Below are 108321 nucleotides of genomic sequence, written 5' to 3'. Positions count from 1 at the left end.
TAAAATGATTAGTTGATTAGCAGTGAAGCTAGAATATGACCTTGGATATGAGATTATTATTGAATTCCATTCAGTAAATCATCGCTAATTCTCATTAACTCATTTTAAGTCACTAATTCTTCATGGCCTATTTCCCCCCTCTGCATTCAAACCTCTTATTGTTATACTGACCTCCTCTTATCATTTACCATGAGATCAGGACATGATATTAAAAGTGTTTTTATACAACCTAATATATAAATTCCCCTGAAGTCCTTTAAAAAAGAGAAATGCAGAATTTAATAACTTCTTTCAGAATTATCTTAATACCCTTTTGATTCTGAGATCATGGAGAACATATTAATTCAGATAAATGTCATGAATTCATGTAATAGATATTTTATAGGTTACCTATCATTTATTAAATAATATTCTGATATGCTATTACTTTTGGAAAATAAAAGCATAAAATATTGTATTTTAGCAGAGCTCCACCTGGCCAATAATCATTACATATGTCTCTAGCAAAGAGACATTTTTGCTGTTCAGTCCTTTCCGTGAATGGAAAGCTTAGCCTAGAGTTTGCTTAGGGGGACAGAAGAGTAGAGTAACAGTGATGAAATTCTCAAGTTTTCTGAACTGTCTTTCTTGACTTCAAACAGTCTGTCCTATTGTCTCCTTTAGTTTTGTCATTCTCATTAGACCATATGGTCATCAGAGCAATAGTAGTGACAATTTTCTATCAAAAGAAATGGTTATCTAGACAATAAGTTTTGGAGGATACTAGGCAGGTGGCCCTCCTTGCCCCTAACATGTTCTTTGTTTTAAGGCATAAAGACCTCTAAAAATATTCTTTAAAATGGTAAATACATCTGATAAAAGCCTAATATTAAATCAGACATTTAAATTTGACTCTAGAAATGTTGACTGAGAGGGCCATTGCTAACTGTGCACAAATTGTGCGTTGGCCAACTCCAGGCATTTACTTTGTAGTCTTGCACTGCCCTAGCCCTGTGTACTTTGCCCTGCAGTTTCCTATCTTTAAAAATGGATAATGATAGAACCCATGTCAAGGTTTGTTTTAAGGATTAAATGAGACAATGTATATAACCTGCTTTGAACTGTGCAATATACAGTAAAAGAACAATGAATGTTTTCTATAGTAATTATTATTATTATAATTTATGCTAGCCTCACTTCTAGACTTTGGAACTAAAAATAATATATGCATATGACGTGGTTCTTCTCAAGGAGCTGGTAGCCAATTTGCGGAAGATGAACTCATAAGAAGGTTGCGACTACGTGTTGTAAAGGAGGTCTCCACATAGTGCTGTGAGATGCAAAAGGAGTTGCTAATTTTGTCCTCTGGGAGAAATGAAAGTTTCAATGAGGAGACATCCGGGGCCTAAAACAGAGAGATTCAGTGGGCAGAGGTATGAGTATGTCTAACAGAGGTATGTGGAAACAGCATATTCAGGGAAATGGGAGCAGTCGATGTGGTTGAAGCATGAAATTCATGATAAGGTTGAAATATAGAATATAGATTTTATCATTTATTAACATCTTACTGTGAATTATCTTTCAAAAATTGATTTCCTCCAGGTAAATTTTTAAAAATTTAAAAATTGAATTCCTTGCTGATTTCAGTAGAAGGTATTTGTATATTATGGAAGTAGCCAAATAATTCTATATTCTTTTTTTTCTTATCTGAGCTACAAGACTTTTTTCTCTCACATCTTTTCTATAACTAAGGCTTTTGTGTAGATAATAGCTTTTTCACCTACCAATGTGATAGTGGGTAGGGAGACATTTGGCATTTCCCTTTTTGCCTAGGATTGGCCAAGGCCTTTGTGATTAGGGAGATATTTCTCAAATTGTGGCATGTGGCCCACTTGCTTTGGAATCTTTTATGATTGTTTGCTAAAAGTGCAGTTTAGCTCAGAATAGACCCCTTAATTTTAATCCTTTTTATAAATCCCACACTCAAACCCAGGGTCATTGTATCGAATATGTGTTACTGGAATAAGGCACAAAGGAATCTGGCATCACTGGCAATCATTCCATTGTTTGGGGGAGAAAACAAACTTTTCAGATATGTGCCTTATATGGAATTGCATTGGCAGCATCATTCAGATAAAATGGTTCAGAGAGATCGTATCTGCAATAGGCCAAAAAATTAAGACAACCTGTGTTCCTTGTCTTTTCAGGTGAGGGAAGTTAACCATTTCCTGTTTTGGATTACCCCAATAAAAAGACCTTTCTCCCAAAAAACTAGACTTTTTGACTAGAGGATTTATTTTGATCATCAAGCAAAGAAACAGGAGCAGAAAGGAATTATTTTTTGTCTCCAAGATTCAAAGTGTCCTCTCTGTCCTCAAAAATGCCAGACTTCATTATAGCAGACATTTGAGATGCTTCTAGACTTCCATTTGCTAAGAACCCAACTAAGTGTTCTTTAAACATCTAATTGTTAGCCAGTCTGTGGGTATGAATCACTCTTCAATGGAGTAAAAATGGTCCTATGAGATACCTTTCCTCCATCATTTTTCTGAGGATGTGGTTCATTGGGATTACCAAGATTTACTTGATAGAAAATAGCATTTTACTTCTCCAAAATTTTTGACTCTCATCAAAGTCACTCTTCAGTTGGACAATAAATTTGTAGGCCAAGAGAAGAAGTAATCAACTAGTATGATTTCAAACATGCCACCAAAACATGTACTTTCCTGCATGCTTAGTTGTGCTGGAAATTCCTTTAACAGTAGACCACCTCCTTAATTCCAGTTAGAACTGAAAGTAAAATGTAAGTAATTCTGGGAGAGGTGTTGACATTTCATATTAGGTCTTTTTGCACACATGCATTTTGATCTGGGAGAGATTACAAAGGAGCTAAAGGAGTAAATAGGGTATTTGTATGAGTAATAGAATGAGGGAAGGGAAGATCGAGGCATATTCTTGCAGTGGGTTTTCCTGAGCAATGGGAAATTGGAACCAAAGTTTTGCTTAGTCACCTGTGTACAGATTATGCTCTTATCCACCCTACTACCCCACCCTTTATTCCCAATGAAAATATGACTTTACTGAGGCCAAATTTGGTTCAAGAACCAGGTGAGCCCAATATATGTATGATAGGACACTTCCTGAAGAGAATGTCAACAGGAACTGTGCACTCCATAGGGAGCCAAGAGTGGAAAGAAAATAGTGCGATGAGGAATGCTGCACGTACACCTCCTCCATATAGATATATTTCCCCTATTGAACTCTTTGTTTTCATTATATAATGTGAATATCGTTAGGTGCATATGTGTGTATTTGTGTGTGTGCATGCACATATGTATATGTGTGTGTGTATGTGTATGCAGGGATAAAAGAAAACATTTTTTGCTTCATGTCTTTTCTGAGGGTTCACTAAATAGTACTGAAGATGTGCAGGTGATATGGAAGTAAACTAATTGTCAGTATTGATGTGTATGATGCTTTCAATTTCTAAGATTCGGATTTCAATTTGAAAATACATTTCCCTTTCCTGCTTTCTGTCCCATTGATCAAGCTTCCTCTCTAGGCTTTTACAGTTGTGCATTTAGTATCTCAGCAAATCATATTGAGCTGTGGAAAAAGCATGGACTCGGGCATTAGATTGACCCAGGTTAGAGTTCTATTTCAGCCTCTTACTGGATGTTGGATTCTGGGCAAGTTGTCTACATATCCTGGTAAACTTCAGTTTTCTTCATACTTTAATACCCTCCTTGAATTTCTTTATATGAATATGTATTTCAGACAGAGTAACACCGAAGAATGTTGGATTTATTTCCCTCAGGGTGAGAGAAAACAAATGTGTGGGTTATCCAATAAGGCAATGGACCAAATTTTTCACTCACTTAGGACTGGAAGGAAAAAAAATCAGATCTTCTCTTTTACCTTGACTACTAAAGGTATCGGGGATCACTGGCACATAAGGTCTGATATTTATTTAGTCTTTCTCCAAGGTGTGGATTTGTGACATGTAGAATCTACAGCAGCGCATCCAAAGTAAGTCCTGAAAATGGATTTGATTTGAGTCACCTTGTCAGTTTAGAAACAATATCATAAATATAAATGACAAAGTCCCAAGGAAAGGCAACAGACATGCCACTTTGCTAGCTTTCACAAAACCTAATTTTCCATGCAATCTCTAGTGCATTAAAAAAATGAAACGTAACATCAGTGTTGAAAGGTGTCTCCAGATGGCCCTTTATTAGCTACCAAGGAGGCTGCTTCTATTCCTCAGCATCCGTCCACATCGCAGCAAAATTTTCACCTTTTTATACAATAAGCTATCATTGTTGCATGATAATGCAAGACACTTGGAACACTGCTTCCTGAAATATTTTTTGAAATGCCATGCTCATGGCATAGTTCACATAATTACAAATCTGGATTTGCTCTATTTACTTGAAAGTCAGACAATGTTGGTTCATAACCCTGGGAGCTTCCTGGGTGAAATGTGAAATTGGCCCCCATATAAAGAGGGCAAGGAGAGATGGAAGGAAGAGGCAGACCCCTCCAGATTGGTAGGTGACAGTTTTAATAAGTGAGGGAACTTACATACAAGGCTTTTCTGGGGCACTGTAGACCAGTAGATCTCTGCACCTATTAAGACCAGAATCTTAAAAAGTTTATATAGAGGCCTTAGCTGGGTTCAGTCATGTATTCAGTCCAGATGGTCTCCATACCACCTTGCATCACTTTCATAAGCATGTGCACAGAACAAATTCATTCACAGTTCCCTAGTGGTACAGATTTAAGGGGAAAAAAAACTAGAAAGATGAAGAAGAGTCAAGGCTTAATAAATATATTTTAGGCCAAATTTTGGATATAATCTAGATCCTAACAGTATGTTGATTTACATGATTATTAAGAATGTGAGAGCCAGATCATGATAAGGCCTTGATCTGAATAGGAGGAATTAAGAATCACCAGGAACAAAGTATCTAATGACGTTGAGGCCAAGGACTCTTCTGACCAGCTCATTCTGGTCCTCCAAGGAGGCCTACATGAAACCATGGAATGTGGCTCTCTCAACTCTTACTTACAAGTAATTATCAGAATTACTCGGGGCATTAAGAGCATGGCATACTGGTCAATATCCCTCCTGACCAGTTAGTGTTCATGTCAAATGATCTGGGAACCAAAAATAGTTCTATAACAAGAGAATAAATTCTCATTAACAGTGAACATTTCATAGAGGGACAAGACAGCTGAATAAAAGACTGTGGTATCCTGTAAAGATGAAGTCTTCAATCAAAAAGAAAAGGTATGGAGGAGAACAAGAGGAGCAGAGGTAGGACAAGTGACATTTGTTCTTGTGCTGGCCACTTTACATTTGATGGTCACAATCACTCTGAGAAGAATGTGTTATGATCCTCAACTACAGATGAGAAATGAGGCCAGATGCTTAAACAGCTTTTCAGTTAAGTAGTAGAATCAAGCATCGAAACCAGTGACAACACCAAAGTCCACTCTGTTTCCACAGACTGTGGATTCATTCTCCATGTTATTTCCATCCTTCTTGCAGAACCATTAAGGACATAGCTAGGCTATTTCAGCTGGAGCCAGAGATACCTGCCTCTTAATTATCTTTGCTGTTTCTATTCAACTGACATTTACCTTCCATTTTCCCCTAGTATGTTGACTGTTCTTACCTACTGTTCTTTCTTGTTACCTGCTCTAGATGATCCTTGTACCAAAAGCCTTTTGTCCCAAACTAAAAATTAATCTCTATTTAATGGCAAAAAAAGAAATCAATCATTTGTACCTTGATTCAGTTGCCAAAATTGGGTTGGGACTTGTCCATCTGGAGTTAGGGGAAGTGGGGTGTTAGTTAGCAACCTGGGAGTTCCTGGGGTGAAACTCAAAACTGGCCCCCATACAAAGTAGGAAAACAGAGACTGAAGAAAGAGGCAGACCACTCCAGATTGGTAGGTGGTAGGTTTAACAAGCAAGGGAACTTACATACAAGGCTTGTCTGGGGCAGCTGCAAGATGAGTAGATCTCTACACCCTTACACAGAGGCCTTAATGGGGTTCAGTCATGTATACAGTCCAGATGATCTCAAGAAAACATTACTCTCTCAAACCTGTGTCCTTGAAGTGGTTCCTAGTATGGGAGCAGTGGGCCAAATGTACATTGCAAGGACAGGGAAGGAGGTGAGGAGCCTCCAATACATGGGTCCAGTTTGCAGGTCAACCTGTGGTCACCTTCTCTCAATGACCTCCTCAAAAGGGAGATGGTCCAGAAGATACAAGGAACTGACTGAAACACTGTGAAGAAGCCCAGGATACTCTGAATATCCTTAGAAGAAAGGGAAGTCTAGTTTTTTATTCAGGGAGATTTGGATTGGGTACCACAACATCAGACAGAGCCAAGGAGCTTAAATGGATAAGCACAGCTCCCTTGAATTCAACTCTGCCAAGGTGTTGATCCTCTCCCCGCTCCTCTTCTAACAGATGAGAAAGCTGACACTTCGAAGGGTAAAGTAACTTCCTGAAAGTTTTACAGCCAAGTTGTGGTGAAGCAATGGTTAGACTCTCAGCTGCCTGTATGAAGCTGGGAGTGTAAGGCAGGACAAACTGTCGACAGCCTCTGGAGGGTGAATATAACATTCGCTATAAAATGTTATGTGGTATCATTTGTACATGTTTTTACATTATTTTTATATAAATGGGACAGTTCTACATATGCGGTTCTATGAATTGCCTTTTATAAAAATTTAGTATGTCTTATGTCAGTGTGGATGGATCTACCCCGTTCTTTTTAATTCTCCATGACTTTTCAGAACGATAGTTACGGAACAGTTCTTCTATTGATGAACAATTGTAGTTGCAATGTGTGCACCTATCTTAATGTTTATTTCAAATTGATTCCCAGAATTGGAATTGTTGTTTCAATGCTTTTCAGCATTAATATTCATTCTTTAGTTAAAGAATAGAAGAAGCCTCCTCTCAGTGCTCTAAATTTGAAGGGAAAAGCTGTAATAGTGTGCCAGCATGGTCATTCATCCTGGTCATAAAAGAGGGAGTAAGGTGGCCTCACCGCAGGTGAGCAGTGACCAGGAGCTTTCCCTCAGATGGCTTTATCTGTGTTCACCTGTCCTAAGATAGAGTGTCTACTGCCCAGACCTTTGACGTGCAAGAGAAATGTCAGTTAACGGAGGCCTGAAAAACCAGTGCAAGTGAAATATGACTATTCCTTAATGTTACCTTGAGTTGGAAACATAGAGGGACTGTTTTGGGGCCACACTTTGGTCTGAAATTTGTCTTTTGGAGTTCTGCGACTTTTACTCCTTGCCTTATAGAAAGAGGTAGTAAAACGACAAGACTGACAAGACGAAGGGAGTCTAGTGTCCCTGATATTTGGTCAGGAATTTCTCCAAACACCAAGATGATTTACTTGTGGTATTTTGAGCTTGTTCTGGAGTTTTTATTTCATAAGAGACACCAAAGCTCTAAAGTCAGAGGCATCATTCAGAGGGTAAATGCAAGGGGAGATGCTCACTGTCTAAGTGGATTGACAGAATCCTGCAGGGTGAAATTGACTGTAGCCTAGTAGGGTCCAACTCCTTGGCATCAGCTCTGTGGAGCCTCGGAGTTAGGTATATTTAAATGCCCCACTCCTGTCTGGCTTCCTCTTTTGAATGTTTTGTTCCATGGGGTTGCTCCCCTCAGCCAAAGGGCTTGGCTGGATGTCTGGGTCACTTAATCTCAAGAATATTATTAACTGATGTTTATGATGACGCACATAGCATGCCATTCTCACTCCTCTCTCACCCACTGATTTCTACCATCCACACATTCTACCCGTTCTGTTAGACTCCTTTTTCTATTCTTCTATACAGCCCAGTCTCTATTATTACTTTTCTTTGTTAATAAGTGTTGCTCCACCCGTGGTACACTTTCTCCTGATCTCTATTCCTTCTTTAACGTTAGGCGAAGATACTGCGTCCTTCCTAAAATCTGCCTGTATTCTTCCACCTTTCCCCATGTATTCATGGAATATTGAGCTTCCTATTTCTATTACAGCATTTACTGATTAGTGCTTTATTAGACTCTGCTCTTAGAGCATAGAGAATAAGTCTAAATCACATTGATTTTCTCCACGGTCTAAACTTTGCACAAACAGTAGATTGGTGCCCAGTAAACACTGTGGAATTAAACTTCTCAGCCATCTTGCATTCATGGTTCCTGTTTAAAATTTACCCATTATTGGGTGCTAATTTTTTCTTGTTTGCTAATTTCCTCCCCTCTGAGAGCATTAGCTAAGTGTTAGTAGCGATCTGGCTCTATAGCACCTGGTTCCCCTGACTCGGTCTCTGTCTTAATGTCTCCTTTCCAGTTCCATTTGATGTCCATGATTTCCGTTTGTATACATAAGACTTACAAGGCTGACAGAGGCTTAATTTGTAGTATATCACTAGCCTTTTTCCATACTGAGATTCATTTTCATCATTAAAAATATAGGAAGCATAATTTAATCTATTTTGCAAGGTAATGTGAAGATTAAGTGCGGTAATTTATTTCCAAAAGTCTTTGTGAACCGTCAATCACTGTACAAAATGATGCTATTATTAATAGTCAATTGTAAGCTCTTTCAGAGTAAATCATACCTTATACTGTGTGGCAGATTGCGTGGATTGCTCATCTGTCAGGTGTCTGCACCCTACAAGATCCTTCGTGTTTCCCAGCCAGCAGACTCCTCATCCTGTGTAGAGGCTGAAAATGTCCAAATACTCTCTTCATTAGATCTCCGGCAGCTAGGACTTGGGCACTGGACCCAATTCTGGCCATTAATACCTGAGTGGAAATCCACTCTGTGGTTTCTGGGAAATATTGAACTCCCTGATTTTTGAAAAATGCATGAAAATAAAATCCCCTGTTTTCTGCATTGCTGGGTTTACTGGGAGCTGTGATGGCTATCTTATCACCGAAGGAGAAAAGCCAAAAGTGAGAGCCAGTAATCTGAAGATGGCAGAGTGGAAAGCTCTGAGGAACTTGGGTCTCTAATTCTACTGTTGAGCGACTACACAGACCCTGGAGCTGCCTTGCCTCCAGAACTTTTGTTATGGGGGAAAATAACTGTTTTTATCAATTAAACTAGTTTTAGCTGCATATTCTGTTCCTTGAACTCAGTGAATTCTAACTGATCCATACTTCTATTAAATCCCTCACAGTGTCAAGACAAGTTTAGGTTCTTAAATACTCTCTGTTTGATTAAAATTAGATGTATCTCCATCGCATGTTTTTGTGAAATGGGTACTCATGTTTTTAGACTTCTTGCAAAGGCAAAGACATTGCACCCCAGGAAAACAAAGACAGATTGTTCAGATTGTACGACCACGTCATTAACAGGACTCCACAGGCCCAAGGCCTGACATAAACTAGACTTAAATTGAAAGCAGACATGCTGTAGGCAAGATACAAAGATTCAGCGAAAGTGGAAACTATGATCAAGGGCAGTGCTTCTAACGGTGGCCCTGCAGACTGCAACGCAAAGCTTAACAGCCTCGTGCTTAAGGAACCTCCATACTTGCTTCATTGTGGTAACTGCCTGGTTCTTCTCTATGCCCTTCTCTTCTTTCTCATTCCTGGAGTCAGTCTATCAGATTTATGTAATTTAATGGGATATATAATCATTTAAATCCAGAAAGACTGACCCAAATATGCTCAGAAACACTCAAAATCAAGTGCATGCTTTCTAAGGGAACTGCCCTTAGAAAACCCCAAGGCTAGTATTAAAAACTGGTGTCACCTAAAATAATCCATCTAAAATTGTTTATCAGGCTACAACCATTATAAATGGCATCAAATTCATTTTATGAGTTGGATAATCTTCATTGTTAAAGCTTTGCTTTCAAATTCTATCTTTGCCAGCAATTAACTCTCAGCATGAAGAGAAAGTATTGCTTGAATGACTGACAAATGCCCTTATTAAGTGATTGTACTAGTCTGGTTGCATTGCTGGCAAGAGAGCTGGCTGGTCTTTAGTGGCTACAGCAATTTTATGACCCATGAAATTGTTTAGTAGTGTAGTGATTGTCCATAAGAAGTGACCAAAGTGAAGGCTGTGTTTTCAACCATAGCTGGAGACCTCTGGAGCCACCTTTAGGATATTAGGACAGAGCCCCTTCCACTGAAATTTCCAAAGTGACAGGTTGGATTTCAGTAGTTCAAGGGCCTGGTCTTCCTTCTCTCATAGTTGATATTGCTGCCAAATTCAGTAGCTTTATTGTCTAGTGTGGAGACTCATAATTATCAAAATGAATCATACTGTTCAGTTAGGCAGATGGAGGACACAGGTGTGAGCAGAAAGGTGTGAAACCAGGGAACATATATGAGAGTGAGAAAATTCAAATCAGTGATGGAAACCCAGTCTGGGAAAAGCACATGAGTCTGAAAGTGTCCACAACAGAGAAATCTCCAGTGCTCGTGGCTGGGTGGTAAGAGTGCCCAACCATTGGGAACTTGGATTGGATAATGGCAAGACTGACACCAAGGGGATTTAAGATTTTCAGTGGGTCCCCAGCAGCATTAGCCTCTCAGGCCCCTCTGGTCATTTCAGCTAATCTGTAACATTGAAGAGAACAACAGGTTGACAGCTGCCTCAATATTGAGCTTACTGTGGCTGGAAGAATGCAATAGCAGAAATGTCCAGGAGAGGTCACCATTCAGGAAGATATGGGAGGACTCGGAGATTTGGGAAAGCTGTAAAGGCCACAAGAAATTCAAAAGTAATCGATATCTTTGACACAGAAAGGAAAGGTATGGTTTTCTCTTGGGGACTTGAGCGTGCAATAGGTTTTCGGTGAGTTTAACATGGTAGGATCGCCATGTGCCCAGTCTCTTCCTTCATGGCCCAAGACCAGAGCTATTTATTTCCATTATAATTGCCTATTTCCTACTATCTCCATTTCTCCCTGAAATTTATACTTTTCCTTATCATTCTGTTATTAATGCTTAGCCCTTTACACAATATTTATGTATGTCTCTCTAATATAAACATCCGCACATATATGACAGACATACATGCAAATATGTTTGCATGTAACAACACAATTGAATTTTTTCTTTCTGACATTATTTATCCTAAAATTCCAAGTCATATCACATTATTTTGTTATGTCATTAAATACTTTTGGAAAACCTGTTAACAACTGCTGCCTATTCCATTAACTGGATAGAAGTAATTCATGTAACTCTTCTTCTATTGTTGAGCTTTTATCTTGTTTAGTGTGGGGACTACTTGACCTCAATGCCTTTCTCCTCAGGGAGAGGCAAGCTAACATGCCCTCTGTGTTTTGAGGACAGAAAATCAAGGAAGCAGCTTAGTCTAGTAGAATTTCTCAGGAACTATGCTCAGTGGGTCTAGATTTCTGTCCAGTCTACCTTCTTTTAGACAATAGTGTAACCTCTTTTAACTTTAGTTTTCTCACATATAAAAATAGGATTAATAATACACTATTTATAAGGTTATTATTATTAAGTTATATGGTTATAAGTTTGTTGTGGAAATGAGCTGACCATTCCCAGCAATGGCACTTAAGAAGTGCTAAAAAATATATTTTAGGACTTTTCCTTTCCTAAGCAAAATCATTAGAAGTTGTTGAAAACTAAGGTACAATACCTGCACCAGTCAGGGTTCTTGGTTACAAAAAAGTAGAAACCAACTCTGACCAAATGGAATTTATTGAAAGGACATTACATAGATCTCTGAATTTAAGGGAGAGCTGTAGAAAGAGACTCAGAAAGTGGACCAAAATTTGGAGCCGTGTCAAGCAAAATTCCATCCTGCAAATAGAAGCAATCCCTTGCTCCATTACCACTGGATACTGGACTCTAGGACATCAGTCCCTATATCACCAGCATCTTCATCCTCAGATATTCTGCTATTGCTTGACTCTCAACTTCATCGCAGCTGCTCTGAGTAAACACTAATTCTTTCTTTAATTTCTTTCAATAATAGTTTTGTAGTTTTTAGCATACAGGTTTTGTACTTCTGCTAAATTTATTCTTAAGTATTTTATTTTTATGATGCTATTTTAAATGAACTGTTTTCTTAATTTCCTTTTTAGATTGTTCATTGCTAGCGTATAGAAACACAATTGGTTTTTGTATATTGATCTTATTCTTCATGATTTACTGAATGTATTTGTTAGTTTAGTTAGATTTTTAGTGGATTCCTTAGTATTTTCTATATGCAAGACTGTGTTATCTGAAAATGGAGACAATTTTACTTGTTCTTTTCCAATCTATGCCTTTAATTTCATTTTCTTGCCTAATTACCCTGGCTAGAACCCCAATATAATGTTGCATAGATGTGGCAAGAGTGAACACATTCATCTCATTCCTGATCTAAGGAGAAAAACATTGCCTTTTACCAGTGAGTATAATATTAGCTTAATTTTTCATAGATGCCATTTATCAGCTTGAGAAAGTTTCCTTCTATTCCTAGTTCATTGAATGTTTTTATCATGAAGGGGTATCGGATTTTGTGAAATGTTTTTTTCTGCATCTGTTGAGATGATCATGTGGTTTTTGTCCTTTATATTCTAGTGATGTGGTATATCGCATTGATTTTCAGATGTTAAACTACTTGATCATGGTGTACAATTCTTTTTATATATTATGGATTCTGTTTGCTAGTACTTTATTGAGGTCCTAAGTTTCTCTGACATTTTTTGTATTACTCTTTCAAGGTTCAAAGGCTCAAATTCTCAACTGAGACTTCTGTTGGCTGATGCTATGCCTGACACTCATGCCAAAGCTGTCAGAGGGCTGGGAATGACAATCTTTTTTTGGGGTAGTGAGGGATGGAGCCTCATCTCTACTTTAAGATTTCCCTCAAATAGGAAAAATATTTGCATACTAGACATCCAAAAAATGACAAATGCTCATTATATCATTCCATACAAACATCCACATTTTGGACTTCATTATTTTGTGTTATATATTGATACTCATATTTATAAGGCTACAGTGTAATACCATGAAAGGGTGGTTTTTGATTTCATAAAGTGAATTGAATCATACCTTGTTCTGCATTTTCACTTGATGTGCAACTTCACTGGTGCCTCCAGGCTAACAGTAGGCATGGGGAGAGGTTTACTGCCTAAATTACAGATGCCAGTGGTAGTGCGGGGGATGATTTTTGGGGGATTGAATGTATTTCAAGTGCTAAAGAGCCTCCCTCTCTACTTTTCTTCTCAAAGCCATTGCCTGCTGCTGAGTGAAGACGGTAACAACAAACCTCAGGAAAGTCAGAGTTCTCCTCTTCTCCTCACCCAGTTCCTGTGCTTCTGTATTAAAGCTTCCTCTTTATGCCATCATTCCGCTCTCAACACACGTACTCAAGTGTACTGGCAAAGCAAGTGTGGAAATCCTCACCAGCCCTGGAACGGCACTTGGAGCATGTGTCAGAGAGAGGTAAGTGCCACAGCTGAGCTCTTCTAGAACAGCGAGAGATCACTAGTCGAGGTGCTCAATGCATGCTTGAGGATTGATTATCTTAAGTTCCATGATTTAACACAGTGCTGCCTTCCCAGAACACTAGCAAGAGCACAGGACGTTTCATATTGTGCTGAGCAGAATTCACTTTCGAGCCTAGATCGCAAAACCACCAGCCCTGGAGCTGAGGAGCTCTCCTCTGTTACCCTTCAGTTTATACTCTACTGAGGGCAAGGCATCGCTGATAATTGGACACATTAATCTTTTGGTGACAGGGGAATGTTACTTAACATCCAGCCTGTCTCCCAGTGTGCTATTCAGAGTGAATGAGCTCATTCGCTGATTATAGAGGAAGGCAAGGTAAACGTGCTCTTACGTTTTAAATTAAATCCTGCATTTTTTTCTTGGAAATTAATTTAAAACGATCATGTAAGTGTTTATTTGATTGAAGAAATGCTTTTGAATGCTAGAGAGACATCAGATGAGGATTTCAACATCAAGATGGAACAGGCCAACAGGGTCATGACTGGGCCAGGAAGCTGCTGGTGGCAACTGAGAGATGTTGATAAGACACTGACCCTCTGGGGACAAATGCTGGGATTTATGGGCATCGTCGCATTCTGATGTGAAGAACAGGGAAGTGTGAGACTGTGAAAACCCTTTTAAGGTCATTTACAGTTTTTTGAAAACAGTGTCAAGTTCACATTTAGGCCAATAGGAGAAGCCTGTTCATGCAATGGGATTTGAAAAAAGTGAAAAATGGTCTCTGAACTCTGTGAAACCCCAATACTTTATCCTTAATGATTCTAATTCCATCATTCAGAGACATTTTTATGGGTTTCAGGCACAGCTCTTCAGTAATGCTCTTTTCAAGTTCAAATATTCCTAGGAAAGGAGACATGTGAAACCATAGTCAGCTTTTCTCTACTTAATCTGAAACACTTACTTTTTCCCCCTCATTTATTTAAGGCATCATTATTTGGCATCTGCCACATAGGATTTTCTTGGTTTGTGTGTGTGTGTGAGATTGAGGATACACAGAAAACTTACAGAATGTTTCCTCTTTAGAGCTCACAGTCTAGTTAAGAAAATAATGCCTGTGCATAAATAACTTTAATGTAAGGCATGCAGTGAAATGTGCCTTGAGCAAAGAAAAGGTAGATTACAGAAAGAAGAGAAATTTCCCTTATTCTTAGGTCCATTTACTAATTTAAAACTTTATTCAATAAATATTTGTTGAGCCATGCTTTGTGCCAGGCACTATGCTAGACACAGGTGAAAAAAACAGGCATATTCTCTTTCTTCATGGAGTTCTCAGTCAAGATGAGAGACAGAAATTAAATACATAAGGCACCATTGCATACATGGTTACACTGTGTGGGTTAACTCCAGATAAAGGAAACAGACTGCCATAAATAAGGGTAGTAAGATGGCCTTATTTAGTCTGGGATGCTGGGCAAGGCCTCCCTGTCAAAGTGACATGAGTGAAGATCCAGTATTGAGGAGTTAGCTGGACAAAGATTGGGATAAGAGCAGAGGGAACAGTACTTGCTAAGGCTTAGAGTAGAAGAGAAAACAAAACAGACAAACAAAACCCCCTTGTCATGCTGGAAAGCAGAAATCTGGCCAGTGGAGTATAGGAATCAGGGAAGATGAGAGCAAGAGAAGTAAGAGACCAGCAGGCAGGAGAAGGATACAGGGAGGGGAAGTATGCGGAGGGAGCAGTATGTAATGGAACATTGTGGAAAGTAATAAAAGAGGGAGAACTTTTCCCTTCATGGCAGCTGGGGTAAGAGCACTGAGTGACCATGTCCCTAAAAATGGAAATTATGTTCATATGAGAATATCGTGAGTGTTTATTAATTAATTAAAGTAGGTAAAGTACCTACTAAGTGTCTTGGTCTATAGTAGCTGCTCACCAAATCTTGGCTCTCTTTGTTTCTCCCCTCCAATTTCCCTCACTTCATTTCATACTCTTGCTTTCATTCTTCTTTCTGGAGAAATGAGGAGGCATAGCTGGATAGCTTAGTGGGGATCCGATGTTGTTGGACATCTAAAGATAGGGAGGTATACAAAAATGGGAGCAGGAGGTGGCTGAAGGCAAATTGTTCATCTTATTGAGGCCTTGGGTGGCAGAATGTGCAGTAGTTAAGACCATGGGGTTTGGAATCTGGAACTTCACTCTGGTTCCTACTAGCTGTGGGATCATGATCAGCTAAGCCTCATCTGCAAAATAGAGATGAGTATCTACATCAATAGGGTTACTGTGAGAACAAATGTAACAAGATAATGTATGTCAAGTACCGAGCACAGGACTCAGCACATGGTGTGTTAGCTATTCAGAGCTTTACCAGAAAGTGATCTTTCCTAAGTGATACCCTCCTTCTTCTTGTGTATGAACTGGGCATGTCTCTCCTTCATGGATCCTTCTCCGTGGGCCTCAGGAAACTCTTATCTGAGTCATATGGCTTCTAAGAAACAATAGTCCCAGCAATTATGTTTGGGGGAAGAAAGAGAAAGGAAGCAGGAAGAAACAGACAGGTGGAGAAAGAAGATGACTTCAGAGGAATTGCTTAACATCCCTGTTTCAAATTTGCAGGTGTTTTATTTAAATATATCTTTGATTTAAAATTTTTTTTTAGAACAGTTTTAGATTTATAGAAAAATTGAGATGATAGTACATTGAGTTCCCATATTTCTTCTATTATTAACACATTACTGTGGTACATTTGTTACAATTAATGAACCAATATTTATAAATAATTGTTAGCTAAAAATCCATATTTTATTCACATTTCCTTAGTTTTTAAAAATTTTAATTAATTTATTAATTTATTTTTGGATGTACATCATATTTCAAATTCTGTGTACATTACGTCATGTTCGCCACCTGAACACTAATTATAGTGCATCCCCTCACATGTGAGCCTAATCACCCCTTTTGCCCTCCCCACTCCCCCTTCCCCTATTGTTACCACCAATCCAATCTCCAAAGCTATGTGGTTTTTTTGTCGTTGTTTTTATCTTCTACTTATGATTGAGATCATATGGTATTTGACTTTCTGCCTCTGACTTATTTCACTCAGCATAATACCCTCAAGGTCCATCCATGTTGTGACAAATGGCCGGATTTCATCGTTTCTTATGTCTGAGTAGTAGTCCATTGTGTATAAATACCACATCTTGTTTATCCATTCATCCCTTGATGGGCACCTAGGTTGCTTCCATGTCTTGGCTATTGTGTATAATGCTGTAATGAACATAGGGCTGCAAGTATCTTTATGCCTTTGTGTTTTCAAGTTCTTTGGATAAATACCCAGCAGTGGGATAGCTGGATCATATGGTAGATCTATCCTTAATTTCCTAAGGATACTCCATACTCCTTTCCATAGTGGTTGCACCAGTTTGCACTCCCACCAGCAGTGAACAAGGGTTCCCTTCTCTCCACACCCTCTCCAACATTTGTTGTTTCCTGTCTTGTTAATTATAGCCATTCTGACCGGAGTGAGGTGATATCTCATTGTAGTTTTGATTTGCATTTCCCTGATAGCTAATGATGTTGAGCATCTTTTCATATGCCTGTTGGCCATCCGTATGTCTTCTCTGGAGAAATCTCTGTTCAGATCTTTTGCCCATTTTCTAATTGGATTGTTGGGGTTTTTTTGTTGTTGAGCTGTATTCTTTGTATATTTTGGATATTAACCCCTTATCTGATATATGGTTTGCAAATATCTTCTGCCAATTGTTAGGTTGTCTTTTAGTTTTGTTGATGGTTTCCTTTGCTGTGCAGAAGACTTTTAGTTTGATGTAGTCCCATTTGTTCATTTTTTCTTTTGTTTCCCTTGCCCAGTCAGACATGGGACTTGAGAATATGCTGCTCAGACCGATGTCAAAGTGAGTACTGCCTATGTTTTCTTCTAGAAGTCTCATGGTTTCGGGTCTTACATTCAAGTCTTTAATACATTTTGAGTTGATTTTTGTGCATGGTGTAAGGGAATTGTCTACTTTCATTCTTTTGCATGTGGCTGTCCAGTTTTCCCAACACCATTTATTGAAGAGACTCTCCTTTCTCCATCGTATACTCTTGGCTCCCTTGTCAAATATTAGCTGTCCATAAATTTGTGAGTTTACTTCTGGGCTCTCAATTCTGTTCCATTGATCTGTGTGTCTGTCTTTGTTCCAGTACCATGCTGTTTTGGTTACTATGGCTTTGTAGTATATTTTGAAATCAGGGAGTGTGATACCTCCAGCTTTGTTCTTTTTTCTCAGGAATCCTTTGGCTATTCGGGGTCTTTTGTTGCTCCATATAAATTTTAGGATTCTTTGTTCTATTTCTGTAAAAAATGTTGTTGGAACTTTGATAGGGATTGCATTGAATCTATAGATTGCTTTAGGAAGTATGGACATTTTAACGATGTTAATTCTTTCAATCCAAGAGCACGGAATATCTTTCCATTTCTTTGTGTCTTCTTCGATTTCTTTCAACAATGTTTTATAGTTTTCGGTGTACAGAGGTTTCACCTCTTTGGTTAAGTTTATTCCTAGGTATTTTACTCTTTTTGTTGCAATTGTAAATGGGATTGTATTCTTAATTTCTCTTTCTGCTACTTCATGGTTAGTACATAGAAATGCAACCGATTTTTGTACGTTGATTTTGTATCCCACAACTTGACCATATTCCTTTATTATTTCCAAAAGTTTTTTAGTGGAATCTTTAGGGTTTTCTAGATATAAAATCATGTTGTCTGCAAAGAGTGACAGTTTCACTTCTTCTTTTCCAATGTGGATCCCTTTTATTTCTTTTTCTTGCCTGATTGCTCTGGCTAGGACTTCCAATACTATGTTAAATAAGAATGGTGACAGTGGGCATCCTTGTCTGATTCCTGTTCTTAGAGGAATAGCTTTCAGTTTTTCTCCATTGAGAATGATATTTGCTGTGGGTTTGTCATATGTGGCCTTTATTATGTTGAGGTATTTCCTTCTATACCCATTTTATTTAGAGTTTTTATCATAAATGGATGCTGTATCTTGTCAAATGCTTTCTCTGCATCTATTGAGATGATCATGTGATTTTTATTCTTCATTTTGTTAATGTGGTGTACCACGTTGATAGATTTGCAGATGTTGAACCATCCCTGCATCCCTGGAATGAAACCCACTTGATCATGATGTATAATTTTTTAATGTATTGTTGTATTCCATTTGCTACTATTTTGTTGAGGATTTTTGCATCAATATTCATCAGTGATATTGGCCTGTAATTTTCTTTTTTTGTATTGTCTTTGTCTGGTTTTAGTATCAGGATAATGTTGGCTTTGCAGAAGGAGTTAGGAAGGCTCCCCTCCTCTTCAATTTTTTGGAAGAGTTTGAGAAGGATAGGTATTAAGTCTTCTTTGAATGTTTGGTAGAATTCACCAGGGAAGCCATCTGGTCCTGGACTTTTTTTGGGGGGGAGGTTTTTGATTGCTGTTTTGATCTCCTTACTGGTGATTGGTCTATTCAGATTTTCTACTTCTTCTTGGTCCAGTTTTGGAAGGTTGCATGTTCCTAAGAATTTATCAATTTCTTTTAGATTATCTAATTTGGTGGCATATAGCTTTTCATAGTATTCTCTTATTATCTTTTGTATTTCTGAGGTGTCCGTTGTAATCCCTCCTCTTTCATTTCTGATTTTATTTATTTGAGCCTTCTCTCTTTTTTTCTTGGTGAGTCTAGCTAAGGGTTTGTCAATTTGTTTATCTTTTCAGAGAACCAGCTCTTGGTTTCATTAATTTTTTTTAGTCTATTTCATTTATTTCTGCTCAGATTTTTATTATTTCCTTCCTTCTGCTGATTTTGGGCTTTGTTGTTCTTTTTCGAGTACCTTTAGGAGCACTTTTAGATTGTTTATTTGGGATTTTACTTCTTTGTTGAGGTAGGCCTGAATTTCTATAAACTTCCCTGGTAGAACCGCTTTTGCTGTATCCCACAGGTTTTGGCATGTCATGTTTTCATTTTCATTTGTCTCCAGGAATTTTTTGATTTCTTCATTGATCCAATCGTTGTTCAGTAGCATTTTGTTTAATCTCCACATTTTTGTGGCTTTTCTGACTTTCTTCCTGTAGTTGATTTCCAGTTTCATACCTTTGTGGTCAGAAAAGATGTATGGTATTATTTCAATCTTCTTAACTTTATTGAGACTTGTTTTGTGGCTTAATATGTGATCAATCCTGGAGAATGTTCCACGGGCATTTGAAAAGAATGTGTATTCTGTGGTTTTGGGATGGAATGTTCTGTATATATCTACTTAGTCCATCTGGTCTAATGTATCCTTTAAGGCCAGTCTTTCCTTATTGATCTTCTGTTTGGATGACCTATCCATTGGTGTAAGTGGAGTGTTAAGGTCCCCTACTATTATTGTGTTATGGTCTATTTCTCCTTTTATGTCTGTTAATAATTGATTTATATATTTAGGTGCTCCTATGTTGGGTGCATAGATATTTACAAGTGTTATATTTTCTTGTTGGATTGTTCCCTTTATCATTATGTAGTGCCCATCTTTGGCTCTTATTACAGTTTTTGTTTTAAAGTCTATTTTGTGTGATATAAGTATTGCTAACCCCGCTTTCTTTTCTTTGCTATTTGCATGGAATATCTTTTTCCATCCTTTCACTTTCAGTTTGTGAGTGTCTTTTGATCTGAAGTGTGTCTCTTGTATGCAGCATATACATGGGTCTTGTCTTTTTATCCATTGGCCACCCTATGGCATTTGATTGGAGCATTTAGTCCATTGACATTTAAAGTAGCTATTGATAAATATGTATTTATTGCCATTTTGTCACTTTTTTTTTTCTGGGTGTTTTAGTAGTTCTTCTCTGTTCCTTTCTTTTCCTCTTGCTCTCTTCCCTTGTGGTTTGATGGCTATCTTTAGTAATATGTTTGATTTCTTTTGACTTACCTTTTTTCTTGCTTGTTATAGGTTTCTGATTTGTGATTACCATGAGGATCCTATTTAATATTCTATGCATATAACAGTCTATATTGAGTAGATAGACTCTTTAGCTTGACCTCTTTCTAAAAGCTCTACTTTTTCACTCCACTCCTCCCACATTATATGTTTTTCACATCATATATAGTCTCTTGTTTAGTGTGTATCTATCCATTACCCTCTTATCATTGAAATAGGTGATTTTAGTACATTTGTCTTTTAACCTTCATGTGATCTTCACAGGTAGTTGAACTGCTGCCTTTATTTTTACTTTACAAGTGATTTTATTGCCTGGTTTTTTGTTGTTGTTTTTTGATAATTTTTTTTATCTCTATTTGTAGTCATTGCTTTCCCACTTAAATAAGTCCCTTCAGCATTTCTTGCAGAACTGGTTTCTTGGTGATAAACTCCTTTAATTTTTCCTTATCTGGGAAACTCTTTATCTCTCCTTCCATTCTGAATGACAACCTTGATAGATAGAGTATTCTTGCTGTAGGTTTTTTCCTTTTGGCACTTTAAATATGTCATGCCATTCTCTTCTCGCCTGTAGGGTCTTGACTGAGAAGTCCGCTGATAGCCTGATGGGCTTCCCTTTATATGTCACTTGTGGCCTTTCTCTTGCTGCTTTTAGGATTCTGTGTCTTTAATTTTGGATATTTTAATTATAATATATCTTGGTATGGGCCTCTTTGAGCTTATCTTTTTGGAGCTCTCTGTGCTTCCTGAACTTGGATGTCTGTTTCCTTCCTCAGGTTAGGAAAATTTTCCTCTATTATTTCTACAAATAAATTTGCTTCCCCTTTGTCTCTCTCTTCTCCTTCTGGGACCCCTATAATCTGAATGTTAGCACACTTGATATTGTCCCAGAGTTCCCTTACACTGTTCTCTTTCTAATTCTTTTTTCTCTTTTCTGTTCTGCTTGAGTGATTTCCTCTAGTCTTTGGTCTAGCTCACTGATCCATTCTTCTGCATCGTCTACTCTGCTATTGAGTCCCTCTAGTGAATTTCTCATTTCAAGTATTGTATTCCTCATTTTGGATTGGTTTTTGTTTATATCTTCCAGTTCTTTGCTGATGTGCTCACTGTGTTCATCCATTCTTCTCCACATGTCTGTGAGCATCCTCACGATATTTTGTTTGAACTCTTTGTTGAGTAGGTCATAGTTTATGTTTCACTTAGTCCTTTTTCTGGGGTTTTGTACTGTTCCCTTGCTTGGAAAGTATTCCTTTGCCTCCTCATTATGCCTCTTTCTCTGTGCTATTTTCTTTGTATTAGGTGAGTCGACTATGTCTCCTGATTTTGGAGAAGTGGCCTTATGTATAAGATGCCTTATGAGGCCCAGCAGTGTGCTTCCCTCTCATCACCAGTCCATAAGAACCAGGAGTGACCCCTTTGTGGGCTACTTGTGTTCTGCTGTGGCAGGGTTGCTCCTACTGCAGGTACCCAGGGAGTCTGATCTTTCCTTCCCTGGCCAGCTGTTTGTAAATCCGGTTTGGGGAGCCTCAGCACTGTTGGCTACAAAGTCTATCAGCACACTCCTACTGCAGTTTTCCTCTTAATTGGGTTGGTACCCAGTGTAGCTGGTTGCTAGTCTCAGGGGCGTACAGTTGTGATAGGCCTCAGGCCAACAAGTCTGTTGTCAGTTCTCTTAGGAGTGCAGCTGGGTGGGGCTAGCCCTTGGCATGGGGGCACTCAATTGTTTCAGGCTTTGGAAGGTGCAGCTGATCCTTTTTATGGCTATTTGTGAAGCACACATCTTCTGCCGCTGATAATTCTCACCCCCCACAGGACCACATACACCATGAACACAGTCCTGGCCTGTGCACACTTCTCAACCCCCTGGAGCATACCCTGATGCCACACTGCAGAGGCCCCCACCTCTCCACCAATGCCCCCCACAGTTCACCTGGTCCTCACACAGGCCCTGCCCCACAGAGGCAGACACCCTTCCTGCCTGTAGAGGATCAAGGCACCCAGTCAGTGCAGGCTGAAAAGTAGCCTGAGGGCTTGCTGTTAGGTGGGGCCAGTCCCTAGGGTGCGTTGCCTGCCCTGGCTGAACTGGATTAAATCTGTGCTCTAGTGGGCGTGGCAGACCCCTGGGCTAACAGGCCAAGGGATGAACTTCAATGGCCCCCACCTGGGTCTGTATCAGCACGCCTGGACCAGCTCAGAACAATGGCCCCCACCAATGTCTCAGTCTCTGAAGAGGTCCCTCCTCTCACCAAGATGCCCCCAGATCCCACCAGGTGAGTCTCGTTTCACCAAAGGACTGTCAGCCTTCTCTCTGGTGATTTTAGGTTGCTGCAATGAGTGAATTTGTGCGTGGGCCGTTTAAGACTCGGGTCTTTTCGGCTTTCTGCCCGATAGCTTTTCTGGGGGTATACTCGCTGCAGTTAATAGCCAGCAAAGCCAGACAGTAAGACCCCTGTCTCAGTTGGGCTGAGTCTGAAGGATCCTTATAGCGGTATCGGCCCTGCTCCAGACCTCACTCCTCCAGGGAGGGCTGCGTACCTTAGGGTGGCTCCTGCCTGGCCAGCTGAGAAGCTCCGCTGTTCCCAAAGGTGGACTTTTTCCTCTCCAGCAGTAATTACTGCCTCTTCTGCCTTTGTCAGGACTGTCCCTTGTTGTGGGGGTTCTTTTTATCCAATTTTCAGTTTTCAGTCCGGGGTAATTCTTCCAAAAATTGTTGTAACCTGGTTGTGTTCATGGGAGGAGACGAGTTCAACATCTGCTCACACCACCATCTTGACAAGATCCCTCCTTAGTTTTTACTTAATGCCTTTTATCCTTTTCTGGGATCCCATTTAGGATATCACTTTACATTCCTGGTCATGTCTTCTTAGGCTCCTCTTGACTGAATAGTTTCTCAGACTGTCTTTGTTTTTTGATGAGCTTGACACTTTTGAGCACTACTATTAAGATAATTTGAAGAATGTCCCTAATTTGGGATTTGTCTGGTGTTTTTCTCATGATTAAACTGGGTTGTATATTTTGGGGACGAACACTACAGAACTGAGGTATTTTTTTCATCACATCACATCAAGGGTATATACTATCAACATGACTTATCATTGTTGAAGTTGAGGACAGCAAGTATCCTCTGAGGGGACTGCAAGGGAAGCAACATGCAATGAGCATCTAGCCAGGTGTGTTTTGTTTATCACCTCATTTAATGTTCTCAATCATTTTATGAGGTATGTTTCAATCATCACCATTTTGTAGTTGAGGAAACTGATATTGAGAGAAGCTGAAAAGCTTTCCTACCCCAGCATGTAAAATACAGACTGAGTATTCAGAAGACTCAGGTCTGTCTGACGCCAAAATCGGCTTTCTTTCTACTACGCTATTTTACCTTCCTTGTAATTGGGCAAGATCTCCAGTGCTGGTGGGGTTTGAGATTTATCTGAGCAGAATTACAGGTGTCGTGTGATATGCCCCTTGATAAATTGAATAGGAAACATGTGGCTTCTTTGATATTGGATTCAGATGCAGTTGTTACCTGGACACACTTGTCGGTAATTTAAGGGTACACTTCATCCTAATTTAGTGTAAGGTGAGAGCTCGTTTATGAATTGAAGCTGGTGAGTACAGAGGAAATAAAACAGGCTGAGGTGAGAAAATATCATGTGCAGTTCCCATAAATAGATGAAATTCCTTAAATTTGGTCTCAAATTTTGATAAGCAAATTGATGAAATATTCAGAGGAAAATAATCCTATAATTTGCTCATGCCAATTCACTGTTTTAAGTAAAAGATTTTTTGGTGCCAGGAGTGACAGCAGAAGGACTGACTGTGAGTCACTATTTAAATGCTCTGGGCACTATGTTCTGTCTCCCTGGCAGTATTAGTTTGATCAGTGAGGCAGTGATGTCCAGGGAACACATGTATAAATGAATTTCTGAACCTCATTTCTTTCTAGGCCAGATGCACCTGCCTTAAACAAATTTTAATGTATTGGTTACAAAATAGAAAGATGTCTCATCTCTACTAGATACAAACTTTACATAAGCATTTAATAGAGATAGCCTAGAATAGTGTTGATATCAGGGATACAGGAGTTTAACTGACCTCGGACTGAATCATACAGATACGGGTATCGGAAATGACTATAAGTGGGACAAGGTTCACATCAGAATTTTTGAATTAGAATTGCAAAAAAATATTAGCTCAGCTGAAGCTGGGGCTCCATTAGCTGATGTGCTAAAGGGTTTGGCATGTATAATTTTGCCTAAGGGCAGTTGGAATTCTGTAACAGACACTTAGTTGTCTGCTAGTTATTTTCCCCATACTTGTTGGTCATAATATCCCAGATTTCTTTTGGAGAACAACCCTCGTTCCCAACCCTGGTCTCAAACTTGTAGTTTCAAGAGTGGATTCTGATTGGTTTAAACAAATCAGGATAGCCCTCTTCATAATCACACTGATTGGTTACAGATGAGTAGGTGATTTAAAAAGATCAACTTGCAGTGTAAATCTCAGGAATTTTATTTGAAATGATGAGAATGAGATTCTTCTGGTGTTGAGAACAGAAGCTTAGAACAGCTGCAGCCACAAGGGAGACAGCATGGAGTTTGGAGTTGTTGGGGGACCATATGGTGGAACCCTAGAATGGAGCCAAATCTGAGAAAAGAGAATAAAGTGGTAAATTCTGGAGATGTATTTTGAATTCAAGATCAAGCTGGTGCCTGAAGTCAGGTGTCAGACATGAGTAAATGAACCACATTTTTTGTTTGTTTAGGACTGCTGCATATTTATTTGTTTGTTTGTTTTCTATTTGCACCTGGAAGATTCCTAAATAATACAGGCCCCGAATTCAGCCATAACACAAGGATGAATTGTGGGGAAAATGAGAAAAATAATCACCATGCAAGTCACCGTAAGTGCAAAGGGTGCTTGGTGTGTGTGCACATGCTACTGTGGAGCCTAGTGAGACCATGCTAGAACACTCTAACACCTTATGTACTTTGTGCATCGCCTCCCCTTACCCCTGAAGGACAAAAAGAGCAAGGGTGAAACCGATTCAGTAAGGGCTTAATAGGCACTGCTATGAAGTCCCCTCTGGCAGGAAATGCAGAGATGGAGAGAGGAAACTGGAGAGGTGGAACAGGGGTCAGTAGTCAAAGTTTGTTGCTACGGAAATGGCCAGGTCCTGAGAAGATAAGCAGAGCAACAGCAGAGGGACTGCAGCCTGATTCTATGAGGAAACATACACGGAGGAATCTTAGAGGGAAGTTATCAGAAGCTGCAGTCAAAGCTGCTGGGGCGTAAGTCGCCTGCAGGTTACACATAGAAGCATCCCTGAGGTGACTGAAAATATTTTGGAAGTGAAAACTCTAAAAAGGGAAAGAATATATATCTGTCAGCAAGGTGGGTTTGGGTATTTACCAGTCCCACATCCCAGAGAGAGCTTGGGATAGTGCGAACCCCTCAGGTTCACCAGACACATTCTGTGGTTGATCATTTTCATACTTCAGAGCATTCAGTCTCCAGACAAGAAAGGCGGTGCATCTCAGTATTGGAAATGTCAGTTTTAATCAATGCCAGGAATGCTCTCTGGAGATTTTTAATTTGTAAGTCTACCAAGGGATTAGATATTTATTTGAGGCCACTGTTGCCTACTGTGGGGGCCCTAGTCACCAGTCAGGAACCTGAGTTTTAGGTTCGGCTCTGCCTTTAATTAGCTGGTCATCTGAACTCCTTGGGTCTCCTTTGCCACTAATTAGTTATATATCCAACTAGTTACTAGTTGAATAAATTTTTAAACCTCCTTTGTTTCTTTTTTGCTGCAAAATGTGACCAATAACCAATATATCACAGAGCTGTTATGAGGATTGAAGGCAGTAATATATGTAAATCCTTTAGGACAGTGCCTGGAACACAGAAAAAAAGACGTGAAGTGAGTCTACACATCTCCCCAAAGTTATGATTTTTGGACAGGAAAGATGAAAAAACAACAACAACGAACAAACACATAGATACAGAGAACAGATTGGTGATTACAGACTGGGGAAGGGAACAGGGGAAGACTAAAGGGGTAAAGGGCCACATGTGTGTGGTGATGGATGGCTATGAGACTTTTGGTGGGGAACATGATACTCTATACAGAAGTCAAAATATAATGATGTACACCTGAAATTTATAAAATATGATAAACCAATGTGACCTTGATAAAAAAATAAATTAAAAAAAGATATGTGAACATTAACTACTACTAGACTTCTTATGAGTGAGAAATCCAAAATCCAATAATCTTCAGCCACCCAAATGACCCCCCAAAGATGAACCCAGTACCTTGCAAAGAGAGGTTTAGCTGGATTGTCTTCCTCAGAAAGATGTAACAGTTAGTATTCACAGCAACTGGGCTCCAGGCAGGGCAGTGAGAGGTCAGGATATCTGTGGAAAGAATGTTTGAATATAGAAATGGCCCATTTCATCATCTATGATTTAGATCCATCTATAGTCTGTGTATTCATGGAGGTGTCTTTGGTGCTAGCTGGTCTTCTCCTCTAATTGAGTGGAAGTTGTCTTTTGATATCAGGTCAATCCTTTTACTTATGTCATCTCTTCTTTAAGAAATTGAGGTTCATTGAGGCTCAAATTCTTATTTCCCTTTTGATGATATAAACATGTTTACCCCATTCGTTTACCCCATTTCTGAGGATTGTTTGAGCCTTCAACTCGTCTCTCTTTTAAGATCTCATCTTCTCACATCTCTCCTGGGGCATTACCTTTTAACACACCTCTTTTCTGTATCTTCAGCCTTTCCCTCTCGTCTGGCTTGTTTCACTTGGCTATTATCCATGTCCTTGATAAGAGATCCATTCTCTGTCACCCAACAGTTCTTCCTTCTTACGCAAACTTCTCTCCATCTCATTCACTCTCTGTCATCAGTTCTTTCTCACTCCTCATTTACTCCATAACCCATGGCACTCTGCTTCTGCCCTGATTGCAGAAATGAGACTGCTCTTGTTAAAGGCATTACTAATTTCCTGATTAGAATTCTGTTGGACATTTTTCAGTAATTGCCTTCTTGGATTGCTCTGTTTCATTTGCTACTGTTGATCTCTTTTGACTTTTCAAAATGACATTCTACTTTGACAGTCTTAACACCACAGTCTAGTTTCTCTTGATACTTCTCTGCCTATTTACCCTTCTGCCTTCTTAGTGGGTTCTTCTTTTTGTATTTTTTAAAAAATTTCCTATTCTCTAAAGTTTCTCACTCAACCTGCAGCTCTTAGCATGTACATACATTCTCCATGTGACCACCAAAGGGATTCACTTAAAATTGGGGTTTGATAATACCACTTGATTGCTTTAAATCCTTCAATAACTCCCCAAGGAAGAACTCTTTCACGTGCAAATATTGTCCTCTATGATCTATTCCTTGCCTAACTCTGTAGCCCCACGGCTCTTCATTCTCTGCTTTATAATTTTACAATCTGGCAATTTAGTGCTATTCATAGTTCCCCACTGTACATTCCCACTGTTAGAGCTATTGTTCATAACACCCCTTCTGCTTGGCGTAGCCTTCTCTACTTTGCACTCGCCGCCATTCTTTGCCTGGTTAACACCTACACATCTTCTTGATCTCAGCTCAAGTACATATTCAGGAAGCCCTGAAACTTTATACCCCCTGAACAACAGCTTGGGTCTATGAATAAACCTGGTGTCTCAGATCTTGCTGATGTGCTTCCTGCCTATCATGTTTAGACCCCAGTGGCCTGAGTTAGGGGTCACTTCCTAGTGCATCTATAACACACATGTATGTCTCCATCAGTATAGCTATCTCAAAACTTTATTTATGGGTATGAAATTTATCTATTTATGGGCCCATATTCTGCATAGATGATAAGTTCTTTGTGAGCAGAAGCTATTTATCCATCTTTGTATACCCTGAGCCCAGCAGAGTGCCTGGAATATCAGTTTAGTTAATCCTTTGTTACTGTCTGCCAAAAAGACTTCTTAGGAGGAAATCACCTCTCTTTGTCTCATTCTGGCAGAAATTTTTGAATTTGATAACTGTTAAATTTTCTCAGACATATTTATTTTGTGCTACTTATGAAGATTAAAGGCTTTGAGAATCTAGATAAGAAATGAGAGATTAGGTAAAAAATAAAATAGGTGAAAAGATATACTATATTCTATAGATTAATATTATGAGAATCCAAGATATTTGTTTTACTCTGGAATGCCAAAACTTACTAAGAGTCATGACATAGTGATTTTTCTATTTATTAAATACTATAGGTAGTACTTCTAATATTAGACTCCATGTGACTCACGATATAGGAAAAAAGTTTAAGTTCCTTTAAGTTTCAGTTCAGTTTTCTTTAGCTGTGTGCCTGAGAAACATTCAAAGAATGAACAACCTGGATTCTCCCACTTTTCATCCCAACTTTATACCCTAGGACTTACCTCAAAGTCAGGACAAACTTAGGACTGTGTATTTAGACAATAGGTAGCTCTAAAGTGCAAAATGTGTTAGAGCTCTCTAATTCATATCCACATTCTTGAGTTACTTGATAACTGGTTATTAGACTTACTCTTAATATAAATCGCAGAAAGGAGATCAACTACTTCATCTACACTTTGGATAACCTGAGTCTGTCCTACTTTCTTATATACCCCAGCATTTACATATGGGTACATTTTCTTTAATTAAAGACATCATAAAAGTCAAGCTGAATGCCCCAGAGATGTTACTAATGGCGTAACTTTCAATTATTAAAAATTCTTCACAAAACCTGTGGGACTGCTTTTACATCCATGATTTTTGTTAATGCACTGCAACAAAGGGCCTCTTTCTTGTGATTCATTAGTTCTTTCACCGCTGCTGAATCTCCTTTGATTGCTATTTTATTCATGCACCACTGGGATGCATTGCTGCCAAATGAAAGAGGATGTCAGAGGAAAGAAACAAGATTCTGTCCCTAAATCACCTGGGGCCTTCTCTAAAAAATCAGGAGACTGGCCCTAATAAAATATTACAGGAAAACCAAGTTGGGTAGACCCTGGTATCACCTAAAAGCATCTCCCCACAGGACAGAAATCTCTTCCACAACTTTATTAAGTGCTACTGGTTCAGCTCTCGCCTGGATATATCAGTGAGAGAGAACATACTTGCTCATATATGCATATTTTCTATACATATTTTAAGTGATTGCTTAATATATATTTTATTTTATATTCTATTTATTAGCTTTACATTATAACTTTAAACTTTTCTCAAGTCTACATGGCTTGCCCTTCTCCCTTCCTCTCTTCCATTTAACAGGCATCAAATTTTAACACCAATATTAGTTTGGGGTCATACACATGTGCACCTGAATCTTAGCCCTAGCACTTCTTACTGAAGGTCATTAGCTGTGTTACTTAATATCTCTAAGCTTTAAGTTCGCCTTTGTAAAATTGGGATAATATTGATTACCGAGTTGTTGTAATAATTAAGTTTGATAAGTACACACACATTAGTTGTATACCTCTTTCCTTTTCTTTGATCTTGGGTATCCAGAAATATAAGACCCTGTTCCTGACCTCAAGTTGCTCAGAGTTTGCTGAAGAAGAGAGATGACAAGCATTGACTAGTATAATGTAAAGTGTGTTACTAGAGCTATACACACAGTGTAGCCTTTCTGTACATGTTCAGGCTCATCAGACTACCCATAATTATCAAAACATAACTTTAAAAATTGCAAAAGTTGTATCTGTGTCTGTATGTCATGAATCTCAGAAATTAAAGATAATCAAAATGAAGGAAAGGAAAATCATACTCCACTCTAAAGACTGTTGACATCTTGTGGTATTTATTTTCAGATATTTTTCTTCTGTGTGCTATATTTATATCAACATGTTATATCTATATATCGTACATTTGTAAATAAAGGGACTCATATTAAACACTGCATGTTGTAACCTTGTTTTTGCCTTCCACAATGGACTATGACTTGTTTTCCAGAGCCACAGTTTATAAATGCCCTTTATTTTTGGCCCAAATGCTGCATTTTAGATATTCTCATCCCCTACTTTGTTGTTTCTGTTTCCTTCTTCAAGGCATCCCAGAGAGAATTCAATGTTCTATCTAAGAGGTAATTCTTGCCAGGATTTGGTTGTGGCATATTGTGGTAGCAGCGTGCCATCAATTTTGGTTCCCAGAACGCTAAATGTTAACTTTCCACATCTGCTGTGCTGCTGGACCCTTGGCAGGAAAAATTAAATATAGGACAAGTTCCCCCACCCTCTTTAGGACTGAAGCACTTAAAACACAGTGAAAAGAAAGTGTAACCTCTTTAATCTACACTTCTAAAAAATCTCATTAAGTGATTCCATTAGTTTATATTCTAAACTAATGCTGACAGAAAAAGGGCTGAAGCTTTCTTTTTCATAGTCTATACAAAACAATTCTTACAGAGAAAATTAATAACATAAACATGCCCAGAAAGGGATAATTTAGATTCTTGAAAAGACATTTTTTCATATCTTTGGGCACTTTATTTAGTTACAAACATCATTTATATACGTATATTTTGGACACCTCATTTTCTCACCTCATGCGCCTACTTTCAATAAATTCACCCTGATTCCCACTCAGAGTGGGCTGGAGGAAGGGATGCATAGTTCCGTGCAGCCCTCCTGTCCTCTCTCCTCTCCCTCCTTAGGGCTCTCCTCTCCTTGCTATTCCACTAAAATTCTGCTAAACGTGATAGGCAGGAAGCACATGAGCAAGATCTGAGACGCTAGGCTTATTCATAAGACCCAGGCTGTTGTTCAGGGGGTATAAAGTTTCAGTTATGCAAGATAAATTCTAGAGATTTGCTATACAATGTAGTGTCTAGAGTTAACAATACTGTGAAGTGGGTGGATCTTCTGTTGTGTTCTTACCACAAGAAGGATGTATGGGAGGGAGGGTGGAGGGGAGAGAGAGAAAAAGAAAGAAAGGGATTAACAGGGATATTTCAGACACTAAATTTGGATATCTTACTTTCTAATCTTTTATTTTCCTAATTATTTTACAGAGCTGTTCAAGTAATTGCCAAGCTGTAGCTTCAAATTTTCCCTCTTTCCTTAAGTAAAGTTCTCTTCACATCATTTTTTTTTTTTTTTTTGCAAATGCAACTATTTTTTCTCCCTTTCTAGTGGTGGGACATGGGAGAGAATCTTCCCTTCTCTGTTTCCATCCCTTCTCTTTTGGCATTCTCTTTGACTTACAGTTATCTTATTGATGAAGGATCCTTCCAGGCCTGTCTGTGTTTGGATTAGGAACTTCTTTGAAAGCCAGGATCTGATCCTTTCTTTCATTTTTTGTTTCTCTGACTGTGCTTTACACAGAGAGCGTTCAATATATTTTGGTTGAAAATGCTAACTGACAGACCAAAGTTTTAAATGTCAAAGAGAATATTTTATTGTATTGTACATAACTCAAAAGGCCTTTGAAGACCAGAAATAGCAAACAAGTGAAGTCACTGAAGACTCTTTGATTCCCAAAGAGAAGTCAGAGCTACGTTAAATATTCCTGTCAGAGAAACATCTGGGATGCTGTGCAATGTTTTTCTTCCTTACAACTAACTGCAGGAGAAATTTGGACTATTTCTATCATATATTAAGGAAATAAGTAAGACATGCTGAAATATGCAAGGTCCACCCCTACAAAATCTAGGTACTTGACTTAAAGGCAAAGGGTATTACTATCTGCCAAGAGAAGAATGTAAATAAAAAATAAAAAGAATAAGGATGTTGACTCATAAATAAACTTCAGGATCTTTTCCCAGTTTGGACCACATGTTCAGAAATTCCAATAAATGATGTGTGTTGAGATATGCACTACAGCCAAAAAGCAAATCATGGACCTGCAGTGTTCCCCAACCCCCTCCACTTACCTATTGTTCTTTGGCTTTAAGCTACTTCTCCTAAATCAGAAAACAAGTTTCAAAAGCCCCATATTTCATTCATCAGTCCAAATGAAATGGCTTGCCTGCGTGTCAGTTTGCTGGGGCTGCCATGGTAAAGTACCACAGATGGGGTAGCTTAAACAGTAGAAATTTATTTTCTTGCAGCTCTGGAGGCTAGAAGTCTAAGATCAAGGTGTCAGTAGGATTGGTTTCTTCTAAGGCCTGTCTTCTTGGCTTGTAGATGGCTGTCTTTTCCCTGTGTCTTCACATGGTCTTCCTTCTGTGCATAGCTATGTCCTAATTTCTTTTTCCATTTTATTTATTTATTTTTTAATTGCAGTAACATTGGATTATAACAATATATAGCTTTCAGATGTACATCATAATATATTGTGAATTCTGTGTAGATTACATCATGTTCTCCATCCAAAAACTAATTATAGTCCATCCCCTCACATGTGAGCCTAATCACCCCTTTTGCATCCCCCCACCCCTGTGGTAATCACCAATCCAATCTCCATTGCTATGTGTTTGTTTTTATCTTCTACTTATGAGTGAGATCATATGGTATTTGACTTTCTCCCTCTGACTTATTTCACTCAGCATAATACACTCAAGGACCATCCATGTTGTGACAAATGGCCGGATTTTATCATTTCTTATGGCTGAATAATATTCCATTGTATGTATATACCACATCTTCTTTATCCATTCATCCCTTGATGGGCACCTAGGTTGCTTCCAAGTCTTGGCTATTGTGTATAATGCTTCAATGAACGGAGGGGTGCATGTATCTTTATGCCTTTGCATTTTCAAATTCTTCGGATAAATACCCAGCAGTGGGAGAGCTGGGTCATTTTGGATTAGAGCCTTCCCTAATGACCCTGTTTCAATTTAACTGCCTCTTTAAAACCCTCTCTCCAAACACAATCACATTCTGAGGGACTGAAGATTAGGACTTGAACATACTAATTTTGGGGGGACACAATTCAGCCCATAACACCATATTTGATGATACATATTCATAATAACAAAAGCTCTTCTAGACCTTGCTAATAATGATTAATATTTTATACAATTTATTTCAAAAGGTAAATAAATAATCTCCTTATTCTCCATAAAAGTACCTCTGTATAAGGCAAATGAGAGCAGGATTATCAGAATTAGCGTGAATTTAGATTATTTTACACATCTTTCCATTTCATTTAAAGGGTCTGAGTCAATAGTATTCTGTTATTGTCTGTCATTTAAAACTGCAAAAGAATTTGAAATTACTTTTTAAAAATTAAGTTAAAGCTTGCAGGATTTCCCCTTTTATCTTTGCAAAAACATTTCCCCCCAGACTGTGTATCCATGTGTGTTTTGGAGGTGGTTAATACACTGTTTTCCTAGAACATAGTGACCCCTTTGGATTATATATGCACAGCTATTCCCTCTGTATGTACAGTTTTCTTCATGTTGTTGACTGCTTTTTCTCTTTTCCACAGGAACATTATAATTCTAAGGTTGATTCTATGTTATGTTTTCTATCTAATTCTTTCCCTTATGTTTTCCATAGCTGTCCTTTTCCTTACACTATGAGAATTTCTCAATTTTGATTTCCAAATGACAGATTTTATTTTCTGTGGTATCATTTGTGTTCTTTACGGTCTCCAATATATATTTTAACTCTGTCTTTACTGTTTCAGTTTTCTTCTTTTTCTCACGTATGTTAAAAAAATTATCCTACTTTTAAGTCCTAAAGATATGTCCACTTTGGTTATGAGAATTCCACTTTATAAGGATTTTTATTTAATACCTTGGCTAATGAGGCAGTTCTTTAGATTTTTGTTTGTTCAGGTATAATTTAAATAAGATAGAATTCACCTTTTTTTGAAGTGGACAGTCTTATGAATCTTGACAGATTTATGCAGTCAGCCACCACCACCAGAAAGACGGCAAACGTTTCCATCACCCCAAAAAGTTCCCTTGTTTAATCCTATCCCTTCCTCTTCCTCTCTAGCAACTACTAAGTCGATTTCTACTTCTATAGTTTTGCATTTTCAAGAACGTCATAACTGGAATCACATGCTGCGTAGCTTTTGAATCTGATTTTTTTCACTTAGCATAGTGCCTTTGAGATTCATACATTTTGTTGCATATGTCAGTAGTTTGTTTCTTTTTCGTTTAAGTGATATTCCATTATGTGGATGTACCATGATTTCTTTATCCAGTCGCCAACTGATGGGCATTTTGGTTGTTTACAGCTTTTAGCAATTGCAAATAAAGCCTCTACAAACATTTGTGCACAGTTTTATGTCTTCATTGCTCCTGGCTAAAGACTAAGTGGAATTTCTGGGTTGTATCATAACTGCAAGTTTAATTTCCTAAGAAACTGCCAGACTATTTTTCAAAGCGGCTGAACCATTTTGCATTCCCACAGGCAGTGTATGAAAGTTCCAGTTGCTCTGCATTCTTGTCAGTACTTGGTATTTTCAGTTATTTTTAATTTTTAGCCATTCTAATAGGTGTGTAACAGTATGTCTATGTGGTTTTAATTTACATATACCTAATGACTACTGATGTTGAAAGTAAATATCTTTTCATGTTTTTGTTTGCTGTTTGTATCTCTTCTTTGGTGAAGCACCTGGTCAAACCTTTTCCTCAAATGTTTATTGAGTTATCTTCTTATTACTGACTTTTGAGAGTTGCTTCTTTCTTTTTTTTTTTAACCAGTCCTCTACTGTATATATATTTTGCAAATATTTTCTCCTAGTCTGTGGCTTGTGTTTTCATTTCTTTTTTTTTCAAGTAATTTTATTGAGATCATAATAGTTTATAACATTGTGTAATTTCAGGTGTACATTATTATCTATAAATTTCTGAATATACTTCATCATGCTCACCCCTAGTAGTCTAATTTTTGTCCGTCACCATACATATGTGTGCCTTTATCCATTTCACATCTTTCTCAAGGGTAGAAGTTTTTAATTTTGATGAAGTCCAATTTACATTTTTGTTGTTGTTTTATGGTTCTAGCTTTTTGTATTCTGTTTAATAATTCTTTGCTTAATGTATGGTCACAATTTTTTTAGTGTGTGCTTTCTTCTACAAGTTTGCGAGTTTGGGATTTTACATTTAGGTCGATGATTTATTGGGGCTAAGTTTTTTTGTTTTTTTTACTGAGGAAGATTCACCCTGAGCTAAGATCTGCTGCCAATCCTCCTCTTTTCGCTTAAAGAAGGTTCGCCATGAGCTAACATCTGTACCAATCTTGCTCTGTTTTGTGTGTGGGTCATTGCCACAGCATGGCTGCCACCAAATGGTGTAGGTACATGCCCAGGAACCAAACCTGGGCCGCCAAAATGGAGCACACTGAACTTAACCCACAGGCCACAGGGCTGGCGCTATTTGGGGTAATTTTTTGTATGGTGTGAGACATGGAATGAGGTTTTGTTTTTGTTTTTGTTTTTACATATTCATGTCCAATTGTTCCAGCACCATTTGTTTAAAAGATTCTTCTTCCTCCACTGAATCACTTTGGTACGTTTGTCAATAATTAATTGACCATATATGTGTAAGACTATTTCTGGATTCTTCATCTTATTTTATCGAGGTATGGACAAGATAAATAATTTTTCTAATACCATTGCTTTTTGGAATCTTTTTGCTAAAACCACACTCTACTGAACACTGTAGCATTATAATGAATCTTGAAATACAGAAATATGAGTCCTTCCAGTTTGGTTTCTCCCCCCGTGAAATTGTTTTGACTATTCTAGGTCCTATGCTTCTCATATAAATTTTCAAGCAGCTTGAAGACTTCCACTGAAAATCCTTCTGGGATTTTAATTTCCAATTTTTGTTTGTTTTACCCCTCTCTCTCTCTTTTTTTTTCTTTCTTACTTTATTGAATTGACTAAGAGTTCCAACACATTATTGAATAAAAGTGGTCAAAGTAGACATCCTTTTCTTATTTCTGATCCTGGGAGGAATTATCTCAATATTTCTACATTGAGTATGACATTAGCTTTAGGTTATTTGCGGACTTTTTTTTTTATCAGCTTGAGGAAGTCTCCTTGTATTTCTAGTTTTTTTAAGGTTTTTTTTTTAAAATCATGAATGGATTTTGAATTTAATCAGAAGCCTTTTTCCACGTCTATTGAGACAAATGTAGTATTTTTGTCCTTTCTTCTGTTAACATATGATTTACACAGATTGATTTTCAAACATTAAACCAACTCTACGTTCTGGAGATTAGCCCTATTTGGTCATGATTTAATTTTAATATTTTGTTATGAGAGATATTGCTGTTCATTTTCTTTTTGGTCATATCCATTTCAGGTTTTGGTAACAGGATCATTCTGGCTTCACAAAATGAGTTTGAAATTATTGTTTTCTCCTCTATTTTCTGTAAGCACTTGTTTAGGATTGAAATTACTTTTTGCTAAATGTTTGATAGAATTCACCAGTGAAGTATCTGGGTTGAAAGAATTTTTGTGGAAAGGTAATTTATTTACATATTCAATTTCTTTAACAGATATAGGACTGTTGGCATTTTTCTATTTCTTCTTGTATAAATTTAGTTAATTTGGCTCTTTCAATGAATAAACATTACTGGTAAGCTAAGTGTGGCATAATTTTTAAAAATAATAATTCCATGTCATTTTTTTTTTTTTGGTTTAAAACAAAAAATTTATTTTCAAAGTTTTTTTCCTCTAACTTGCCTATTTGTATTACTTGCACCTGTTTCTTTTGGATTGTTCATCTTTTCTTTCTTCATTTATATGAGCTCTTTGTAAACTAAAGAACTTAATCCTTCAACTATTATATGTATTGCAAATATTTTTCCCAGTCTTTTGACTTCAGAGTATTTTTGGACATATAGGAGATTTAAATTTTTAATAACTCATTGAGATATAATTCATATATCATACAATTCCAAAGATTTAATTATGTAGTCAAATGTATCAATCTTTTCCTTCTTTGCTTTTGGACCATGTTATTTTTTTAACTTCCCTAGGATATATATAATAGTGTTCCCTCTTTCATTCATAAGACTGATAGGTTGTGCTTTCTCTTTTTGCTTATATATCTAGCCAGGGGAGCTATAAATCTTATTATCTTTTCAAAGAACCAAATTTAGTTTTATTGATTTTTTTCTCTATTATTTTTCTGTTTCCTTTCATTCATTTCTTTTCTTTATTATTTTCCTCCTTCAACTTAGTTTGTGTTTATCTTGCTCTGTTTTCTACATTCGGAAGATGAAAGGTTATATAACATATTTATCATATTTCTTTTTTAATATAAGCATGTAAGCATTTAATGTAAGTGCGAATTTTCCTTCAAGCACTGCTTCTGCTGCATGCCACAATATTTGACATGTTGTGCTTCCATTATCATTTATTTTGAATTATTTAAAAATTTCCATTGTAATTTTTCCTTTGAACGATTTATGGTGGTTTAGAATTGTATTGCTTCATAGCTTATTAATATCTAATTTAAATTTATTGTGGTTAGAGAACATATTATATAATGAATTTAATTCTTTGAAATTTTCCCTTTTTTTTTTTTCCGAGGAAGATTAGCCCTGAGCTAACTACTGCCAGTCCTCCTCTTTTTGTTGAGGAAGACTGGCCCTGAGCTAACATCGTGCCCATCTTCCTGTACTTTATATGTGGGACGCCTACCACAGCATGGCGTGTCAAGCAGTGCCATGTCCATACCCGGGATCTGAACTGGTGAACCCCGGGCCACCAAGAAGTGGAAAGTGAAAACTTAACCGCTGCACCACTGGGCCGGCCCCTACCATTTTTTTTTTTAAACCCAGTTTATAGTCATCCTAGTGGATGTTTTATGAGGACTTGAAAAGACTGCACATTCTGCAGTTATTAGATGTAAGGTTCTATGAATGTCAATTAGGAAAATTTGGTCAAATTTTTTTTAGTCTTCCATATTTTGTATCTACTTGTTCTGTCAATTACTAAAACTGGAGTATTACAATTGCTAGTTGTATTTTTTGTTTCTCTCTTTAGTTTTGTACTTATTACTTTATGTTTTTAAATCTATGTTATTAGGTGAATGCTGATTTAAAATTGTTATGTATTATTGATGAATTGATCTTTTATCATTATGAAATATTCCTCTTTATATTTGATAATGTTCCTTCTCTTGAAGTCTACATTGTCTGGTATTACAGCCACTACAGCAGTTTTATGTTTGGTATTTAAACGATATATATTTCTCCAGTTTTTTACATTTTATTTTTCTCTTTGCACTGAAAATGCGTGTCTTTTATACAGCGTTGGTTTGGTCTGGCTTCATTATCCAGTCTTCCAGTATCTTCCTTTTAATTGAAGTGTTTAGGTCTTTCAAATTTAATGAAATTACTTACATAGTTGTTTTTAAGTTTAATGTCTTGCTATTTGTTTTCTGTTTGTCATGTGTGTTCTTTCTTCTCCTTTTCCTTTTTTTCTCTCTTATTATGGATTATTGTGAAATTTTTATGATTCCCTATTTTTTCAAAGATAGCTTTTAAACTATGATTCTTATTTTTTTGTTTCCTATTTTATGGATACTCTGGGGATTTAAATATGTATATTACTTTATTATAGTTTATGTTACATTCCCACTGGCCATGAACGAGAATTCTTGTTGCTTCATAGGAAAAACAATTATAACAACCTTCTGACAATCTTGTGACTGGCACTGATTAATTTTCTTTTTAATGTGTTGCCAATGTTGGTCTATGATGTATTCTACCCTGCTGTGAGGGAAATTTTTACCTTTCTACATCTTCAAATTCATTTTTCCTTCATCATCAAGGTTAGATACTTTTACTTGGGTTTTTATTTACCACACACCTAGTAAACTGACTAGTCCAATATTTTGATAGGTTATGACCTAATACAAAGGATAGTATTCATTTCCTTTACATACTAAAGACCACTGAAAGTATAACAAGGAGATTCCAATATCTTTTTAAATCTCAATGTTTCTTAATTAATGAAAATAATTTCTAACTAACTGTATCTGGATTGCAAACTCCTCTGATTGACTGTAAATTCCTTAAGAGTGTCAACTCTATAATCCTAGTGATCCAGCATAATCCTGGGCACGTTGGAATGGCTCAACAAAAGTGTTGATAAATAAAAGAAGGATTCTTCTCTGGAAAAATGTTACAATATTGCAATCATGTATTAGATTTTATTTTTTTTTCCCTTTTTCTCCCCAAAGCCCCCCAGTACATAGTTGTATATTCTTCGTTGTGGGTCCTTCTAGTTGTGGCATGTGGGATGCTGCCTCAGCATGGCTTGATGAGCAGTGCCATGTCTGCACCCAGGATTCGAACCAACGAAACACTGGGCCGCCTGCAGCGGAGCGCGCGAACTTAACCACTCGGCCACAGGACCAGCCCCGTGCAATTATGTATTATATCATTATACACATCACTAAGCATTGAGCCAAAGGGGAAAGTTGAGATTGAGATATTAAAGGTAGATATTAAGAATTGATATAATGGTCCAAGCTAGGGAGTATGTTCAGGTGAAAGCAGGATTCGGGGCAAGAATTAAATATAACAATCACAAATATAATTCAAGAAGAGAGCTGGGGCTATAGCCAAAAAACAAGGCAATCAGATTCACATTTCTCTAGCCTTTACCATTAATTCCAGCCAAATATAAATCTATCATTCTTTTTTTTTTTCTGAGGAAGATTAACCCTGAGCTAACATCTGCTTCCCATTCTCCTCTTTTTGCTGAGGAAGACTGGCCCTGAGCTAACATCCATGCCTATCTTCCTCTACTTTATATGTGTGACGCCTACCACAGTATGGCTTGCCAAGAGGTGCCATGTCCGCATCTGGGATCTGAACCAGCGAACCCTGGGCCACCGAAGCGGAACACGCTCAGTTAACCGCTGTACCACCTGGCCGGCCCCTAAATCTATCATTCTTGATCGTCTTTGGCTCTGAATATCAGTATTACAGTTTTGCTTCATATACTAAGTTGTGATGTCTTGTATTTTGATAACAGTCTCTTTGTTTCAAATGCTTCAATCTCAAGTTTGTAAGGGTTTGCAAGTGAAGAGACTATATCTCATTCTTGTTGGACTCTGAAGAGTTGGTGTAACACGTAAACATAGGAGTCTCTCGTCACATGATTATTTTATGTAATTGAATTTTCAGGCTAGAATCAGAGGAGAAAAGTTATGACACATGTCAGATGTGAAAGTATTTTGAAACCATAAGGAGCTTTCCAAGTATGAGATACCGTTATCGTCAGTTCAACAACTTGTCAAAGAAAAGATTACTATTGGCAAAGAACTTACCTACCATGTAATAGAAAATGACATTTATCATTTAATATGTTCTTGACAAATTGAAAAGAACAACATAACTCAGAGCATTGGGCCCAAATTAATTCTGTGAAAACAAGGGCCTTGGGCTGCACCCTCTTTAATAAGGAGAGCTATCCAACATTCCAGATGTATGCATGAGTTCCATTAGGGAGGTGGGTGTGAGTATGTGGGGGATTCTGCCTCAAATGAATCAAGTTACTTTTCCTGAAGTTCATGAATTGACCTGCCCTGAGTAGCATGAGATGTAGTTACAGTAAAATGGCACTGGATTTTCTGAGATTAAACAGAAACATTGGTAAGAATTTAATTATTATCTAATGACACAACCCTCTAAAACCTCAAATAGACCCGAGGCCAGGAAAATAGTAATAAAAAGTCAGCTTGAAAGTAGGTAAATAAAATCTTGAAATAAACAGCTGTAAAAAGGATGAAATTGGGAAAATAAAATCAGAGGAGATGTGCTGAGTAAAACACCTTTTGGACTGAGTAGAGCTGTTAGTGGAAAAACCCAATAAGATGAGAATGTGAATGAGGCTCATAAGAACTGAAAGGCATGGCTTTTTAAAAGCTGAGGAGAAAGAGACCTTGTTTTTCTTCTTAGGTAGCTAATTATGAACTAAAGAGAAAACACTGCATTGAATCTAAGACTGCCTGAATGATTTTCTCTGTCTGAAAGGGCTGAAAGTTTAACAAATGAGTATTAATGAATAAATTGAATGAATTAATTAATGCTAAGTCTCTGTACACAGAGATCATTCTAAATACCTGTAAGGGTTAGTATAACAAGGTCTGTGAAATTTCAAACTACTTGAAATTGTTAGGCTGTCTTTCTATCCTGTTTCTCAAAATCTGATTTTCCTCTCACCCGTTTTATGTGACTTTTTAAATCAGAATTATCCTAAGCTTTCTGATAATAGCAGCTACATAATAAATTCATTAATGATTTATTCATTCAATAAATTACTTTTTGAGTATCTACCATATGCCTGACATTGTTCCTGGTGTTAGAGATATAATGGTGGGCAAAACACATATGGTCCCTGACCTCACGGAGCTCACAGTCTAGTTAAGGAGATGGACATAAAACACATCACTTCCTAAATAAACTTGTAATTATAAACCATGATAAGAACTATGGAGGAATATGGTTTCTCTGAGAGCATATAACTGGGTTGGCTAGAGAAGTCTTTCATGAGAAGATGGTATTTGAGTGAGATCTGAAGGATTAACAAATAATATCTAGATGGAGAGGCAAACATTGGGTAGTAACTCAAGGAGAGTGTGTCAGGCAGAGGGAACAAATAGAATGGGCTGAGAAGCATGTGAAGATGTTGGCTATTAATGAATAATATTGTATTCCTTCAAGGATTTTCTTTAACAGAGGACCTCTCCTCATTGGCTTTATTATTATGATAATACAAACAGTCCATGAAATTTTTCTAATTATAAATGATTCAAGCAACTTAGAATTATATACATTAAAGTTTGGAAAATTACTATCTCACCTTCCCAAAGGTAATCATTATTAAATTTTATACATGAGCACATATGCTTTTTATGTTCTATAAAATAGTTCATACCATACACATTTGAACTGCAATTTGCTTTTTTTTTACTTAACAGCATGCCTTGAGAGCTTTCCTTGCCAATACATATAGTACATATACTCATCAGTTTTATGTCTGCATAATATTCATATATATGTGATATATGATATACGATATATACATATATAAGGACTATATCATAATTCGTATAAATTCTCCTATAAATGCACATCTAGACTTTTTCCAAGATTTTGCTACTTTGAACAATGCAGCCAAATACATTCTTATATATAAAAGTTTTTATACCTGTGTAAGTATTTCTTTAGAAAAAAATGCCTTGGATTTAGAATTATAGAGTCAGAGTCACAAATTTTAAAAACTTGATAGCTGCTATAACCAAACCAATTCCTCTCCAAAAAGACTTTCACTTAGCTAAAACGTACAAAGGTAGCTGTTTTTCTGCACACTTGCCAAATCTAGATATGATTAATCTTTAAAGTTTTAACAGAGAGTTCTTGAAATCTGAGCTACCTTTTGCAGAAAGGCAATTGCTTGTAAGTCCAGTAGGTAGTATAACTGTTTGGATCAGGATATAAGACAATAAGTCAGAAGTAGCAGGTATTGTGTCAAAGTAGAGAGGGCCTGGCCAGCATAAAGGCATTCAAATTCAAATCAAAGCACTACCACAGCCGAAAAACCCACAGATTTGACCTGGAGTCCACCAGTTTGAACTCACTAATGTTAAAGGTCTCCAGTGGGAAGGTATTTGGCCCCAATGTTCTTGTCCTTCAAATCATTCCAATTGGCTGTCCACCCAACACCACAAACACAGAAGGTAGGCCTGGTCTCTAAATAGGCTGCTAGGCCCACAGATATGAAAACTCCTTCTTAAGGAGTGAGTTGGTGAAATTTCACTTGCTGACACCTTAGGATGTAGTGAATATTTTCATACTCCTGAGGGCCAGCCATGCAACACAGTCAGTCAATATAATAGAAAAAAGAACATGTTTAGAGAAATTTCTTATGATTTCATTAGGTTTCATTGCACAACAATGAAACAAACATTTCACTAACACTATGTGCTCTGTAAAGATCCAAAATATTAAGTAAGAACAGACATTAATTACCCCTTCCAGTAAACTCTATGAAACTGAGTGTTTTTAAAAGTTTCTTTCTTTAGAATTATCAAAGCAAAGATCCCACAGATAAAATGACTCAAAAATTTCCTAAGAGGTTCATTATTTTGTTTGTATTAACTACTTCATGTCAAGTTAACAAATAGGTATATTTGATAATTTGATTAATTATGGAAATAGAGGTCTCAGAATTTGGATAAGGCTGATCTAAACGTTCAAAAGAGATGTGCTTACCTGTAAACAATTAGCTTTTTTTGCCAATTGTAGCATAATTTGAAACCATCAATTTTGCAGAGTTGGCAAAATAAATAAGGGAAGTTTCAAACAAGACTTAGAGGAGGTTGTTGCAAATGCGGTAAGAATTGTTGCTTCCAATCTGGCTGAGAAATTGGGATCATAACAGGTCCATCTGACTATTTGGAAAGTCGAGCTACTTTCCCTTTAGCTGTCGTCGCCTATGACCAACACTCCCAAGACTTCTGAGGAGCATGTGTATTATTAATGTTAGGATAGACTTGCAGAGTTTCTGAGATCCAGATGGTTGTCACATGTGTATGCAGAAAGAATAACATAATTAGCTGAAGTATTTTATGAAAAAGGTTGGAAGGAATGTAAGCCATGACCGTTTAAGTTGCTTTATCAGGATGTCTCTTACTTTCTTTGGGTCAGTAGCAAATGCACCTTAGGTATCTGATGGGAGGCATTTCCATTTTACATTAACTTATCCTACTTTATTTATTGGATAATGATTCTATAATATTCTGCACAAAAATAAGAGGAAAATGCCATTTCAGAAGCTCATGATTTCCTTATGTATAAAGTTTTCTTTCACCAATATAACTTAAGACCCACAATAAATGCCCACATGGATAGCTGTCCTCAAGGAGTTTGTTATAATTTTTTAGTAGTTACCCTAAGTATGGTTACCAATTATGGATTGTATTTGGCATGATGGAACAGAAACCTGACTGCAGTGGCTTAGCCAAAAAAGAATTTATTTTTTGCATAATATAAGAATTATTGAGGTAAATGACCCAGGTCTGAGGTAGCAGCCCCTTGAGATCACTCACGTCTTAGTCTTCTTATAGCTTTATGACCCATCATCCTTGATGTGCTGCTCTCAAACATACGATTCCATGATGGCTGCTTCAGTTCCAGACATCATTCTGGAACTGCAGCATAAAGAAACAAAGAAAAAGAAAGAGCAGGAGAATTGCTTATGGCAGTAATACAAAGCATTTCTAGAGACTCCTAGCAGAATATGGCTTGTATCTCACTGACCACAAATGTGTCACATACCATCATTGCTGCAAGGAAGGGTGAAAAATGTTGATTTTAGCTGGCAACTTGCCAGTATGTATAAAATCTGTAAAAATGATGGGAAAATAGGTATTAGGTGGGCAAACGGTGGTTCCAACAAAATGGTTTTCCAGTGCTATTTTACCTTTCCCCTCCAAACTACACCCACGATTGCCAGATCTGTTGACTTATACCATCGTCTACTTGAACACTAAAAAGTTAGTGATATATTTCTCCAGAGTAATTCCTTGTATATAAAATGGAATTAGAGTATGCATAAAAGTCTCTCTGGGTACTCATTTTTATGAGAGAAGCCATTTTCAGTGCAGAGGTTGCCAAATTATCTCAATAATACTGCCGAATTATTTCACTACTAAGAAAATTATTGTATTAAGCATGATTCCTGATTAATTTTGAAAAGTCACCTTTTGATCAATGCCATGTAAATGAAATTTTTTCTTGGACCAGAGAAATCATCTTTACCATATATGGTTATAGGTCTATTTTAAAAACTAGATGACATATATTTTTGCTTGCATCTGATAATGCTCAGGTTGTTAAGGGAAATTTTAATTCCTCTGTAGGTCAATCACAAAAGTGATATCTCTGGCTTCATTAGCAATAGAATGACTTGCTTTTTTTATGACTTAATTCCCAGCTGAATTTCACTGGCATGCTCTTCCTAAGCAAGAAAGCTACAAAGGACAAACTTCCCCGATTGCTAAATTTCCTTAGAAAAGATTCCTTTGGGAAGGAGACAACTTGAAAAGAAGTTCAATATTTGTTTACTGCCATCATCATCATCATCAATTCCTGTCACAATAGAAATGTAAAAAAAGTCAAATGGAAGCTCATGGCATTTTCAAATCCAAGGATGAGAATGTTGATTTCTTGTCTACCAAAGGAAAAATCTAGGGACAAAATGTTGATGCAACTGACATAATCTAATTTTAAAATTGGTTTGTTATATTAATTAAGTGGAAAATTTATGGATGTGTCTTGACAAACATTTTAGCAGTAGAAGACTTCAATGTTGATTTTTTTTTTTTTAGAGAAAGTCATTAGAATTGTTTGCTGTTGTTAATTAAAGTGGTATTTAAAAGTAAGGAGGAATAGTAGACATAAGAAAATGCAGCAGGAGAAGAAGGCAGAAGGAAAAAGATGTCTTAGGTGAATTTTGATTTACTTTATGTTTAATAAGCCATCTAAATTCACACAGCTTTTTTTTCCAGAGTCAGAGTCATTTCATGATATTAAATAGCAGTGTCCTTAACTGAGGGGAAAGAGTGATATCTGGGGACAACATATTTTACACTGGAAAATTGTTTTAAAAGGGATAACTTAGAAAATTACATTTCCTAGGGAACTTAGAATTAACACAGAGAGTTAAATAAAATCAACTACTTAGTTACTTTCTCCCTCAACAGCTATTTAATTCATTTGTGGTCCAATAGACCTTTTAATTAAGGGCATCCAAGTATCTTGTCAATTAAGACTTTTTGCTGGAAATATAGTCACATTATCAAAGGAAAATAAATCATTGAAATAGCTCTTGAGATAATTATCACAGACAGACAGACAGACAGACACATGCACACACTGTAGCAGGAACTAGACAAGTTCCTGGTCTCCTACTGTGAGCACCTGTGACTCGGTGGCAGGGGTTTCTCTCATGTACTCAGTCTGCCCGGGCTGGGAGTTCCAGGCAGCGATTCCCCTAGAAGCAGACTTCATCAATGATGGTGAGAGTTAGTGGATAAATACCCCAGCTTCTTTGGGTGGGATATTTCTGAAGTGAGTTTACACCTTCTCCCAGAGGTGCCTAAGAGAACTGAGGCCCAGCTGCCCAGCGCAGAAACTGGTTTATTAAGACACCCTTTCTTAGCTCCCTTCTTTTTGCAGTTTCCCTTTCCTTCTCCCATACTGATGCTTCCTAAGACCACCTCACAAATAAACTACCTACCCCCAAATTCTTGTCAGGGGGTTTCACTAGAGTGGAGGTGGCTTGTTTGGTGGCTACCTGGCTGCATAGAGGCAGACACCATAGCAACTAAACATGCACATGCAAGGGAAAACACAAATTAAGATAGTGATTTCCAAAATAAGTAACAATTTTTTCCACCAAGAGCTCTATGATCTGAACCATTGATTTATTAGGTCGCCTAGGTTGGGTGTTGAATCACTCAGTGTGTTCATTTGTTTTAGTGATGTGGGGAAGGAGAGTGGGGATAGATCTCAGGCTACCATCCCATGACATTGTGGGGCTGTGTAGGTAGCCTTGGGGAAGCACTTGAAAGGTCCATTATTGCCCCTCCCACATGAAGGAAAATTGATCTTGGGACTCAGAAGAGAGGGGTATACTGAAAAAAGCATTTGGGAAGTCCAGTACAGCATGATGCACTCCTAGGACTATGGCCAAGGTATCTAAGTTGGCAATATTGGGAACAGCCGCGTGGATGGGGGACACTACACTGTTCAATTCTCAGTAGTCCGTGGTCATCTGCTGTGAGCCATCTGGCTGTTGAAAGCACCAAAGGCAGGCATACAATACCCATTAGGTGCAGTTCTTGGATAGTTTCTCCTATTTCCTTATGCCCCACAGGCAATTTATGTTATTTGAAACCTACCCACTCTTTGTGGGGGTGGTAGACTTACTGGTTTCCAACTGGCATTTTTTTTCACCATTAGTTTGATTACTCTAACCTGGAGGCGGAATTCACGGATAGAAGTTTGCAGAGTTTGACCTTATAGGATATCAATACCGAATATGTTCTCTGGTATTGAAGAGATAAAAACCTTGTATTCTTATGAGGGAAAACACCCAATTTGCAGTGTCAAGGGAGCTTCCTGACCATAATCTTTTGCCTTCCAAAACTATCAATGATGCTGAGGCGGCCAGAAAACTTCTGAAGCTTGCCATATATCAGAGTACATTCATTCCAGTATCAACCAGAGCCATTGCCTGTTGTTTATTTCTGGGGGACCATGAGTAGTGAGCTCAACATGGGGCATCCAATGGCCCTCACCTGGAGGCAATGTTTGCCTGCATCCTATACCTAGGGTGTGGGAGGCATGTGCCCTAAATGGGACTGTATTCCTGAGGCCTCTGCTGGAGCATGCAGGGCAGCAGGGTTCGTAGGAGCAGATGGGGCAGGTTTTAAGGCTTTCCATAGGCTGACCAACACAGCACTGGGTTGCTGGTCTATCTTTTCAGGTGGGGTCCTAGCAACAATAAGTTCAAAACACATTTGCTTCCAAGTTTCTCTTACCAGACACTTTACAGCCAATTAGGATAGCCTTTTGGCTTTTCGAGCTCCCTGTCTATCTCAAGTCTTTCCCACAGGTTGAACCCTTTCCCAGGGTTTGCCAGTTTCCCCCAGATCAGCAACGGATTGCCCAACATCATAAATGTCTTGTCCCTTGACAGGGCTTAGCTTTGATATCAGGTGCTGGGGGTTGACTGGAGTATCTTGGCTTTCATTTCCACAGTGAATGTGGCCTGATCAGGGCCTTCAAAGACAGAGGTGTATATGGCCTGTCTCATTCCAAAGTCTCTAAGAATTTGTTGTACCTCCTTTATACATTTTCAGGGTCCCATGTGCCCAGGGAGATCCCCCTCATTGGGCCAAGCCTCAGCAGGCTAGAATAATCCAATCTATAAGGGAGTAAGTACCTTGAAACCTCTGAGCACCATTCAGGTGCTGCTAGAGGTAGGGTGTGTGGTGATGTTGCTCATTTTTTCTGCCTCCTGCTGGGTCAGAGAAAGGCCATCGTGGCCCCCTGTATCCCATAGCCGCACTAACCCTGCCTGGATATCTTCCCCGGCCTTTTGCTGGAACTTGGCACTTATATCAATAAGCTCAGTGGGAGTACATTCTCTCATCAGGAGCATTTCCTGAACCAGGGGCTGCCTGCTGGCTGGGGTTAATGTGGCTGTGCTTTTGCTTCCCTTTGTATTAGCAATCAGACTGCACAGGGTGTTTCATCTGTTTCCCTGTCAATCACCACAACATCCTCCTCTTTGCCCTCCTCACTTTCCCAGGGATTCCGCCTCTTAGCGTCCCAAACAGGTGTTGTCATAAGTGCTCATATCTTAATCCACAGCAGCTTGTGCCCTCCTAGCTTTGCACAATGGCAAACTAAGGTCTCCAAACTGACTATCCTGCTTTCCAAACTTGTCTGCTAGCCCCGAAGCTACGGAATAGTGGATAGCTGTGTGTCCTTCTCTAACCTTGGCTCTTCTTCCAACTTTCTAACTTGAGCTTCAACTTCTACTTGGGCATTGGTGACCAGCTGAAAGGCCCACAGTAGAGGCCAGCCCACTGCAGCAGCCATTCATTTCCCTTCTTTGCCACAGTGCTATGCACAGTTCCTCAAACAAGTGCATTAAGCAGCTGGCGTTTATGAGATGTCTCCTACTCATGCAGTGGTCCACAAGCATTTAACATACGGGCCACCTTTCCCCATATAGAGGTTGATGGCCAAGTCAAGATTTCCTCCACGGATGCCTCTTTTCCAAGACCTATATCTCTGGTCTCCTGGCTGCTCACCAATTGTTGGTTTGCAAACTGGCCCCTGTTTGCACACAAGAGCGCAAAGAGAGATCGAAGAAAGAGGCAGACCACTCCAGATTGATAGGTGGCAGGTTTAATAAGCAAGGGAACTTCATAGGAGCCTTGTCTTGGATGGCTGCAAGACAAGAAGATCTCTACACCCGCCTGCCAGAATCTTAAAAGTTTATATAGAGGCCTTAAAGGGGTTCGGTCACATATACTGTTCAGATGGTCTAAACTACATATTACTCTCTCAAGGCTGCATCCTTGAAATGGCTCCAGCTGTGCAAACAGTGAGCAGAAAGTACATTCCAAGGACGGGGAGAGGGTGAGGAGCCTCAGATTGTCTGGGTCTAGTTTGAGAGTCAAGTGGTGGTCATGCCCTCTCAATGACCTTCTCCAACAATGCCCTATGATGAACAAGGTCAATTGTAAATTCAAACCCCAGAGGAAAGGTTTACCTAAGAAAAGATTTGTAAGACCTTTAAAATCCAGAGGATTTGTGTTGCAATAGATGCTGAGAGTGTTAGACCAGGGAGAGGGGAACATGATTTTAAACAAGGCTAGATTTATTAATTTGAGCTCTGGAAGGAGACTGTGCCCTAGCTTGAGCAGCTAGAGAAACATGGCTTGTTAACTAAAGCTAGACTAAAGGGAAGCCTATATTGAACGAAGTCTGAGACACCAGAAATGACTACATATACCATAGAGGAAAGAATCCAAATATTTAAGAAGAGAAAGCTCAGAATTTCTCTTTTACCAAAACACCAAGAGCTACTTTGATGAGGAGGACCCCACCTTCGTTGAAGAATTCTGTAGTGGCTATCTTAGATTTGGAAAGAGGAAAAAGGTAGGAGATGCTGCCAGTAAAATGAATTACCTGATTTAAACAAAGACCCCTAAATTACTACTGACTTTGTGGACATGATTACCAAGATAGGGCATGACTCAAAGAATCAGAATGGTTTGAATTTCACTGAGCTTTGGAGATAGTTAATTGATCACACAGTATCTACGACCGAAAATGATGGACAGTCCACAAAGTTCCTACCTTGAACTGTTAAACGAAAGTACTGTAAGCTGACTCACATCATCAAAATTGAATTATGGTCTCTCCTCAAACTAAAATGAAAGCCAGTCACAGACTTTCATCTCTTTAATGGAAGAGTGGCCAGGTACACTTGGGGAGGACCCATTACATACACGTGTTTCAAATCTTCCTCTTGTCTTCCCACAAACCTGTAGCCATCTGCTAAAGTTGAAGTAGACTGGAGAGTGAGATATACTCAGAACTTCACAGATTTTTTTAAACCTTTTTTCCCTCAAGTAGCAGATTCAATGCGATTGAGTAGCACCAGTCAGAATGGGAAATCAAGGTATTCAGTAAATGGAGTTTTGGCCCAAATCCACATCTCATAGTGGGCCTAGCAGGTCTTTGGAAAACTTTCTATGGTTATTTCCTCATTTTCTGAGTTAATAATAGGAATAAATATGTCCAGAAACTGACAGAGTCCCCATATTGACTTTCTAGTGAGGGCTTTTATGATTAAAAAAAGGCTATGTGGGAACTCCTAGAATTTCCCATTATTATCCAAATAATAAATCAAAGTCAGTGTCTGGTCACTGGGGGAATTAGAGAGATTAGTGGCACCATCAAAGTCTTAAAAGATGAAGGCAAGGATGAGGATCCTTTTATACACCTATTTAAACCAAAAATTTGGCCTCTACAGAAGACAGGTAGCTCCCACAGGACAGTAGATTATAATACACTTGGTCAAGCAATAATTGCAATTGCAGATGCTAGTCTAGATGTAGTATATTTAGTGAAGCAAGTAAATACTGCAAATGGTGTCTATATGACTTAATCTGGTGAACAGATTTTTAAAATCTGAGTTAATAAGAAGTTTGCTTTCACCTTATTGGTATAGCAGTATGCTTTCATCTTGCCTTAGGGTTATAGCAACATTCCATCTCTCTGCCTTATCATCAGCTATATTGATGACATCATGTTGATAGTTCCCTGATGAGAAACATATAGCAAGATACGTTGATTGAACAAATGTGCAAAAGGGATGTGAGGAAACTCTATGTAGTCTATGTTGGGTATGGTTAATTTTGTAATTTGGTCTAAGAGTTGGCAAACTTTTTCTGCAGGCTGAGAGGCAAAATCAAGGGTATTAGTTAGGTACTTAGGTAATAACAGAGAAAACAAATTTCCATAGCATTTTAATTAAGAAATTAAAAATACAATAATAATAGGGTACTTTTTTTGTAATACAGGCCTAGTAATGAAAAGAATGGAATTTTATCTTATTTGGGGGGATACTATTTTGCTCAATTGGTGTTCAAGTTAGTGGTCCTCAACATCAAAACTGATTGCAAATGTTTATCTGTTAATGCTTAACTGTAATAAAATTTGGTGTATTTCATCTTTGAAAATGTCTTTTCACAGAAATAGTTATTGCCAAATACTGATATAAATACCTGAGCATATGATTTTAATTGAACATATTCAGTGCTTGCAAGACACTTATATATTTCTGTAGATTCTTCTCTTGATATTTGCCCTTTAGTGTATCATTTCATTGCAGATTAATCATTTCTAATAGAAGGTTAGGTGGAAGCTCCTCAATTGCACAGTAAAGTGGATTTTGAAATGTGGATATTTCCTGTGCACTTGCATCAAGGTTCCCAAAACACTCCTGGAATAGTACTTTAATCGCCTAAGGTATACCAATTGTACCTTGTATGGAGATGGAGATCACACTTTTTGTTTTAAATTTTGACAGCATGTGAAGTGTATAAAGCAGCTTGATATTACATGTGATTCCAAAAACATCAGTTGTCAGTGTAATGACTTTATCATAGTATAAATTTTGTATGTAAATGTTTGCCTTATAATTTTAGGTTGAATTCGTGAAGAAAAATTATCAAATCTACTGCAAAATCTAACTTCTGAATGCATTCAGTGTTTAATAATAGTGCTTGTAGGTAGTTGTTCTCATTTGTAAAAATTTTATTCTTGGCCTGAATTTAAAAAAATTGCATTAAAACTTTAGGTCATCAAATTGATATGTAATGGAGAAGCTTCTATTTCTGACAAATATTCATGCAACTGATGATGGTTAAGTTCACAAAGGTGAGTTCACAAAAGTTCACTGTTAACACTGCTGGTTCAGTAACATATGACAAATTCAAATATTTTCTGCAAAGTACTTAGGGATGAACAATACAATGAATAACCAAAGACTTTCAATACCTTACATTCTTACAAGCTTTGTAAATTTGCCCAACTAAACACTTTTCTGCTCCAAACCTATTTTTACTACCATTGGTTGTAGTGTATCTTAGCAGTTTCCATTTCAGTTTGTCCCCAACAGTGTTTTATTGACTTTTAAAATATTCTCATCTGCAATTGTTCCACTGAGTTCATTCACAGAGGTTAATTTTTCAAACACTTCAAACTTGGTACTGACGTCTTAAATAACTGAGTAGTATTGCTAACATCTCTCAATTCATCAAAGCTAAGGGAAAAAACTCAAAATTATTTTCTTTTTTAAGAAATTGACTACTTGAGTTTTCTCCTAATGTCTTCAGCTCTGAAAAACTGTTCTTGCAGAAAGGCTCGTAGTCACAAACAAGTTTATTTTCTCTTGTCACATTTTTTCTTCTGCTGCAATCAATATTGTGATAAGTGCTTGATCTGGTAATGTCAGCATCTGCTGTAATCTGCTAGCACAGCTATAGTGTCATTGCACAATAAATACAATGCTTGATGACCTAATTCAATAACAAAACACTCCACACTTGACTGTGCCTTAAAAGTAGGAAGTCTGCTTTTCTTTCCTTGTTTTTGCATGATGAGTATGCAGTGGTAATAAAAAACATACAGTCTCAGCATGGTGATATGTATGGCCTTTGAAGAGCTGCCAAGTTATAACTATGTTATTGTTATTTGTGCACTGAGCAGCAGTGAAAAGTAATAAGAGTACCACATTGCATGCACTCAGCTGTGCTGTTACAGCACGAAGGCAGCCATGCACAATGCATAAATAATGAGCATGGCTGTGTTTCAATAAAACTTTATTTGTGGACGTTGACATTTGAATTTAATATAATTTTTATTTTGCCACTCTTCGTCAAGAATGCAAAATGTCCCCTAACTACATGGGAGTATTCAGACTAAGTAGTGAAAACCCAGAACCCATTCATCTCTTAGTTTAAAAGAATCATGGAAAATGTGACTATATCTTAAAAGACATTGAGTCTAACTCAGTTTATTGGAAAATAGCTTAAGATTCTGAAGTGTGGAATGACTTGTATGAGTCATGCAAACAGTTAGTGATAGTGGAGGCTAGAAACCTTGATTTCAAATTTCCTGTGTAGTGCATTTATCTAGATACAACATGAACTTCATATATATACAGTAATGAATATACATTTTTCTTTGCTTTATAATATTTCTTTTTGCAGAATATATCACAAGCATTAAAAGTATCCAAAACACATTTACATATTATATATAATAATAATAATAAAGCAAATACCAGTGTACCTACTATTAAGCTTAAAAAAGGCAAGTGATGATAGCTATATACCTGACTTTTTAAACTTAAATGTAATCCTATCAGCATTTCATAATTTTCTGTGATGTTTACTGTAAGTATCTTTTTAAAAATCCCTTTCTCAGGTTAAGGAAGTTCTCTTAGTTTCTTAGAAGTTTCCCTGGTACTCCTCTTTTCAGTCTTCTGACCTAGAGCTGAGACTTGCCTTATCCTGCTGCCGCCCACCTCCTGTGACTGTGCCTACATCTGGGGTCACGAGATGGGAGGACAGGAAGGAAGAAAGCAGGGACGCTTGCTTGCCCTATCCTCTTAGGACCAGCCCCTCCCTTCAGGGATCCTTCTTTTACATGGAGGTGTTCACCTTGAACTTCTACTCTGCTTAGTCTCTAGGCTTTCTCTCTTGCCCCTGTACTCAAGCCCAGGGAAAATGCCCAGTTCAGTGCTCTGCATAGCTCTCTGGATTCAATTTTCCCTTGCTCTTTCTTACCTCTGAGAATATTCCTTATTTTAAAGTGAGCTCAGCCATGCATTGAAAAAAGGGAGGTTGTTTTTAATATTTTATACACTATTACAAATGTTTTCCATGGGAAGGATTTTTTTTTTGTACTTGTAGCCCACCACAGTTGCTTGCTATAGAAGTTTTGATTGATTAAAAAAAATTAAGTTAATTGGTGGTTTTGATGTAATGTGGATTCTGTTCCAGGGAACTACTCTAGAATATTAATCTCCAGTTGTAGTACCTTGATGAATTAAGGACTCATCAGCTCTATCTCTATATCTAATATTTATTTTTATTTATCTCTCTGGCATATTTTTCTGGGACATTTTGCAAACATTTAAGGCAAAGAAAAGTCAAACTGACTGATATCAGGTATCCATTCACTACATGGATGAACCCACCGCTAGATTATACTTTATCCCCAGTGCTTGGATAGTGCCTTTCTGACAGTAAGAACTCAATTAATAGGTTTAATATGATATAGATATCAGTTATTATGATTTATATAAATTTCCTAGGATTTGTGGTACCCCTCAAAATATGTTTAAGAAGTGACCACTTCACTTTGGTATAAATAGCTTTCTTATCCTGTACTCCATATCCTCATGCTCTCTCCTTGCATTCACTTTCAGAAACTTGTCTCTGCTCCTACAAAACAAAACAAAACAAATAAATGAACTATTAGAACAAAGTATTTATTCACCTAGGAATATTTGCATTCTTTCCCTAATTAAAACCTCAACTTATGAATCTATGATAAACTTCTGGAATTAGAGAGGATTTTGAAATAAAATTCATTCTAAGAATGAGTCTCTGATTGTAGTATAAAACAAAGGCATAGCTCCTAGATTTTAAACTTTCGTGTTGATTTGTTGAAGGATTTTAGATGGGAGAAGGTGGCTATTTTCTATTATGCCTGGAGGTTATCAGTACATTTCAGTTCCATAATAAAAGCCAGTGATGCTCAGTGTGATTTACAAGAAGAGTACTTCTGGAATGGTGAAATGCATAAAGACAGCATTTTTCAGGACAACTCCATCATAACAGTATGACTCCCTATGGCAAAATTTCTTTCAAAGGCTTATGAGCCTGATAATTCTTCGGTAAGAGAATTCCACCGGACAGAGGGTTAGGTATATCTAGAAGGCCCAAAGGGACAAGTGCTGAATAAGATGTAATTTTAGGGCTTTAAATTAGGTTTAACAAGGCCTCTAGGGTAATTGAGTCCAATATTCTCTGAACACTGCAAAATTAATGTTTGTGGCTTAAAAAAATATCTGTGTAGAGATTAGGCTCTCTTTGGGACAGACTGTCATTACAACAGTAGATACATGACTAGAGAGAGAAATTGAAGTTAAAGGGTGTGTTCCAGTCCAACAGGTAGTTTAGAGTTATTGCAGCAACTCTTCTAGCTTGCACTCTCTATGTGAAGGACTTGGAATCCTTGGTACATTTGGCTTGCTAAGTAACATGTCTGATTCTGGTGAATGCCAACTCTCTTTATACTCAGAGGATGAATTTATCTGAGTTGTTGAAAGTGAAAGTCAACAGCCACTCTGCTGTCTGGGTTAGAGATATTTATCAGAGCAAAGAAATGATATGGATATGGAGAAAATTGGGTGTCCTTAGGTCTTAAGTAAAGATCAGGCTTATGATGGACATGGACATGTCACACAGTCACTGTTGATCTAATTTTGTTTGATCTGGGGATGTAGCCAGGCTTGGGCTTGGATGGATCTTTGCTGTGCATTTTAGAATGAGACTTCGGGTTGCTATGAAACAGGGCTTCCATGATTGTGAAGGGCTCCACTATAGAGGCTCATTGGATTGTTCGGCTTCCCATAAGCTGTGGTGATAAACACGCACCGAACCAGTGTATGTTGGAAAATCCCCTCTAGAGTTCCTCATTAGCCAAACTAGAGATTTAAAAATTGTTCAAAACATATGAGCTTCATATGATTCAATTATCCATGACACACCTTTTTTCCCCCAAAATCAGCCAACCTTTCCAAACTCCTCTCTCACAGGACCCTACTAACCCAAGTCATCTACAGAAAGACTACTCACTTGCTATCTCTTCTAATAGATATAGAGAGTTTAAACTGTTTTGTACCATTACTGTTTCTGCAATCCATATGTCTAGTGGTATTCTAACTTCTGGTTTTTCAAGTGATGCTCAGTTAATATGCTATAGTAATTGTGTGACAAGAGCTTCAGAAAATGATGTTTGGTGTCTGCTCAGGGCCCAAGTCTCAAGTTTAGGAATTAAAGGATGCTTATTACTGATATCTGTCCTTATCAACTGTTTCTTATTTCCTTCTCTCATACCTATTCTCTAGCTAGAAAGAAGGGATTATGGACTCAGATTTGATAGCAATTTGACAGGAGCTATGCATCCAAAGTTTCGTACCTAAAATGTTTCCTTTTTTCTTATCTCATACCTACTGTCTAGCTAGAGGTTCACATGTGCAAGTGTTATATACTCCAAATTACCTTTTACTGCTCTTCTTTCTGTAATTATTCCAAAGAGGAGAGTTGAAGGGGAACATGCTCAAAGCTGAGAAGCAAGGCGTGGCAGACACACCTCCTGATTGCCCTTGCCTTCTGGTATGCATGTCCTTTCATAATCTGTGGGCAGGACCTATGACTTGCTGCTAATCAATAAAATATGGCAGAAGTCACCAAAGGGGAGGTCACTCCTTTGATTAGGTTATGTCATATGGCAAAGGTGAAAGGATTTTGGATATATGATTAAGGTCCAAAATCAGTGATTTTGAAATAATCAATAGGGAAATTATCAGGTGAAATCGGGTGAAAGCCCTTGAAACAGGGCCTAGGCCTTCTCTGAATAACAAACTCTCCTGCTGGCCTTGAAGAAGCAAGCAGATAAGATGTGAGCTGCCTAAGGAGAGGGCCATGTGGTGGGGAACTGAAAGTGGCCTCTAGGAGCTGAGGGCCTCAGTGCTATGCTTATAAGGAACTGAACTCTGCCAGCAACCTCATGGGCTTGGAAGAGGACCCCTAGCCTCAAATGGGAATGCGGCCCTGGCTGACACCTTGATCGTAGCCAGTGAGACCCTCAGCAGAGGACCCAGTTAAGCCATTCCCAGACTCCTGACCCCTAAATGTGTGTTTTAACCTGCTAATTTTGTGTTGATTTGTTATGTCCCAACAATAAAAAAACAAAAATGAAACAAAAAACTAATACAGAAGTAATATATGAGGTTTAGGCTTTTATGATTATAGATCTGTACCCAATGAGAGGTGGGCATAAACTTTCTATTCACATAAAACATGTGAAGAAGGCCTCCTGTTTTAACATTTGCACCAGTGACAGGGGATTTGTGGCCCAATAGACTCAAATTATAAATCTGTTTACTAGCCAAATGATTTGGAGCAAATTCTTTAACTTGTTTTAACTTGTCTCCTCATTAGAAAATAGGGATGATGATGATGATGATAATTATGACTTTGTAGTATTGTTTTGGGGTAAAGGTAATGTATGTAAAGTGCCTAGTCCATAGCCGATGTTCAAAAAAATTATTGGCTTTCCACCCTGCTGTTCTTTACACTTGCAAAGACCCTCTCTCTTTTGTGAATATGTTTAAATCTCAGCTCACATTATTTTGTGATTACATTTTGCCAGTCCATGAACTAGACTGAACGCTCCTGGAAGATGGGAACATGTCAAGTTCTTTTTGTGTTCCTAGCATGTAGCACAATTCTTGGCATCATGTAGATGCTCCTGTAACACTCCAGCTCAGATGGATCTCCTTCTCAGAACTCATATATGTTGGTTGTCTGTACCACTCATTTGGAAATTAAGGACTACCTTTCCTATTTTTCAAATGTGAATTCTACTCTTGTTATTTGAATTTTCGCACGCAAGTCTCACTTGCAAACAGATTGTGAAAACTTTAGGGCAGAAATCAGCATATTATTTCTTTATATCCCATAATTTGCCTACAACAATGAAAACATGCAGCATTTGTTAAAAGAATAAAAGATTGAGGGACATGGGTTGGGATATTAGCGTAGGACATATAGTTCAATTAAATGTCTATGGGTTAAAATAATTTGAACTTTTATTTAGAGTTTAAATACTTAGAAGTTATGCTATTCGCTATTACTAAGTAGGTTTATTGTTGACCTATTTTTTTTTTTTTTTTTTTGGATACAGTGAAGTATGGTTTCACTTCAGTGTAAGAACCAAACAATTTTATAGTATTATAAGGTGTGAAATCTAGCCTAGGGATTTTAATGAGAAATTAGTCTTGGAGAACTCGTTCAATTTGCTTTTTAATTAGAATTCATCTTATTTGCATTTTATTGCAGATTAATTTTGAGCTAATTTAGCATTAAATAAATGAGAACAATTGAAATCAAGAAATCGGCTTAACCATAAGAAATAGCTATTTTTCAATGTGGAATGAGGAAAAAACATTAATTTCGTCTGAGAGGTCGCTCTGTTAGCTAACAAAAAATAAAAAAGAAGACTTTCAGGAAGAAATTGTGAATTTATATTAAAGCTAAGATCATGAATATAAGTTCATTTGCCTATTGATGAGGAAAGCTTGTAGCTTAGATTTACTAACTGAAGAGAAGTTACCAAAAATCTAGAAGTTGAAGGTAGAATTTATCTTCATGATTCATCTCTGATTATTGTCCATCTATTTTTATGTTTTCTGACTGTTGTAGCATTTAGGCTTTTTTACAAATATTAACTACCTATTCATAGACTTTGTTAGAAAGCTATGAAGGTGTAATGGATTTTTCTCTCTGCTAATTCTGTGTGACAATTTCTTTTCACAAGCTATGTTGTTTGGCTAAATGTCTTTCTTCTCCCGGCTTATCAACTATCCACCTGTTTCCATGTCCCTTCTTTGCCACTGTCATGATCTGTATAAACCAAACATTTCTTTCTTCTCTTCCAGTTTATGCACTGCCTTTCTACAAAAGTTTCAGTTTCCATTAGATTTTATTCTATAGCCTATATATGGCAAATCTGTTTTATTTCCACAATAAGTAGACTGCAGGTGTAAGAGGATCCAGTCTCACAGTCTCACAGCACGCAGATCGTCCAGCTGCTCAGTTTGCTCTCGGCAGCAGCGCCATGACTGAAGCTGCCTTTAAATACACACACAAATACGTATAGACACACATGCACTAATTAACAAAAAACTTTGCGGGTAAAAGCACAATGTGGACTTGCATAGAGTTAAGTAATTACATGACATGAAAAAGAATGTTTGTCTCTATGCTATCTCAGTGAAGTTCTTTATAACATACAGATTTATATTTTTCTTAGTTGTAATTCTTTACATATTAATGTCCACAAAAAATTAGCAAAAATTAGATATAATAGCAGGAATGATTTTATCCAGAAATGTTAGGGTGTGAATATATACTTTTCTCTTTGTTCTATAGTCATTTCATTGGCAGGGATCATTCTATTAAACTTATTTCAATACTATAATGCCCTTTTTGGTGGTCAACTTAAATTTTTTTCTCTGAAGAAGTCCATTTTCTCCACTGAAATGGATACAAGATAACATTTCCAGAGAAAACAAAGCCCATATCTGTTCAGCATACTAGTACATTTTAAAATAAATCATTTTCTAATTGCAGAGCACAGATTGACTCTGTTTAGATCATGGGAAAGCCAGTTTCAACTTTTTCAGTGTGATCATGTAAGTATCATCTGTCTTCATTTGATTCTAAAAAACCTACAAATATATTTACAATTTATGAAATGATTTGGATTGTATACCATTCTTGGTTAGCTTGTACTCCTAGTTCTATTTGGCAGACGCACACCTTCGTCTCTTAGAGCGCACAGTCAGGGACATAGATAGGCAGAAGGTGGCCTCCAGGGCAGGGGTTCACCTTCTCTCCGTTACATCTCGCTACATCTTAATAGTAACTGGGGACTGAAACATTTTTGAGTTTTTCATTTCTCAGTTTTCTTTATGTTTTCATTTTTTTCTCTTTCACCATTCAAGTAACTTCTGAGCTTTCTTGTTTAACTTCACCAGAAACTGCCAAACTCTTTTTCAAAGTAGTTGTTCCATTTTGCGTTCCCCCCAGCAACGTCTGAGAGTTCCAGCTCTCCTTCACTTCCTTGGTAAAGTTCTCCTCCACCAGGACTTGGTATTATAATTTTTTTGTTTTTAATTTTAGACATTCTAAGATATGTGTAGTGGTATCTCATTGTGATTTTAATTTTCATTTCCTTCATAACCAATGATGTTGATTATCTTTTTGTGTGCTTGTTGACATCCATATATATTTTTTTTAAATATATATCTTTTCAATATTTTGCCTATTTAAAACAATGGATTGTTTTTTCATTATTGAGTCTTGAGAGATCTTAATATAGTCTGGGTACAAGTACTTTGCGAAATATGTGATTTGCATATATTTTTCTACTAATCTGTAGCTTTCCTTTTCCTGCTCTTACCAGGGTTTTTCACAGAACACAAGGTTTTATCTTTTTTGATAAGGTTCAATTTATCAATTTTTTCTTTTATGGATTGTTTTTTGATGTTATATTTAGTAATACTTTGCTTAACCCAAGGTCATAAAGACTTTCTCTATGTTTTTTTCCTAACAATTTTATATTTCTGTGTTTTATACTTAGGTCTATGATCCATTTTGAATTAATCTTTGTATAAGCTGTGAGGTATAGATTGAGATCCTTTTCCTTTTCATATTTAAGGATGTCCAATTGTTCCAGCACTATTTGTGAAAAGATTATTCTTTCTCTACTGAAATTCATTAGAGGTAAATTGGACATGTTCATGTGGTCTGTTTCTGGATCCTCCATTCAATTCCATTCATCTATGTTTATCCTTTCATGATACCATACTGTCTTGATTGCTGAAGCTTTATAGTGTATATTGAAATCAGGTAGTGTTAGTCTTCCAACTATATTCTTTTTCAGAATTATTTTAGAGTTCTAGTTCCCTTGCTTGTGCATATATTTTAGAATCAGCTTGTAGATATCTACAAAGAATCTTGCTAGGATATTGATTGAGATTACATTGAATCTGTAGATCACTTTGGGAATATTTGACATCTTAACAATACCAAGATTTCCAATCAATGAATATTATATATGTCTTTATTTAGATCTTTGATTTCTTTCTTCAGTGTTTTGTTATTTTCAGCATAATCTTCAAATATATTGTTAGAATTTTACCTATTTAATTTTTGAGTGCTATTATAAATAACTCTTTAAAAAAAATTTGATTTCCAGTTGTTCCTTGCTAGCGAATAGAGATACAACTCGGTTTTTGGGTTTAGTGATCTTGTATCCTGGGATTTTAATAAACACACTCATTAGTTTTAGAAGGTTTTTTTTTTTTTAAATTCCTTTGGACTTTCTACTTTAGACAATCATGTCATGTAAAAAGAGACAGATGTATTTCTTCCTCTCCAATATGCATGCTTTTTATTTATTTTTCTTGCCTTAATGCACTGGTCAAGACTTCTAGTATGATGATGCCTAGAAAGGTTGAGGACAGACATTCTTGTGCTCTTCCCAGTCTTAGGGAGAAAGCATTCAGTCTTACAGTAGCACTGCATTCCTAGCTTGCCGAGAGTTTTTCTCATGAATGTATGTTGACTTTTGTAAAATGCCCTTTCTGCTTTTTGCTGATCTTGTGATTTTTCTTCTTTAGTTTGTTAATATGGTAATTTATATTTTTGATTTACAAATGTTGCAGCTAGCTGCATTCTTAGGATAAATCCCATTTGGACATGATATTTTAACTTACGCATATTGCTGGATTTAGTTTGACAATATTTGTTGGAGTTTTTTTGCATTGATGTTCACGAGTTATGTATGTACATGATGTTGGTCTGTAGTTTTATTTTCTGTTGATGTCTTTGTCTGGTCTTGGTATCAGGGTAATCTTGGCCTTATAATGAGTTGGAAAGTGACCCCTCCTTTTCTCTTCTGGACTATATTATGTAGGTATTCTTTCTTCCTTAAATGTCTTGTCTACTCACAATTGAAATAATCTAGGCCTGGATTTTTCCTTGTGGAAAGTTCTTTACTACCAATTCAATTCATTTCATAGACAAAAAATCTATGTTTTGGTAGTTTGAGATTTTTAAGGACTTTGCACATTTCATCTACATTGTGGAATTTATGAGCATTATGTTATTCAGAATATTTATTCCCTTATTGTTCTTTTAATGTCTGTGTGGTCTATTGTGATAGTCACTTTTTTGTTCCTGATATTGGTAATTTGTGTCTCTTCATTGTTTTCTTGGTTACTCTTGCTAGAGGTTTTTCAATTTTATTGAGCTTTTCAAAGAACCAGCTCTTGGTTAAGGATTTTCTCTATTATTTCTGTTTTCTATTTCCCTTCTAATATTTATTTTTATTATTACTATTACTAGCAGTAGTAGTATTTCTGCTTGATAATTTATTAATTTCTGTTTGATAGTTTATTAAGGTAGAATTGTAGATTGTTTGAGACTTTTCTTTTTATTAAGATAAACATTTGATGCTATAAAATTCTAAGTACTTCTCTATCTGCTTCTCATACATTTTGGTATATTGTGTTTTTATTTTTATTCAGTTAAAAATGTTTTCTAATGTCCCCAGACATTCATCTTTGGACCATAGGTTATTTAGATTTTTTTTTTAACTTTTAAATATTTGAGAATTTTCTTGATATCTTTCTGTATTTTTTTTGTTGTTTAATTTTTTTTCTGAAGAAGATTCACCCTGAGCTAACATTTGTGCCAATATTCCTCTGGTTTAGTATGTGTGATGCCAGCACAGCATGGCTGCTAACAGAATGGTGTAGGTTCGTGCCCAGGAACTGAACAAGGTCACTGAAATGGAGCTAGTTGAACTTAACCCCTAGGCCACAGGGGCTGGCCCTTGTTGTTGTTTAATTTTGATATGGCCAGAGAATATACTTTGTTTGATTTCAATTATTTTATCTTTGTTAAAGTTTGTTTTATGACACAGAAGATAGTCTACTTGGAGAATATTCCTTGTGTACTTCAAAAGAATGTTGAAATCTGCTCTTGTTTGCTCTAAGGATTACGTTATATATTCTGAATTAAGTTAAACATTTTCATGATTTATATTTCAAAAAGATTTACAAGCTCTTTGAGTGGAGGGACAGTGTGGCTTAGAGCATAGCATGACTCACACCCAGAAGACACTTACATATACAGGTAGATTTATAGAGATTACTAAAGACTGAATTCATATTTCTTGGATTTTTTTTCCAAGAAACTGGCGTTTCCTCACTGATTAACTGTATTCCTTTCTAGCACATGCTAACAGGAGTTTAAATCCAGTTGAGGGCCTCTAGAGTAGATACCTAAAATAGTTTTCTACCGAGGCATAAACACTACTTTACTAATTCTGTGTATGCTGATATGTGATGCGATGTCAGCTAAACTGGCTTGACTCAACATTAAAGTATGTAGCTACTTATATGGTAGAGCATGAGGGCTCTAAATGGTTGCCTGGCTCCCCCCAAGCTACGTATACAGAAATGCCCATTGTTTCTGTGTGCATTCCTTTAGGAAACATGTGCCTCATTTGGCAGAAGTTATAATTTTTCTGTAATGAAAGCCAGAATATGAGAGAAAAGAAAATTAAACTATTATTCCCTCAATGACATCAAGAGTAAATTGTTTTCCTCATCTGCAAAACATGTAGGCTAGATGACCCATAAGGTTCTTTCCAATTCTAACACTCTATGGTGCTAGAAGACAGTAAAGGCTATAGCTGGCACATTTGCAATTTGAAATCAGAAAACGTTGAATCCAGAGGAACTGTCTGGAAATACAGGACTAGGTAGGGCACTAAAATGAAGGGAAGTAGGTTGTGATGGGCAACATGAAGGCACTAAGAACTCAAGAAATTGTATGTATATGAAACTAGGAAGCTAAGAATAAGGACAAGGGAGCATTAGAAAAACATTAAATTTCACATATGACTAGGAAAATCAACTAACTTGTTAGTATCTCAACTTCTATATGTAATGATTTGTAATCATTCAGCTATACCATATAACTGAAAACATCAATTATATTAATGCCAAATGTATAAATTCTGATTATTAAAGTATTTTAAAAGAAGCTAATAGAATATATTTCCAAGCAAAAATAATGCAATCTTTCTATACTGGGAGAATTTTTATACTGTGCAGCCTTCTGAAAGAAATTTGGGCTTATTTCCAAGAGGTCCAGGTAAATTCCCAATTCCCTAAATTTGATAAATTATGAAAACATTTCTTGGGCTCTATCTTGGTCATGAATTTTTTTCTTGTTTTTGCCTCAAGGTTTCCAGAATATGATTTTGCTTTGTAGAACCTGGTGTATTTATTATCATAATTTACTAACTCATTTATCATTTCATGGCAATCTGTTGTGGTTCTTTATTGCCTTAAAAGTTAGCTAAAATCATCAATTTTCATTGCTGCAAGGAGCTTTAGATTCCAATATCTTGCCAATAGTGAGATTTCTTTCTTTGGAGTTGTATGTTACCACCTTGTCAGACAGCCTAAATGGCCTTCTAGTAAAATAGATAACTTGTTCTATTGATCTTAAGAGTTAGTCAACCATATTCTGGGTCTGGGAGATTTTAAGTACCTTTTCCAATTTTTAGCTAGCTGTTACAGAAACTGTAAAGATTGAGTAGATAGGTGTTGACTATTTCATATACTATCTATGAAGAATTTGGGAAATATCTCTTAATGAAATGCTTTAATGAAAAACTCCTTTATTGTATCTATATATTTTTGAGAAATACAAGTGATAAAAATTACTTTTGGTAGTTTAGTGACATTTTTAGGCATTAAGAAAAACTTAAAAAGATCTACATTTTGGGCCTCCAAGGTGGTAATAAATGTGTTTTGTTGTAAAGTCTGTTAATAGCTTTGATATGGCTTATTAAAACAATTCTGGGAAATGGAAACTTGATTAGCTTGCTAACTCAATTTAAAAGAGATTTTCAAGTACCATCCTCCAAAACATTAACTTCAAAAAGTTCCAGCTGGAACCCAAGATTTAGCTGAGGTACATTTTTATGACAAATTATCACATAATAAATATGCAGAACAATAGTTCATAAACGCTTTCCATTGCTGGGTTCCATACCTTGCTGTAGTTGCTTAGTCCACAAGACCAGAGCTGACATGAAGATTGTGTGTAAGTCTGTTGGTTTGAAGAGATGTAGCACTCTGAAATGCGAGGGCTCTGACAGGGGTTCAGCCTGGGGAAGGGTCAATACTTTCTCCCTGATCAACATTTTCTGCAGTTCCATGTTGGGGAGACCTGGAGCTAGCAGACACATTGGGTCCTGGTGAAGGAATAAAGCAGATTTCCTAGTCCAGGCTGGAGCAGAAAGTTGTCAGGGAGCAATGGGCAATGGTGTTGAAGAGGTAAGTGGGGATGAGATCATGAAGCACCTTGAATGCATGCTGAGAAGTTTTGGGAAAACAGATATCCTGGTCTGACATGGGGAACTTGAGGCCAATTTTTTTTTAAAACTACTAAACACAGCAATGTCTTTTGTAAAGAAATGGATGACTTTGAAAAGTACAGTAGTAGAAGCAGTAGTAGTGGTAGTAGTAATAATGTGAGGACATTTCTTTCTTATTCCTGTTGTTTCCTTCCGAGGGGGTTGAACTAGTGAAACACTGTTTTTCTCTCCACTTCTTCACTACTTACTTTACTCCGGTTGAAAGAGTGGCTTATCTCTGGCAGATTCGTGAAGAAGTTAAACCAGAAGAGAGTACCCTCTACTCTTTCATACAAGAAGTCTGAACCTGGGCAGATTCTCTTGGTGGAAAGGCCATTTAGTTCTCTCATTAAGCTCTCCACTCCAATTTGGTGTTTATGAATTATCACAGTGATATTTTGGCCTTTATCAGATTCCCTTTCTCTTATTTCTAAATTTGTTCAGAATTTGGAAAGAGAAAAAGTATGTAATTTATTGGGCCTCCTGGGAGACACCAGCAATAACACCAACTAACATTTACAGGGTGTTTCCTGTTTGTTGGGTTCCAGAATGTCCTTCTTCCTGACATCAAGACATAAGTCCTCCTCACACTTGGAATGTGCCTAGTGCTCCTATACTAGTATAATTTTAGTATTTTAATTTTAATAAGGGTAAAATTCCTTATTAGAGCAGACTTACAGAATTTTAAGGCATAGATATATACATTTTAAAGAAATGTGCTCTTGTGTAGAATTTTCTGTAATACAATTTTACCCAAACCCAAATCTCACATGTAGTTTGCACATAGAACACTCATGATGGCCTTTATTGATATTTCCAAGAGCTGCAACGTCAGATTGCTTTTTTGGAACACAGGGTATTATTTCTTTTGCTGAGAGGTGGAGTAGTCTTGTGAACATTTTTTTTTTTTCCTAGCTTAAAGTTATTGTTTTCTATTTTTCCCTTTTTGAGAGATCCATTAATTTTTCCAAGTCCAACACAGACAAAGCCTAGGTTGTGGCCATGTAAGTGTTACTATCTGCTTATCTCCATTTTAACAAGTATGGGGGTGGTAAAGGACATGTGGAAATATTAATAGGTACTGTAAAGGCTCAGTGTTGTTAGCAATGCAAATTCTTGGACCCCTCACCTTAGATCTACTGAATCAGAAACTGGCATGGGGCTTAGCGATCTTGCATTTTAACAAACTCTCCAGGTGATTCTGATACACGCTAAGGTTTAAGAATCACTGCCTTACCTTAGAGAAAACAGCTCTCTACATGGGAGAAACAAACTCATTTGGGAAACATCCATCTGGTAATCTATCTGTTCCCATAAATTTTTTGAACACAGGCCGAGGACAAACAGCCCCATTTCTGAGATTAACAACTGTTATGCCTCTGGTAGTGAGGAATCACCTATTCTGAATTCTAACAGGATTCCACAGTTATTTCTGAGTGGCTACTATGTGCCAGGAAATGTGCTAGACTCAATGAATATAGGAGTGAACAGAAGAGAAAGTCTCTCTGCCCTCATGAATTTTACTGTTTAATGAGAAGAACAGTTAAGAAGCAAGCTAAGAAATATATAAATGATTGCAGATTGTGATAAAGTTTAGGAGAGGAATAGCAGAATGTGGATCTACTTACAAAGTGTGGTCAGGAAAGCGGCCTGGTATGTTAAGAGCTGGTGAAGAGTGTTTCAAAGGTCCTGAGATAGGAATGCATTTGGTCTTTTCTAAGAACTAGTGGAAAGCCACTGTGACTACAACATCATGAGCAATGGGAGACTAGCAGGAGATGAAGGGCTAAATCATTCTATTCCAAAAGGGTTAGTCTATGCACCTCTCCCTGTCTGATTATCAAACTTGTGAATATTAAACCTAGTACTTTTCTCTTACTATCAGAATCCCATTTACCCAGCTTGAGCTTAAGGCTGCAAATGCTGGTCTTTGCCTATGTCTTCCTATGTGGCTCAGTACCATTGGACATCAATCTTAGCTTTGTCTCCAAGACTCTTTTTTTCAGATATTAGTATATAATACCATTCTTCCCTAACTCATTTGTTTTTAGAGCTTTTGATTAAAAATAGGCCCAAGGTCATTTTATTTGTTATATATTGCTCCATGACAAACTACCCCTTATCTTAGAAATTTAAAACAACAAACATTTATTATCTCACAGTTTCTGCAGCTCAAGAATACAGGAATGGCTGCTGAGTAGTTTTGGCTCAGAGTCTCTGATGAGGTTGCAATCGAGCTGCCCACCAGGACTGCAGTAGTCCGAAGGCTTGACTGATCTTAGAGGACCTGCTTTTAAGATCACTAATATGGTTGTTGGCAAAAGGCCTCAGTTCTTCACAACATGGACCTTTCCACTGGGCTCCTCGTGACGTGACATCTGGCTTCCCCCAAAGCAAGTCATCTAGGAGGTAGAAGAACCAAGATGGAAACCATGACATCTTTTATAACCTAATATAAGAAGTGACATATACTTCCACCATATTCTTTTGATCACACAGAACACACTGGTACAATGTGAGCAGGGATTACACAGGAATATGAATACAAGGAGGCAGGGATCATTGGGGGCCATCCTGGAGGAGGCCATCATGTGGATTTTAGATTAAGATTGCTAGTTTTGAATTTTAGCTCTTCCATTTACTAGTTATATGTGTGTTTGTGTGTATGTATGCCCTTAGGGAGTCATTTTTACCTCTTTGCTTCTCAGCTATGATTTCCAGCTATATATTCTCTAAAACATTTGCCTACCAATCTGTCTCTTTGACTTTCTTGTCTTTGGCCTAATAACAATCATGTTATGGCAGCATTGGCAGCCACTGAGAATGGGACTAGGCCAGGAGCAACACTCAGAAACACGACATTTAAAACTTAAAATGAGTTATGAGGGAAGATCATATACATTTCTAAGCACTAGTCATGAATCTCCAATAAGGCCATTGTCCTATGGCTGAATTTCAGCCTTGGATTTTTATCTTGTAAATTTTCCAAGCAGTTTTATAAATATTGTCCATTAACTCAAATGTTATTCAGTGCATAAATTTTGCTGAGTCTAGACCTCTTTTGAAAATAGTCCTCATATATAACAAAGAGCAGGATATCCTAGATTTTAGTGGCAATTAATAGTTAATGAAGTTAAAATAAGAAAAGCATCATTATTTTTTAAATTTAAATTTAAATTTTCTTTTATTATCTTTTGTGTATTATTTGGTACATTTTCTGATATAAAAATCTGCTCAGCCTGTTATTTTTCCCAATAAAGCAATTCTCAAATCATGCCTCCTTTGATGAGGCCCATGAGACTTTGTTTAACAGACAAATGGAGGGGCCATTGAGCTCTTAATTATAATCACTTAGTTTCATGAAAATTTGAGATAATGGACTTTGAGGTGCCTTTTATGGGTAATAATAATAAGTGGGTAGAAATTATAGGATACTCCATGCCTTGTTGGTATTCTCTTATTAATTATATTTATCGCTCTGAAGTCGTATTGCTGTAACATATGTATGAACTAAATTCACTCAATTAATTTGTGCATATTTTAGGAACTGTATTTATTAAGCAAAACAATGCCAAGACTCTCTGGTAGAGTTTAATTGGCTGTGCTTAGGAGATAACAGCATTTCTTTAGTTATAATTACTCCTGAAACTTGAAAGTGATGTAAACATGGCAAACCCTTTTTCCCTTTCTTCAATATCTTTATGTGGATGAAGATTAATCTAGTCTGGTTAAGAAGTAAAATAATTAAAATGCCACTTGGTTTTTATTTATGGCCATTTTATGCTAACTAATTTTTGATGCTGAAATATTCAAGGAGGTTTGAAATGTAAAAATAAGTTTGGTACCATCAAAGGTAGTAAATATTGAGGTGAAGCAAATAAGAGAGTATGTGAAAAAAGATCCCTGGGTTCTTGGTATATTTTTCTTGAGAAATTTATAATCCGGTATTAATACTATCTATGTACATGGCTCTTTTCTCCAGTAGATTTTGAGTAATCTGGGCTAGGACTGAGCTTTGCTTCTATTTCATCCACTGTACTGAACACAGTATATAGAACATACTAAGTGCTTTATAAAATGATGATGAATCAGGGAAATTCCCTATGACCCTGGGTCAAGATGAACTGAGAAATATAGCCTACAAGTATTAAATACTTAATTGAAATATATAGTATTAGTATTAGAAAGTGAGGAGTTGAACCCAACAAAGGGTGGTAAAAATGTATTTCAGATAAGATGTGAGTGATCCTCCATTCAGCCTCAGGAGAGAAAAAGGTGTGGCCACAATTAGAACTATGTGTCTGTCTATAAGAGGTATCTGAGTGTTTTTGGAAGGAAGACTGAACCAGGTCAAAGTGTCCTGCTAGTTTCTCCTAAGCTCTGAATAAAGTTGTCCTAGTGATATTAAACGTGTCCAACCCTTCATTTTGGGGAGAAGTCATCTAGGTGGTCCTGCTGTGCACGAAGGATGAGTAAAACTAAATATGTTTGGTAAGGTTTTAATAACGTTTTCCGAGATAGCCAAGATACTCTTGACTTTCACAGCTATACTACATAGGTTGATTGGAATTTCAGAAGGTAAAACTAAGAATTTATTTCTACTAGTTACGCATTTTAAAGTCAAGATTTAGTATACAGTGCTGAGGATGCCAAAGGGACAGAGGGAAATCCATAGGAGATGTGAAATGCATTGTAGTAAGATGAAAATTACATGGATTTGGGATTAAGATTAGAGTATCAAATCCTAGCTCTTCTATTTACTCTTTATATGACCTTAAAAGAGGTCATTTTTGCCTCTTTGCTCCTTATTGTCTTCATTTGTACAATAGAGATTTTATCGGTTGCTGTGAAGAACTAGGAATAAGGCTTTTGATTACTTGAAATGTCAACAAATGTTAAATATAAGAGAAGAAAAGGGCCCTTTTGGAGATACAGTCCACAAAGAGAAAACCCAGATCCTTTTGGTGGTAGCGAATAGATGTGTGTGTGTGAGAGAGAGACAGACCACACAATTAAAATAAATTTAGAAATGTTTAATAATAATCAATGGATAATATATCCAAGATATCTTTCAATGGCCTAAAGTAATTGTCTTTAAGTTATCATCTAAGAAAGATTAGTTTAGGCTCATTTCTCCAAAGAACAAGCAAAGCATTATGTTGTATAATTATCTAATGAATATGATTTTTATTATGAATTGTATGTATAAGTACCATTTCCCATCTATTTGATTTAATCTTAGTTTATTTTTGTACCATTTCCCATCTATTTGATTTAATCTTAGTTTATTTTTCTAAGTTTTAACCTTATTGTACTCTCAATTACTAATTTTGCTTTTTATTTTTTCCTCCCACCATTAAGCTTCTATCCAGTTCATTTCCTGTAAGTGCTTTATCTGGGCCCATGACTGGTGTTGCTTGTTGAGGATATGCAATCTCTGTGATAACCACTCTGGGAAGTTTCCGTTGATACATCTTTAAGCTCTCTGTTTCTTTCCTTCACTGTGTCCAGTCTACAGATGAGTGCATCAAGGCGTTCTTCATTTCTGTTACCGTATTTTTGGTTTCTAGCATTTCCTTTCTATGCTCTCATAGAATGTCCCTCTCCTTGCTTATATTATCCATCTGTTCTTGGATGTTGTTTACTTTCTCCATTTTTCCTTAACATACGAATCATAGTGATTTTAAAGTCCCTATCCGATAATTGCAGAATCTGTGTCATATCTGAGTTTGCTTCCGATGCTTGCTTTGCGTTTTCAGACTGTGCTTTTCCTTGCCTTTCAGCGTGCCTCCATCTACATCTGTTCCATTCTCTGCTCCAAGGGCATAGGCCTCCAGGGGTTCCAAATGATAATCTGCTACATTCACTGGGGCCCACTTCCCTGGAAGGCTTCTAGTGCCTTCCATCTTAGTGCTGTGAGACTGTAGAAATTTCCATTCTGCTTTTCAAAGGTTTTCTTTAGAGCTCATTTCTTTAATCCCTTGTTTTGCATAGCTTAATAATTCAGCAAATTTCTTGAGAAGGCTGCCAGGTGTTAAAATCCCTCAATTCTAGTTGTGTGATTGTGGCTCCACATGATCACCAAAGTTTTGTGGGTTTCTCTGTCACATAGAGGCAGTCCTATACCCAAGCAAGGTCTGAATTCTCAGGCATTAGTCCATTTTCAGAACTGCCAGAACTGGCCTACAGTGAAAAGCTGGTTTGTTCATAGATAATTTCTCTAAGGTTCTTCTTTTTTGTAATTTTAGCCCCTCTGGTCCTCATTACTGCAGCTTCACAGGGCCTTGAAACTGATGACTTGTTTAAATTGTGTGTGTATTTCTTGGTTGTTCTTGGCAGGAGTATTGGTTTGTTGTAAACTATGCCCCACTTTGAAGTGGAAGATCTCAAAATCATATTATTTAAACCAACACCTTTATAAGAAGTATTCTCTATGTTGTCTATTCTGCAGCAACAACATTGTGGATGTATAACAAAATTAATGTATTTTATAATAAATTTCTTTAGGTTGCCTAAAGCATGGATTCTAATCAAATTGAAATATTTATCTCTTTAAACAAAAATTATTTGTGAATAATAAGTCACAGAGTTTACCTAAGTGATCATTAGCCATGACTTCCTAATTTTACAAATGAGAGTTTTGAGGCCTAAAATGATGCATTTTCTTCATTCACATATTTTTCTACCAATGCTTGGGAACTTCTTTTGTGCTGAAAGCAGCACCAGTTGCTGAGGTTACAGAGATAGCAAGATAAAATTCCTGTCCTCGAGTGAAAACTTTAACTGGGGTAGGGATATAAACAGTAAATAAACAAGCCCAGAGCAACATAGGTACTAAAATAAAAATAGGTAGGGAAGTATATACGAGCATATTAGAAGTAGCAACTCCCTGGAGGATTCTAAGAGAGTTTCACAGAATATTTTGACTGGGTCTTCGTGACCAAGAATTTATTTTGAAAAGGAGAGGTATAAAGGCATTTTACACGAAGAATGGCATGTTGAAGGGTCACAGATATGAAACAGCAAGCAGTTTACAGTTTAGAGCGAATGATGTGTCGGTGGTGGTATGTCACAATGGTATGAGAATGGAAAGTCAAGCCTCATATTGTCAAGGGCCTTATATACTTTGTATAGGAATTTGGACTTTATTGTGGGGCAGGGGAGAGCTATTAAAGTGTTTATGTAGCTGAAGCTTTACTGGGGTCAGAGTGGCCAAATAGAGGTTAACTGGCTTGTATATCATTCAACAGGCAGGAGAGTTATAATCTTTATTGAAATCCAATGTTCTTGTCCTTCAACAAGCTGATAGAATAATGAGTGTAATGATATGTAATAATAGTAATAATATTTATTCTACATTTACTATATGCTAAGTCCAAGTGCCTTATTTTAGTCTTAGTTAATCATCACCATAAGGCTATGGAATAGAGAAGAGTTCTGCCCAGAATGACTTGCTGATTGTAAGTAGGAAAGGATAATTTTGAAAGAGCCGCCGTGCTTTGATCTTTGACCCAACCCTGCAGATTTGTCTGCAGTTCCTATTTGCCTGGGAAGTAGGAAAGTGAGTAAAAAGAGTTCATTGCTTCAAGAAACTGAGAGCATTTTGTGAACTTGTAACAAAACCCATTGTACTATCAAGATATCTCACCTAGCATAAAGTACATGGCAAGGGAAGAAAAATGGCATATGGCAGAGTAAAGACCTTGGAGAAATAATGTAAATGCCTTGGATAAGTTATTACATAGACCAAAACCATGCCAATGTCTGTCCACATCATGTTTGAGCCACCACAGAACAGCAGAACTTAAAATAAGGATGCAGGGAGAGGATGTCAGTCTACACGGCAACAGTGAAAGATTTTAGTATCCATCCAGGAGATTGGATGAACCATCTTGAGACTCTGCCAGAGGTCGAAGGGCTTTTGCAGGGTGAGATGAAGAAAACTTTTCTTCCATTGATTTCTCTAGTGGGTGTCCAAAACCTCAAACTACTATTAATAAGACCTCTATAGTTTTGGTTGTATTCTCCAAGGTTGCAGTGGAAATTAGAAAGATATAAGACAGTTGAGTTTAATTAGGTGAGAAAATTACAAATTATACTCAGAAAACAGGAAGCAATATGAGGCCATTGGCTAAATGCTATGTATGACTTTCTTTAGTTAAGAATCTCTATTTCATTTATTGTTAAAAGTTTCTTTTGAAATCTCAAGATAAGAAATCACTTAGAAGTAGAAACATTTTTAACAGAGTCAGTGATTAAGGCTGATGATATTAACAAAGCCTTTTGTTACAAATAGTCTTGGATATAGGATGATATCCTCTAGGGTATATTTCTTCCATGGATCTAAAGGACTATTCGTTTCAGCAAAGGCTTGAACTCTAAAGCACTGGAATTTGTTTTGATCATATAGTGCATTACTGTTAAATGTCCAGGCAATAAAAGTAATCCATTCTGTCTTCCTGGAATATTAAGTTGACAGAAGAATTGTGAGTTTGGGTACAATGCTCATCCATTTGATGTTACATTCTCAAGTGTGTGCATTTAAAAGTGACCCTTCTGTGCAGCTGTATTATGGAAACTGCCCAATAATATATAAAATTCTGCTTCCTTAGACGGAAGAAGAATGATACCTCTAAATATTCCCAGTCTTTCTTCAGGTTTCTCCTGTTTTTCTGGGACTAGAGGTCAGTGCACTGGGCTAACCCAATACTGGGCTTTCAACATTTTCCTCTTGGTAGGTAATAATCAAAATCAACCTGCATGCATCTCCAAAAACTGCTTTGATTATCCTCACCTCCCAAAGGAACAGAAACAGGTCACTCTAGGGTTTTGAGGATGTTATACAATTGACCTATCCTGTTTCTACCGATGGAGCTACTGTCTAGCTAGTGAGTAAGTCTTTGAGGAACTGTTTTGTTACAACTTGAGGGATATTACACCAAATGGCTAAGATAAATCGGCCTGGAAAAATGTCCTTAGCACATAACTTTACGGCCAGACTAAATATCTGTCCCACAAATAGTCAAAAAGAGATGAGATAGTGGGGAGAGGAAGATTAGAGAAAGAACAAGGGAAGAAGCAAAGGGAGAGAGAAGGGAAGTTTAAATCAAGTTGATTTATGGGAGGCATGGATTTCAATCCATAGATAATCAGGGTCCTGACAGCAGACTAGAGATAAATTATTTCTCAAAAAGAAATGGCACTGAGGATTTCCCACTGAGAAAAGGAAATGAACAACATAAAGAATAAAAAATCAAGGGAGTTGCCTAAAAGAAATAAAACCCCTTGGAATATAGCTTTGGTGTTTCCGATTGCTATTCAAAGATATGCATCTTTTAGAGATGAAATGAGAGAACTGTAAACATCAGGAGACTATTTTACTATTTTATCTTTTAGTTAAACAGGCTTCACAGAAAAGAGGCTAGGAAATTCTCTGCTGTTGAAGCTGGCATGAAAAAAAATCAAGAGAATATAAATCATACTATGCAGCTGAGTACTTGCTTATTCAGGAATGGATGATAATTTCTGAATTATTTATGCTCCTCTGTGAGGAAAACCCTCTGCCTTTCAACACATATTATGTTTATATTTTTGAAGATTGGCTGCCAGTTTCTGTTTATTACGGGTACACGATTACTTTTACATTTGTCTAAGAATTAGACAAATTGGACTTTATAGGTGATGGATGATTCAGGCCCCCAAGCAGAAAACAGATGGCACACTCAAAAGGGCTTACCTAGCAATAATTTAATAAAAAGCTAAGTACAAAGTGTGTTCAGGGTGATGGGAGCCAGCAAGGGATCGTAAGGCAGCCAGACACTACCAGTAGCAGAGGACATTATAACTCCTGGGCAGGAAGGAGCTAGAGCTGCCGCAGTCATTGCCGCAATTAAGGTAGGAGAAGGATGGGTGAGATGCAAGTCAGTAAATACTCCAACTCCTCTTTTTCCTATCCTTTGATCTCCTTTCAGAGACTCCCATTGATTAAACCCAACAGGAAGTCTGAGGCAAGAGAGCCTCTGTAATGTAGTCTGGAGAGGTGTCAGCCTCTGAAATAGGGCACATAGGAAGAAGATTCATTTGATACATAAGATAGATAATTCAATTTGAGAAATAATTTATCTGATGCACCTACAGAAATCCAGATGGATGTTTTTAGTTGGAGCTGAAAAAAATTAATTAAGCCTGGGGAATTAGATTTAGAAGTAATCAAGCATTTGCTCTTACACTCAGCCTCATACTCAGGGTTCTGCTTAAAAGTTTTCCTTTTTTTTTTCTACTTTTATACATTGGGTGAGTCTATCCACTCCCATAGCTTAAATGCCCATTATTACACATTAGTATGTCATCATTTCATAAAGTCTGTACTTGGCACAAATATATATTCTCTTATATTTGGGTGTGATGTTTATATATATAGGAATATACATTCATATTAATACAAGTTTTTCCAATTTTTGTAGTTCAATTCTTTGATGTTATTGATTTATATTATTATTGATTTTTTATCTGATTACTGTGTCAGTTACTGATAGGTGTTTCAAAAGTCCTCTGAGGGGTTGTAATTTATCAATTTATTCTTGTTTTTTTTTTCTATTTTTTCTTTATATGTTTTCAGTTATGTACAGGGGCAGAGAAATTTAGATTTTTTTCACTTTAATTTTCTTTTTTTAAATTTAATTATTTTATTGAGGTCATATTGGCTTATAACATTGTCTAATTTCAGGTGTACATTATTATATATTAGTTTCTGTGTAGACTGCATCACACTCACCACCGATAGTCTAGCTTTTATCTGTCGCCATACATATGTGTCCCTTTACCCCTTTTGCCTTCCCTCCCTCCCTCGCCCTGTGGTAACAACTAATCTGTTCTCCTTATCTATGTGTTTGTTTATATTCCACATGTGAGTGAAATCATACAGTGTTTGTCTTTCTCTGTCTGGCTTATTTCACTTAGCATAATACCCTCAAGGTCCATCAATATTCCAAATGGCATGATTTTGTCTTTTTTAAGGCTACTACTCAGTATATATACTATATATACTACATCTTCTTTATCCATCCATTCATTGATGGGCACTTAGGTTGCATCTGCATCTTGGCTATTGTGAATAATGCTGCGATGAACATAGGGGTGCATAAATATCTTTGAATTGTTGATTTCAAGTTCTTTGGATAAATACCCAGTAGTGGGATAGCTGGGTCATATGGCATTTCTATTTTTAATTTTTTGAGAAATCGCCATGCTGTTTTCTATAGTGGCTACACCAGTTTACATTCCTACCAGCAGTGTATGAGGGGTTCCCTTTTCTCCATGTCCTCTCCAACATTTATTATGTCTTGTCTTGTTAATTATAGCTATTCTGACAGGTGTAAGGTGATATCTCATCATAGGACTGATTTACATTTCCTCATAATTAGTGATGTTGAAAATCTTTTCATGCGCCTGTTGGCCATCTGTATGTCTCCTTGTAAAAATGTTCATGTCCTCTGCCCATTTTATTTTTTGGTGAGGAAGATTGTTCCTGAGCTAAAACCTGTGCCAATCCTCCTCTATTTTTTGTATATGGGATACCATCACAGCATGGCTTGATGAGCAGTGTGTACGTCTGCACCCAGGATCCAAAGCCCAGGCTGCTGAGGAAAAGCATGCAACCTCGACCACCATGCCACCAGCTCTCCCCTCCTCTGCCCATTTTTTGATTGAGTTGTTTGTTCTTTTGTTGTTGAGTTGTATGAGTTCTTTATACATTTTGGAAATTAACCACTTACTGGACGTATGATTTGAAAAAATTTTCTCCCAGTTGGTGGGTTCTCTTTTCATTTTGTTTATGGTTTCCTTTGCCTTGCAGAAGCTTTTTAGTCTGATGTAGTTCCATCTGTTTGTTTTTTCTTTTGTTTTCCTTGCCTGAGTAGACATGATATTCAAAAAGATACCACTAAGACCAATGTCAAAGAATGCACTGTCTATATTTTCTTCTAGGAGTTTTATGGTTTCAGTTCTTACATTCAAGTCTTTAATCCATTTTGAGTTAATTTTTGTGTATGGTGTAAGACAATGATGTATTTCATTCTTTTGCACATGGCTGTCCAGTTTTCCCAACACCACTTATTGAAGAGATTTTCCTTTCTCCATCGTATATTCTTGGTTCCTTTGTCAAAGATTAGCTGTCTGTAGATGTGTGGTAGACTTTTATATCTTCCTGGTGAATTAAACCTTTTTTTGTTGTCGTCCACTTCATGATGCCTAATAATTCTTTTTACCTTAAAGTTCCTTTTGTCTGATGCCAATATAGTTTTCTTTCAGCTAGATTTGTCTGATATTTTCTATAATTTCACTGTCAAACTTTCTTTATATTTTAGGTGTGTTTATTGTAATCTACAGATTGGATTTTTAAAAACCTAGTCCAACTATACTTGTCTATTAGCTGTAGGTTTAGTTCATTTATTTTTGTCAGGTTACTGATATATTTGGATTCCTTACAACTAACATACTCATATTTCAACCTTCTATTTCCTCCTTCTTTCTTTCCTTCCTTCTGCTTTTCCTTCTCTATTTCTATTCTTTTAATGGGTTTTCTATGAATTTAACATACACACAACTTCACAAAGTAAAAAATTAATCAATGTATTTACTCTCATCTCAAACAATATAAGCTTAGAAAAATTTAAACCCATTTACTCCAGCACCAACTCTTATGTCTCTCTTATGTTTCAATTCTACCCTCTTTAGCATTATGAGCTAGACATTGTAGCAGACACACTCTGGGCTGGCCTCTGATTTGGTATGCATGCCTTTGTATAATCCCTTCCCCTTGAAAGTGGGTGGGACCAGTGGCTTGCTTCTAGTCAATAGAATATGACAAAGATGATGGCATGTTGCTTCCATCTTATGGTATATACGACTTGTTTTGCAGGCAGACTTGCTCTAGAGGCTCTCCTTGCAGGCTTGATAAAGTTAGAGTTCCCCTTGTTGGGAAAGCCCAAGCGGCAAGGAACTGTGGGAGGACTCTAGGGGCTGAGATGGTCTCTTTGCAACAACCAGCAAGAAACTTAAGCCTTCAATGCAAAGAAATGAAATTTTCCAGGTACTCGAATAAACTTGGAAGCAGATTTTTTTCCCAGTTGAGCCTCAGATGAGAGTGCAGCTCTGACTCATACCTTAATTGTAGCCTTGTGAGATCCTCCATCCAAGAACCCAGCTAAACTATGCCCAGAATTCTGACTCATAGAAACTGTAGAATAATAAATGTACGTTGTTTTAAGACAATGTTTGTGGTACTTTGTTGCAGAGCAATAGATAACTAATACAGACGTTAATATTTCTGAGCGCAGCAAAGTCATTCTTCATTTTTCTTACAAGGTTTTTGGTTTCTAGCATTTCCTTTTGATGCCTTCTTAAAGTTTCCATCTCTCTGCTTACACTTCACATTTGTTCTTGCATGTCATCCACCTTGTGTATTAGAGTCCTTAGCGTATTATTTATAGTTATTTTAAATTGTGATCTGATGGTTCTAAAATCTCTGCCATATCTGAGTCAGGTTCTGATGCTTGATTTGTCTCTTTATACTGTATTTTTGTATTTCAGCATGCCTTAAAGTGTTTTTTGGAAAGCTGGACATGGTACATCAGGTAAAAGGAACTGAGGGAAATAGGCCTTTAGCATAAGGTTTTATGTTTATCTGGCTAGGAGTCATGTTGTGTTTACTTTTTGCTGTACCTGTAGGTATCAGAGGCTAAAATTTCTCCTAGTGGCTTTGTTTTTATCTCCCCTCTTGTCTTTGGGTTTCCCTAGAGACTCTTTCTTAAATTATTTTGAGTCTCAAGTTCTTTTAGCTGTAATCTCCTGTTACTATACAGGAGCCTGATTGAGGTGATGGTAAGGTGTTAGGAGAGGGGAAGTGTTCTATAATTGTATGATTAGGTCTCAGTCTTTAGTGGGCCTGTGACCTTCACAAGAGCTTCTTAGTTTTTTTCCCTCTTAGGTGAGACAGACTGGAAGACTAGAGGGAGGTGGGGTCAGGAACTTCCCTTCCTGTAGGTTGGTTAGGCTCTAATAGTATTCAGTCCAGTTACACTCTGGTAAAATACTTTCCATTTGAGGACAGGCCTTTGTTAAGGTGCACAAAGAGATTGTTCTCTGATATTCACCCTGAGAAGGTGTTGAGGCTCCTAGAGATAAAAAATTCAGAAAAGTGTGGGAGCCCCTAAATCTGGGACCCCAGGAGTTTTTGCCTTTTAAGCTAGTCTACACTCTTTCTCCAGAAATTAGTCAATTACCCTTTAAGACTCTCAAAGGTTTCTAAACACAAGTGCATTTGTCTGAAAAGTTTTGCTGAGTCCTACTATGTGCATTGAGCTTGAAGGGGTTAAAAAAGGAAATATCTGATTTCAGGATATGAGAAATGATTTAATATAAAAATGTAAATAATTTTATAATAATTTTTATAAAAATATAAATATGAAAATTTTGGAAGAAATGCAAAAATTGGTACAGAGAAATTGATGAATTATGATTCATAATAATGGTCAAATTTTATAAAAAGCTTTTTCTATGTATCAATCACAATTCCAATTTAATATTCAGCAACCCTCTGAGGTAAATGCATTACCACCTTCATTTAATGTTTGAAGGAATCAAGGCACAGAAAGATTAGGTCCAAAGTCTTATAGCTAAGAGTTTCTGGAGCCAGAATGTAAACTCATGGACTTCTATGACTGAGTCTGTTTATAACTGCATTTCTGCTTCTGAATGATATGAAAAAATAGGTAGTATAATATATCAAATCTTTAGTCACATATCTGTGTGTTGGAGTTGGGATTTGAGACATCACTATAAGATGAGTAGTTCTGGATTATTGCTTTCTTAAAATCTGAAGTCTTAGACACCTTCTGACAAGAAAACAGTTTTAATGACATCCTAAAGTTTTAAATTCTATCATTCTATGATTTTTTCCCTTTGGAGTAGGAAGTAATTTTCCCTTTGTCATTCACATGCCAGAGACATAATGTAATTTTTTTCTTACTGGAGTATCTCATGCATCTGTATAACCACATGATGCTCTGAGAATATTAAATATTCCTTTCTGCAGCATACCAAATGCAGAAAGGCTTATTCTTCCCATTTTTAGCCAAAGAAAAGTAAAGCATAGCAAGGCATAGAGACTTATTTCTTCTAGCTGGTGATGGATAATTAACGGATCTCCCTGTGTCTAATTGTACAATGTACAGCACATCAATTGTACATTGCAGATGTTTTCTCTTAATTGTTCCTCAGAGGGCTTTAATAAAAATTGGAGCATATCTTAAAACAATCAGTTTGCTATCTTAAAGCTCTTTATTTAGGATGCTGGTATGCTGGCTTTTCTGCAAACGTAGGAAAGTGTAGCTTTTAATTTGATTTTTCCCAATTTACTTTCTTTTTGTACTAGTAATAAAGGACTTGGTTAATGATTGTACTTAGAGGTTTATAATATATTTGGTCCCATCCAGTGCTTAAGGAAGAGTGTTTACTCAAATTGTTATGATGGCTTCGTTTCTATTTCCTGAAACTTTCCTGCCAAGACTCATCATGTGTATGCAATATTTTAATTTCTTACTTTATATGCAGTTGAAAGGGATAATTTTTGGACAGGAGTAAAAAATAAGCCTAAACTATCACCAGATTTAGAAACTACCTCCATCTGTAACCATCTTTTACTATTTTTTTCTTATTAGGTGGGAGGAAGTGTCCCTCCTCTTACTAACTCCTCTTCCTCTACTCTGAATTCCAAACACTAGCCAAGCTTCAATAAATTAGGCTAAATGAATGTGTGTATATATGTCTGTATGTATGAATGAATGTATTATTTCTTGTCCATGAAACAGGAGGCTAATTTGGGACTCTAACTTTGGCCAAGTCCCCAAATACCAAGAACCACACAATTGATGTCAAGAATTCCTGCATGCAAAGCAAGGTGCAAGATTACTCAAGCTTATTTTAAAAGGAAGTGGTTTAAAACCAAAGTTGGAAGCTTCACGTGGAGAATATAAAATATTGTGTTTGAAGAGATCAGAGCAGTAGAGCATTAGAGCAGCCCTGGGGACATTTTAAAGAGGCTTTGTCCAAGGGGCTGCCTGGTGGGCAGTGGGCCCCGATAAAGTGTCTGTGCAGAGATGGACCACCAAGAATCAGGGGCTGAAGTAGGGGCTATAAATATTCATTTGGAAAGTAAACCAATCTTTTCAGATATTTGCAAGTGAAAGAGTACCAGCAATGGGATGAAGGATGTTTCTGAAAATCTCACAAAACATCCCGAAGGAAAGGATCTCATAGGGGCTGGCCCCATGGCCAAGTGGTTAAGTTCGCATGTTCCACTTCTGCTGCCCAGGGTTTCACTAATTCGGATCCTGGGTGCGGATCTAGCACTGATCATCAAGCCATGCTGAGGCGGGGTCCCACATAGCACAACCAGAAGGACGTACAACTAGAATATACAAGTACGTACTGGGGCTTTGGAGACAATGAAAAAAAGAAAGATTGGCAATACATGTTAGCTCAGTGACAATCTTTAAAAGAAAAAAAAAGGGATCTCACAGATTGATAAGAGAAATTATACAATGGTGTAAGCTCAGCCTTTTAGCTAACACTCCATAACACGTCATTCTATCAACCACTCCCCATGCCCCCTTTCTCTAGGTGCTCTTAGACTCCATTAAATCATTTCTCTGTGTTTTCCACAGAGTTTAGACCCACAAACTTTTAAACTACAAATAGTTTTCTAGGGCCAAATGAGTTTTCTAAATTTTGCAGACACATTAAAGGCTCTGAGACTTCTTGTAAAAATGAGTTGTTGACTTTGGTAGTGATCATAGAAATCCTTAGACAAGTAACCTTTACCAATATCCCGTTCTATTCTGTGATATAATCTTCCTCATGATAGACTGTCTTTTAAATCTTCCCTCATCTCCCCACCACCAAAGGAATAACAAAACTAACACAACCAGTATGAACTTCATGGACTTGTTAGTCACTTAGTCAGAGATGATGACTGGAAACCTAATATGACATCCTTTTATCAGACCTTTGTGGCAGGTCTTTCAAGTTTTGGGCTCTTCTTCCATCTTTGTTTTATACATTATGTCCTGGGTTTTTGTTTATATTGTATACGTGGAAGCAGCGGTAGAATAAAAGGGCAAAGAATCAGAAGGAAGGAGGCTAAGAGAAGAAAGGAGGGAAGGTGCTAAGATTAATTGATTTTCTTCACAAAATATCTCTCGTTGTTGGCTAGGTTCAAATTCTCATTTGTACCGACATCCTTCTACAGCAATTCTTGCTTGTGTCACCCAATTACATATATTTGTACATATGTCCAGTGAGATTATAAACTTGACGGTAGTCAGGACTATGTCTCAGCCATATTTGTAAATTGGTGGCAAGGTGCTAGTAATAATACTCCATTTATATGGTACTTTTATTTACAGTGTTTCTCACACATATCCTTAAATTTTATCTTTCAACAAGCCTGTAAAATATGCATCATCCTGAATAAACAGATGTTTGAAGAGATGAAGTGGTTTTTCCAAGTTCATAGAGTTAGTAAATGGAATCTAAACACAAGCTCAGGTGTCTGGACTGCAAATCCAGTGCCCTTCCGAGAACGCGGCAGCCAGAGGCAGAGCACTCGATGAAGGTTAAGTTAAAAACATTTGGGAAAAATGTCTCATTACAACATGGTATGTCCAGTAATGTTTGAAAATAAAATTTAAACAAAAGTTGTCCATTCTAGAATTTAGTACCAAAGTTAGGTTCAGCTCTGTTACCGATCTGTAACTAGAATGATTTCTGAAATAATATCTTATTGGCTGAAAAAGGGTTCAAATAATTTCTTTGTATGTGGGAGATAGTTAACTAGTATGGTTGTGACTGATTTAGTGTTCAAAATTTGTCTATATTTTCCTGATGCAGTGATTGAATTTTTTGAGCATTCTTTTATATAGACACAGTTTTCTCTATGGGGATTCTGTGGGAATTGTATACTATCTTAATTTAAATGCAAGTTAGTAGTTCTATAGATCTAGTCATGAGTTCATCTTTAATATATATAATATTTATAAACTATAAATATTTGGGATTAAAATATATAAGCCTAAATGACACGTTTAAATCGAGTAGGAGTTAGATGTAATTAAATACATATACATATATACATATGCATATACATATATATACATATAAAATGAAACATGCCTCCCTAGAATATAACATGGGCTATGTAGAAACATAATTTGCTCAGTTGCTCCTCAAATGGTCTATGATTTAGATCCCTTCCTAATTCAGCTGTTAGAATTCCCACCAAAGTTTGCTATCAGAGAATCATCTATATGAAGAGAGAACTTAAGGATATTACACTTAACTTTCCAGATCTAATTTGGGTTTTCTTGAGACAGAATATAAAACAGTCAAGTAGTTATCTGTGAAATCACTAGGTCATTGCTCTTAGCTAATTTCTGTGTCACTGTGATATCAAAATTGACAAAAATTGAACATTTCCAGTGGCTTCTATTACACTCATAAAATCAATCATGGTCTTGCTTTTTAGAAATTATATTAATATGATAATGTCAAAGATAAAATAAATAACATGAGGGAGGGAATGGTGAGATTTCTGCTTTCCCCTCTTTGACACATCATCAGTTTATAATCCATTATTGTTATTCACAGAGTGCATTAAAAATACATCCACTTTTGAATATTCAGACTTTTGTTTTTACAGATGACACTGGATCTCCAAATATCTCATTAATTGTTACTGCAAATAAGCCAAAAGACATTATCACTTTTAGTCTGACAGAATGACATTAATCTCCTGAGGTTGAAAAACTTGAAAAATTTTCATGTATGCAAAAAGAAATTTGATAAGGAGAAGAAAATAAAACATTGAAATTTCATTTAAAAGATGTGAAGTTTAAAGGACCTGTAAATTGCCCTAATTTACTTTGATGAAAGACAAATGGTTCCTATTTGACATATGGGAATATTTACAGCATAAGAGTTTGTGACTTCACTCATGCATTGTCATGTTTAAATTTCACAATTCTATGAGGTAGAAAGTATTATTAATCATACATACAAACAAGGAAATTGTAGCTCAGAGAAGTTAGACAATGTGTACAGTGTTGTACAGCTAAGAGGTGGCTCGTGTTTGTCTTCTACAGAACCATACTTTCACCTACTATATTGAGTGGGATAACCGATAATATACGAGAACCACCAAATATAGTGCTTGGACCACAGAAGATTTTCAATAAGTAAATGCAGTTCTTTTCTTCTTAGCTCATGTGCAGGTCTTGAGAATTTTCTAAGCTCATAATAAATATTGAATAGAAAGTTTTTGATGTATTTTCAATAAGATGGTGAAGAGGAAACACATATGTGGAGTGATGCTTAGATTCTCCATGATTTTCACCCTCTTCTCCATTCTGCTCTGGAAATAAGTCCCCCAAATTGACCTCGTTTTACACATGTAATTAGTAATAAAGCGTAATTTATTCTTAACTCTCAGGAAAGTCATCTCTAAGGAAATCCATTTTTAGTTCTGTTAGAACAGTGATTCTCTCCAGAGATGATACTGTCCCCCACCCAGGGGACATTTGGCAGTGTCTGAAGACATTCGCAGTTGTCAAAACTGGGGGTGTATGTGTGCTATTGGCATGTGGTGGGTAGATGCCGGAGAGGTGCTAAACCTTCTACAAGGCACAGGACAACCCCCAACAACAAAGATGGATCTGGCCCAAAATGTCAATAGTGTCTATGGTAAGAAACCCTGTGTTAGAGAGATGAATGGGAAACAGATGGAGAGCAGCGGGTTGGGTGGTGGCCACCAAATGCACTTTCTGTTCATCAGAAAACCCCGGCCATCAACATATTATTGTGTCACTCTATTAGAGCTTACAATCATTTTCAAAAAATGTTTTAGAATGGCTTATATCAATGATGTGCATTTGTGTCTATTCTTTATACAACATCATTATTCAAATATAAATAGAAAACCAAAGTCATGAAGAATTAGGACAGGTCTAAGCTGCTTGGAGCCAGGGTGGACAGAGAAGCAAATGTTGCCCTTCCCCATGGCACTCTTAACATAGATCTTTATGTGGGCACATTTCACTTGTGTAGTTCCCTTTTATTTTCACATTAGCCCTGTGGAAAGTCAGGCAGGGATGAGAAAACTGAGACATGGAAACACAACTCCATGCTTTTAAGGCAGTTGGTGCTGTAGAGGGGCAGAAATATGACTTTCTGACATCCAGTGTGTTTTCCACCTCTTTACTCTGAGATAGATATAGAGTTTGTATGTACGTTGTATCTCATAAGTCAATTTTGACAGGTATGTAATTTTGAATATGAAAAAAGGAATTAAAAAGAATAGAAAATAAGCACAATTTAGAACTCAGATAAATCAAAATGAACAAATTATAATTTTGACTTAAAGGATCAAATGAAAACTATTTAACTTCCATATGCAGTGGTAATTTACATTATTTACTTATAAATATTTACATATATAGAGTTAATGCAGGTAGTAATAAAATTAGATTTTCTGAAATCTATTTGAGTGAAAGATCTCAAGTTCAGATTAGCATATCATAAATAAGGACTTCAAGAATTTACAGACTTCGTTCTATATATTATTTGAATGAAATCTTATGAACTTGTCTTCAATGTCTGTAGATTTAACTGTTATTGATCATCAGAATTTTTTATGTGTCTGGTAATCATTAACTACCATTGGATATCACAAATATATTTAGAAAGAAACTTCAAATGTCTGCAAATTCAACTTCAAGTACAAGTTTCTGTTTAGGTAATTTGAAAAAATATGTCAACATTTTTATATTCAAATTTTAGGGTACTTAATTCATTAAAAAAGCTTTTGAAAACTGATTTAATTTGTTGAAAATGGAGCTAAACTTATTTTTGCAAAGATAAACACTGGTGTTTTTTATTTCTGATTCTGAGAAAATATGCTTTGAAAGGTATTTTATAGCTTTGTTATTTGCTCAGTTTGAAAATTTGAAAATTAAATTAGGAAATGAGGTGTGTGGGATTTTTTTTCTCAACATGCCCATGAAAAAACTTGACACTAGTTATTGATTATCATACAACCTAATATATGCAGACCATGTATGTTTATTTCCTGTAGAATATCAGCCTGCAGAATTTATTGAACGGTAATAATGAACTACATGAATAACATTTTAAGATGCAGCTCAGTTTTTTAAAGTTTCTCTTTATTTTACAATATTTCTAATATGAGCAGGACTCTTAAAATTTCAGTACATTGGTTAAAGAAGGAATACTTCTTTTGTTTTTACTCTTCTTAATTGTGGAGGGGCAGAGCCCCTAAAATTTCCTAAAGTTAAATGCATAAGTGTTCTACAGAGGTCTGTGTATTCTCTCCCATAGCAGGGCTATAGTGGAACAACTGTGGAAGTCCCAGAACTTTGCATAATTAAAGCATTTTCTTCATTCTTTCATTTCTATTGACTTCCACTGAAAAACACTATGTAACAGGCAGCTGAGAAATGTTATTAAGCATCTCAATGAAAGAAGCAGCCTAACTCCATGAAAATTCGAAGCCTGCAATCCCATTTATAACCTTGAATGATAGTTCAGAGATGGTGAATGAGAGCACATACTCAAACACCATATTTTATTCTTTTCTCTTAACCTCTCCTTTCTTTTAAACCTTCTGGAGCACACCTACTCCCCTCCAAGATGTCAGTGATTTGTTTAAATACACCTTACAATGCTTTTAATAGGAAAAGTGAGTTAGAAGGTGTATTAACGATAAAGATAAACTTTGAATGGCCACAGATGGCTTTAAAGCGTAATGTGTTTAATAACCATTTTCTACTCCCTTTTGCCTTTCTAAAAACCTTCACTTTAGTTGAGTTTATAAATCAAAAATATTTATTAAGTATGGACAATGAAAGCTGGAAATTATAAGGAAAGAGTTGAAAAATATATAATTCTAAAATAGGCTTCTTGCCACTAAAAAGCTACGAACTCATTTACATCTTCTGGCTTTCCTCAGACTTCTGGGTATGAAAAGGCTAAGACGTTATAGGATGATTTCCCCTCAACCCCCTCCAGCAAACAATACAGCTTGGACATAAAACAAAAGCAACTACCTAAATGTACTAGAGAGTAAATAAAAGCATTCATACTGTGGTGAGGAGTTCATGCTCTCTTAGAGGAGGCGAAGTGGGAATCCATACAAAAAAAGTCCCATTATCTCATCTTTCAGCCTGGGAAAAGTGCTGTTCATTTGGCAGCAGACCTGTAGGGGCACATGTGGAACGTGCAATCTTTCTGTCCTAGGAAACAAAAAATGTGAAGCAAGGAAGCCAACAACACCTAAAACTATAAAATAATCCTGCAGGAGAAAGAGGCAGAGAAGGAAGTCACCAAACTGTCCACATATACTTCTGAATGACCCCTAAAATATGCGTATAAGGATCAGACTCAGAGAAGCCATGCTAAAGACAGAAACTGAAACTGGAACTGCCAAATAAGAAAAACGATTGCAATTTAAAGCTAACTAAGAAAATTTCCTGGCAAAACAAAGGAAATAATATTCACTAGCAAAAAATAATAACATGCAGGGGCCGGCCCGGTGGTGTAGTGTTCAAGTTCGCATGCTCTGCTTCGGTGGCCCAGGGTTCACAGGTTTAGATCCCAGAAGTGGCCATACACACAGCTCATCAAGCCATGCTCTGGTGGCATCTCACATACAAAATAGAGGAAGTTGGGCACAGATGTTAGCTCAGAGACAATCTTCCTCAAGCAGAAAGAGGAAGGATGGCAACAGATGTTAGCTCAGGGCCAATTTCCTCACCAAAACAAAAAAAGAAAAAAGAAAAATTAAAAAACAATAATAGAATCCACAATCCCCACGACTTAACATTAAGGATGTCCAGGATACTGTTTAAAGTTACTTTTTGGACAAGGAACCAAGAAAATGGAACATATTCTCAAGAGAAAAAAAATCAACCAAATCTGATCCTGGAATGAACTAGGTGTTGGAACTAAACCAGTTCTAGAGTGGCTATTGTAACTCTTCTCAATGAAGTAAAATAAAACATGCTTTCGATGCATAAAAACTCAGCAAATAAAAGGGGACTCTCAAGAGAGGGACAGAAACAAATGATAAAACAAAGAGCCTGATTAAAATTCTATAAGTGAAAAATATAATTTCTGAATTAAAATATTCACTGAATGGACTTGAAAGAGGAAAGAGTAAGTGAATTTGGAGATAGATCAATAGAAATCATACACCGGGAAGAACAGAGAGAAAACAAGATGGCATAAAAGAACAGAGATACAGAGACTTGTTAAATGATATCAAATGGTCAAATATATGTGTGACGAAAGATAACAGGGCAGAAAAAGTATTTGAAGAAATAATGACTGAAAATTGCCAAATTTGATAAAAGGCAGTAATTTTCAGACACAAGCTGCGAAATGAACACCAAGCACAATAAACACAAAGAGGCCTAAGCCTAAGTCATATTCAAACCATTGAAAGTCAATAATAAAGAACGAATCTTGAAAGCAATAAGAGAAAGACAGCATATTACATACAGGGGAGCAACAATTCAATAAATGACTTATTTCTCATCAGAAATTATGGAGGTCAGAAGAAAGTGAAATACCATCTTGAAGGTGCTGGAAGACAATAAAAGCATTCAATCTAAAAGTCTGTACCTAATTAAAATATCATTTAATTACGTAGGCAAAGCAAACATATCTTAAAATAAATGAAAATGAAGAGAATTCCTTGCCAGTAGACCCGTACTAAAAGGCTCTTTCACATCTGTGCCTGGCATATAGTAGGTTCTAGTTAAATGTTGGTTCATGAAATTATTATTCCTAAGCCTAAAGCATTAAAAGGAACAAAGGAGGCTATTCGATACGTATAGAAACTACAATTTAATCAGAACATATAATAATCATGAAACTTTATGCTTCTAACAACATGGCTTCAAAGTATATAAAGCAAAAACCAATTCAAAAGAAAAAAATTGGCAAACCCCCAATCAAAATAGACTTTGCACACCTCTATCAGAAGAAAAAAAAAAAGAAAAGAAAACTTATGAATAATGATAAGCTTAGAAGGATGGGTAATTTGAGGATATAGAAGGAGAGAAAAACATTCAAAATAAGAGAAATATCATAAGCAAATGAATGTAGGTGGACAGATGTCAGAAACTTTGAGAAAAGTAGCCTGTCTAGAAAGAAGACATTGCTGACACTGAAGAAAACAGAGGACTTGAAGGATAAATCTCAGTTCTGCCAAAGATATAACAATGGGTAGATTAAGAACCTCTCTGAATTTCAAGTATCTTTTCTTCAAAAATGATAAAACTATCTTCTTGGAAATGTTATTATGGACTTCTGTTTCTAATCACAAGGGAGTAGCTGAGTAGGTATTAGCTTACTGTACTGCTGTGAACAAATATAAAACTTGGAATTAATGTATAAAACAATTGCTTCTAGGCCTTAGACAGGGACCTATATTGAGCTACAATCCTAGAGAAAAGGTAAGCACATGAGGGGAGCTCCACATTCACCATGGATTTCTCCAGAGAGATACAGCTCAAGAAAAAAGTAGAATTCATATTTGGACGAGAGAATGGAGATCAGAGTTCAGGGAAGTTATAGCACCTTGGATTTGGAAGGGTTGTTACCAGAGGAGAGGATGTTGCAGAGAAAAAAAAACCTTACAATTTTGTGCAGAAATTCCTCTCAAGTCATTGGGAAACTTTTGTGCTATATGTGCATAAAGAGAAGTTATGAAACTTTTGGTGGAGAAGAGCTGCTGGGAGGCTGACAGGTGAACAAAACTTTCAGAGGCTATGCAGTGTTTGGGAGATGTTCAAGCTCCTGCTCAACTAGTGAGGAGAGAACTTGGTGAATACCAAAGCCTATCAGTTGAGACCTCATAAATGTCATACTCATGGAGTAAGGGCCACCCTTTAGGAGCAAAAGTTACATCAACAGACTGAGGGCAAAATTGAAAGGAACTCACCCTATCAAATCCTAAAACTAAGACTTGTGAGGATCAGAATGACCTGCTAGAAATTTGACTGGTACTGTAACAGAATTCCATAATCTTTTGAAGACAATAACATGATTTAGAGCCTCAACACCATTTCATCTGCAATGTCTAGAGAAATTTTAAGAATCAGGAAAAGGTGACCAATAATCAAGAGTTAAATAAGTTAAAAGAACCAGATCATAGATGGTTTAGATATTGGAGTTAATATAGATGGGTTTAAGAAGAAAACAGAGAAAAAGATGACCAAAAGGCATAAAAATATGTAGTATTCAACAGAGAATTGGATTTAATTATAAATAAGTAATGGACCTTCTAGAAGTGAAAAATATAATACCTGAAATAACTTGTTAGAGAGGTTTAAAAATAGATTGGACAGAACAGAAGCCAGTATAAGTGAACTTGAAATCAGGGATGCAGAAAATAGTCTAAATTAATTACTCAGATGGGAAAATATTGAGACAAGGTTTATTTAGGTAACTGTCAAAATATCTTATGTAGATATAACTGAAGACCTGGAAGGAGAGGAGAGACGGAGAATGGGAGAGAAGTAATATTTGAAGTAATGATAAACAGGCATTTTTCACGTTAAATGAAAGATATCAACACACAGATTCAAACTCTCAGCTCAAATAAACCACACCTAGGTGCACCATGTTCAAACTTCTGAAAACCAAAATAAAGTGAATATCTTAAAAGCAGATAAAACATATATTACATTTAGGGAAACAATAATAAAAATAATAGTTGATTTCTGAACAGAAAATATGATGCCAAAAGATAAGGAATGACAATTTCAAGTGCTAAAGGGGGAAAAAACCCTTGCCAATCCAGAATTCTATTTCCAGCAAAGCTGAAATAAAGCATTATCTAATAAGCAATACTTGAGAGGAATTGTCACCAACAACAAGTAGTATAAGAAATTCTAAAGAAATTTCATCTGCCCGAAGGAAAATGATGACATCATGGAAGAGGAAGAAGTAGTGAACAGCAGCAGAAAAAATAAATGTATCAATATATACAAAAGTCTTTCGACTGTTTAGAACAGTGGAAACCATTTCTGGTGGGGTTAATAACGTATGTAAAGGTAAAATAGATGATAATATGAGCAAAAAAGGAAGAGTGGGATAGGTAGAGTTAAGCAGTTTAAAGTTCCTTTCATTGTTTGTATTATGATAAAAATACTAATTTAATGCAGACTCTCAGGTTTGGGAAGCATTTGTAATTTTTAGAGAAACTGCTAAAAGAATGATAATAAAATATGTAAGGAAAAAGCTAAATAGAATAAGTAGAGTGAAGTAATAAAATAATTGTCTAAGACAATAAAGGTCAAGAAGTGAAGAAAGAAAGAGAGCAGTTGGACAAACAGACAAACAGATGGACAATAGTAGTAAGAAAGTATGGCTAATTAAAATAAATTTAGACGAACTAAAAACTTCAATTAAAAGACAAAATTTCTCAAATTGGACTATGAAAGAGAAAGAATTAAACTTTACACTGTTTAGAAAAGAAACATTTATGGGCCAGCTTGGTGGTGTAGTGGTTTAAGTTCGTGCGCTCTGCTTATGCAGCCTGAGGTTTGTGGGTTCAGATCCTGGGCAAAGATCTACACACTCATCAAGTCTTGCTGTGGCAGCATCCCACATACAAAATAGAGGAAGACTGGCACAGATGTTAGCTCAGTGACGGTTTTTCCTCCATTGGCAGTATATGCAAATACCTGTAATAACATCTTCCCTAGCGTTACATATTTTTATTTTAACACCTTTGCTAACCTGATAGGTAAAACATTGCCAGTATTAAGTTAAAGATTTAACATCATACCAGATTGAAAATCATACCTGTTGAGTGATTATGGAAGTATAATGGGACAGCCCCACTTGCCAGGTGACAGTCGTATTGATTGCCAAGCATTCCCAACTTCTGAGCTCAGAGCGGATATCTATTGTGCAATGCTGCCATATTCAATGATATCCTGGGTTAAGCAACTTAATGTAGCCTCAGAAGGATGTGGACCCTAAAGTGCAGACAGAAAAAGTTTGAGTGAGGGTTGATCTCTAGTTCCCCTTGATTCTTACGTAGGTGTGTACCTGGAGTATAAAATCTTAAACTTGGCTATACTAGCTATAGAATATTTTTTCTTTAGGAAAATAGTTTTTTTAGCCAAATTGTCCTTTGGATGCTTTTCTTCCTCAGCCAGGATAAGTTGGAAGAGTTGTCAAATTGCCTTGTAAAGGCAACCGTGTTACTGCGGGGAAAAGAAAATCAGAAAGAAATCAGAAGACACCGGTTTAACCTTTGCTCCTTCACTTTAGACTCGCATAACCTTGGACGAAACATTTACTTTCCTGAGACTTAATTTTCTTATCCATGTAATGACACGATAAACATTCTTTCTAAACCATAAAGCATTTTAAAAATATCAGCTAGTATTTTCATTAGCTAAATGACTCAAATATTATCAGTTATTTGTAGAGCCAAAAATAGTATGCACTCTACTTCTATCTAGGTCCGAAGTCTAGAATAGACCTGGAATTTCAAGCCAAATATAAATGAGAGAACACGTAATGTATTTTCAACTCAATATTATTTCAAACTAGTATAGCATTTTATCAATTCTTGTTGTGTTTAAAAACATCTTTTTGAAAGGATATTCCAAATTATTTTATTCCATAAAGGATGCTGAGTAAATGCATTTTGAATGAAAATGAATGATGTCTCCAGCTTTTTGTGGTGTTTGGAATAATATAATTATTGTAAATTTTATAGAGAACAAAATCAATACAAAAAAGAAAGAATAGCAATATTTTCCTGATATGGAGTTAAATTGGATTAATTGAGTTAATTAATCGAGTTCATTAATAATGCTTCTGTTCTCCAGTATGTAAATTATACTAAATTGATGTTTCACACAACTAAGCTATTATAGAACTTATATGTAGATTTTTACATAAGAATTACTAAAATTTATGAGGGCAAGAGGGAAAAACTAATGCTGAAAAGTGACATAAAAAATGATTATTATCCTAAAATTAAACAATGTTATGCTATGAAATGAAATAAAGCCATTATCAGCTGGGTGTTAATACCCTAGAAATGCTCTCATGCAATAATTGAAATGCAAAAGCCAGTCATTCTCATTTTATTGGATAGAGGAAACCATAAGGTAGATTTTTATAGGAACATTCAGAGTTACTGCTGCTATCCATAACTCTTTTGTCCTTTTCAAATGCAACCAACTAATGTAAATTGTTTTCAGTTGTACTGATTTGTGTCATAATCGTAGCAATTATAGTAGGGCAAGTCCTATTTGACAAGTCAGGCGAGCGCTTTTAGCCTGGCACTGTTGAATTACAGCTTTCAGAATGCACCCCTGAGTCCTTAAATTGTTTATCAAGCCTTGAATGAAACCGATTTTATAATCATAGCAGAAGTTATGGGTACCACACATAGCTACCACACATTAAAGTTGTCACTTTAGAAGTCTGTTCATCAATTCCAATACATCTGTCATTGCCCCAAAATATTTTCTGACTTTTTTAAAAGAATTATTGCAATGGACTTTATTTTAAATATCCTAAGTGGTAGAAAATCTGTTCTTTGTGATGGTCATGATATTTAAAACCAGATGTAATTGTTTTGTAGCTAAGATGGTGGAATGAATATATGAAAACATTCATTAATGTACAATTATGTATGTTTCTATCTAAATCTATCTATCTATCTATCTGTCTATCTATCTATCATCTATCTATCATTTATCTATCACCATCATCATCATCCTTCATATCTGGATAATAGTGAAAAAAATCCCCCAATTTTTAAATAAAGTAATTAATACTCTCTGTAGCACATAACCTACTTTTGTGGCAATTCCAGAAAAAGTATTTGAAAGATCATCACTAAACAGTGATGATCAAAGAATTTTGAACAAAGAATCATCACTAAAATAGTCACCAAGGAAGATACTTCTGTGAAGTGTGAAGCACAATTTAACATGTAATTTATGCTATACTTATTAAGGATCTATCTCACTATTTTGTAGCTGCATATTAACTAAAAAGAGCTTTGAATTGTAAAAATGATTTGCTGTCTGTTTATTTTTAACTTTTTATTTTGAAATAATTTTAGACATTTGTGAAGTTGCAAAAAGAGAACTGAAAGTTCTTGCACAAAGGTTAATCATTTATTTAACCAAAGTACAGGTATCAACATAAGGAAAGTAACACTGATACAATACTGTTAACCTGATCTACAGATTTTATTCCGTCGCTCATTGTCCAATCCAGGATCCCATATTGCGTTTAGCTGTCATGTCTCTTAAGTCTCCTCCAATCTGAGACCATTACTCAGTCTTTGTCTTTCATGATCTTTACCTGTTTGAAGAGAAATGGCCAATTATTTTGTAGAATGTCTCCCAATTTGGATTCAGCTGATGTTTCTTGATGATTAAATTTGAGTTATGCATTCTGTGTAAGAACACCACAAAAAAAATGCTGTGTCCTTCTCAGTGATCATAATAGGAGGTACATAATGTCAATATATGCCGTTAATGGTGATGCTAACTTTGACAACTTGGTTAAGTGATGTCTAAAAAGTTTCTTCTTTGTAAAGCTGCTATTTTTTCTCTTTGTAATTAATAATCATCTTATGGGGAGATACTGTTAAATTATGCAAATATTCTTTTTCTCACCATAATTTTAACCACTAATTTTAGCGTTCATTGGTGAATTGCCTGCAACAGTTTTTACTGTGATGTTTGCCAAACGGTGACTTTAATTTCCATCTTTCCTTCTGTATTTATTGGCTTCTTTCACCTAGTAATATGCATTTAAGTTTCCTCCATGTCTTTTCATGGCTTAGTAGCTCATTTCTTTTTAGCACTGATAATATTCTATTATTCCATTATTTGGATATACCACTATATATTAATTTATTTATCTATTCACCTACTGAAGGGCATTTCGTTTTTTTCCAAGTTTTGGCAATTATGAAAAAAAAGCTGCTATAAACATCTGTGTACAGGTTTTTGTGTAGACATATGTTTTCCACCTCCTTTGGGTAAATGCCAAGGAGCACAATTGCTGGATCATATAGTTAGTGTATGTTTAGTAAGAAACCAGCAAACTTCCTTCCAAAGTGCCTGTAGCATTTTGCATTCCCAGCCCCAAAGAATGAGAGTTCCTGTTGCTCCACATCCTCACCAGCATTTGCTGTTGTCAGCGTTTCAGATTTTGGCCATTCTAATAGGTGTGCGTTAAGTCTCTTTTCATCTATAGTTTTCCACTTCAACTATTTTGATTCCTTCCAATTTATTTGTGCGGGAAACTAGATCGTTTGCTCTGTAGAATTTCTCACATCCAGGGAAGCCAAGGGTAAAGGGACGATTTCTTTGATTGAATTAGGATTGAACTGTATTGGGCCTAGGTTGTAGCCTTACTCAGTTTGGTTCACCTCAGAGATTAAATATCGTTAGCATGGGATCAGAACCTGTCTTCTAGCAATGCTTTGGATCTTTAGCATTGTAAGACTAAGACATATTTCTGTTTTTCTCTCCAGTCCTGTTTCCCATGCTGTTACTTTCTCAGCAAAATTCCCATGGGGTAGAATTGTTGATTTAGGAGAATTGGCTTTGTATTTGGGGCTTCTTCAGCTTTAATTTATCATGCCAATCCACACTGTTTTTAAAAATCAGCTCATTTTTCCTTGTTATGGTAAAGTTCCTTAACATCCTCCAAGTGCTAATATCCAGAGCAGGAAATTAGCTCCAGGAATAAAAGCACCACTGTTCTCTGCTCGTCATTCCCTTCAATGACTTTAATAAAAGTTACAATTTTAAAAAGATTATCTGATGTATTTTGGTTGTTATGGCAAAAGCAATGATATCTGGGAATTTTCTATATTCTAACTGGAATTGAAACACTGATTGTTTTAACCTGAAGTTTGAATTGATGCTTTTGTTGCTTACTCTGTGTGTTACTTCTACAGGTAGGAAAGTATCAGTATACTGATAATACAGAAGCAGTATCAGTAGTGAGGTTTTACTAACCTTGAGCTATGGCAGAGACTGTACTATGATACATTTGGGACAATACTGCTGTAAATGTATTATTCTAGGCAAGAGAGTGATTTTAATCTATTGAACTGTCCTTAAATCTGATCACATTAAACATTAGTAAATCAAGTAGATCTTGTTTCATGGTTTGCACTATAAACTCTATTATACACATTATAATAAATAACTTATAAACCCTAGCTGTTTGGATTTCTGTGTGCACTTAATAGTGCTATCAGGCATGTCAAAATGTATTAGAAATAAATATCATTGTTGGTATTGATGGACACAGTGAAAATATGAAGAAGTGATAAAGTTCATTTGGAATCTTGGTGAAATGATGGCAGACAAGATTAGGCAATTGTTTAACAAATACTCATTGATTGGTGACTACTTACAAGGCATCAGGGCAAGAATTATAACTGGGAAATACATTAAAATTTATATGCCTGTGTATACTTGGAAGCCAAATATAAACTAGAAACTCCTGGTACTGACCATATAGATAGAATAGGATCTCAAGAGAGACCTTGTGTCTCTCTCTTGATCTTTGAAGTTTGCCTTCTCTTTTTTCAAGGAATGTCTAAGAAAAGGTAAATGTCATGAAAAATAGATCAGAACACTTCTGTTCCATTTGTGAAGTACTTATTTTTTTAAAATATTTTTTATGGGTACATTAAAAGAAAATTGAAAATATGTCATTAGACATTCTTAACTCTTGCATTTGATAGTGTTCTCTAAAGGAAAAAAAACAAGGAAGATCTAACAAAGATCAGTAGAAAAAAATAAGTCATTTGAGGGAGTGATTTGGAAAATAGAAAATATTCATGTATTTATTCGGGGAGAATTTAAAATCATTGCTTTAAATTTTTTTTTTTTTTTTTTTTTTTTTTGCTGAGGAAGATTCGCCCTGAGCTAACATCCTATTCCAATCTTTCTCTTTTTTCGCCCTAGGAAGATTAGCCCTGAGCTAATCTGTGCCAATCCTCTATTCTTTTGTATATGGGACACCTCCACAGCATGGCTGGTGAGTGGAGTAGGTACATGCCTGGGATCTGAACTCCTGAACCTGGGCCACTGAAGTGGAGCACACGGAACTTTAACCAATCAGCCATGGGGCTGGGCCCAAGGTCATTACTTTTTGAATGCTATAAGTGAACAGATGACTATTTTAGAAATAGGTGACCCTACTCATTAGATATGCAGATTGATTTGACTTCTAAGCTTGAGCAATTAGTAACCTCAAGAAGCATGTCAGAGTGATTTCTTCACGCAAAAGGATGAACTCTCTTGCTTTTATGCTGCAATTGTAACATACTACTTATTATTTCAAGGGTAATTTTCTAATATAGAAGAAATGATTGATAAAATAACTATTTCAACAGACATTTATCACTTACCAAATATGTTCCAGACATTGTTTGAGTTGTATATCCAGAGATATAATAATAATGAGATGGGTGACCAAATACTTCATCACCAAAATGAGACTCTTTTGAAAGAGGTGCTGGAAATAACTATACCTGAATAATAAATGTAAACTGTAACTATGGTCACTTAAATAAAAAGACATAGTCTCTTTAAAGGTTGTTGGCATGAAAGAGGAAATAAAACAGTGAATTTTTACAATACTATGTAAATACAATGCAATACTAATACAAGACTAGCAGTTATGACTGCTAAATTAAAGACCTGTGGATGGGGTGTAGGAGGAGAAAATCAGATTGTGGGAGTGAACCTTTAGGTTAACACTCATTCCCAATAATCCTTATCTCCTGGTACTTATGCCCCTGTGTAGTCCCCTTTTCTAACTGAATTAGAAATAGCTCTGTGTAATAAAGGATACTTCATAGGCCTTGCAGTATCCTGCTTGGTGTCTTGGAATACTTGTCCTTGGGCTCCTGAGCAGCCATGGAAGGAATTAAAACACTCAAATTAGCAAGCTGGAACGATCACATGGAGAGATCCCATAGAGAGGCCTTGAGAGAGCACATGAAGATAGAGAAATTTCCACAAAGCCCCAAGTTGTTCTAGCCCCCAACCATCTGAAGTCATCCTAGCCATGTCACATGCAGCCGAGACAAGTCCTCTTCACTGAGCTCTGTCAAGATGGCAGATTCGTGAGAAAAAAAAGTTTGTTATATATCAATAGATTACTGGAACAGAATTTGGAATGCTGCCATAATAGTGAACTGCTGCTGTAACACAAAACTAAAGTAGGTGGCGTCAGTCTGGAGACTGGTGATGGGACATCTGGAAGAGCCTCAAGGTAACTATTAGAGAAAGCTGTGAGGGCTTTGAGGAGAAGGTTGGTGAAAATTTGAAGAACAGTGAGAAAACGGTTATTTTAGGCTAGAGAAAAATTATGTGCTGGAAAAACAGTGAAACTCTTGGCTGAAATAACATGAAACATAGAAAATATTATCTAATGATCTCATGTTCTTGCTAAAGAAGTTTCCAGGTATAATATTAAAATTTCCAACTGGCTATAATAAAATATGAAAAGAACCAGATGAACTAAAAATGAAATGCTTAGTTTTCAAGCAGAATTTAGAGGAAACACAAAGGGCCCAGAACAGATTTTCCAGCCATCAAAATACTTTCAAGGAAAAATGGGCTCAGGACAAAGATCAAAATATGAGGTATGGCCATAATATTCTTTATTAGGGCCTCAGAAAGATTTAAGGTTGTGCCTCCAGGGAAACAATAGAACCACTAATTATATTTAGGGTGTGCCTCATTGTGTTTCTGAGAATCTTAGGGGCATTTCCCTACAGCAGCCACACACATAATCCAAGATATATACAGAAGGACATGTCTTTGAAGGAAATGTGGGCATGATTTTTGTCTAATGGTGTGAATTATAATTTGATACATAGGAAGCCCACAATATTTTTAAAAGAATAATATCACCTTGGGCTTTGGACTTCTTGTTTTCCACAGTGATTGATAACTGGAATAGCACTCTGAACAAGATTTCCTTTCCTTCTACCTTCAATGCCACGCAGCTTGCCTCTCCTGAGCCCAGGAGCTATACAGATTTACTGGCTGAAATGTTTAGATGAGTTTCTTTTTCTCTGTTGGCGGTTGTTTAGAGATTGTTCTCCTGTGTGCTAAAAAATTGATTGGGATGAATTAAGAGTCTAAAGGCATGGACCAGCAAGTATGATCACAGGAAGTTCTTGTCATTTGGATCTGTGTGTGTGTGTGTGTGTGTGTGTGTGTGGGAGGGAAGAGGGGTTGTTTGATAATGACCTGAATGTGAGTGCCAGTTGTCCCTGATGCACAAATGGCTAGTGAGAAACTGAACAAGTGGGATAAGTCTTCTCTGCCTTATAGGCTTGAGGAGTGTGAGGCACTTAAAAGCAGACTGGCCTCCATATAGCTAATACCGCGTGAAACTAGACACTACGTTGCCTTTCTCCACTTGCGTTATTCTACTTATTAAGGGTATCCTAGCTATCAGATATAAAACCATTGGCACACAGAGGAAAAATTATCCACCTAAATTGATCCATCTTTCAAAGAGAGGAGATCCAGATTAAACAATTAGAATATAAAAACAATCAAACCTGCCAGAGGAAGGAGATGAACATGAAAATGAGAAGAAAAATAAGATCACATAAGAAGAAGCAAATGTAGTACAAAATAAGACAATCTGTGGTTCAAAATGATGATTTTTAAAATATAAAACGCAGTAGATTAATTATAGGGGACAGCTACTATGAAAAGTTCACGTGCAACATAAAAAGAAAAAAGGTCATAAATAAAAAGGTAAAATACTTGGAAGATTGATTCATGATACTCAACATGAGCAAAATAGGTTACCCAGACTGAAGAAAATAAAAGAGAAAAAAGGACAAAGGGGAGGCAATAATTAAACAATTAGAGGAAGCTTCCCTAAACTGAGAAAAGATCTGAATGCAAAATTAAAAAACCTCACCAAATTCCAATCTGAGTGATAAAAACAAATTACATGAATCTGGACGTAGCCGGACACAGAAACTAGACATCTGGACATGAATTCAAAGGAATCAAAGGAAGAGAAAATTTGTATGATTCAAGAAAAAAATTGCAACTTTTTGCATAGAGAAAAATATCTGATAGTGTTGGGCGTCTTATTTGCAATATCAGAATCTGAAATAGTAGATTGGGCTTTGTGATTGAGTTTGACATTTAAAATGTTTTCAAAAAATCATACCACAATTTGTCATTAAATCACAAAGTTGTGTACACAGAAAAACATGGAAATTGAACAGGAGTGTGTAAAGTTGTCTTTAATTGACAATGCTTTGTATATTTTAATAGTACCTATGCTAAGAGTGGTCTTCAGTTGACAGAATCTTATAATTGTTGAAATACAGTATATTGTTTTTTCTAATTAATACAGAAAAGTCTAGACATTATTTTCATTAACATGTAAGACAAAACTTAAATGAAATTTCTAAGTTTGATCTTATCAAAAGGGCTATGAAGTCATTCTGTATGTTGACAAAACCAGTCATTCTTGACTGCACTGGTGCTGTGAAGACTAACAAGGATTGTCAACATATAAGGTGTAGGGGAGGACATTTTTTTCCTCTACCCTCTAGGCTCTTTGGCTGGTCTAATAATCAAATTAACATAAGGGAGATTAAAAGGAGAAAAACAAATTTAATTATGGATGTACGGGAGCTCAAGGACATGAGACTCAAGGGCAAGCAAGGCAGTTGAGGCTTATATGCCATTCTGAGCTAAGCAACGGGAGAGGGGCCTGCTGCTTCAAAGAGGGGGGAGGGTGATTCACCTAAGAAGACATAAGAAGGGCAGATGTTTGGTAATTAGATGTTTGCCCTGCCATATAGATAGGTCTTTCAGATAAATAGCTATCTCTGGTGACAACTCTCTTTCTGGGCCAGGCCCCCATCTAAATTTCTTTAGGTAGTTAAGGGAGAGAGAAAATTTTTCTTGAGTCTGCTGGGTCTTGATTGCCTTCAGCTCAAAATGATCCACATGCGAAAGTGACACATTTTGAGATCACCTGTTCTCCTCCCTCTCAAAGGCAATAGGGTCTTTTTGCTCTGGAATTATATTATTTGCTGCAGTGCGGAGAGTAACCAGTATAATGTTTGAGCATTATATGCAAGTCATGTGCTTTATGAAGATACCGTCTAGGACATCTATAAGTGACAGCAAAACATAGAAGTCAAACTCCCATTATAAATTCTGCATATGAATAAAATAATAGGAGAAAAATCACGTACAAAATGTCAAAAGTGTTGTCCTATTTTTCTCTAACTTTTCCTAAGAATTCTGTAGTTATTTTGGCAAGGTTCTATGCTATGTCCTCTTTAGTCAATTGTCAAATAAGTACCTCTGTTTTACCATTGACTATAGTCAAGAAGAAAGTGAACACTCCACATTCTTTTTACTGCTAATGAAAGAAAAACATTTGACTCACAGAATCACAGCTTTCAGAGCTAGAAGAAACCCTAGAAGTCAACTAGCCAATCCTTGCTACTTACAGATGAGTCAATCAACATCCAGAGATTGATTTGCCTGAAGCCCCAGAGATATTTAGTGGCAAAGATAAGACTAGAGCCTGATGCTTTCTTGATCATCACCATTATGGCACAGTCTCCATTAAAATGGATTACAATAAGCATCCTCAAGAGTTGACAACATTGCTTCTATGGGTTACGAAGGGTAAATAAGATACTTTTTAACCCATAAACTGCCACATGACCCTCATTTATGATTGTTATGTGTATGTCTGAGATGCTTGGAAATTTTAGAGAGACCAAAAGTTTCACAAGAAAGCCTAATACCATGTTATATGCCTAAATGCATTTTATAAGATGTTAGTTAAAATATTAATAACTTTTATATCATTAATTAATTTTAAAAGATAAAAATGTCTCTAGAAGAAATCATTAATGGGGTTCACACAGAATTAGAAGTCTAAATCAAGTTTGTCATGAAGGTACAAGATGAAGGTTATTTAGTGCCCTTGATGGCAGTGATCACACAGTATGTCAGAAGTGTTTCTGTTTCTCGAAATACTGAACTAATTCTTTGTGGCGTCCATCCTTTGTGATTTTATTACTTTGTGTTATTTCTTTGACTAGGAACCAATACGTAATATGAGAAGAATCTCTATGATGCTCAAATGAAATGGAGCCTTTGACAATCAAACTTGAAAGAGAAAGGACACTAATAAAAATTTGTTTTGGTAACAAAACAAAATTGTAAATTTGTTTTAATACCAGCAAATCTTCCAGAGTCAGAAGCCAGCAAAGCAAAAGCATTCAATGAGTGTGTGCATAGAAAGAAAACTACTTAGAAATAGCATAAGAAGCCAAGGAAATTACTTTCTTTTGACAAATCTTCGATTTTTACTATATATTTCTAATATGTTTATTTTGCCTCATAGATTTCAAGGTTATGCCATGAAGATCCATGCTCTGAAAATATATAGAATGAATACTACTCTATTTCTTTCTAACTCGTCCACGTAAAAAAGAATTTCTACCTACCTCATGGATTTTATAACTTTCGGTTATAAAACATGGTATTCTGACTTTGATTTCTGAATTAGAAGTTTTCAAATCATTGACAATCTGGTTTGCACTAAGGTATTTAATATGTGAATAAGCTGAGGTCAAATTGTTTTTCATATTCAGCTTACCAAAAAAAGACCTTCTCAAAAAGAATTCAGCTCAGCTTTTTCTGGCCACTAGGCCAGCCAATGGAAAGAATCAAAATGACCCATTTCTTAGCTTGGGGACAACTTTCTTTCCTTGGACAGGTAACATCAAAGTCCTCATCAACCATCATTTTTCTTTTCAACAAAATGCTGGTTTGAATGGGCCAGGTAAGGAGGAAGCGTAGGCTTACTTATCACAACCTAAAGAAAGATCTTAACCTATATACTCTCACTTGCCTCCCCTCTCCCGCCCCCACCGTATCTTTGTAACTATAAGAGTACCTTGCAATTCTGTGCCACTGTGATTCTTTTCCATTCTTAAAAATAATTAGGAGATAACCTTAATAAAAAAGTTACCATGGGCAAGGCACTTAATTTTGTGTCATTTCTTTCCACCTGTCCTTCAGCATCGCTCCATGTTTGACTGGGACCCCAGAAAGAGGACTCTAAAATAATTATATCCAAAGAAGAGGGAAAGAATGATGGCAGAATTTGAAAGTCAGAGTAGGAAAGGACCTTGGGGTTGGAATGGAGAAAGGTCTGTGGTTCAACAGGTCTGTACATAGAAGCAGGGCTTGGGATAGAAAGGAATGAGGATTGAATTATGGTGTTGGTAAGCAGGAAGATATGAGACTAGAGGGTGGTAGAAAATGGGGTAGAAAAATTTGCCACGCTTTTGAAAAGCTTGGCAGGGCAATCCATAAATTCCTCCCTGGGAAAGGCTTGAAAACCTATCCAAGATAGAAATTCTTACTGGCATTTTGGAATAGTCCAGCAAATAGTTTCTCCTCGATGGTGACTTTGGCCTTAAGTAAGAGAGGCATCTCTTTAGAGTCAAAGTGCTTTCAAGGAAATTGCAAGTGCAATCTTCCTTGGTGGGTTATAAGCAGAGAAACCACCTATTTCCACCAGGTTACGTAGGCACTATTGCTTTTATTAAAATCCATATCCAGAAGGGACTGACAGCTTCTGCAAGGTTATTGCAATCTCTGGAGGTAAACCTGCTGGCTAAGAAATCACTCTTGCTTTATTGTCCCTGGTTACTTACATCCTAAGTGGATGGCTTTCACATTGTTTCATTTGAGACTTGCAGGAAAAAAAGATACATTTTACACATAAGCCCAGTATACACATACATTCAGATACATACACGCACATATATGTACATATATATATAATTTTAATAATCACAATAAATGCTTACTCTTACTGTGTGCAACACATCTTGGTATTTTCTATTCTATTCTATTTCATTAAAAATATTCCAAATTGACTTCAATATCCACTGACGTGTAGGAGCATGCTTGTAATTTGAAAACACTGCCAGACTTTATTCTTTAAATAAAATTTGTTATTTTTCTTTAAAGCCCTTACTGCGTTTAAGCCAGGAGTTTTGGGTGCAAATAAAAATAATTTTCCATGGATACTGGAACAAAGGACAAAACAGACACACAGGATAACCATTTCAGGCCAACAAATAGTGAGTCAAACTACATTTAATAAATGTTTTGGGTTACTATTCTCAGCCAGGCACTGCTAGGAACTCAGAACATTGCGACAAATAAGATGGAGAAGGTTTCTGCTCTTAGAGGATTTATAGTCTTTTAGAGAGAAAGACGAGTTACTAAGCAATCAGTGTATGATGAATTTTATTCTTAGAGGAAGGATGCTTTCTGATGGGAAGAGAGTGAGAAGGCTTAATTTCATATAGAGAAGAGGCTCCTTGCAGGAAGAAACCTTGAATAATAAGGTGGACCTGAACAGTATGTCAGAGCCCTTAGGTAAAGAGGGGAGGGCAGGGAGGATTAGAAAAAAAATTAATCATAGAAGACAGAGTATTATAATGCCCTGAAGCTAGGTTCCTTTGTCAAAGACCCATGGAAAGTGGTGGGAGCGTGTGCTTTGAAAACTCTCTGCTGTTGCTACAGAAAGCCACCGATGGTTACAGAGAAACAGCCTGAGTGGTAGGAGCAAAGCCAGGAGAATAGAAGGTCACAGAGTCAAGGGAATAAAATGTTGCGAAGAAGGGCATGAATAACAGGAGTGAATGAGGAAAAAAGTTAAACTAATAAGGACTAAAATGCACCCACTGAATTTAAGTATATGCAGATCTTTCCTGAGGTTGGAAACTGCAGTCTAAGTGTGGGAGTAGGAGCAAAAGCCGGGAGATGATAGGATGAAGAGAGAGGGAAGGTAGGGAATATTAGTCTGGATAATTTAGTCATTTGTTATGATGGAAATGAGAGAGAGAGGCCATTTGCTCGAGATGTAAGGGAGAATCAAGCGAAGATTCATAAAGATAATATGGAAAATTTCAATTATACACAAAAAAGGAGAAAATAATATATTGAATCCTTGTGTTCTCTTCATTCAGCTTAAACAATTATCAGTTTTCTGATGCTGCCTTGTTTTACTCAAACCAATTCCTCCTTTCCTCTGTATTATTTTTTTAAATTTATTGTGTGTGTGTGTGTGTGTGTGAGGGTGATTAGCCCTGAGCTAACATCTGTTGCCAGTCCTCTTTTTGCTGAGGAAGATTGGCCCTGAGCTAACAACTGTGCCCATCTTCCTCTATTTTATGTGTGGGATGCCTGCCACAGCATGGTCTGATGAGCAGTGCATAGGTCCGCGCCCGGGATTGGAATTGGCAAACCACAGGCCACCGAAGCAGAGCACACGAACTTAACCACTACACCACTGGGCTGGCCCCTGTATTATTTTGAAGCAAATCCTCAACATCGTGTAATCTTATTAACACATATTTTAGCCTATATCCCTAAAAAATAATCTTCTTTTTAAACTAATTGCAATACTATTATCCAACATAAGAATTAACATAATTTCTTAGTATTATTACATATCCAGTCAGTGTTCCAATTGTTCCATAGTTATTTTTACCATTTATTCAATTCAGAATGAAATAAAGCCTTTTCATTGCAATTTATTATTGTGATATAATGGAAAACATATATATTGGTCTCTGTGCCCAGTTCCTGGCACAGAGTTCCTAAAACCCTTGTAATTTCCTAAGTGATAAGGGCAGTAGGAGCATCTTTGTTCTAATCAGCTGACTTTGGGTGGGCTCCTGATTGGCTCCTGGATGGACCTGGTCACCAGAAAGACCAAGCCATGATTAGAAGCTTGGAATTTTCAGCTCTACCCCCCATCCTCCAGAGGAGAGAGAGGGCTGGAGAGGGAATTAATAACTGATCATGCCTATGGGAGGAAGCCTCCATAAAATCCCGATAGTGGGGGGTTCAGAGAGCTCCCAGGCTATTGAACAGGTGGAGGTACTGGGAGAGTGGCACACCCAGAGAGGTTATGGAAGCTCCATGCTCCTTCCCACATATCTTGTCCCATGCATCTCTTCATCTAGCTGTTCATCTGTATTCTTTATCATAACCTTTAATTAACTGGTAAATGTAAGTAAACATCTTCCTGAGTTTTGTGAGCAGCTCAAAGCAAATTAATCAAACTCAGGGAGAGGATGTTGGGACCTCTGATCTATAGCCAGTTGGTCAGAAGCCCAGGTGATAATCTGGGCTTGCAACTGGTGTCTGAAGTTGGGGGGGAGGGTAGTCTTGTGGGACCGAGCCCTTAACCTATAGGATATGACACTATCTCCAGGAAAAGAGTGTCAGAGTTGAGTGAACTTGGAGGACACGCAGTTAGTATCTGGAGAATTGTTGTTGTGGGGGATCCTCCCCACCCCCCACGCACACAGCAGAATTTGGTCCCAGAATCACCCTTTAATTATCATGTCTCATGTCTCTTTTATACTATAGGTTTCTTTTCACTCCTTTTTCTCCTTCTTTTTCCTTGTTATTGATTTATTCAAGAAAATCGAACATTTGTCCTGCAGCATTTTTCAGGGTTTGGATTTGCAGGTTGCTGAACAGGGCTGTGTAACTTGTTCTTCTGCTTTCCGCATCTTCTGTAATTGGGACTTAGATCTGGAATCTTGATCTTATTACAGTTCCATCTTTTTTTAAGACTGCTTCGTAGATAGTCGTCTGTTCTTTCATCTGGAGGCACAAAATGCCTGGTTGTCTCTTTTGTTGTGAAATTAGCAGCCATTGAGAATCATTGCCTAGATCTTCTAATTTATTGAGTTGCAAAACATGATATTCCAGTTCTATATTCTCTTTTCATCCATCAGCTGGAATAAGTCTATAAAGAGAGACTTTCCCTCATTATCTTTTTGGTTACTCTGAGGTATAATTTGTATAAAGAGGGGATAAGTGTTTGATTAGTTTTCTTTATCGACCAGTTTTAAAATTAGGAATTAATTATCTGATATCCTTCAAAGGTGATCAGAGCATTTTTAATTTTTCTTTTCCTTTTATAAATGATCATTATGAACACAAGAATTCAAAATTACCTGGCAAGTTTCTACTCATTGCAGCTATTATTCTTCTTGACACTTAAATTGTACCATATTTGGACCATGGGAATCTCTTAAAGGTTACTGAGTCATTTTGACAATCCCTCACTAGTCTGTGATGATTTTCTTGTTTTCAGATATGCAAAATGTTACAGACTCATTTTCTACATTTTCCAGCCCAGACCTGGGATGACTTTTTAAAAAAGATTTATAGTTAAGTACTAATTAAAACAACCACCATCACGAAGAGCCACAAGAGAGGTAAGTTGAAGACGTAAGAGACCAAGGAGAGACAGTACATGGAAGGCATGGGGTATAGGCATAGAGGGAGGGGTATATGTGGAAAG

General features: G+C 36.7%; 1 long non-coding RNA gene across 2 annotated transcripts; it reads left to right on the top strand.

Annotated features, from left to right (window-relative positions):
* Window positions 1–11508: 11508 nt before the first annotated feature.
* LOC138919548 (uncharacterized) lies at window positions 11509–98490 on the top strand. Of its 2 annotated transcripts, XR_011429791.1 has the most exons (3): window positions 11509–12390; window positions 13220–13433; window positions 97860–98490. It is a non-coding gene; the product is annotated as an uncharacterized lncRNA (long non-coding RNA). The 2 variants fall into 2 exon arrangements; XR_011429790.1 differs by lacking the exon at window positions 11509–12390 and having other exon boundaries at window positions 12555–13433.
* The last annotated feature ends 9831 nt before the right edge of the window (window positions 98491–108321 follow it).

This window comes from Equus caballus, chromosome 20 (genome assembly GCF_041296265.1).
Source record: "Equus caballus isolate H_3958 breed thoroughbred chromosome 20, TB-T2T, whole genome shotgun sequence".
Classification (NCBI taxonomy): domain Eukaryota; kingdom Metazoa; phylum Chordata; class Mammalia; order Perissodactyla; family Equidae; genus Equus; species Equus caballus.
The sequence above is the reverse complement of the archived record's forward strand: the minus strand, read 5'-3'. Positions and strand labels throughout refer to the sequence as shown.